This window comes from Spea bombifrons, chromosome 5 (genome assembly GCF_027358695.1).
Source record: "Spea bombifrons isolate aSpeBom1 chromosome 5, aSpeBom1.2.pri, whole genome shotgun sequence".
Lineage (NCBI taxonomy): Eukaryota > Metazoa > Chordata > Amphibia > Anura > Pelobatidae > Spea > Spea bombifrons.
Window position 1 is genome coordinate 93,607,438 of NC_071091.1, and position 144,179 is coordinate 93,751,616.

At 36.7% G+C, this 144,179-nt stretch overlaps 1 protein-coding gene across 2 annotated transcripts; it reads right to left on the bottom strand.

The window, feature by feature from the left end:
- Positions 1-47,092: 47,092 nt before the first annotated feature.
- RUNX1T1 (RUNX1 partner transcriptional co-repressor 1) lies at positions 47,093-119,012 on the bottom strand. Of its 2 annotated transcripts, none has more exons than XM_053467274.1 (11): positions 118,169-119,012; positions 71,202-71,339; positions 69,225-69,466; positions 68,017-68,106; positions 64,117-64,298; positions 61,771-62,021; positions 61,248-61,333; positions 59,918-60,119; positions 58,087-58,155; positions 52,418-52,608; positions 47,093-48,445 (listed from the first exon to the last, which is right to left on the bottom strand). In XM_053467274.1, the coding sequence occupies exons 1-11, from the start codon at positions 118,194-118,196 to the stop codon at positions 48,170-48,172; spliced, it is 1,755 nt and encodes a 584-aa protein (XP_053323249.1). In that variant the 5' UTR covers positions 118,197-119,012; the 3' UTR covers positions 47,093-48,169. The 2 variants fall into 2 exon arrangements, with proteins under 2 accessions (XP_053323249.1, XP_053323250.1); XM_053467275.1 differs by lacking the exon at positions 118,169-119,012 and adding an exon at positions 93,267-93,536.
- Between the last annotated feature and the right edge of the window lie 25,167 nt (positions 119,013-144,179).

Sequence of the window (144,179 nt, forward strand, 5' to 3'; positions counted from 1 at the left end):
AAGAGGTTACAGAAGGCTTAATTTCAGTCCTTAATATGCAAATGTCATCATCTCATTGTCTATATACATATATATAGCTATATAGCACTAAATACGGTAATTGAAGCATTTGTATCACTAGATTACTTACATAACATGACTCATACTTGGTATGACTAGTTTTATATTTGCCAGGAGCTTTCATATTTTTGATGCTTGTAGGGCAAGTGGTGTTTCACTTTATGAATAATAATAAAGCTTTAAGAAAGAAATGGTTGCCGTTATTGCCCAGAAGGGCTGCTTCTATTCCTCTAGATTATGTTTAGCCTCTAGTTCTTCACCGTGTCTACTGATACTGGTATGACAGGCACATTAAGCTGGTAGGAAGTATCAAGGACATATCTGGCAGATGGAATAGTATATCTGTGTGTATATATATATATATATATATATATATATATATATATATAAATTAATTATAAAGAAAATGTCTCCCATCACTGTGCAGGAAGTTAAAAATTGTGGACATATAGATAGGGACCAGTTCATGCAACTGTGTATTCAGCAAAAGACACTGAAGCAGGTCAACATTAAAAGAAGAGCTATCTTACCTCTGCTATGACTCCAAAATTTTTAAGGGGTAAAGGGCTCATTACATGATGTAGCAGTGGTATTACCGTATTTGCTGAGTAGGGTGTCTCTGCTCTATATATAAATGGTCAATGATTAAGTGATTGACTGTCCACGATCTTTATACACAACAACATCAACATACATCGGGCTTTATCGTGTTATATAACAAGAGGATAACAGAGGATCTTACAGCAAAGAGTGGTAACCCTGATGGAGGTGTATTATTCTTTCCCATAAAGAATATATAATTTGAATAAGTGACTCTTATATTGTCCTACTTGTACTTCCATGCTTATAAAGTGCTATCTGCTGAATGACTGAGAGGTAGAGAAGATTATTTAATGTCTATCTACTATGTTTGCTCCGTAGAACATTGAAACAGTCTGACATTTTTAGACTGGTTTTCCCACATGCAATGTCTTCACTGCGCCAAAAAGTTTAGGTGAAAATATGAAAATTAAAAATGAAATTCACAAAAACAAAATTACAATACTGCCATTTAGACATTTGCAGATGGTCATTTTTTTGTGGCTCCAAGACTGAAATGTAGAGATCAAAATGAAAAAATCAAGCAATGTTTATTAATAAGCAGGCAATATTCTACCATATAAAATGATACAATCAGTACAGCTGTGAGAAATATAAAAAATGTATTTGCAGGAGTTGAAATAGCATTGGTGAATTTGAAAGTGGCCAGAAACAGGGAATTTTTGTGAACCGACATTACGCAGAACGCAATGCTTTTTGAAACATTACATATATCATGACATTATGAGCAGTCGTTATCAGGATGTATACCCTGCCCGAAGTGTTTCCTGGGGGTGTGCTACCCTTTTTCGGAGATGAACAAAAATGCCCTATTCTAATTATCATTGTCAAGATGAGTGGATGTCATGACGTCTGGTTTGAGAATATGCAGCATATCTTGGTTCTGGATTACAACCGAAATCTATTTTTAGGAGAACTAATTAGTTTTTCTATGGTGTCTCAGAATATTTGTATGGTTGAAGATAACTAAAAAAAAAAACACCTTTGTTGCTGTCTGGGAAAAAGATGCCAAAACTCTTACTCCATAGGGCAAGCCTGTAATAACATTCCTAAATAACTACATAAGCATCTTAAAATAAATATATTATAAAAAGGGAAAATAGAATAGCATAATTAGATTCAAACATTTTTTTGTACAATCAATTGTTTGTCAGAGCACACATGGAAAATTATGATTGTGGAGCCATGGTTCCTACTGAAGCAGACACACATGACATTTATCAGCATTTCTAGTTTAAATTCTTGGAGGTTTTTTTGTTCCTCTGAAGACATTATTCTGTTGCTTGCGTGTTTGTATAATTGAAGATTATTCCAGGTTCGTGACCGAATAATCAGAATTTTATTAAAGACAGGAGGCGAATATTTTGCATAACCTTCTTTACTGATCCTCACAGTAGCAAAGAAAAAACATACAGAAAACATGATAACCAATCAGAACGGTGCATAAAGTATAAAAGCCCTTCCCCTCATAACATCATTTAGACCTTCTGTACTATAACTAATAAAAATAAAAAAGTACAGGGTTCCCCATTAGGAACAAGCCCTTCCTCTAAATATGCACCATTAACTACAACCTCATGCCTCTTGTGCCTCATACGTTGCCTTATCCATTCAACTATTTTACGTCCAAAGACTGCAATTTATTTGTTTGTTTTCTACAGGGATCAGTATCAAAAGCCTTACTGAAACCTAGATATTATATCAACTGCTCCTCCGTGGTTTATTATTTTAGTTACCCAGTCTAAGAAACAAGTTAAATTAGATTGACAAGACCTCCTTGTAGTAAACATGCAAGCCATTTACTTCCAGATATTTAACAATCCTATCCTTTAGAATGGTTTCCATTAATGTGTCAACTATTATTGGTTAACTCTTCTCTGCTACCTTTTTGTGAAGTGGTAGTAGTATTGAGCTCATTTCGTGAAACCATATTTCATTTGCTACTTATTATTTCAAATGTTTTTCATTTTCTAGAGAGCAGTCTGCAGAGTTGTAGAGGGGCTAAGTCCCAGATTCTAGGCGACAATCTGGTTTGCTGCTTTATGGAGGGCTTTTTGGTACTTTTTTGACACCTTCTGTGGGCAAGTCAATAAAGCCTCAGGGCCTTTTTAGAAGAAAGGAGGGTAGATACTTAAAACAGCCCTCCTCTTTCAATGCTTCTTCGTTTTGCTTGATGTTTTCTGAAACTCATTCAACAAGTGTGGTGGGCAATATACATAATTCCTTCCAAAGGCCAATGCCATTTGCTGCTTCAAAAGGTCATCAGGTCACCTGTATTTTTTATTTTCTGCAGGATATGGATTTCTGCCCATCCCCCTTCTTCAGTTCTCTTGCTATTCAGAAATAAGGCTAATTTGGGGGTGTTTTTTGCACTCGCTTAGCTTCAATAAGGCAACAGGTTCACAATTGCTTCCAAAGCTACAGTAATTTGCTACTTTTGCTGTCTTTCGTTTGCTTTTTTGGCATCGTCTGTGGACCAGTACTCAGAAAGAGAAGTCCAAGTCCCCTGGGGTCTTCCATAGGCCTTTGTTTTATTTAATGATGTAGTCAGGTGTGCAGGTACTGGATTAGGCAGTTTCTGTGCATAGACACTCCCTGGTTCCTTCGAAAAAAAAATATTATTTATTACATATATTTTTATATTACTATGGTTGGAAAAATAAATTAAGTTCACCAAGTTGAAACCTTGAAGTATCCGTAAAGTTAAATTGTAACTGTGTTCCTAAAAAGGCATTCAACCTTTTTAAACGATTTTAACAATTTGCTAAAACCACTTCACTTGGCTGTAAGGAAAACCTTTCCTGTACTTAACTTAAAAAACATTTCTCTCTGATCTTAGAGGATGCACCCATGTTGCCTATAAAGTTCAGTGAATGAAACGACGCCCAGACAGATGTCCGTATTATCCTTTAATATACATGTATATACTAATCATAACCCTGTGTAGAAGTATGGGTCTATTCTCCAAATTTAAAAAAAGCCAAATTTGGAAAGTCTGTATTCATAGTCAAGATCCATTACTGTTGTTTTACTGCCTGTCCCTGAACAATTTTCAGTTTCATGATGTATGTCATGAATTGGTGATCAAAATTGCATAATTCAATGGTATGATGTCATTCACTGTTTTTTGTTTGTTTACATTTTTCAGGACCACATTAATGGAATGAGAATTAAGGTTACCTGATCCTTTCCAACATTTCCTTTCATTTTGTACTGTTTTTATAGTATTTTAGCATACATGGGGCACAATCTTCCCCTAAAGACACACTTTCTTCTCTGATTCATTTTTTCTTGCTTTTTTAGGTTTCAATAAATAACAGGGTTAGGGGTAGGGAAAATCTTTACAATGATCTACTTTTATTTATTCTTATTTGTTTATTTTTACTGTTTACTAAAGCTAAGGTAATCAAAGGGTAGATCGTCCATGTGTCTTTCCAAGGACTATTGTACCAATTATTCCCAATAATTTATTCCTACTACATTTTGGTATTCAGTCAAAATGGGTGCAAGTTCTTGGTTTCCTCCAGTGATCCTTGTAGCAACCAATCTTTTTAGTTAGTTAATGCAGCAACAACTTTCTTTCTTCAAGGTTTACTCCACTGAAATTTGCCCTGGCCCTCCAGCCTCTTAACTTTTATATCTGTGTTTGTGTTTTCTTCATATGGCACAAAAGGTTTGTATGTTCATCGTTCTTTGGGTATTCCACCGAGAGTAAAAAGGATATGGCACTGAAAATAGAGCCCCGATATTGATGTGTTAGCATATTAAGTTAAAATCGTAGGTAAATTGTTAAAACATAGTAAATTGTTAATATAGATGATAGCAGTATATATATTTTGTTAAAATAATTTCCCTAATTTCATGTTCTGAACTTTTCTTATGACCCTGACTAGACTCAAATTACTGAAATACTCATTAAGATAGTTGTATCGTTCAGAAATTAATTACTATGGGTATATATACAGTATTATCGGCACAATGTTTCTTTTTTTTCATAGTACAACCAGTGCAAAACCAGCAGGATCAGAAGAAACATAATCACCTTAACAAATACACTTCTTCAGACTGAGAAGAACACATTAAGCTCTGTTTTGGTTTCAAAGAAAATTACGTTAGTCCTTCAACATCGATCTTGCTTGGTTGTCTCTGCTTGGAATAACTCATCTGCAATCCAGCCCTATCTGCATGCATGCTGCCATAGAAAGTGACGTCCTTGAAAAAATACCACATTTATCTATCTCCTGTACATGAACAACAGGCATAATCATTTTCCAATGGACTATCACAGTGTTTAGGTACTGTGTTCCAAATTCTAATGTCACTGAGTGGGTTATTATACTATAATAATTCTATGGAAGTTACTTGATCCACTATTCTGCACACAAGAGTATGTCAATATTTGTAGTTAGAATAAATCAATGTAAAATGTCTATGCATGCATTGAAGTTGCTTCTGTTGCTCCCTTTGGCTTTTCATAAATGCTCACAACATCAGGCTTCAATGTCTAATAAAGAAACACAACTGAGTTAATAGGAAATTATAGAACGCACAAACAATGTGACAAGGCAGAGATGATCAAAATCATTCATTTTTATATCCTCTGCAGGGACATTAAATGTTGTTTTCGGCATTAACTGTCCTGCGACTGTGACAATAGAATAAAGCCAGAAATAAGCGAAATATGCTGGGCAGTAAGTTACAAATTGCTCAGTTCCATCAATAAGTCAGTGTGAGTATTTTTATTTATTACAGTCTGTAAACTGTTTATTGTCCATTTTACAATGCTAACTGCTTACTATGTGATTTAATAAGAAACCATGCCAACAGGGTTCCTCTCCCTCTATACGCTACAATATATTTTACGGCTATTCAAGTTAAGAATGAAATATTCCAGGGTTTCCAAACATGCCCAAACAGAAGAGAGTGTTTGTTCCGTAGAGAGTTGCTAATGCATTATTTAGCTTCTGACGTGACCTGTGTGAAGGCCCAACAACAAAATGTTGAAGGTGTTCCTCCTAGAAGAAAATATGAACATGTTTAGGATGTTAGGTGTATATCTATAATTCATTTATTTTTAATTTGTTTTTAGAGTTATACTTCCTGAACATTTCTTGTGCTTTACAAAGCACCTCTTATAAAAGAGATTGATTGCCACTGTGCGGTTCCCCAATAACATAATATCTTAGGGTAGAACTGCAATTTCATAGATGATGTGCTAGATAGCTGCTTCTATACACAGCACATTGGATAATATGTTATTGATACATAAGTGAAAAGAGAAAATATACTATGATCTTTCATTTATATAGCAGGATATTCTTTTGTAATGGGGATTATGTATAATATAATATTGATATATCTAAAAAAAAAAACTATAGTTTATAATCTAAAGATGCATGGAAGATACTGTATATTGATCACATGTATGTGAATAAGGTCAGGATAGCATATGGATTGTGGCTCCATATTAATATTAAACTTCCAATCATATGTGAGAAATATTAGGTTATTGAATCCCTACATTAGAGCAGGAAAAAGTGTATTGAAACACCAGCTTAGTGTGGCTGCCGGTAACAATAAATAAGTGTTATTGTGAGCTGATATAGGATCTATTGTTAGATCTGCTTCTCGGTTTGTGGGATCAAATTTCTGATTCCTGCTTACGTGCAGGTAACAGACACGTGTCACATGACTAGTGTCTCCAGCATCTGTCAATTCTCCCTAATAAATGAATGATTACTGAGACATTTGATTTGGTATATCCCTTAGGAAGGGTGAGGCGAGAGAGGCACTCGCCTCGGACGCAACTGCGAGGGGGCGCATAGCCGCCCGATCAGCAGCTGCAGCCTGCAGGACTGGTTGGGAAGATCACAATCCCCCTCTAACCGGCCCAACATTAGGGAGCGCGAGGACTGTCACTTCAGTGCTCCCTAATCACTACGTGCCGGCAAATGATGCCGTCATATATGACGTCATCCCCGCATCAATAGCCGGCACATAGTGATGATGGAGAGCTAAAGCAGAGGTCTAAAGTGACAGACCTCATGCTCCCACTACAGGATGGAAGATGAAGGATGGGCAGGTGTGTGTAAGAGCAGTGTATGTGTATATGTGTGTTTATGGGCAGGTGTGTGTAAAGGCAGTGTGTAAGGGCCCTGGGAAAGAGGCTAACATTAGCCTGTGGACTACTCTTCCAATGATGCTCAGCCAGCATCATGGTGGACACCTGGCTGGCTGAGAATCATGGGAATTGTAGTTCACAGCTAACATCTGCAGCTTTATCTACTGTTAACTGCACTTCCCATGATGCCCAGCCAGTAGTATATCTGGCTGAGCCTCATGGGAATTCAATTCAATGTGTTTGTTATTTTTAATGTGCATGAGAGTGCTGACAAAAATGAAGCGTCTTTTCAAGTGACAATGCAAGCGCAACATTGTAAAGTGCAATGTTTTATATTGGTGAGTTGTCGATTTTTTTTAAAATTTATTATTTAAAAAGTGTTCCTCTTTCACATTTTGAAATGTTGGGAGGTATGCATACTCTGTCAGCATTGGCTCAAAAAATACATCTAATATAGAGCATTTGTGTGTGTGGCTTGCTATAATGCTGAAATATATTTGATTCTATTTGGCTCAGGAAATACACTTTCCATTTTTTAACAATGCAGAATGTTGTTAATACTGTCCTGTCCAGAATGAACCTCCCTATACATGAGACTCATCTCTCACCCATCATCATCAGTCAGAAGACAAGGTATATCTAAATTGCCTAGGTATCATCTTATATATTTTATGTTCATTGAATTGCATAAAAAGATACATTTTCTTTAATTTTCTTTTTTCCCCTTATGTCCTTGAGTTCTATTAGTTTAATGTTATAGTGTGACTTCACTACTATGCTATACAATCCAGAATGCTTAAATAATATTTTGTACGGGTAATTCTATACAGGTGAAAAGTAACAAGAATACTCTTTGAAGTATGCTTATGTGTCCGATTGCATACTGACTACTGTAGTGTTTAATTTTTAACTTCATAAATATCTGAAAAATATCCCAAGTAGATTTAGCATGAGAGGATTCTGAAAACTAAAATAGCTATGATTAATTCAAGACTTGATTGACACAGCATACAATACATCATAAGATGTGTACAAGAATTATTATATATTGGGAACGGTCTGTGTGTAGCAGATCTTAGGATTCTCAATCAGAAGAGCTGTTGTGTTGGTTGTCATGGTAATTAGATATTAAAAAAACAAAAACACTAGAATCACCTTTTATAAAAGTACCCTTGTTTCTTATATGGTCTCTTCTATACCTAATTATTTAAAAATAATAATATTTATTTTTATATAATATAATGTTGAATAATTTAGTTTTCTCTCCACTTATTTTTACCTTGCATCTGTTCTGTGTACTGTCATTACGACAGCATTTATTAAAAATAATGGTATGGTCCACGTTTTCTGTTACTAGAATTGAAATCATTTAAGCTGAACTATTTTAAACTATTAAAATAAATCCAGCAATAACCTTTTCATCAAAAATCACTTTGTCTCTGCCTGGTAACCCACCCATAATATTTTCCAATTCTATCCAGAACATCTGCAGAATATTTCCTAATCATTTTTATGAAATAATCACATAAAACCATCTCATCAGTCCAGCTGTACAAACATTTCTATGATTTTTTGAGACAGGACTTTGGATGGAAAACAAAACTGAGACGTTTAAGGCAGACATAGTTGCTTGTGAATAAAAACTGTAATATTTCCAAAAAAAAAGTATAAAATGCAAAAAAAAAATTGAAGACCACATTGTATGCAGGTTTGCTTTTACTTTATAGATGATGCTGTACAGTACAGTACAGTATTTTCTCAAACCATTGAAAAGGAAAACAGAATAATTTTAAATAACAATTTGTGAACAATACTTTAGCTGAAATAATAAAGGTTTTATGTTTGGCCAGTACATTTGGGAATCAGCCTCTTGCTAATATTGTCTATGATCCTTTTTTATTTATACCTCCTATAAAATAAATAAGACCTAAGTATTGATAACCCCCTTTAAAAAAAAAACAAAAAAACTTTTTTTTTAACATGAACACAAAGGTTGGGGGTTATTTTCTATTATATTTCACATATATAATATTTTATATTGAAAAGTAATAACTTTATTATATTTATGTTAAATCAATGGTCTGTGCATGTCTGAAATATGTTTTACTTTAAGAAGAGAGGCAAATCTGTGTTTACAATGTTTTTTTTTTCTGTTATGTCAGCTGTACTAGTTGTGGCAAGGGGCTTGTGTGATTTGTAGCCCAGATGGACTATGAAGAGCTGGTGCAATCTGTGATGAATTTCTCATAAGCCTCTTTTGCATAGAATCAGCCTGTCTTTTACAGTTTTAACTCTCGTCTCGATAATACACTTAGTAGTGAGAGTGTAAATAGTTCCCCCCCCCTTTTTTTTTTTAGTAAAGTGACATCCACCTCAGAGAGTAATATTAAGTACACATCTGTCATCTTTCCCATGACATACTGTCATACTTTCTTTATTGGTGTTTTAATATCAAAAATCATAGTCAAACCGAACTAAAGAAATTGTTAACATTTCTCATTTTATTTTTTTTCTCTTTTTTTTAATACTCTGATTATTAAAATAGACCCATTTCAAATGTAAAAAATATATTTTAATAAAAAAATTATATTATGGAAATTAGCATAAATTGGCTCTAAAGGGAATACTCGGAAAGCAGGAACCTGGGATTCTCGGCTACTGCAACCCTGACTTTACACCAGAATTTCTCTGGAAGTTAAATTCTATTTTGTCGCATGATTTGATGTGTGAAATTGATTTACAAACTTTGATTTTGGTAGCCTTTTTTTAGAATAATCTATGATGCGATTTTGATTATTGGCTACCACTTCTCCAGGAGCTCCATGGAGTGATTGTCTTCGGCAGATTTCTGAGGCTCTAGGGTTTTAGGGGCAAAAATATTTGTTGTGGCTACAATGCAAGTGATCAAACGTAACTATAGAATAACTGCACATTGTTTTTTAACCCCTTCAGGACCGGCGTTCTTGTACTGCGTCTTTCCTTGAAGACCGCGGTTTTATTTAAATATTGAAATTCCATGCACGTGATCGCTTTGAATTGAGGGGGAGTGGCTGCTACGGATCGTTGGGGACACCCAGCGGTCAGTAGCAGCCGCCCCGCGATCCCAGCATCCATAGCGACGCTGGATCGCGCATCATCGATGATGTACCTGGTACGTCCCGGTCTGTGGGTGAAACCCAACCAGGAAGTACCAGGTACGTCATCGGTACAGAAGGGGTTAATATATATATATTATAACAATATGTGTCACACTTTCTCCTTAAACTAGTAAGGGCTCAAAGCAGCTGCTTAATCTGTTCTGCCCTGATTTATAAATAGTCCCTGTACAGCTTTGTTCTGTCTGCAGCTTTTATGTGCCTTCCCTGATAGAAGCAATCTATATGCCTTCTGAAACCAATTCTGTCCGTGCATTAATAATAAAGCAAAAATATTTAACTTCACTGTTTCTTATCCTTTGAGACAACATAGTCACCTGATCTTGTAATTACAGCTTGGGTTATATTCGTTAGGAAAGGAGGGACACATTACATTTAATATGATTCCTGTTTAATATGGATCCGCTGGTGTGCCGTAAATTGTCTGCTATATGGAATGACCCAGCCTCCACCTTGCCCCTGCAAAAATGAAGGTTTGTTTGTAAAGCCGCTCTAACACATGACACGGATGCTTTGGAAAAACACCTTCACCCACCCAGTTTAAATAAAGACATGATTTGATGCGGGTAAGAGCGTTGACCGCAGCTTTATTAACAATCCCCCCATAATAACAGCACATAACCTGTAACAACCCGCCAGCTGCTAGGCCTTAGCCCACCAGGCAGTTCCAAAACCACATAATTCCAGCAGGTGCCATGAGCTGTCTACCAAAGCTGCCTCCCCAAGCCCACTTGGGAGCAGCTTCCACGTACCACTACTTCTATGCTGGCCAAAACAGGGGGAATCTTCCACTGCTGTAAAATAAGAACCACAGAACAAGAAACAACCAAAACATCCATAATTAAACATAACATTAAAGCAAAAGGGAGGGAAGTGCCTGTCCTTAAGCTGCAGGCGGAAAAAAGAGGTAGGAGTTCCCTTATCTTCACTTTATAAATGCTTGCATGCAACAATGTTGCACCCCACTGTCCAATGAGGGCCATAGTTGACGTGACCTCCCTGTGACCTGGGCCAGTTGTGATATTGCCCCTTTCCTGATACCCCAGCGCCCTGTGGTCTCCAAACTAGAGCTTGTGGGCCACATGCGGCACGCCACAAGTTTTTATCCGTCCTGCAGCAACTTGCTGAGGCGGCACTGGTTTCTGGGGCCTGTCTTGTGGCCGCGGGCGCAGTTGGAGCCATAAAAGAGAACTGTGCTGACTAAAGCCGGGGACAGGGAAGTAAGGTGATTAACACACACAAAAATATGAATTGGGACATGCTGGGGGAGGGTATGAAGGGAAAATAATGCTGGGTAAATAGATGAAGAAGGATGATTTTGGTGCAATACAGGGTGATGATAGTGGATGGAAATGATGGTGGGGAGGAATATAATGATGATGATGGTGGGAGGTATGAATATGGTGGTTATGATGTGGGCGTGGGATGATGGTCAGGAGCATCTCTACACTTACACATACATACATACAGCCACTCCAACACCATACACTTACAAATACATAAACACACACAGTCACTGAGGTCTTCCTGCTACGTTTTAAAAAAACTGTAACTTCAGACTAAGTACAATTAGTATTATTTAAATTAGAATAATGGCCTGTGGCTGTCTATTGTCCATCAGGACTTACTTAACATTTTAAGATAATAATTAGAGAACGGTATTGTCAAAATAAGAACAGTGGCTGGAGCAAGCAAGAATTACCGTTTTGGTAAATCCAGTAAATCCCTGCATGGATGGTTCAAATCAGGAGTAGGCTAGTGAGGGTGGTAGGGGTGCAATGGCCCTGTAGACATGCAGATATACTAGGGTGTCTGGCGGAACAAGCACTTTAGAAACAATGTACTCATTGACTGAAACATATATGTGTTCCATGTCTGCATTTTGCATGATGCTGGATAGTGTGCATTGGCATGAAGTATTCCAGATGTGCGTTGAGCATTCATTACTAGGTCACCTGGCTGAATGTTGGTAGCATTCCTCTGGATCAAGCAATGAAGGAAAGATAAATGGCAAATATTTTGGCAAAAAAGGTGAAAAATATTTAATACTACCAGGTAAGAATGAATTTAGGAAGCAGGGAGAATCAAGAAAGAAGCTGAATTGCAAACCATGATGTAAAAGTTCTGTGAATATCAGAAATATGGTTGGGGAAACTGATGATGGGATCATAAAAACACATTTTTCACCTATATCTACCTAAACATGGTATGAATAATTATAATAATAATGAATAATTAGGTTTACATAAATATTCCAAATGCTACATCTGTTTCTCTAGCTCTAATTGTATTTGACGGCAATTCTTGTTTCTAATTCTTCCATTAACACAAATATTTTTGTTGTTTTTTTTGAGGTTATATAAGGTGACACTGAATTCCATAGCTGATGGCTTATGTTTTTGTATACGTTGGCACTATTAAATTAATATTTTATTTATGCTTCTTGTTTCTGTTTTTTTTTTTTTCTTTCTTTTTGTAGGTATGTATACTTTTACTGCTAAACATTCATCCACATCATTGAACTTTGGGTAGATTGATGGTGTTCATGAAGCAAGTAGTCTCTAAACAGCAAGTGCCATAGTCAATCAATCAACTTCCAGATTAATCTGATAGCACAATCTAATTTAAATGTCTCCTGTTCATTAGCAATTAATCAACACAGCTGGAGTCTTTGCAAAGTTCAACACTTTAAAAATCACTGTTGTTTTCAAAATGTGGTATTATAGTTATGATAACAACCACCACCTATGGCCTTCTTCAGTCCCCCACACAAGACGGCATAACTTTAGAGGTCTTACGTGTCACAGTAGTTATTATAATACCATAATACTGGATTATTACTCCATGATCGCAAAGTAGAACAGTAGCTGGTCTAAAACAGATTTTATGACCTCCTAAACACAGACATGCCTCCACTGCCACACAAATCCATGTGGCTAAACCATATGGGTGCGTTTAAAACTGATCCTTGAATGCACGTGGGAAATACCGTATTGGCTCGGATATAGGCCGCCCCCGTATATAGGCCGCACCCTAAAAGTTTGGTGCTTTTTTAAAGAAAAAGTTTTTTTCTTTAAAAAAGCACCAAAAAAAAAAAACATTCTGCCACTCTGTCTCCCCCCCCCGAGATATGCAGCCACTGTCCTCCCCCCCGAGATATGCAGCCACTGTCCTCCCCCCCCTCGAGATATGCTGCCACTGCCCTCCTCTGCCCCCGATATGCTGCCACTGTCCTCCTACTCCCCCCCCCGAGATATGCTACCACTGTCCTCCTCTGCCCCCCCCCGACTTACCGGAGCAGACTCCCGGGTGTCTTGCGGGGCCGGCGGGGGGCATCTACGCAATACGCGTATACAACCGTATACGTATTGCGTAGATGTCCCCCGCCGGCGCCCCGCAAGACACCCGGAAGTCTGCTCCGGTAAGTCTTGGGGGCAGAGGTAAAACGCATCGTGTGGACGGTCACCGGCTGCGGCGATGCGGGTAAACAACCCGGAGGCTGTTTACCCGCTTAGCTGCAGCCGGTGACCGTCCAGACGATGCGCTTAGACAACCTCCCGTGCCGGCACCCCCCCCGTGGAAAGTGCTGGCAGGGGAGGCTGTCTGAGGACATCCGAGAGTAGGATGCAGGTCCCCTGCACCGTTGCGGGGGATCTGTATCCTGACCCCGCTGCCTGCCCGGCGCCCGGGACTGCATGTCCCGGGCGTCGGGCACTAGACCCCGAATATAGGCCGCACCCCCACTTTAAAGTCTTAAAGTGGGGGAAAAAAAGTGCGGCCTATATTCGAGTCAATACGGTATTTTAAAATCATGACTTGGTAATTGCCAAATTTATCCTCCCATTTTGGGATACTTCTGATACTCTGGCTTGGTACTTGTCTTGCATCTCTAACCACTACTTTTGCTTTGTTGGTTCAATAAGGTGGCCATAAGAATCAGCTTGTTCCTTTACTCACCACTCATTGCAGCTCAAGGGGTTGATCACTCACACTGCTGAAATAGTTAAAACTCCCACCTGCACAGTGACTGGTTTAGAGTTATTTGTGTGCTTTACTATTTGCATTGCACAGATTTTTCCCACAGCATGGAAGTAACTCAGGTCAAATACATGCCGAGTAATCTTTTTATAGCTCCTTATAAGAGCGCAGGTGCTTCAATTAGTGAGCTGCCTATCAAATGACAGTAGGGAGTTCCAAACTACCTTCTGTCCACTTTTCTTCATGAAGAACTCAAACAAACCTAGTGCTACACCTGCCATACCTGGGTTTGGTAAACGCACCATGCTCTCCCCAGGGTTTTATATTATTCTGGAATCTTGAAAACTAAAATGTCCATGTCAGCCTGAAAAAGTAATGTAAAATAAGCCTAACAAACTAGTGTTTGGATAAAGAATGTTATTTTATTGCGAAATTCTGCGTGGCTCTATGAGAACCAATTTACTCTCTGGTTCCGAAGGCCATCTTTAGTGCCACAATGTTAAACTAACATAAGCCCATAAATCTACCCGTTATAAACTTCATAGATTGTATTCACATTATATATTGTATATTAAATCATATTTTCTCCTGAAAACAAAACATTAACGTAGAGAAACATCCCCTTCAGAATTAAAACCTGTGCAGGCTCATGGCACAAAATATAACAATTATGTGGTTTTGCATGTTCGCTATGTATCAAATTTAATGGGTTAAAAAAAAGAAATGTGAAAAGCAGAACAAAATTTGCAATAAACACTTCTCTCAATACAATAGGGAGCTGGTTGAATTTCAAACCCAGCTGTTAGAGCAGTCAACCATAAATCACTCTACTGCAGTATACTTACAATGTCTGACAGAAAACGATTGTGCAATCGCAGAACAAAGCAACAAACAGGAAAAAATAAGACAAAAAGCAAACATATTTCAAAATCTGTCTTGGAATATAAATACGTATGCTTTATTTATGTGTATGATGGTATGTATGTAAATGGGCATGCGTATTTTCACAAATTGGCATATATATACTGCCCCACCCCCACTAGCAAATGTTTGGCAGTTTGTTATAATGTGAAGGATGTAAGTGGTGGGTAAGCAATATTTCTTATAAAAAACATGACTATAATAGGATATATAGTACATATCATATGTCATGTGTGCCTTTCTGGGTGTCAATACCAAGTCTAATACAGATATCACTTTGGGTTTGATGACGTATTATGGTTGTGCAAGCGGTGGTATGGTCCACTTGAACATTCCATTGGTTGCAATGATTTAACCACTTTTCAAATGTTGCTCCGTAAAAACACTTTTTGTGCATAATCCCCATAAACGGATAGACTAGGTCATGGTTACCCATTGGATAGATGAGAAGTGCAGCGTTTATTTAACAAATGAAACCAGTAAAGTCAAGGTGGTCCCTTTATTGGCTAACTGAGTAGAATTAGCATGCAAGCTTTCCACTTAGCTCTCATGTTACAAAATTAAAGATCACTTTGAGTTGTCTTGAAGGCATTATTGATGAAGTTTTTAACTGGAGGTTTATGCATTTATAGGCACCTCAGAAGCTATGGACTGTAGGCTATGAATAGTGGTTGTATGTTGTAGCGTATGTTTCTTGCCTAAGGAATTATATCAGACATTTCTAGATTTTATTTGTTCCATTTTTAATCTATTTACAAATACAAAATCATGAATTCTGATCATCACAGTACGCAATTTCTTTATGTGTTTCCACAGCAACATGCTTAAAGCAAGAAAAAAAATTGAGCAATCATCTGTAGTTAAACGACTGGTGGCAGAGTAGTAAACAATAAGGATTTTACCCCCACGTTTAAAGCAATCTGTCCTGCTCATCTTATCGCTATTCTATGATTAGGATCCAGGCCCTATATACCTTAACATACGTTTTAGCTGTCAACCTATGTTATCTAAAGTTCTTTGAATTTCAGGCACAACTTTGCAAATTAACTATAGATTTAATTGAGAATTCGCTGGAAACTAACAACAAATTTGCTTCTACCGTTTTTTATATATGCCAAAGGAACATTGAACCTTTCCATCAGCGTAACATTGAAGTGTATGAAACTCACAAGGGTTCCTGCGGAATTCAGTTGTTGAATCCATAACAGGTGCAGCTAAATTCATACTAATGAATTACTCAGTTGATAATAGTATCATTAGATGATTTAACATACTGTAGATCTGAAGTGGATCAACAGCTCTATTGGTAATACAAGACCCAGACCAGAGCCACCATCAGGGGATACATTTAGTACTGTAGTACTGGGCTTGAGGCCAGGCCCTCCTGCTTGGCCACAAGGAAACGAGGCCCCCCGGACATAGTGCTAAAGCTCTCAGACATCTGGCATCGGCCTGCCCCTACAGAGCCAACAAAGGTTGGTTGTGTGTGGTAATATGTTAGTGTCTGTTAGTGTGTGTGCATGTTAGTATGTGTGTAGTCACTCACTCTTACACTCTCAATCTTTCACACTCTTACTCACATTGGCCAGGACGCGTCCAGGACTGCCCACTGATGACGGTGGGCGGTCCCCGGATGTCAATGGGAGGTCCCCTGACATCAGACGCTTCCACTGACGTCTTCTGGAAACACCTCTATTTCAAGGGAAAATGGGCAGGGAGTGGGGTATGTCAAGACCCTGCTCCTGCGACCTGGAGGATTCGGGTCTTGACCTGGAGAACTGGAGATGCGGTGCTTCACCCAGCAATATCCGGGTCAAACCCGGAGAGTTCTAGGGTATGCAGATAAGAGCCGTTTGGCCCATTTACTCCTGTTGTAAAGGCTCGAGTCATAATCGGCCCATGGTTTCATCAAACATTTCCCTTACGAAAAATTACTGCAGTTTTTTCTGAAGTAGTACTGCAGTTTTTTGGACATGAAAAAACTGCAATACTGCACTTTTACTGCAGTATTACTGCACATTTACTGCAGTTTTACTGCATGTGTACTTCACTGTACTGCAGTTGTACTGCACATTTACTGCACTTTTTTTTATATTGCAAACCTACAGTTGTACTTCAATGTACTGCAGCTTTATTGCATTTGTACTTCCGTACAAAAATAACTGCAGTAAAACTGCAGTACAGTGAAGTACAAATGCAGTAAAACTGCAGTAAATGTTTCAGTAATACTGCAGTAAAAGTGCAGTATTGCAGTTTTTTCATGTCCAAAAAACTGCAGTATTACTTCAGAAAAACTGCAGTAATTATTTCGTAAGGGTTAGGTAAGCCATACGTGTATCTCATGCATGTTTAAATTCCTTTACGGTATTAACCTCTACCACTTCTGCTAGATGGCTATTTCACTTATCTACCAACATCTCAGTAAAGTAACATTTCCTTACAATACAGCTAAGTCTCTGGCCCTCTAGTTTTAGATTATGATCTCTTTTTCCCTTTTGAAATAGATATTACCTTCTGTACTTTGTTAAATCATTTTATTTAATAAAATGTATTAATGTTAACCTTTGGTACTTAAGTGCAGTTTATTTTAGACATCCTAATTTGGTATCATTACCTTAGTGATGACAATATTAGTGGTACTACCTGTATTTCGTCTTTAGATTTCTCATAGACAATTTTAATGCATCAACCCTGTAACAATTTTTCCTACAAAAAGACATGTCTATTCTTTGATGCAGTTGGTAAATGCCACTAATAAATAAATTGACTGGAAAAATTCACAAGAGCAGACCCCTCTGAGTACTCCGCTGGTAATTTTCCTTGATTTAAATGTTGTCCTTTAGCTAGTATTTAGCAATCTAAAAATGCCTAAAAGCAGCTCAAATTCTTCTTTAAATAAAAATAAACAATAGCTTTTTTTGCACCACCAAATAGTGATAAAAAATAATTTTGAAAATGTTTTGATCTGCTGTACTTCAAAAATAACAAAAGCAGAAAGTCCCTACTAGAAATCACAGATTAAAAACATATTTGGAGCACGTATAAATTAACTATGCTTTTACAATCCACTTGTCTAAATGATAGTTACTGAAACATCTTACTAAAGGGAATATAATTTATAGTAAAAAAAATATATCATATAAACTATAACTGTATTATTACTATTTCAACGTAATGAATCAACGTAAGATAATTTAAATTTTAAAAGCATATTAACCCTTTACGTCTGACAGCTTGGGAAGAAATAATAAAGAGGAAAAGAGTGTGAAAAGGCATGATGGAAGGTGATAAGTGGGTCAGGTGGCAGACTGAGCACAGAAAAGAATGGATTCCAAGTCATACCAATTAGGTCACTTTTAATATACAGCCGATGTTGACAACCAATATACAGTCATGTTGACAACCAGTGGTGTTTTTGACAGATGATAGCTAAAAAAAACTATTATTATTAATATAATTATTAAAATTACTATTTTTAATATTATTCTCTGTGGCCTAAAACTTCAATCTGTAGGAAAATAAGTTGTATATTCCAAATAAAACCAAATAACTAGCACATTTCTTCTTTCTATTGTTTTTTTAATTTAAAATGTGTTGAATTTCAAATCAGGTGCCCCTGAAAATATAATCACATGCAAATGTACACATATTTCTTAAAAGTAACATATTAAGACTTGTTTCTGTTAAAATCCTGAATATGATAGGAAAGAAAAACAATAAACAAAGTAAAATTCTGACTATTATGAAACTCCATTTTAAATTCCTTTCTAGTCGAGTATCATTTCCTTTTTTATGGTGTGATTTGTTACGGTTTGTAATTAAAGGTCAAGTGCTATTTCACATTAATAGCTGTGTTACACTTGGTGAGCTGCCAGATACTTCATTTTCTATTCATGCTAATGCAATTTTACATATCGATATTCTACGGAAAAAGTTTAGGCCGCAATCTTATGTAAATTGTTTGTAGTTTACAACCTGCTAGCCATAGCATTTCCGTAGTAAATGAAAGTAAATCAGGAATTAAGGGGTACTTCTTTGGGAAATTGTTTCACAACAATGTTTTATAGTAAATTAGGATGGAAGAGGAGAGAAGGCCACACGGTTTCCTTTTGGATTGGTTAGCTTACTTTTGAGCATCTTTCACCTTATACACTGCATGCCTTTAGCATAAAAAAGGGACTGGTGATCTCCCTTGTAGCTACACCATCTCCCTGACACTGAGTACTGGAGTATGACATCATATCCTTGAGCTCAGCAGGAAGTATGGTGGCCACGAGAGGGGAGTGAAGGCTGGGACACAAATCCCTCAACCTAAATACATACCGTAGGTATCATAAGAGTATATGAGGAGTTACATTTTATAAAAGATCAAAGGGTTTTCTTCTAATACTTCTACATCCTCAGTCAGCTTAGGCAACTTCATTAGACATTTATTAGTAATCCACATTATCTGTATAAGAGGCCTAACTTAGGGGCAGCACATTAAAGGACTGGATCTGCTGCCCTAGCAGCATTACAGCAACATGGGAAACCCCATGGGACACTGGCCCACCTGATGGCTGGTAAAAGCCTGACTGTATATCACATACAAATCTGAAACAGATTTGCATGCTTGTCCATCCATTAAGTTATTCCATTTCTGTGTTGCTATCATATTTTGATTCCTGTAGACTTAGAAGAAGGGCATGGAGGGGGGGGATACAAGGCCATGCTTTGCCCCATGTGCCAACTCATTGTATCCTTGCAGTTACCATGGCATTGAACAGCTTCTAGGGCAATAGAAATGTTGTTGTAATTATTTGTCCCTAGCAGAAAGATGCACGGTAGAAACGGCACCACATGTAACAGAAATACCGCGCAAAGAGTTAATGCCCTAAAAGCATCCTTTGCTTCTAGTGAGCTGCAGAAGCCACATTATTCCATACTTAATTTATAATGGTAGAATGCTTGAAAGGACTGTGTGGTAGAGTAAAATGCATAAAATAAAATCCTTGTAGCATACAAATCCCTATGTGATTCATAGCCATATGCTTCCTTTATTAATGTCTGGAATTGTAGTTGTATGAAACTTCTGTGTTGCATCAATTTTGAGCAGCATAGATAATTTATTGCATCCAGGATGATAAAATGCCAGCTATATACATCATTCAGCCGGCAAAACTGTGGAGCTTCAGTTCTTTAATGGTGTCATTTTGGCTGAATGCTATTAACAGATTACCCCTGCCTAGGGCAATGGAGCATGTGCAGAAGAAAGATAACCTTGCGTTCGTAATTTAATATTAACTCTTTTTCTCCATTCTACCCGCTTTCTAGTACATTAACAACAAACCAATATGGGCTTGTCCCCTACGGACAATTTTTCCAGCAAAAATGGATTACAAGATAGCGAGTTCTTGAAGTTTTCAAGTCAAGTATTACAAATCGCTCAACACCTGATCTGTGGAAATGGAGAAAAAAAAAAATAAACAGGCTTAAGATTCAATCAAACCTAATTCCTCCAATTTAGCTTCGCCTCCACTTCAAAGGGTGTTCCTATTAATGTTGTGGATAACAAATTTAACAGTCATTTTTAGTACTTCAGATACCTAAAGCTTACAGTTGTGCTTAACATGCGGTAAGATCAAAAACTTATTTTTTTTTGCAAATTCTGTGACATAATTTGATATAAGAGTGTTAAAGGAAAGTCCTTTATAGAATGTTCTTCATATTCCATTCCCGCAAGCTAACTTTATACCCCGCGTGAGCTATCGTTGCACCAGAGTATTAGTCTTCTCAGTTTGCAAGCGGTTCAGGGCAGTGTAAAGGATTCTATCGCTTCCTAGCACTCACATACACAGGCATTATGGTTTTTTATCTCATCTTGTGCAGCAAGTACATGGCCCAATTCATTCCTCCAGGCTTTCTTACTAATAACCAATCCCTTATCAGACCCTCTCCACCTCAGCTTGTGATCAAAGACCCAATTAATGGAATGGAGAAAGGTGAAGCATTGAAATAATGGAGACAGCTGTTTTTCTCTGTTAGAGAAAATCTATTTGTATTGTTATCTCGGCTTTGAGTTCTGCAGCTCCGGTTTAATTCAGTTGCGCTCCATTCCTGCAGCCGATAAAATATATTAAAAAAAAAAAGTCACAATGAACTGAGTAGAGAATGGCTGAAATATCACCCCGTTTCAACTCATCCCGAGTGTTATCAAGTTGAAGCTGGAAATAACTGCAAGATAACGAGGGAAATGTTCAACAAAGACTGTATCAAATAAAGAAATATTCTTTTAAGGATGCTTATTCCTTTGGCAAGTATCCCTTTTCAATGCGAAGGCATTTTCTCTTTATGCATCGTTTGAAAATAAATCAACGGAAGTCAATAGCATTTGCAGCACCAGATCAAGAGTAACCCAATTAAAAGCCATATTAAATGTTTATGTGCCATTCATGCCTTGGTACAAGCAATAAGGATTTTTTATTTTAATAAATGTAAACAGACACCTGCTGAATCTTATTTCTTTATGTGATTACCGGAATGAAATTGATTTCAGGCTCACTTTGAAAATTCTGGTTTGTCAGCTAATACCCTGACAAAATGTTTTACTGCATTTGCAAAGAAATAGCGACAGTCAAAAATTAAATGTGTGAGCAAAAATGTGTACAATCAGGTCATAAAATATTGTTTCTCCATTCTGTTTATACATACCATCACAACCACATGTGTTGTTCTAGGTATTGCATCTATCATATGTTTGTGACACTTTTTTATCATAACCCCAATAAGCTGTGTAGTCTGTCTAGCAGGTAGGGTTGGCACCCGTCCCCATTTGACTCGGAGAATCCTGGAATAAAATGATAAATCCAGACTTACCTCTTCGTCTCCTAGGCAGAAACAGCCACGCCAGATCCCACTGGGGGCAACCCTACTTTGCAGGTGACACTGCTTAACTCAAGAAAAATGAGGACAAATATTTTGTTTCAGATTTGAATTGTAATGGAACGCCTACCCCCATTTTATGATTCAGGGGCATTTAACATAATTTCGTTATGCCAACTTGGTGCGCCATGCAAGATCTAGATGCCCCAAGACTCCTACAGCCTTGTGCATTTTGCACTACGGCGTTAGTCATAGGCAGTAATCGGCATAGACAACCCCTAAGTACGGTGCTACCCCCAACGGTAAACTTTTAGTGTTAGTAAGAAACATAAATACACATATACAGAACAGCTCCCACTCGCTTCCAATACATATAGTAAATTTTTGATTTAAAAAAAAAAAGTCCGGATAAAAAATGTTTATATAGTATTAGTAGAAACAACCACAATTGTAGAGAAATACATGAAACATGATGCTGTGTAAAAGGCACATAATAAAAAGGACATAATAAGTAAAAAAGTAATCTTCATAGAAAAATGATATGATCACCGTTAGCTGGTAGCCTGAGTAATGCAGTAATCAAGATGTGAACCCCTGAAGCTGAATATATTTAAGCATACCTCCATTAAAGTCATCAAATCCCTATTTTAGCCATAAAGCAATTATATGGTATTCATTTGTAAATAGATTCAAGTTGTTTTATAAGATGCTCATCTGAATTTTGACGATTCTGAAAATAAAGCATTTACAGCAAAACATGATTCTGCTCCAGAGTCTCCAAAAAAAAAGAGGACATGGCCAGAATGTGGTCATACCAAACGTTCTTCAATGCAGTTCGCTTTTTTATTGGTCCTTATGTACTCAAGTACGAAAATGTATAATTTAGCTACAGCAATCATGGTATTTCCCCCCCTTTGCCACAAGCAAGTGAATTATGCAGATGCTGTTTAATAATGTGAGCAAAATGACAGACAATTCATTACACAGCTCCGGGAAAGCTGACAGATGTACGCCTATACCACTTACAGGCAATATATGTGTAGACTGAGCATTTAATGAACGCTTCACCTTATAATACCCCTTAACGATAACAACAATCATTGAGTTTGAAATACATTTCGTACAAAGCGGACACTAAAGGAACACACACATTAAAATGTGTATGTGATGGGCTTCATCAATATATATGCAGTTCCAAAATAGATCTGTCCACCATCACACATTGTCATAATGTAGAGTGCCAGGCTGTGCTTTAAAACACCGGCTACTTGAGCTACCGTTGTAGTGAATGTTGTAAAATATATAACTTTTAATATAAAATATATCTGCACGTATATGCACACAAAACATACAGACCTATAAGCGACCCTTGGAAAACCGTCAGGCCACTTTTTCTCAGGCTAGCTACTCACCAAAAAACTTCATTAGCTATAATAAGAATAGAAAGTGTCCAGCAAATGCCATACTAACTACATAACAAATAAAAGAAAAACATAAATAGAATCAGTAAGATCGGTTCAAATCCTTATAGCCCATTTTGTTAGGGGACTGGATTAAATTCAGAAAAAAATTATAATGTTTTTTAAATAACAATATTGGTACAGTAAGTATAGTTTTCTAATATAATAAACACAGTATCATTTAACAATAACCTAGAGAAGATACCTCAATGATATTAAAATAATATTTAGATGTACTAGAAATATTTCTTAATAATATTAATATACTTTATGAATGGCCATTTTTTTCAAATATGTTTCTAAATTTTATGTTTGTGGTTTAATCCACTTATTTAAAACTGCATGGAATACACGGATAATAAAAAAAGAGGGAGGATTGCTATAATTCAGTCCAATCCCTCAATATTTTACAATCAACATCCATACTAGGTCTGTTTGGATAAGCACAAAATTTAAACAAATCTCAAGTTAATAACATGTATTTGGTTTAGCAGACCTTTCATAATTTAACCCCTTAATGACAAAGCCCGTACATGTACGGGCTCAAAATGCATTGTTTTCAATGGGTTTCGGGACCGCCCATTGTCCTTAAGGGGTTAAGTAAATGATGAGAAATTGAGTAGGATTTCCAGATTTAATAGTGTAAGTGGTATATTTGGTCACCTGGGTCTTGGCGGGGTACAGGATGGATCAGTGATAGGCACCCTCTGATGTATGACTTAATAAGACCATTAGTGTGTCAGCTCTCACCTGCTGGTTTTCTCCCTCTACATCTGGAAAAAAATGAGGAAAATATAAGCTTTACACCAAAATGCAGGTGGGAAGTCTTTCTATTAATTAGAACGATTCTACACCTCTGTTTTTTTTTTCCCAAACACTATACTTTCAGCTAATTTTAATTTCAAGATGGAAAATATCAAAACTCCAACTTGTCAAACAACAAGAGCTGATAAAACAGTAGTCTGCTATTCATCTGCTTCAATTTAACAAACCCTCATCAAATACAATTTATTGAATATTTCTAGAATGAGAAATAGATTGTTTTTAAATTATTGAAATTATTTATTTGACTATGACCTTAAAAAAAAGATGAATGTTTCCATATAATAATAATAATAATAATAATAATAATAATAATAAATCGCCAATGCAGTGTATATAAAATAAATAATGATGTGGCTACGTGGGGTAATGATTTGTGATTGTATTTTTGAAGATCTGTGAATCAGTTCTAGATTGATTAATTTAAAAACTATGCCGCACATTACAATACAAAAGCTAAAGTGGTTTGTTTTAGATGAGACGTTTTACTGATCACAAATAGGTATGAATGGTTATATTTCTAACATATATACATAAGAAAAAACAAGGGTTATTTTGATGATCTTAAAAACCTGTGAATATGACCAAAATATGTTAATATTTTATACAACTATTAATAATTATGTAATTATTAACATGCCACATTTATAGATACCTACGTTTTCATCAAACTAGATATTATTTTTAATTATGTGTTTTTATATTGGTTTTGTTTAGGATTTTTTTTCACTGGTGGCTGTACCATGAATATTTCATAATAATGACCTTTTTTTCTAACATATGACAAAAGGGCCAAATGTAAACTTATTTCTGATTGGAAATGTAGGTGCCTTTACTTGATTTACGATATTGTTTTTTTTTACTAAATTGTGGTAGGGGGACCAAATCAGCCATTTTTTTTCAAGAACACATGCTAGGTCCCACCTTAGTCCTTATCTAGAGTTAGGCAAGGGCACTTGTAACAATTTCTTAGTCTCATATAGACAAGCTTGAAATTAATGTTGGTTTTGGTAAATTACTCTTTTTAACTAATACATATTATCAAACATACAGAATTTGAACTTTTCTCCAAGTGCCCATGGTACATACAGCTGCATTCTGCACATACACCAAACACGCAAACATCATATCCCAGCGCTCAGCAGCGAGGATGGCGGATTGTGGAGGTAAATATTTTTTTAAGATTGGACAGTTATTTATATAGCGCCTTAGATCCCGTAGCAATTCTGTAGGACATACTGTTGATAACATTTTTTATAAATATAGTGCATTATTTAGATTGAATAATATATTAAAATAAAGAACATTTTACTTGGATTTTCTCCATAGTTTAGATTCCACTGTCGAGTAAACCCTCAATTTATGCTCTGCAATAGTTTTTTTTTTCATGTTTTGGAGGACAAAAGGCTCCCAATACTGTTTAAATGATTTCTTAAGCCTTTGGTTTTATAGGGAGCAACGTTTTTGGAATGTTTGAGCCTTTTTGTAATACTTTTTTTTTTTTTTTTTTTTTTTGAATTTTTCACTTTTTTAATGCTATATTTAAATCCTTTTAAAATGATTTTCTTTAAGCTTCTCTTTATTAACTTACCAGACAGTACACCTGATGATGTCAGGGTGTCATGTAAGATATATATTTTTTCAATTATTTCATTTTTTATTACTGTTTTTTGAATATATATTTTAATTTTTGATGAGGCTTACGCTTCCTGCATTATATGTGATCATCCTTTGGAAGACCCTGCCGGGACATAGTGTTTCCGGCAATGGAATGGGCTTGCCCAGTTATCAAAACTGTCATCCTAGAGCCAGCAATTCTACTGCATAAACCTCACTACATACTATGTCATGTTGTATTACCATTTTGTAGGGCTCTCATAGTATGTACTTCTGCATGAAAAGGTTAACAAAAAGGAGCCTGGTGAGTGGCTCAACTGTCCCCACATCCAATGTATAGATGGTGGGGGTTTATATAACAATCAGGGTGCCTTGGACCCACCTAATGTGTGCTGGAGATGTGCCCCATTGCCCATGCATCAACAGTCTGTTCAGGTCAAGTGTACATTTAAGTTGGCAGTAGTGAAAAATTAATTTCCTACCAAAGCAGCCCCTCTATTTTATTGTTTGTATTATTATTTTGTTATTATTATGTTTTATTTATTTAGCACCAACAATTTACGCAGTGCTTCATACAAAACATGCATTCAAAGACAGGACTGGACCAGGACTGGATCTGACAAACAAAGACTAACCAATACATTAGGCAAAGCGGGCCCTGCTCACAAGCTTGCACTCTAGAGGATATAAAGCTATTATCTCAAATATCTCAGAATCCGTTTTTAATAAAATATAATGCAGCAGTAAGATAATAGCTCCCACACACAGCATAACAGACAAAAACAGATCATTTCATGGAAAGAACGGAAAAGAAAATGTGATTTATGTATTGTATATATGTATATACAGTATCTCACAAGTGAGTACACCCCTCATATTTTTGTAAATATTTTATTGTATCTTTTCATGTGACAACACTGAAGAAATGACACTCTGCTACAATGTAAAGTAGTGAGTGTACAGCCTGTATAACAGTGTAAAAAACACACAGCCATTAATGTCTAAACCCTAGCAACAAAAGTGAGTACATAAGTCTAAATTGGGCCCAAATTGTCAATATTTTGTGTGGCCACCATTTTTTTCCACCACTGCCTTAACCCTCTTGGGCATGGAGTTCACCAGAGCTTCACAGGTTGCCACTCGAGTCCTCTTCCACTTCTCCAATGACGACATAACGGAGCTGGAGTATGTTACAGACCTTGCGCTCCCCCACCTTCCGTTTGAGGATGCCCCACAGATGCTCAACAGGGTTTAGGTCTGGAGACATGCTTGGCCAGTCCATCACTTTTACCCTCATTGGGTGGCCATATTTTAAAACCAGATTCACATAATTTATGATGGATACAAACAAGACTGAAGGTGTATGCTCTATCAAGTATATGGTATGTGCTTATGTAAAAGGATGCTTTAGGTAATTTTTTTAATGAAATAATACTCATCCTTTTTTCATATACTTTGATTTTAAAACCAACATAGAGACAACAACAGAATGAAAACATATTGTGATTATAGAGCATATCATTTTTTGGCTGTCTTGATTTAGTTAACAACCAAGCAAGCCAATGTGCCAGTGATATATTTACAATCCAAGTCAACATGAATCTTTCATTGTCTACAATATATTGTTCATTGCTTACAGTTATCGCCTAAGTGCACTTCATATGCTCAATACATCCCCAGTAGCTCTAAACTGTCCTTAATGCTTAATTCTTATCCGTCCTACCAGGTGCTCCAAGAAGGTCAGTTTCCCGGTGGAAAGTAGTGAAAACCATATGTTTATTTATGCAGAGTCGAAATAACTGAAGAGTCTACTACATCATTCTGCAATCATCTCAGAAATAAATTATTCAATCAATTAAGGGCCATTATCATGGGAGGATTTGACATGTGTTGCCATGCCAACAAGCTAAGAAAACGGAACCTTGTTGTATAATGTAGTACGTAGCGATTGATATAGCATATTTTAATGGCAGAAACGGTCGCAAATGTCCAATGGTGCGAGAAAAGTCTAAATTCAGTCTGATTCTTACCATATTTACTAGCAAAAGGGTGTTGATAGAAATCTACATGGTTCTCATTAAAACTCGGTCACAGCTCAAACGTGGCGACCTGTCAACAAACGTGAGAATGGGTTTTACGTGCTAATGTTGTAAGATAGCCTAATTGTAATTTTTAATGAGGATCTGCACCTGAAATTGTTATTTTGAACAAAAAGCTTTTTGTGATGTTAATGAAACTTAACTTTGTCAGCCTTAATGGAAGTTTCTTAAACACTGCCGCATTAATATTTAAAATCCAGGTTAGCAAATTGCTTCCGCTGTACTTATCTGAAAGGTAATTGTAAGAGCCCATTATGTTAAAAAAAGAAAAAAAAAAAAAGTACATATTCAGATAGTGACTACTTACTAGCATCAGTTCAATAAATGGATTTCTTTGGAGATGTGGTATTAGAACCTACATCTATCATTGCATGTTTCCTCATAGAGGATATACATTTTGCAAACGGTGGCAGATCTAAACCGCTTGCTATTCCCCTATTTAAATCTATATTTATATATTAAGGCAGTATTGATAGACAGCCTTAGTTAGATGAGAAATGATTTCCGTTACATTATTTCAAAACTCCCTTACTGAACAAATTGTCTTGTCTTATGAATAACTGAACAGGAGTACTCTAAGTCTGGTAGTTCTGTATTTTATGCTTAGCTGCTTGATACTCCATTTTATTGGATATTTACTTTAAAGGCAATTATGGATCTTTCATGCATTGTGTCTATGAGCTGCAATATTTATTTATAACTAACAGCTCCCAGTACGGCGACTCATTCTTCTTGTCTTCTAAAAGCTTGCAGGCACCTCAATAAATCATCAGCAGCGCACCTAGAGGTCTTGGTAAACAGTTGCTTCAGTACTGATTCAATAGACCATGTCAAGCAAGGTGTGTAAAGAGCCACCCAAGCAACATATAACATGTAAACATTATAACATATTCATAATATCAGTGTTTTACTCATGTATATATATAAAAACACATTTCTGTCTAATGTTTCCATTTTATTTTCATTTTAATGCTAAGATTCATAATCCGAGTCAACACTTGACCCGAGGTTCCACCACATTGTCAAGCCTTCCTCACCGCAAACATCTAACTTCCAATAGTCCTTATCACATACATGTAAGTCGCTAGATCTGCCCATACGTTTGTTTTCATGTTTTGTAATATGATGTTTGTTGAAACAACCCAACAGGGAATGCATTCGGCACATAAATAATTATATTTATTTCTTGAACCATTTGCATTACTCAATACCATGCACGGTACACTTGAATGCATCACAATTAGGAATCACTTCAATGTTTATTTTATATAATAATTTATTGTAACACCCAGATACTGAGACAGTTCAACAAAGAACATATTAAAATTGTTATAGGTGGGGCATTTCATTGAGTTCACTTGAAAATAGACAATTTAGTACAAGAAGATGCCTTTAATCAATCTACATTGTAAATGTATGCTCTCATTAGTGAGCTAACAGTTCAGTGCCTTTAACTGAAGGGTTAACATCTGTTCACATTACGCTCTTCACCTTCATAAAGAAAATGGAGGCTTCCACTTGACTAGGTTTTAGCTAATTTGAGGTTGGCATTAATTTTACTAGTGATTTATCAGCTGTCTTCCAGCAACTACATTGATATTACTGTATTGTATCGTCCTTGTTAAGGAATGGTTATGAAGGACTTGTGTGTGGATATTAAGCGGGTCAAAAATTAGTTAACATAACAATATTTCTTTGCATACATTTCAGCACTTGTGTGGTGCAAAAAACAAGCTCAAGATCTAATAAAATGTACCAAATACTGCACATTACTTTAATTAATCAGTTTACCTATACTTATAATAAAACCTGTGACAGTTCCCTTTTCAAATATGTCTTCAGCTGAAAAAAGAGTTTAAACTCTAAATCAAAATATAAAAAATAAATAATCCCAAATTATTGAAGGCACTCGACAATAATAACATGTAAAATTAGTCAGAGGTGTTGCTGTATTTTTACAGTATCTTCCATTTAATCAATACCAATTTGCTACAAATATCTGCAAATCTCACATTCAGATGTGGTAGGATATAAATTACATACAATAAGTGTAACCATGAATTGTAAAACAAGGTCAGTAAATTAGAAAAAAAAAAAGTCAAACAAACAATATGAAGGAAAATGTGTGCTAGTAAGACTCCCTGATAAATTTTAATTTAACCCAAAAATAGGTAAATTGTACCCACTTCATTCCAAGGGGTTGATCTTCCATTTTATATAGAAAACCAAGCTGGAGTGAAGCAAAATGGCGGCTGTCAAAGTGAGAGTAGCCAAAGAAAAGCAGGGTACAATGGAAAATGGTATACAATGAGCTAAATCCATCAAAGGAGAGAAGTAATAACCACGATGATCTACCAACCATCTAAAAGATGTGCTGTTTTTTATTATTTTATCCAAGCCTAAGAAGGCTTCAGAAGCCTAGGTTTATCTGGGGCCTAATAGCCTCTGTTACAAATGGGGTGCACACTCCAAAACTCAGAGGATACTAGAGTTGCAATGGAGCTGCTCATCAGAAACGGCAGCTCTTGGAATTTGATGATGTGACCTCAAAGGCCAAAGTTAAGGAGTATGCCTCCAGACAACAGGAGGAACCCCTCAAGGTGAAGGAGGCAACAACCAGAGTAACCAAGATAATACACAGGATTATAGTCAGGAACGAGTCAAGATTATACACAAGATCGGTAAACATGAATAGAACAGAAAGCAATTGTGGTGAGGTACAAACCGAGGTCACACACAGGATCAATAACCTTAAACTGGAACAAGCAGGTAACCCAGTCATGAACTTAGCCCAGGTCAAATGTCAAAACAGTTCAAAAATCACAAGAGAATCTCAGGAATATTGTGGGAATAAAAAACTGTAGAGGAGGCCCAAAACATTTCAAGCTGCCAGACCCCCTGCTACCATGCTAGCCCCTTGTATGGGATGAAATAAGGAGATGAAAATATGGGGCACGTTTTGGGAAGAAGTATAGGGCTGAGATGATATGTGGAAAGAGTGAAACGATGATTTAAACGCAAGTTGGAGGCATAAGATCATGTCAGGTGGCAGAAGTGAATTAATTAAATGATGTGCAGTAAAAAAACAGTATAAGGCTAGGTGATTTGGATAAGATGTTAACGAAATTGGCATTTAGATAGAACAGATAAGGACGATGAGATAAGAAGGAAGAAAATACTTTTTTAAGCTACCATACTAGTCTCCAGAGCACTTTAAAGATCACTGCAGAATGCAGAACTGAATTCCAAAATCGTATTTTTCCTAAATGTATGTATTAACTGTGTTATCATGCAGCATTCAAAAGGATAAAGGGTACCATTTATATAAAACATTTATCTAAGAAAATTAGTAACTGAGTTAAACACAATAAATCAGCAAAAGTAAGTTAAGAATATGGGCAGCTGAATGTTTAAAAACATGAAACAGGTCAACCATCCTTAATTTTAACAGCTGAATTAGCTTTCTATGGTACCTTTAACATCTGTTAGCATCAAAGCTCCAGTGCTGCTTTACCTGGCTAATAACATTTTGCCCTCAGCAGGTAATGTCCTTTTATAAATTCATGAAGTGCTGTCCACCAAGACAGGCTAAGGAACAGACGATTCAGCAGAGCCACTGCACCTCAACAAGATCTGACTCTAACCATCTGTCACTTATATATATATTTAATGGTAACATCTTACCATGAATTGTGTTGAAAGATAAGCCATGTTATGGCTGTGTACCTCTCACAATACTATTCATCAAAGCTTACCAGTCATTCTATAGTCAATCACGCTCAGCAGTTTCACCTGAGTCAGTGCAGCCCTGGTCCAAGAAGTTACCTGTGTATTCCTCAGAAATGTCCTGGGGCTGTGGGTCTCACATTGGGTTAGTCTTCTAAGCGCTACATGGATGGTAGTGACGTTTGTTTCTAAATTCAACCCCCTGCCAATTCCCAGACAACTGAGGGCTAACCACTATGTTATGTTAGGGTGATCAGATGCCACCACTATATAGGGACTGTCCCATAATTGAGACCTGCTTTCTATTGGTCCTTGAATTGTCCCCTGGAATTCTATTATGTCTAAAAATAAATTTATATTTAAAAAAAAACTTGTTTTGTTTTCTTTGAATTCAAAAGCTCTTGTGAGCTTACAATCTATTAGTCATCTAAGGATAAAGACAGAAGATGAGGGACTACTTGAATGAGAATGATTAAATTGTAGAAAGGGTCATAAGGAGAAGTTAGTGGCATAGAGATCTCGAGGATTGGAAGAACAGATAGTTTCTTACAGAATGCAGGTTGTGGGTATAGGGAAGATTGCATACTTCTCTAAACAGGTGAATTTTTTATGAGATTTTAAATCCAGAATAAGTGGGGGAGAGCCTGGCCAAATGAGGTTCAGCATGGGCAAAGTCCTGCATATATATGTGTGGGAAGACGTAATAACAGTTCCAGGGAAATCCAAGTCATGGGTAGCGCAACACCAGAGGTTAGGAAAGTATTCTGCGACAACAGCAGAGATATAAGGTACAGTGTTGTTGAGAGCTATGTAGGTAGGAGTCAAGGGTTTCATTTTGGATGGTATGGGAAACCAGTAGATGGACTGGCACAGAGGACAAGAGATGAAGAACAAGGGCTTAAGAATGATGGATTTGGAGGAGAAGCTGATAAATGTAAAATGTGAATGAGGATTAGCTAGAAGTGTTGTTTTGTCTTAGTTATAAGGAGATCATTAGTGATTTAATTGTCAGCAGTCCCAGTGAAGTGTTATGTAAAGAAATGGGTTAGAGGAAAGAAAGTGGACAACTGTAGGTTATAATGCTTCAGTAGTTTGGAGGTCAGGGAGAGAAGGGAGACAGGATAATAGTCAGATAGGAATGTCGGATATGACACATTTCTTCAAATTTGGAGAATTGAGAGCATTTTTCTAGGGATGGGAACATGTCAGAGGTAAAAGGGTAATAGATGGGTTAAATTAGGTATAAGGAAAGAGAATGTATGATAAATGGTGGAATAGAGTCAAGTGGTCAGGTAGTGAGGTTAGACACCAAGGGCATCAGAAACTTTGTTAGAGGTGACAGGAATAAAACTGATGGTCCTGCAGGCATGGAAATGTATTGAGGTATTGAGGTACTATGCAAGTAGCTCTTATGGGGCGATGTTATCCCAGATCTTATTTTATTCTTAAAATGGTTGGCAAGGTCTTGGGCAGAGAAATTGAAAGGATAGGGAGGTGCTGCGGCCTGAGGAGGGAGTTAAAACTGGAAAACAGATGTTTAGAGTTGTGAGAGAGTAGATAAATAATAGTTGTTAGCACAGGTATGTTTTTAATTACTATGATAGAAAAAAATTTAGCTGTTGATGCTGATTTTGTATTGAATGATGTAGTAAATAGGTGTGCCAGCATTCCAATAAAATCCTTCCACTTTACTATACACTCTAATATGCCAAATACAACTGATTGTTTCATTTGTTCGTATGTTTCCATGAAATCTACAGCTATTTTGTTTACAAGGATATATGAATATCTTAACTGCAAAATTGTGATTTGTCATGGCTAGAAGCATTTGTTAAATAGGGTAGAAACATGAAAGGCAGCCTTTGTTTGGGTAGGAGGGAGTGATGCCACTTGATGCCACTTCTCTGGTTCTGCTCACTGCCTGTCCTCCTTTCCATCTGTTTGGGGCAAGTCCTAACCCAATGTCCACATCCATCTTTCATATGGAGCAAGACTAAAAGAGCTCTTGTGACCAGCCCTTGAAGGTGTCCATCTGTTATTTAGGCCCATGTTTACTTTCTCTATTGCAAGACCCTCTGCAAGTGGTATGTCCTGACCTAGGCCTTCCTCCTATGATATCCCTCTTTTCAAAAAATTCAGAGCCACTTGTTAAATTCTGTAAATGAAACATAATTGAATGTTCTATTCATTTATACAGATAATTAAGAAAAAATCTAGATGAAGCCCTTCCTCAACATCCACTGCTCTAGCCAAGTACCACTCTTTGGCCATTTGAGATGTCATACAACCTGACATGTTTAATCACAAGACTAAAGTTACTTTTTAGCCCCTTTGCCACATTCAGTAGGACATATTATTCCATGCTCTTAAGCAAGAGCTGGGTCACAGAGGATGTAAGAGTACGTCTTATGGAAAATGTACTGCTACTGAGGCAGTCCCAGATGACCCAGTCCTGTGGTCATGTGATCATTGTGATTACCAATCACAAAATTTGCTTTATCTCCAGGCTCTGCTTCTCTCCCTTCATTTTGTGATGAAGCGAGAGAAAGAACATCATGATACTCTATTCTTCAGTGTTCCGCATTATTTTAACCCCTTGATTGCCCTCCAGTTATTATTATTACTTTGTATTTATTAAGCATCAACAAATTATGCAGTGCTGCACAATTTAAATGGGGCACATCAGGAGATGAGAACCCTGCCCGTAAGCTTGCCATCTAGCCTTATGGTACTTTTATACAAAGTTCCAGTTAGGAATGGTGGGCTTTTGAGACCCCGCCGGAGAGCTTACAATCTAAATGAATAGTATGGATAATTGAAAGAAAAAGAGGGCGTAGTAACTCTTTTGTGGCAGTAATTAAAGCTAAATGGTTTCAGCATTGAAAATAGGATATATAAATAAAATAATCTTGCAAGAGCTTGGCTTGAAATGGTGGTAAGCAGGCTGTTTGTTATGATGCATGAAGGCTTCAAGAAGAAAAAGAGTTCACCCAAAACCCTACAAAACCCTTTCCTGTGTTAGCAAACTTTATCAAAAGCGAAATCACCAGCATTCCACAGCCTGTAGTATAATCTAGCCCCCTGAGCCCCCAAAACCTTTCCCTGGGCCCCATCCACCCCCTTTTTTAATAATATGATATATATATATATATATATATATATATATATATATATATATAAAGGTTTAGTTTTCAGTTAGGTTTAAATTCACTTTATCAATATTCATCATATAAATATATTTTATTTTTTTGTATTTCCTCTTATTTTTTTTATTTTTTTTTAAATATATTGTATATCTTTGCGGTAACATAACTGAAATAAAATAACTTTTAAAACAAGACCTGTGTAAGTAATTGGCCTAAAAATGTTGAATGAAGTAAGTAATACAACTCCAGATGAAGAAACCAGAGCAGAGGAAACAAATATCATTCCAAACTATTCATTTTGTTTCTTTATAAATGTGGTCAGAATTATAAAATGTAACTGGTTTGGAACCGTTCTGCATCCAGGAGTCTTTGATCTACAGTTTTTTATGCTAGCAACATGCAGTGTATGTTAATGTAAAGTATGTGTCTTTATGTACGTTTTATGCAACATAGTTGAAACAAGAATGAACATTATTCTTCATTATGACTATAACATTAAAATGTCCATTTCTATAAAATCCATGTTGCATGTCTATAAATGAATATTTCCCATTTCTAGCAAGGCATACGCAAATGGATTAAATATCTCTAGATTTAAATCTAGGGATGGGCTGGGAATGACTAAATGCCCCAGGACTTTAAGGCCAGCGGCTGGAAATATATGAGGCCAGTGGCTGGATTTGTATAGCTGCATGTTAGCTTTTTATACTCGTGCAGCGTGCAGCCACACATACCCATCCAACAGCTGAACTTTCCAGGACCTGATTTGCCTCCGGCAGGGCCAGTGCAAGGATTTTTGCCACCCTAGGCAAAACATAAGTTTGCACCCCCTGGCTCCACCCCCACAAGCCCCTCCCCCTTTTCACACCCACTTATAGTGGCTGACTCGCTCCCACTCCTCCCCATAGTGACTGCGAGCCGCAGGCGCACTTATTGAATGACCGCGGCCGGCGGCTCGTGGCTGCAGCCTGCACTGCCTGCGCGGCTGCTTGCCTCCCATCAAGTGACCGCGCTTCTAATAAATGACCGTGGCCGGCGGTTCGCGGCTGCTGGCGCCCCCTCCAAGTAAGCACCCTAGGCGGGCGCCTACTTTTCCTCTAGGTGGTGCCGGCCCTGGCCTCCGGAGTGGCAGATCGGGTAAGTATAAGGTGCTATCACCCAGAAGCGCTTCAGGCGTCTGGCTTTTCTGCATAGTCACAAGCAAAAAAAACTACTAGGAGAGTGTAATATCAAAGTCTTTGGTTGGGACCTAAAGTATTTGAATTTGATTAGCTCAGCAGGGGGTGCTTCCCATTGCTGGCTCACCATTCCCTCCTTAACCTCTCTAAGTACATGTGAGAAACTCAGGGGTTGATGGGAAGGAGGTCACTTTCTCAAAGCTGTACTGTTTTTGTAATAACCATAGTGGCAACAGAGCAGTGAACATGGGGGTTATGGAAGAACACAACTTGAATTCAGTTTGACAAATGAATTGTGGTTGAACAGACTCCGAGACAAAAGGAATCCAGCACTGTGCTTACTGTGCTAACTGTGTCACTTGACACCAAAAAAGTGACGGTGCAGTTAAAAATATCAACCAAGCTCCAAAAATAGCACATATTACGATTGAATAAACATGTATTCATCCTAATACAAATCTAATCTTTTTTTATATATATTTTTTATCTTTGATTTTGATATCTTCTGTGCTTTTAGTTTAACATTTATTTTTCTTGCTAAAGGGAAGGCAGCAGAGAAATGGCATCCATTTTGGTCACTAAAGTATATTTTGACATATATTTTTGCTAATGTGTGTTAGAAGTCATAGCGACAGTTCTGTTGAAACCTTTCTATCGAGAGCACAGGAACCCCACTGAACACTGGTATCATTTATTCTACAAGCGAGGCTGTACTCTATGTCAGTCACTGCGATGGACCTTGCAGGAGGTAGCATCAAACAGAGCTTCAGAAACTCAGTAATGACTTTGCAGATTCCCTCCATGTACCCATATTGCCGACACAAATTGTGCCTGTCATTTGCCTCATCAACCCCTCCTGAAAATGAAAAATATAGCCATGTTTCTTGGCAGCCCAGCAGCAAGCCAATTTTAACTGTGTTTTTTACTAAAATGGAGGAAAATAGGGCATTCTCAGAACAATGTATTATACGGTAATAAAGATAACACCTTCTACAAACAAGCCAGTCAAAACATATACTTTTTCATCTTCACTATATGTATTCTCTATTAATGTAACCTTTGAGGATGGTGTGAAAGACAGCAAGATGTTTCTTTCCATCCAGAGCCATGTTTGCAAACATATTTACCACACATGCAGAGTAGATAGTTTATAAGTAGGGTATGAATGTATGGCTTGACAAGTTGACATGGCAGTTGAGGTACAGAGAAGAGTGCACGGTTCTGTGGTTAAAAAAAATATAGTCTATACACAAAACCAATTTGCCTGAAAGTAGAGCATTTTTGTATCGTATTTTCAAATGCTTCATAAAGAAAATATGTTACACAATAGTACTTATTTTATCTCCAAAATCTTAATATGCAGGCTTCCAGCAGAGTTTTCATAGGATCCATTCTCAGACCTCTGTGACTTGCCATGAAAAGAGGAAAACATAAAGTTGACTGATGTCTTCAGTGACATCCCTGTGGTTCATAGAGCTTTCTGCTCTTAAACGAGGGCTGAATTAAGAGATGCCATTTACATCCTTACCTTGGAGTTACCCTGGAGTTATAGCAGCTCCCTCTATGGGATCTGTAGAGGTGCAGATGCATAGTGTGTGGCAGATGCTTATGAAAAGGGGCAAGAAATCTGCAAAAGTGTTGAAGAGGGCAGAGCCAAAAGACGCCTAGAAAAAAGAGTGACCTGAAGGTCCAGCAATCAACTACAACCAAACCTGGAAACTCCAGGGAACATTACTATATATGCCAACCAATGATTTGTAGTATCACATTTTCTATGTTTGCATATATGTATGTATGTATATATATATATATATATATATATATATATATATATATAGCTGGCAAAGTGGACTCCAGAAGCCAAACATATATTTCATACAGCACTTCAGGGTCACTTTTCAAATTTAGAGAAAGTATTTTTGTAGATGTGCTGCCAAGTGGCTTGTAGGCTAGTTGACAACCTTCGACTACCACACTGGCACAAACTCTTAAATGTTAAATGTAAGTGCGAGACTTTGTTAACACTTAAGTGCTAAGGCTCCATCTGGGAAACAGAGAATGCTGTGAGAAAATAAAACCTTGCACTGAGCAGGCAGTCTAATGTGGCTGCCTGCTCCTATGTCAGGTATTGTTAAAAAAAGTTTCTGCACGTGGGCAGCTGATCTATTAGATCCCATGGCCAACAAACAGGAAAAATAAAAAATAATTGAAATTATTTGATTTATTAATATTTAATTATTAATTATTTTATATAATTACTATTCTAATTATTTTACTTTATTTATATTATTATTTTTCATAATTATATACAATTTTTTTACTCTACTTATGTAAATACTCTATGGAATATTTAATTTAGTTTAATGTCACCTACATTTGCTTTGTATGCAATCTACATATGTGTACCAAAACATACTGTATAGATGATAATTTTACTAAGATGATTGTGGTTCAGTTTCCATTACTTTTATTAGTTGGTTTATTATTATTTTTTAATAAACACCTTCTTATATTGACTTTAAAATTAAACTAATTGCAGTAAATTAAAAAAAAAAATACACTTTCAAAGGCTATCCAGACTAGTTAGTTCCCATACCTTAAATATAGTGACATTGGCATGAACACTTGGATTGGGTACATCATTTACACTGATTTATACAAAGAGATTTGAAGTACGTAGAAAAGATTGAGAGGAGGAAGTTGATCTAGATGTCATAATTGTTTTTAAGAGGCTAATATTAAGTAAAAATGTAATCTAAGCCTCAATGTGGTCAGTAATTAGCACATGAATATAGGTGTGTGGACATGGCTTAACCAATTTAGCAAGAACAGCTGCGCTCTCTCTCTCTGCACCTTAACACTTCCTAGAAGAATAAATTGGAACACAGAACGTGCAGACTAGAAAAATCAATTGGAACATAGAAAATGCAGATATATTCTTTTCTTTTTTTCTGAATCCAAACAGCTAATGGCACCAAAGCTGCTCAGGTTATGGGGTCTTGGAAGAACAGAAACCCTTAGTGTGAATGCAAACAGACTTTTCTGTATATTTTTACAGCAAGCCAAAATAAAGAGATCTTTTGACTGTATAATGTTTCATTTTTATATAGGCATAACTAGGATAACAAAAAACAATGAGTACAACTTTGAAACCTACCTTGCTTAATTGTTTGGTCGAACACGCAAAGCAAAACTTGACTTGTAATTGTGAAATGTAAAATTACAACCTGATTATAAATGAAAATTAACTATATTTTATCACCTGCCAATCAGATTTTACTTTTAAAAAAAAACATTTAAAGTTTAATTATTTTAAGTTTCTTTATTAATCATTTAGACTAGTTGATGTATTTATATCAAAAATTAGCAAGATTCAATGGCAGAGATATATCAAACACAATCATTTAACCCCTTAAGGACAATGGGTGGTCCCTAAACCCATTGAAAACAATGCATTTTGAGCCTGTACATGTACAGGCTTTGTCATTAAGGGGTTAAATAGCAATTATTCTATAGACTGTAGGGAAAACAGATAGAAAAGACAGATATTGTCCCAGCACATTAACTGTAATAAAATACATCACAATCTTTTTTCTTATTCATCAAATAAGAACATATTAAATGTCCTTGTTAGGGTGTTCTTTTAGTGTTGATTGTTCCACTTTGTGTGCAGATTGTAGCTGTTTAATGTAAGTTGAACATATATATAATAAAATATGGTATGTTCATACAGTTCATATAGTTAAATCCTTATTTACCATTTTATTTAGATTTCCTGATGCAGTAATTTACATGGTAGCCTCAAGAAAAAAGAAAGTATTAGAATCTGGCAACAGTCAATAAAATGGATAGATTGCAACGGAAAAAAAAATAGACAATGAGTAATGGCCTATACATCTTTATTTGATTTTTTTTTCTTAAAATATATGCAAGAAATCCTATCCGGTTACTTGTTATAGAGATACCTCCAACTTTGAATCCAGACCATTGTATCTCAATACTATGGAAAACAAATACCAACCCTCTTCATTCTATTGTCACAGACTTTTGTTTCAGTCTCCAAACACAATGTCCCCAGAATTTCACCAAAAAGAAACATCTCTGGAACATCAACATAATAGAACCCAATATGTATTATGGTTTTGTATTTATTTCCACCCTTTCTCTTGTCATCACCCGTCAGACCCGAATACTTAATCACTCTAATACCCATCCGGCCAGATGCTCTGAGCCTCCTAATTTGACCTGATTCCGTCTGTTCCCTCAGGCTCCCAGTCTGCCTCATCATCTGTCCAACCAGCGGAATTCACTCCTGCATTAATTCCATAAATAAGAATTTTTATATAGTCCTAATATTCTGAATTAATGAAATATCTACACCATACATGTGTTCCTAACCCACATGCATACTGCTTATAATAATAAATGCATATATTTTACATTATTATACTAGTTTTACCATATACCTTAACACATAACAGTTATCACTACAGAAGCAACGTTTGTCCTCGCCAAAACCCTTCACTTGCACCAGTAATATCTTCCAACTCGGTGGATGCCTCATCAATATGGTCATACTTCTCTCGTCATGTCATCTGTTACAGGTTTCCTATCGACATGAAACAAGGAAAAAACACCACCATCGGGGTTATTGTATAGCTCTTGAGTACAGGGGCTCCTGAATAATAGAATAACTATTTTCATAAACCATCTTATTTGAGCAAATTGTCACAAAGGTGCCAAAATCTTCTTGGACCCAGGGATTGAGAACAGAAAACTGTTCACACGTGAATTTCTATCAGACTGCTTAATGTCTGCTATTAGCCGCTTTTGGGAGCTGCCTGTAAAAATATTGTGTTGCATTTTTCAATATGCTTAGCCTGGCTTTGCTTGTGCCAGCTGTAGCAGTCATTTTTAGAGATTTATAACTATAAAATACAAAAATGCCTGTGCTTGTTATCTGCCCTAGATGACTTCAGACACAAAATGAAGGGTATCTTTGGTCCCAGTGGTCCCTGAAATCCCCCCCCCGACTCTGCATGATCACTCAGTCACATCAAAGCTGCATAATGCTTCTATGATGCAACTGCAGGTGTCTTTGCTGTCTTCCCCAGACTTGTGGGGACCATTTGTCAATCATCGCTATGCTTCTATGGATCCTTTGGATCAGTCTGACCCATCAGTGACAGTGACTTAATCTTATCATCCCTGTCACAAACATCAAGCAGTAACAGTAACTTTAACCTTACCTTAACTGCACATAACTGCACATAATCGCTATCCACTAACAGTACCCCAACGCTAACCATTATTTAAGCTAATCAATAGATATAATCACTAAGCTGTTTTATTAATTATGTTTGTACTAGTTGCTTTTTTCCAAAATAAATAGCCCTACACCCAAAATCAATTAAAAAAGGAACTTTTCAAATATTTTATTAAAGTTTATTAAAGTTTATTAAAGATTTTTCTGACCTCTTGTTCAAACATTTTGCCTCCTTTGAAACAAACTTTCCTCCTGTACTTTTTTAAAACATTTTATGTATTTAAATGTCCCTATCATGTCCCTCCCTCTGTTTTTCTACAAACAATACATATTAAAAACCCTTAGTCTTTCTTGATATTTTGTATCCTGAAAACATTTTTAGGTACTCTAACAAAATAAGCACTGATTTCTCTTTTATTGTAAAATCGATTCAGCCTTAAACTGAAACGATGCCCATTGAATGTATTTAAAATGGTTCGTTTCATGTACAGGTTTTAACAATTTCCTGAGCTTGTTCAAACTTTTTCTCAATGGAGTACTAATGCCTAAATAAATAATAAACTATATTAAACAATTCACTCTTAAATTGTTAGTGACTACAACAGTTTTAATGGAAATAGTTACAGCACTAACAATGTTTTCGGTTACTTTGAAGGATGTCTCTTTAACTGTTGTTATATATTAAAAGAAGTTTCTTAGAAATTTTTAAAACAAAAACCAATTTAAGTTACATGAAACTTTAAACAGAGCATGTATAACACTTTACTGCTCCCATCATAAATGACTCAGATGCTGAATAGCAAACAAGAACTATTAATGATAGATTGATTGCGGCTGATGTTTCTAGTGTACGTTCATGCTGACATTCTCTGCTGTACAGAAATGAAACACCATAAAATCACTGTAACCATGGACACAAATTCCCTAAACTTCTTTGAATTGACGGGGAGAAAATATCTTCAAAGATGCTGGGGATTTTTGTTTTGTTTTAAATTGAGGAAAATTCTATTTATTAATTTTTTTAAATGCCTTTTCAACAAAACATAAGACTTTGCTTGTGAAGCAGTTAATAGAGTATATCGATGCTGAGTAATGCTGAATTATCTCTGAATTATTAATTATGTAATATTATGTACTGGTACAGAGGATGGAGCGGGGTCTAAAAAAAGAAACTGCCATAGAGGATATCATCCTCATGAGTAAAGCCACAAGCACTCTGCGCAAGTGCATGAAAGCATGAAACCATTCAAGCAGCCGCAACATCAAAATAATGTTTGCAGATCAAAATGAAGGCAGATCACAAGTATCATAAAGATATTTTTATGGATGCACTATATATATATATATATATATATATATATATATATAAGCCATATTATGACCACCTGCCTAATATTGTGTCCCACTTTTGCTGCCAAAACAGCTCTGACCTGTCGAGTCATGGACTCCACAAGACCTCTATAGGTGTGCTGTAGTATCCGGTACCCAGACGTCTCGCCATCACAATGTGCCCCTTGTCAAAATCACTCAGATCCTTATGCTTGCCCATTTTTCCTGCTTTTAACACATTAACTTTGAGGACGAAATGTTCACTTGCTGCCTAATATATCCACCCACTGACAGGTGCCATGATAACAAGATTATCAGCGTTATTCACTTCACCTTTCAGTGGTCATAATGTTATGGCTGATCCCTTTCCTTTTGAGTTGTACTTAATCGTTTTATGCATTTCACATGCCTATATATTAATGTTATCTCTGATTTCACCCATAATGGGATTGGGTACCACCACCACCACCACCACACAGTAATACTAGTGTACATTAGGTGGGGGATCATTTGCGGTAGTCCAGTGGCTGGCGACCGGTCTGTTCTACTGCTACAAATGGAAAGAGCATCCACAGCATGATATTCATGAAGTGCGGTACAAATGTCTGACGTACACCAAGAGAAGGACAGAACCACTCTGAATTAAGCATTAATGCAAAGGCTGCATGAGTGTATGGAATGGTCATTAAATGTGTAGAGCTGGTTATTAGTTAAAAGGCAAGATACCTTAGGGAATAGTTCACTAAGTGTACACTAATAAGTCTGCATTAATGCACTTTTAAGTGCGCAATGTTCAGGGTTTGAAGGCTGGGCTGGTGGGTTCAGAACAGAACAGTGCTTAGAAACAGAATCTGATGGCAGATAAGATCTATTCAGCCCATCTAATCTGCCCTTTTTACTGTCCTTGGTCTTGGCTTAGATTCAGGATAGCCTTATGCCTATCCCATGTGTGCTTTACAAAGTTGTGACCCTACTATATCTTGATAAACTCTCCTGGGTTGTCATAGTTTGTGTATGCAGTTTGTATAAGAGCCCAGGAATCAGCAGGGCTCCTCACATCATGGGACTTTAGATACTTGGTCAAAGGTTCTAAATAGTAACTTAGGATTCCACATTACTGAACCACTGCTTTAGTGGAAATGGAATAACTTTAAAATACACACTGTCCTGGGGACAGGATTTGGCAGAAGACTTTAGTGATACAGGAAGAGGAAAGCAATGAAGAGGACTGCCATGTGGAACTTAGCTGTCCAAAGTACTGCTCTCTAGGGTGGCACTAGGTCATGGAGCTAAATGCAGGAGTCGCTCTGGGCTAGGACCTAAGTGTGTGCACCATTCTAGGGGTTTTTACACCTGTCCTACGAAAATCTCATCAGATAGCAAGCCAACACTTTTAGTAAGTTGCTATATTATAGTACATTAACTTTAAAATAGATTGTCACAGTGTTATACCCCCATGTCTCTGTGTCATTATTTTAATATAGTTCAATTACCATTTTACACATCAAAAGGAATGGTACTGAAAGTATACCTATTGTGTCATCAGCCATGAGTCAATGCATCTTGCTAGAAACGCATAGTTTTTGAAATTGTACATCTCCTAAGTATCCCTCTTTAATACCCAAATCCATCTGTCCCTCTTTTGCTTCTTTTGCTCAGGAGCTAAACATTGTTTTGGGGGTATAAGTGAGTATTACAATTTTGCTAACCAAGAATGCTTGGGACTAGATGGAACAAATGATTCTTATCTGCTGTCAAAAATTCTATCCCTCACTTGACTAATTTGGCTCACCAAAGATATTATTCTTCAATTCATCAATAGTAGTTGTGGGTCACAATGTCTCATAGAAGTCTTGGGAATGCCTTTTTCTCCTGAACACCCCCCCCCCCCCACACACACACACAAGAGTGCTCCTCTTTGGTCATTATGAATGTTGTGAAGTTTTTAGAATATTCAATTATGAACTGTGAAAATAAACAAAAAAACAACAAAAACAAAATTGTAGTTTCTATGTTTTATTACACAGTAAAGAATACAACAATACCTGAATCATACTTTAAAGATTCACAGGTTGACATACCATACGATACAATTCAACTAAAGAAAAAGAATAAACAAGAAACCACAGTTCAGACATAGTAGACTTAAAAGCTTAAGATTAAGCTGACAAAAGCATGATGTCTACCCACCCACCCAGTGTTAGTCTACCATTAACTTGTGGTACGTCTGAATTAAGTATTGCACAACAACCTTTTTTTCACAATAACGTTGCAGAACCCAAAGTAAAAAAAAGTACTTCAAATCTGCATTTCAACAGTCTCCAATTTGTTTTACTGTCCCTTGAAGAATTCGGACGACGTGGAGTCACTTTTGCCCGGCCCACCCCCACTTTTAAAGTATTCCAGACTTAGGCATGCTTTGCATAAGTAAACCAGCCTTGTATTTTTTTTTAATCCCCAAGACATGCACCTACACAAAATTAAAACTAAAAAAGACAACAGGCGTCTCTGTCACATAGTCCGATGACAGAGTAAATCGAGGTTTAGGAGAAAGGTCATAGGAACAGTGGCATAGGTTACAAGAAGAAAGGAGGAGAGAAAAAAGACACATAAAGAGGATGCCCTACCCTTATCAAAGACCACCATTTCATTTTATCCAATGAAGTTAACTTTTATTTTTAATGTTTTATATCTACAAATTATACTCTCACATAGCTTGTATAGAGGTGACAAGCAAAAAGGAAAGTAACAAAAGATTTTTTTTTCTTTTTTTTTTCTCTTAAGTTTATGAGGTCTGCATTGTTACCAAGAAGTGATATGGTTTGCAGCTGTATGAGAATTCATTTTGGTATCCTGGTTCTTTTGTGCCCATTTTGGTTTGACTAGACCAGTTGTGTTAGCTACTGGTGCAATACATATGCTGTCAGAGGTAGAGTGAAACTTTTTGCCACTGAGGAGACTGTAGCAAAACAGGAGTGAAGAAAGAAGAGTAAGAGGAAAAGTTCAGAGTTTAGGATAAGGGAGGTTGTATGTCATTTCACTCATGGTGCCCTGAATTAAAAGGAATAAGAACGTAGTTTACAAATTCATATTTTCTACACTAGTGTTCAAAGATAACAGAGCTGTTCACATACACCCCAGCTTTCATTGATTGACAGATGAGCATGAGTTACTGGATTTTTGGGATTAGTCATTCTTTTCCATAAACTATGTAAGCTATTATTTTCGGAAAGACTGTCCAGTGTCACGAGTAGACTAGAGAAAAAGAGAGGTCAAATGAGTATGGGAGCACCATGTCAATGAAAGGAGTCATCCAAGGCCTTTGCTAAGTGCTTTAATATTCTGAATACACCTTTGTGAGTACGTATGTAATATATATAATGTAGACGGATTTGATGTAATACTTTGGAGCTACACACTGTGCACTGTAGCCACTAGAGGGAGGAAGTCCTCTATGCCATCTACTGACCACCACCAAGGAGGAGCTGGCGGCACATACGACAATTGGAGTCCTCGTACATGGCATACAAGGGTTTGAGTGTTGTTCTGGTTAGTCCTAGGGCAGCACTTCATTATATATGAATGGCTGCTTGACCACTGTGTTGATGGAAGCGTCCTTTATTTCAAAGTACTTCCCTAGATTTTCAGGTTTGCATGGTATAATAGCATATATATTTCTTGGCACATCTGCTGGACCGGACAATTTTTAATTAAAGCATGTATATTAAGATAACATAGCATACATCGATATAGTTATACCTGAAAGCATTACAGGTGCCGAGAACTTTGCTTACTCCAAACACGGCTTTTTACCTCTTTTTTTTTAAAGCATCTGGCCTGGTATGGGCTATTTTAACAAAACAAGAGGTTCTGGTCTGGACACTGGACAATAAAAGAGGAAATGAATTCACATTACATATCTTACCAAACATGTTTGACCTGCTGATCTTATGGAAAATAGTATTGGTGCTTTTAAAATTCAGATTTTGGTCCATCAGATCAGTCTTTGGCTGACTTCACTTTATGTAGAATAGTGTACGCCCTGACATTCAGCAGTGTTAAAGCCGTCATTCTACATCACAGCATTTGGAATTCTAATTATTGTTTTGCAAAATCGGAAATACGTCATTTATGTCTTTACAGCAATAAGCATGCACTGCCCTTTTGAGATTTAAGTCAGATAACTTGTTAATAAATAAATTAAAAAAAAGTCCATATCAGTGAAAAGAAATGAAAGTAAAAAAAAATCCACTATGACGCTATGCTAAATATACGTTTAGTGAAATGGATCTAGAATATTTAAGATGAAAATGCATGCCTAGGGAGTCATTGTGACAGTGCAAAATACATTTATGTACACCCCTCCTACAAAAACACAGATATGTTAGCATTCCGTGAAGCATGCTAGTTTTTAGGCGGGAAAAATCATATAACAGAGTGAATTAGCAGCTCCGGTAGATAGCCTTACATTTTCCTTTCCAGACAAAATAATAATAAAAAAAAAAAAAATAAGAGGGCCATTTTGTTTTTGTTTTTTTTACTAAGAGGGAAATATCACTAACATTTACAGATATAAAAGCAGCATAGAAAGTTACAGGTTTCTCACCAGCTAAGAATAAAGAGATTAAATGTGGGCAATGATAACTCAATGCATTTTCACATTTGTCCAACACGTTTACAGGAAAAACACCATTGGGAAAACTCACAGGACATTAGTGTTTGTAACACCAAGCGAACTACTATTTTTTGTGACTTTTTATCAAACGAGATGGGATGGAAAACCAGTTAGAGTGGATCGGAGCTGTAGTCACTTTGTATACGCTCTTCTGCTATGTTTGTTTCTTTTTTTTTTCTTTCTAATATTTTGTTGTTTTCAGTATAAAAAAATAATAATGATAATGGATGAGTTGGAATAGACCCGATTGTCTTCCTCTGTTGAACCTTGTAAAAATGAAGGATTGGTGATAAGATTTTTTTTTTTTAGGACAGATTTCTGATGACAAGAGTGCCAGGTTTCTAATAACGTCCATTCTTTCTTTATGTAAAGAGGCCGTTTTTTTTGCATTATGGCATTTTAATTATTATTTTTTTTCCTTTTGCTGCTGTAGTTATATATCCCGCTGCAAATCATCTTTCCTTTGTTTTTAATTCCTTTGTCCTGGATATTATTTTATTTAATTCAGAAACAGAACAAAATCGAACATCTGTGTTTCCTTCCAATCTGCTGCACATGTGTATTTTTTGTCATTTTTTTTCTCCTAGCGGGTCTTCAAAGTTCAGTCAGTTACCCACGGACGCCATTCATCTCCTTATTAAAATGTCTACTGCTGTATCCAATGTTCATGCCCTTGAGGTGTTTTCACTCAATATTTCCATCATTGCATGTGATTCCATTTTTTTTTATATTAGCATTTTTGCTTTCAACAGCAATTAGCAATCTCTTGGTTTGCTGTTTGGTAAAGCATTTGTTAATGAGGTCATTTAGTTTAAAATCCCAGCTACTGAAAAATACCAGGGAGGAGGTCAAATCTAGCATTTGCTTTGTTTTTTTTTTGTTTGTTTTTTGTGTGTGTTATATTCTTTGCTCTCTTCTTTTTTGTTTTTACTTTTCTAAAGAAAAGATATCTTTGTTTTCCGTAAGAAGTCATTGTGACCCGTTACTGGCCTATTGTGTTCTGCTACTACCTCAAGATAAAAGAAGTCCACTGTAGTTGTAGCACTGATTTAGGATAGTTCGTTTTAAATCTTTGAACATCTGAGAATGAGGAAATAGTTTCATTTTTGTCTTTAAAGTTTGGAACAATTCCGTTTTTTGTCTTTTTATGTTTTTTTAACGGGCAGCTGTCTCTATGGTGGATGGAGTACCAGGGGTAGTAGACCGCGGAGTGGCTGCTGGTGGTGTATCAATTGGGCTTCCAGCGCCACTGCTGGGTGTGACAGAGGAACTAACTGCTGGTGTCTCCCCCTGCTGTTGAGCTTGAAGAGTCTGTCCACAGATGTGATGGTGTTTCTCCCAGTCTTTGTGTTGGCAAAAGGATCCACAGTACCGTGCGGTGTTACAGCCACTGCAGGTTTCGCTTGCTTTCCGACCACAATTCCAGCAGCTCTGACAAAAAAAAATAATGGAAAGAGTTAATAACTTATTCTATGTTCATTGCCTCAAAGACTAGCATTAAACGAACTGTAAATTACAAGCACAGGTGGAAAAAGTACGAAATGTGTTCTGAACACATGGCGAAACATTTGTGCAAATCCACTGAATTTGCCTTATTATAGTGAAATTGTGAAATGCTATGTAAACAATCTGCTCTGGTTTTCTACAACAGATGACAGAAGATGCTACCAGCATGAACAAGTTCTGATTTAAGAAAAAAAATATACATATATTTCTACCACATTTTGTAGCCATTTTTCCTTTTAGTTTTAATTCTACAGATACAAATACCATAGCAAAAGTTAAACATTTTTTCAGTTTGCTTAATCTTAGATACATTTTTTAATGAATCAAAAAATAAAATGGATAAGTTAAGCAATTAATTAGGTTTAAAGCTTTTAAGGAATACAGATGGGTTTGCCTGGTGTTGGTTTTACTGATACGTAATTGCTTCTAAGCACCGAAATGTCTATAAACATTGAAACTCCGCCATTTTGTAGAAGAACCATAAAGTTCTGCCCTTAAACATGCTGTATAACAGATTATTTTTTTCGAATGTATCAATGAATGCTGTGTTACATGATTTCGGAGGACGAAGGCATTTAATTGATGTTTGCAGGGTGGATTTGTGTAACACAGCAGACCTTTTCAACTAAAATTCCGTATCCTTTCATGGCACATGCTAATAGAATATTGGCGAATGTAGCGTTCAAGTAAATAATGTTAAAACATTATTTAAAAAAATAAAAACATTTGTGGGGAACCTTATACCTACACCCACAACGGTGAAAATAAGATTATCTCCAATGTGCCAGCCTTACCTAGCAGAGGCCATGTCTCTTGTATGTGCGTACATAGGTACATAGGTACACAGTAAATAAGGTTGAAAAAAGACCTAAGGCCATCAAGTTCAACCCTTTTACCTAACCTTCCTACTCTTGATCCGAAAGAAGGCAAAACCCCCTAATTAAGCTATTTGGGGGGGGGGATTCTTCTTGACTTCTTGATAGGGGAGCATAATCTTTTGAACCAGCAAAGATCTCAGTCAGCTCTCCTGTGTGCTACATGGCACCCAGGGCCTGTTAATCTTATACCAACACGCTATGTCATTTGGGTGCTGTGTGTCTTACTGTGCTCATTTCCTTTACATGCATGACCAACATGTGTGAGATCTTCTCACCAAGGAGGTAGGCTTATTGAACTTAAGAAAATAAGACGTTGTTGGGGGTGTTATCCATACAGATGCGCTAACACACATACCAATATATATTAGACTTGCGCATTCGTTTTTGGACCAATGCGTTTTCATGCAGAATTTTACAGTTTCATCCATTCGTCCGAATAATGAACGAATGCAACATTGAACAAAAGAAATGAAAAACAAAAATATTTGTTCATTCATCCATCGCCACAGAGAATCTTGCCATTTTAATTCAACCTCTTCATTTATTTCTTGTATCCATAGCAACCGGATGAATTCATGAGATTTACGAAATTCGTAGAATACGAAGACGAATACATTTCGTTGAATACAAAAAAAATGTTTCCCCCAAAAACGAACACAAAAACTAACGGCACCCAAGTATAATATATACAGTATATATATCTATATATATATATATACCCAAGAAGTGGCATCTGCATGTTTATATGTGAGTATACATATTCTAAAGAATGGCTAACAGTCAGTAGACTGTATATATATATATATACTATATAACTATATTTGTATAACATATATTTTGTTATTAAGAACGTTGTATGATAAAATATCCTTTTCTACGATGATCAAGTTTTTCTGAAAGTCTAGAACTGCCAGACTCAGCCTTATGGAAGGTACTGGAAACTATGCCTTGTGGAAATATGGTTTCCTTCCAATACTCACTGGCTCCATTAGATGAAAATCAGATGTGGGCTCCATTCAAAAGCAAGGAATATAGAGAGTAAACCAGATAATTACAAAAGCATGTGCTGGACCTTTTTTTATTTCTAAAATTGTTCCCATCTTTTGAAAACACTTCAAAATATAAAAAAAAAAAAGTTTCCAAACAGAGAAACAGATGTTTTTTGGTAGTTAAACGTCCAGGTTGTAGACTTCTTGTCTGGCATCACCTGGCTTTAATTCAGTCCTTCTGCTTTCGGGTTCATTTTGTCTAAACTTAGCTCAGTGCTGGAGATGTCAAAACCTATTACTACAAAGAGCAAATTAATTCAGGATATGTTTACTTCTGCCACGAAGCAGTATTTTAAAGGGCAAAAAATGCAACAATGGCTTTTTTTTAAGTGATGATGTGATAACATTGCCGCCAAAGGCTTGATGTGTTTCTTACATAGAAATTACCGTTGATCTGCCATCTGATATGATATTGAAGCGCGGCAAAGATGGAATAGAATTTATAGTGATAACATATGGGAATATTTGACTTGGTTAGCAAAACGCAACAACCATCTAGAGCTGCCACCTCGATAATTATTGTGCTCTGATGCCCCTTAAAAGGAAAGTGTTTGTAACTCGTAAAGAGTGTTCCACTAATGTAATAGCACAAAGATCTGATAGAACGTGCAGGAATCTACACATCAATATTTGACTTCTTCAGCGTCAAGATGCCAAGGCAATTATGTGACGGTCTAGTTTGATTCCTGCAATGAAACACTCTGCTTTCATTTTACTCTCTTCCTGAGAAACTTTCAGATGTCGGAAATCAATTTCTTTTGTCTTTTAGAACTCATCTGCTATGCATTAAAAAGAAACTCTGGGCATCCACTGATCCCACAAGGGTCTTTCATCCTCAAAGAAGTCTGCAACAAATTAAAAGCTAGCCTTCCCTATTAAGTCATGGATACACATTGGATTCGGAGCCATGTGCCAGTTTTTCATCTCCGCATAGCTTTCTAATTGGTTCATTTTGACCTACATCCTCATTATGATGAAGCTGCTCTCTAAGCGCTACTTCTCAAACAGACAATGGTCACAAGTATCCAACATCTGGGTTCTTAGGTTGTCATTTTCTTTATTATGTCAATAGATTGTTTTAGCTTAATTAGCAATTAACAATATTTCACACGTGATGGACCTGGTATGTTTGTGTTCTGTGGGGGAAGATTATTTATTAATTTGAGGTTAACAGTTAATAGATGCTACACTATAAAAACAGTGTTTCCTTATCACATTGTTCTGTTTTCTAGAGTAAAAGTATATATCAGGGGCTCGTGTTTCTTATAACTACCCTGCATCCTTTAGCATATTGTGGCATTGTACCTGGTGGCAGTGTTAATGTGGATTAGGCTCAATGAAGGTTGACAGCCCATGTCACCATCTAAGACAATATATATATATATATATATATATATATATATATATATATATATATGGGTAGTAGAAGTATTATTAAACACTCATCTATAGACACCAAACAAGCCAGGCTTGTTTTTCCCTCAGAAATCCCATGGTGCTGCCACAACCACACGGGATTCTGGGTAGGCGCATGCAAATAAGGTTAACAATTATCGCCTTTGCCTCTATATCCACTTTATACAAGGATCCCTTGAAAGTAATTTCCCTCTGTACAGGACAGCCTTTAGACAAAACTCGGGGAGAGGTGCGGTAGCCAGATCACCGCTCATGGACAGCTGTTTCTTCCTTAATGAGACTCGTCAGCATGAGGTTGGGATACTGGCCTAATACTTTAGGCTTGGGGTAGCCAAGAAATACCATTACATAAGTTATGGTGGGTAAAGGTGATGGAATATATATATATGCAATGAAATAATATGAAGCACGCTCACTTTTAAATTGTATTACAGTTTAATGACCAGGTCCTAATCAAGGACTTTTGCACTGCTAAAATATACGTACTAAACATCATCGCCAATATTATAATATTATAAAGATATCCCTTATTTTCCAAGCATATGGTGTCTTACCTCGCTTGAATCTTCCTGCTGATTAATAACAGAAAGTGCATCTTCTGCAGCTTGGCGTTTTGCTTCCGCGACGGTTCTTTCCATTTTTGCACGTTCTGTAGTGATCATTTCATGGGCTTTCCTTTCTGCTTCGGAAACTGCTTTCTGTAACTCTGCCATTGCCTGCCGCTTAACCTCATTTACTGCTTCCTCTGTGAAACAATCAGGATTTAGCCATGAGTAAAAAAAACCAAAGGATTACACAATATAGTAACATAGTTCATAAGGTTGAAAAAAGACCAAAGTCCATCAAGTTCAACCTATATACATATTGTGTCCCTACCGTGTTGATCCAGAGGAAGGCAAAAAACCCTTATGAAGCAGATGCCAATTGCCCCATACCAGGGGGAAAATTCCTTCCCGACTCCAAATATGGCAATCAGAATAAATCCCTGGATCAACGTTCTGTCCCTATTAATCTACTATCCATGACTTGTGATATTATTGCTTTCAAGAAACACGTCCAGGCTCCTTTTAAACTTTTATTGAGTTTACCATTACCACTTCCTCTGGCAGAGAGTTCCATAGTCTCACCGCTCTTACTGTAAAGAACCCCCGTCTGTGCTGGTGTAGAAACCTTCTTTCCTCCAGCCGTAGAGGATGTCCCCTTGTTATAGATACAGTCCTGGGTATAAATAGGTCCTGGGAGTGATCTCTGTACTGCCCCCTTATATATTTATACATAGTTATTAAGTCCCCCCTAAACCGTCTTTTCTCCAAACTAAATAACCCTAATTCTGATAATCTTTCTGGGTACTGTTGTCCTCCCATTCCCCTTATTACTCTGGTTGCCCGTCTTTGAACCCTCTCCAGCTCCACTATATCTTTCTTGTACACTGGTGCCCAGTACTGTACACAGTATTCCATGTGTGGTCTGACTAGTGACTTGTACAGTGGTAGAATTATTTCCTTGTCATGGGCATCCATGCCCCTTTTGATGCACCCCATGATTTTATTTGCCTTAGCAGCAGCTGCCCGACACTGGTCGCTACAGGTAAATTTACTGTTAACCAAGACTCCTAAGTCCTTTTCCATGTCAGTCGTCCCCAGTGTTTTCCCATTTAATACATATTCCCAGCCTGGATTTTTCTTCAATAAACAATAAACACAATAAACATGTAGATAATAAAAGGATGTATTTCAACTTGTTGAGCATCATTGTTGAGTACTACGTATTACTACAAATTTGTCTCAGGTGCATGGTCAAACTTCGAGACAAAAAAAAAGCCAAACGGAATCTTATTATATTAAATATAATATTAATATGAATATTTTTAAATAATATTCTATTTACATTAATATATACAGTATTGTGCAAACGTTTTAGACAGGTGTGAAAGAATGCCTTCAAAACTAGACATCTTTGTTGTTTATTTTTATCATTTAACAAAATGCAAAGTGAATGAATAGAAGAAAAATCTATATCCAATCAATTTTGGTGTGACCACCCATTGCCTTAGTGCAGCAGATCAAAGACACAACGTGCTTACTTCCCTTCACAATTAGAAGCATGTCCAACAGTGCCATCAACTCAGTATTAGAGGAAAACAGTGGGACCCTGGTATAACCATCTACTGTCCGGATCAGAAGTAGTCTTCATGGAAAACTTGCAGCCAAAAAGCCAAACCTCCAATGTGGAAAGACATACCTCCAACGAAGCCGACTGACTCAACTATTCACAAAAACACTGGAACTGTGGTATAGAAAAAGGCAGTGGGTGCTCTGGACTGATGAGCCAGAATGTGAAATATTAGGTTTTGGTAGAATGCAGTTTGTTCACTGAAGGGCTGGGAGGCAGTGCAAGAATGAGTGTTTGCAGGCAACAGTGAAGCTTGGTCGAGGTTCCTTGCAAGTTTGGGGCTGCATTTCTGCAAATGGAGTTGGGGATTTGGTCAGAATTAATGCTCTCCTTAATACTGAGAAGTACAGGCAGATACTTATTCATCATGCAATACCAGCAGGGAGCATCTGATTGGCCCCAAATTTATTCTGCAAACACAAAGCCAGCACCATTAAGAACTATCTTAAATGTAAAGAAGAACAAGGAGTCCTGGAAGTGATGGTGTGGCCCCCACAGATACCTAATCTCAACATCATCAAGTCTATCTGGGATTGCATTGAGAGAAGTGACTGAGGCACCTAAATCCACAGAAGAACTGTAGTTCTCTAAGATGATCCTGTGCGCAAGAATACTTAGAAGAATTGATGCTGCTTTGAAGGCAAATGGTGGTCACACCAAATATTGATTTGGCTTAGATTTTTCTTTTGTTCACTCAATTTGCATTTTGTTAAATTATAAAAATAAATTATCTATATATATATAGATATAGATATATGGATATGTATCTCTCTCTCTCTCTCTCTCTCTCTCTCTCTCTCTCTCTCTCTCTCTATATATATATATATATATATATAAAAGAATAAAAATTACCAGAAATCTGAAAAAGTCCTTCATTTGCTATATATGTCAGTAAATCTCAGCAATAGCACAGCAACTGCTTTTTGAGCAACATTGTATATTTTTGTCATTTTGACCTGATTTGTTCTCTGCAGAATCCGCAACAGCTCTAGAATTACAGAATACAAATCTCCCGGGCAGCCAGTTACTGTGGCATTAGTTCTAAAATCTCTAAGGAGGAGAGAACATCATATGGCAAATGTCTATATCATTTACTGATGTAAAGAGCATCCCTTCTATAATAAATAATATTTAGCAGTATACCTGGTAATAATAATGCCTTTGTGAACTGAACTGGTTTAGTATATATTTATTGCAAAGGGCAATTCTTCCAGTTATACCTGAAGGTGCCGTTCAAATTACACATTGAGATTTCTAGCATTTTAAGTGAGCCAACTTTAGCAGATTTGTCATTTTATTATTTAATTTTAAGGTTTTCTATAAAAACAACACAGATTTTTTCAGCTTTACAGTAAAAACCTATTAGTGGCTGGTTTTGTGTCATATGGAATTTAAGCAAGAAATATGAACTGGGCAAAATTTTACAAGAATTATTTTTGGGAACGATAATAGCAATGATGTCCCTGGTTCTGCATTAAATTTTTTTTTTTTCAGTTGGAGAAATTTAAAGTAATTTGGATAGAAATCTACACAAAAATGTATAAAAGGATGAAAAGTAAAGTGCTGTACATATATATTATGATGTTTAAATACCTACAGGATAACCAAAATGGTGAAAATGTAAATAAAATGATGTAATTTAATTATCACCAAAGGATATCTTCCAATTGAACCAGTTTAACCAATTTTCATCTTTATTCAAACTAAAATGACAATGAATAATTGAAACTGTAATAAGAGGCAATTATTAACTTGGCAAACGTTGTACCAATTAACAGTCTATTAAAACTAATTATGACATGTTTCATTCAAGTGTTTTCACCTAATTGTTTCACCCATTTAAAAAGCACCTTAATTAAATGTTCTGTTTAATTAAGAACATAGAATTCTAATAGAATCATATTACCAGATATTAAAAATTAAGCGCAAATGAACATACTAGAGGAAGCATTCGGTAATAGGACTATTTGCAAACCACAAAAAAAATTACATTTCCCACAGACCAACAGAAAAAAAAAGAAAATGTCAGAATTGTTGTATTTCATATTTTTTAAACCTTATATCTTGACATTATGTCTTTTTATAGCACACATACTTTTTATTAATGATATTTGTAATTGTGAAATAAAGTATACATTTTTCTCTCATGTTTTTTTTTCTGTATTTTCTAAAAATTTTATTTTTTTAGATACAAAAACAAAAAAAAAAGAACAACTTTCAACGCTACGACCAGGTCCTAATTTGCTTTGAATATTCAAGGTGAATTAAAATTCTATCTAAGTGCCAATACAGGACAATAATTTTTGCTTACGATCAAAGCTCCAGCTTGACTAATTGTATATGCTAATTAGGCAATTTATATTTAAATTATGCATTCCTATTCTATTCCCTACAGGCACATGCAGACCTGCAAAAAGAATTGATGGGACATCCGCAAGGTGCTTGAATATTTATTACCAAATGCAAACAATCCATGTTTGCTCAAAAAAGGAAATCTACATAGGAAGATATTATAGCTGGGAAGTTAAAGAATTTGGATTTAGTGATTATTTTCGCAAAGCTGCCAGATTTCAGGCGGCATAGGATTTTAAGATTTAATTCTCTAAATGGAGTGTACAGTTTCAATCTCTTTGGCAAGTTAGGCTAATATTAGTATTATCATTATTTGCCCAGCACTAACATAAAGGCTACAGGAACTCTAGTTATATAATCAGTGGGTTTTAATCCTGGTTTCAATACATTCTAGAAATCATTATGATTACTTTTGTTCAGAGCCCTTTGTTGAAAATGCACCAGTAACTCTCTATGCACTTGCAGGAATACAAACATCGAGCGTACTATGTTCTCTGCGGTATGTCTACATTAGGGTATGGGGGGGGGGTATAGGTTTTGGAGTAAAACATGGTGGTCGGATCCTAATCCAAGGAAGTGTGTCTGTTAAACCATGCTTAAAAATGTATTAAAATGTATGGTCTTCACCTCCATCAGTTCCAGCCACTCAGCTGTAGAATGCCCAATGTAATACATGAAAGAAATGTAATCTAATGTAATATATGAGAAGATAACAGTGGATGCGGCAGATCATAGATCCACATTAGGAAAAAAATGAACTGCTCTCAACTGCGAAGTATATTTATAGGCTATATTTATAGACGTGCACACTAAGTTGTGAGTCAGTAGAACATGGGCACTCCACGTATTTTATTACATACGCTATATAAAACAATTTCAGGACCTCATCATTTCTGATCACGTCAATGAATGGTCTCCAACTTATCATAACTCTACTTGACTTCATCAACTTGACCACAAAGGCAAATCACGGTTACTCCAAAGAGTAATATATAATTTCAAAACGAGAACAGGGAATTAAAAGATGCTCTAACACTTCGGCAAATTTGTATACATTGTAGTATTTTGAGAAAAAAACTACAGGCTTAATCCCAGGGACAGCGGCAACGTTACACGATTATATCATTTCTTGGAGGGTTTGAGCATTCAACAGTGTGGATGACGATTCTAATGCTGCATTTAGTTCTGAAGGCGTTTTGTCCAGTACAGTGGTGGGAACATCACATTCCTTGGTACATACACTCTATAGAAATGTATAGATCCATTGGATGCATTGGCCTTGATATGATAATAAAAAATGCCCAGTTTATTTTAATGTCTACCATGAATAGAAAAGGAATTCAAGGAATTTTGGCCAGTTCTCCCTGCACATTTAATAGTAAACTTTATTCATCAATTAGCATATGCTTACTGAGTCATTAGACAGCCACTTTAACAATGCCACATACTATATTACCGCTGCTTTGTTTAGTGCAGCATAATAACACAGGAAACATGAAAGATCAATATTCTCCTCCGGGGTTGCAGATTTTCTACAAAAGCATTCCAAACAACCGTATTATCATTTTGAGCTGTTATTGAAGATTATTGCAATTTTCCTCTGTTACTAATCAGTTCTTTTTTGATTCTTCACATCAGTGCATTAGCGACTGCACACATCTGCCAGAACACTAGGTCTGTGTTTTTAAACAAGCCTTACCAGCTTTCTTCCAGATTTCCTCTGGCACGTATCCAGAAGCAGGCCTGTGAAGGAATTCCCGATGCGATTCTGCGTAGAGTAGGAAGAGAAAAGAAGCATTGTGAGTACCGCTCATTTGCTGGTACTTCAGCCTGTGAGTAATACCCACTCTTTTATCACGCTACGAGTATTGTCTATGGTACGCAAACATCTCAGCATCGCAGCTGTTTTTTTGGACAGATCACACATTTTTCAACGCTAATTCATGTTTATATAGCTACAAGAGGACAGCACAGGATAGTAGAGGGGAGAGGAACATTTAGTAATCCAGGTGTTTGTGGAACACAACACTCATGACTTGCGTTTTAGTTGAAAACCCTTGGAAGAAATGTTTTTGTAATGTTTGGAAAGAATTAATTTTTCCTTATAGACAATTACACAGGCAAGTGTACAACCAATGGCACAAGGCATAACACAAAATGTTGGGGACCTCCTGTAAGTTGTTTTAAGGGGTCCCTCTCCTGATCTCTGGTATCTTTCCTATTGTGACGCTAAACCCCTTAAGGACAATGGGCGGTCCCTAAACCCATTGAAAACAATGCACTTTGTCATTAAGGGGTTAATGTCTATGTCTCTGAATATGTCATTCTGCGTGTGAAACCAAAAATACATTTTGTGAAGTTATATGACGTTCATCCCTGATAAAATAAATAATTTATCTGCAGCACATGTCATTAGGATCTAATGGTGAGCCCCTCTGCACCCCCAATGCTACACCTTTAGTCAAATGATGTCATAACAGTGCGGATTGCAGCTATGTTTGTTCTTCAATATACTTTGAATTAAAGATGTCCGTATTAAGAGGTTTGCCTCATAAAATGTTATTCAGTGAGAATGAAATAAAATGTTGTAGCCATAGAAATATTTCAAAAACTCTTCCAAGAACAGATTAGCGGAGCTGTTGAGCAGCTGTGAAAAATATATGACAAAACTATGCGGTATTACAAACGAGGTACTAAAAATATTTTGTTATGATTTCCATCAGATCCAAATTATATCTGATTATTCGCCGCATTATCCTTTGCGGGGAGCTTGCTTGCCAAAACCCTGTACCTTATTTGTGTTGCGTTAAGCTGTCATTTAGAAAAGGGATCATAGAAATAACTGGAGCAATCCAAGGCAAAATATTTAGTCAGATTTATGGGGCTCAATACCAGGACATTTTAGAACAAAGTCATACTTTTACATGGTAGCATAGGAAATGTAACAGAACCGGATGGGCAAATAACAAAGGGGAAGCTTTTTCTTCCAACATTTTTTCAGCTTTAATAAAGAATCTATATGCTGGACCATAATTCAAATTATTTATGGATATGCACTGGTAGGCATAAGGATGCTTACTAGGCTAGTAAGACGTGTCTTAGTGTCTAAGTGCGACCATCATGGGATTTGTGAACTATTAACACAGAGTTGTGCTTTGCCCGACTGCGAAATATTGGCTTTTAATTGAATATGATTGAAAATGTCACCATTTTACTGTGGAATTAGATGTAAAATATGATGTTCGAAGATAGCTATAGTAATTGTTTTACATATATATATATATACTTAATGTGCCGTTAGCACACACCTCACATCAATTTCCCCTTTTAACCCCTTAATGACATTGTTTTCAATGGGTTTAGGGACCGCCCATTGTCTTTAAGGGGTTAACGTCATACAAAATACAAGAAAGAGAAGTCCTGGACTCCGTGGATTTGCAGAAACATTAAGCTTTTTACACACAGTAAACAACAGAATGATCATACAATAAGAAAGAGGCGTTTTGGGCCCAATGTTTCTGCCAATGTACCTAAGGAGACAGGATCTGGATTCACAGGACTCTGCTGTCGGGAATGACTGCTGCTGCTGCTGCTACCTTTTTTTAAATCCTCCGCATCGCTGTACCGCCTGATCCAGTAATTAAGCTCCTCGCGGTCGGCCTCCTGACATCTTCGCAGCACAGTGAGAGAACGTCTTGTTTTTTCCACCATATCCATTATGCAGTTCAACAGCTGTTTGAAACAGATCAGACAATTTGTTTGCAAGTCAGACAGAACTAGCATAGAAGATTGCATTCAGTAGGCTGGGCTTTAAAACTGACGACGGTCTTCCCGATTTCCAATATTAAGACTGTAGTTTACAGTGTCCCTTTTTTTTATTCTCTCACCATAAAAATATAATGAGTCGAAAAGACACGCAATATGTCTGGGCGCATGCAACATTCATTAAGCCTGGCTTTCAAACACTCGGAAAGTACTTTCATCTGCCATCTGTGATGATATTGGAGTTATTCTTTTTAAATATATTATGACTTAGTAATCTCACATCTCTGAAATTTGCATAGGACCGCCGCAAACCGCGGCGGAAATGTCTGCCATTATTCAGGTTTTGACAACAGCACAAGAAGACAATATACACCCCATAAAGATGATATACTGTAAATTAGTTAAGCAAGTGAACCATAGTCTGGAAGAAAGATCAATTCAAAAAGCCACTTGTAAGTATTAAAGGGACACCCCGGCCATCATATGCACTTTAACACAAATGATAACTGGGTGGTTCCTTTATTTTTCCCTTTGGTTCCCCCGTTGCACATACATGGGGGATTCTGCAGAATCTTCCAATATGCATTCACCCATTTCCAGTGCTATTGGGCTTGAGATCAGCTGAACGCATCATCCGCCTCCTAATACACCAGCCAGCTCGAGCTCGGACTCAGCCAAGGATGTGGGGAGGTGTAATGAGACCTCCTGTGCACGGGGGCCACTGATGATTGGCTGTGTTAGGCAACCAATCAGTGGTTTAAAACTTTGGACAACAGAGGAGCCATTCTGGGGTTGCACCTTCTCTAACAGGAACGTAATTTTATTTTCATATTTTGAAGAATGCATATTAAAGTACTCACAAAAAGTACCAAATAGGATCTTTCAAAATTCTCAAAAGGAGCTGATATTTAGGAAATCTAATCAGTATCATCTCTCTTTTACCACCTTCCATTTTGTTTTTAATATTATGTTTGGGTTTATCCAGGTATTTGGTTATCATATTATTAATATTTGCCCTACTGTAATAACCACCCAAGTCTAGAATAACTGTTTAAACGATTTCATCAATATACTTTATATAAAATTATATCTTACATGATCAAGGTGCTTCCATTCTTCTGCCCATTCTCTGTCAGTCAGTCTATGGTCAATCATTTCTTCCTGACGAGTTCCATGCAACCCTAGGCAAATAAAAATATTCTCATTTAAAAACATATTTTTATGTATGGTGATTGGGGGTTATTTTCATTTCATCAAGAGTCCAATTTCTGATAAAATAAATCATTGTTGATATTAAAGTGAATTTAGTTTTTCATAGCAGATCGATAAATGCAGTAAGTGTTGGGCTCATATGTCACTGATACAACTTAAACTGATTTCAAGAGATATGAGGAGTGTAGATAGAATTCCTTTTCCTTCAGTTCAGAGTATAAGTACCACTTTTGGCACGGAAAGTGACTGGTTGTTACTTCAGCAGCTTTTCACTTACACTCAAATCAATAATTGTGATCATTATTTAATATTACATTATAAAGACCAATTTTGAAAATTAGAATTTGAACATAACCAACACCTTCTAAATGTACAGATGAAATGTAAGAGATGGTGCTTGTCTTACCCATAGGTCTGTTTCTGTCCCTGAGGTCTCTGTGGTTGGGGTGTCTGTACGAGTCCCTGTAGTGGTGGGCAATGGCCATATCATCCAAACGATAATGTTGAGGAGGTGGTGGGGTTGGGTGAGGCAGACCATTGGGTTGATAGGATAAGCCGTTATTTGGACTGTACCGCTGGCCAGGGCTTATAGTGCACGGCCGCTTGCTTGGATGCTCTGAGTGCAAAGGCTCTCTGTCAAAGCCGTTTTCTTTGGTTCTGAAAATAAAAGTGTTCTTTATAGTATGGATATAATAAGTACAAATATTTTCCAGAGTCTTGCAGGTGCAGTCCCACATACTTTGTTGAACACATTGCTTGTACAGGTATTTATTGCTGTAGAACGATCATACATGTTACTAGTGAATGCCCAGATGGACGTGGCTGTAGAAGCATAAAAAGTTCATTAAGATGTTCTGTTTTGCCGTGATTGTTCTGAATATTTACAAGACTTAATGTTTTTTTATTCTTTGAAGCATCCTAATGCATACAGGGTTGTCACAAGTAAGATTAAAGAAGGTAGTGTTGATCCAGGTGAGTCTGACTGCATTGGAGTCAAGAAATGTCTTTCCCTTTGAGATGACATTATTGTCTCAGTGGGTCTTTTGCCTTCTTCTGGATCAACTTGGTGGAATGGTTGAACTTGATGGACTATTTGTCTTTTTTCAACCTAATTATCTATGTAACCATATCCAATCATTTCACAATATACTAGAAGAGCATCAGGCAGGTGTTTTAACTACACCCTTACATATTTAAGCACTAGAGGAAAGAATAAATATAGTAATAAATACTTTACGCTAGAACAAATTGTTAGTCTAACTGGGATTTCAGTCAAATATTAAGATAAATATAGTAGAATCTCTGCTACCATGACATGTCATGAACAAATTACTCAGATGTGTTTTCGACTCACGTGTCAGTTTTTTTCCACTCTTTCAGTGACTGATGGCTCCCTGTGTTATTATTGAAACAGATTGATCTTTTTAATGAGCCAGTTTAATAGACTCCAAAATCTCACCGTGGCTGATCATCCGTGCCAGACCATATGCACCAAGAAAACATTCCGTAAAACATAAAGATTTTGCTGTCAGACTGTTCATACCCTATTAAGCCTAATCCAGATTCCAGCATTAATACAAATGTTCTAGAAAATATATAGAATTGTATATAGAAACGATCATAGCTTTTTCCTTTATGGTAGTTTTGTTTTTCTCAATAATGTACGTGATTACTCAGACACTTTATATGACATATGCTACTGTCCCGTGTGATCCTATTAAACCCGTTGCATGATGTTCCAAATCCCAAATGCTTCAATTAATATCCATTGACTGAATAAACAGGCAAGACATTAGTGATGAATGGACCAGATCTGTATGCTAACCCAAGGAGATACATTTTAAACTGGAATATTTGTAAAAAATCAGGAATCTCCTGATTACTGTCGCCACCCTCAAATGGGTTTTATAGTAGATCTCCACTCATATTTACTCTTACGTGGAAGAGTAATCTACATAATTCAAAATCGCTATGCTATTCTCTAATTCTTTTTCCTCTTCCTTATTCTGTGGTGACAACGTTTGCATCTGATCAGTTTACAAAAAATAGCTGCTGGCTATCACCTAATTTCATGCTTGAAGAGAGTCTCTGAAGACAACCCAATCAAAAAGGAAAAGCGCAGAGACACAATTATGGGGTGATCCTCTTACCGTTAAAGAATGTAAATAACATATTTGTATGACTAATGTATAGGTATTTCTATGAGGACAAATACTGTCGGGATAAGAAGACCCATAACCTTCCTAAAATCAAAACCCGCAATGTATTAATCTGTAACAACTCGGCAGAATCAAGGAATTTCCGGTCCGTGGGTATATTTATAGCAGGGAGGTTGCATGTTGGGATTAAAAATAGAAAGTCTACAAACATATGTTGAAAGGCACCATTCGAAAACCACATATACATTTCATATGCTAATTATTTTGTGCTACTTGGCCAGACCATGTAATTTAAGGGCCTTTTATTGAGCTAACCATATTTCTTTATTTTATATATAACCATATTTCTTTTGTTTCTTTTAAAGTGTGTTTCCCAGAAAATTCTTAGTAAATCTCTGTGAGGCCACATGATGAGCATATGTTGCAGCATGATGAACCCATTGCCCCTTCGCCACACTGTGTGTAGGAGCTCCCTTGGGTCTTGATCAATGTCACAAGTCGCTATTGGAAGAGTTAGCAGGGTGCATATGAGATCATGGGTTTTTTTCCATCTGGTTGAGTGAATAAATCCAAAACTTGTTTTTTTTCCTTACCTATCTGGAGTTCTCCTCTTCCCGTTTTCGTTCACATCGAGAAGCAACTCTGAGGAGTCAACAGGTGAGGTGGTGCTGGCATCCAGAAGCAGCTGTTCATGCTGAGCGAGGTACTGGGCTGGGTTCTGTTTGGCCAGCCTTGCGCAGTGCAGAAGCTCCCGCTGTAACAGGGGCAGATTGGCCTATAAAATATACAACAAACACTGAAGGAACAGCTTGCTCTAAAATGTGAACTCTGGAAAACATGCAGATCTTAACAAAGCCCCTCAACAGCTTGACAGCCTCTGTCATCATTTACTTTGCTCGCTTGCATCTGCACAAAGTTTACCTCTTGTTGTTTTACTTTGCCTGTCCATGGAAGAAGGATCAGTATTCTATCAATAATAAAGTCTACGTTTTATATACGTGATCATCTGCTCTGATTGGTTGATGTACCACCAGCGCCAGGGTTCTGAGATAATATTGCATCATAGCATAGTTATGTTCCTATATAAATTAGGTTATGCAAATTACTGAATCAAGCTTGGCTCATAACAGCAAATAAACACAATATTGTGTTTAGGAACATAATAATTCCTACTAGATTTCCATTAGAGTTTAGATTTTAACCTTTGCCCACAATATATGGACAGGTGCATTATATCGCCATGAACGATTACATTCTTGTTTATTTCGGCGTATAAAAAGGAACACAATTATCATTGTATATTAATAAAATACATTTTTGTTTTGCAGTCTGAAAGGGATGAATTCTTGAATGATAATTAGGAAAATTAACTCACATGCTGGCCATGTTGTGTACAGATGTCTTTTGGCAAGGAGTTACTGGCGCCCCGCCAAGACCAACCTCAATACATTCACTACGCAGCAGTAGAATTTTCTACATTAACAATCCATATCTGCCGTTTGCAGAACCCTAGTTATAAAAAAGTTCCTGCGGTGGAAACGACGAAACGCACACCCTAAATCTCTGATTTCCGCAATCCCGAATCAAATTTCAGAGAAAAACTTTATTTATTACTTTATTAATGTTTTTTTTCTTTTCTGTTCAACAATATCATTTTAAAAACTGGAAAAAATGCCAATGTAGATCTTTTTCCCTATTTGACAGCTAATTTACAATGTTGCGAAATATGATGGCGCAATATAAATCAATAAAAATAATAATAATAATAATAATAATAATAATATTGGAAGCAGGGAAACTGGCTTTTAACGCATTTACAAACCCTTTGAGCAAAGTGTGAAAAGTGCAAAAATTGCTCCACCGTAAAGCGCTCGATGGGTTAAATGCAATGATGTCACACGGAGGAGCTTTTACTTGTTTTTCTTCTTTTTTTTTTTTTTTTTTTTTAACTCAGCAATTCCATAAACATCTTCTTTCAATTTAAATTAAAAAAAAAAAAAATATGGTAATACAAAGCAATTTTGTTTGCACTAATTCTGGTGCCAGATTAGGTAATTAGAATGGTGTCTAATATCTTTCCAGTAAATGTTTCTCCATAAACACAAAATGGAATAGCGGGTCTGCGGGTTACATTAGCTTAATGAAAACAAGATTTTAATGCATATTGTTACAGCTGCGTTTGAATGCACTTATTAAGGCCCCGTGTTCCCACAACCATATGGTTTTTGTCATTAATGTCTCCTTTGAGGAAAACCACTAAAATTAGAAAAAAAAGTTGCATCTTTGATTCCAGTGATCCAAAGTAAATGATATAGCAACCATATGTCACGCAGTCCTGATAAAAGAATGTGGAGAAGGCCTCGTATGCATTTTTTTTTGGTTTTAAATATTGTGGCAGCCAGCTTGACCCCGCGTTTAAGCATTTTCGCAAAACAAAGAAGCCGGTAATATTTGCAGGGAAATTCATCAAAGGAGGCGTCCATGTTATGAAGCAAACATAGTAGTAATTTTATTAACATTCTCCGCTTGTTATTTTACATTCAATACTAAGGAGAACGTGACAGACGCCGACGGCTTTAATGTCTGGCAACGCAATTAGTTTTCACGTCGATTGATTGGGGCACGTGATTTTAAGGGCAGTAAAGTTAACCTGTTTGGAGTTTTGGGTAAGCTAAATACACAAGGTGGGCGCTAGCGAGGAAAAAATTGATATGATCATCTATCTTTTCGATAGCTAAGACCACTATTCTTGGTTTGGGTTGGAGGAAAGGGCCTGTAATAATGACAAGCGGCAGTGTGTGTGCGTGTGTTGATATGCATTTCTGTGTATGACACGCAGACAAGGTCACAGCTGCACCGTCAGACTCACGCCACATTGAAAGTTCTTAGGTCAAACCAATCCTTTAATTAGAGGACAGACGGACTGTCAAAACAGAAGCACCCTCGGAACTCAATGAGATGTTCTAGAGCAAATTACACGTGCCCCCAACCCCCGTCACTAATTTAGTGATTCTTTGGTCTCAGACCTGTGCATTACATTTATTAAAAAAATATTTGACCGGCACGCTAACCAGACATTTGGATAGCAAGGCGTTGATGGACAATTCTGGTACAAAGTGATAAAGGTGAAGCAATTACTATAGCAACCAAAGAACTGTGAGTACGCTTTATGTACGAAGCCTATATTTTTGTATGGATCCATAATAATCATAGATCGCACAGATAGGGTATCCAGGTTTATCATCACATACGCAACATCTTTAGTCACATATCCTTTTCTTAATGAACTTGGTTAAGACGATTAGAAAACGCAATGTCAGTAGCTTCTGGCTTCTGTAGAATTACTACATCCCAAGAATAAAAAAATAACAACAATATCCCATGACATAATAATATTCTGCTGGAACGTCTCAGAAAAACTGTAGCAAACAGGAGGACAGTTCATGGGTGCTAAATGCGTCTTCTTGTAATTAATCAAGAAGTAATAGGCCTGAAATTTGTGACTAGTATGGTCTCCTTGTAGATTACAATGAGAAAAATTAACATAATAATAATAATAATAATTAATATTCACAACATTTTACTTTTCTGGACATGACATTCATGAAAGTTGGATACCCAAGAACTGCGCTAAACTTTTTATATCTAGTCCTTGATCATGCCGTATATCGATGATAGTATGTGTAATTAGTATGCTTCACATACGAACCATCGTTGTATGCTTTAAATCGGTGCTGCCTCATATCTTTTTTTGGTATAAAATGAGCTTTCTTAGTAGGTAAACAAGAGAAGCAAACTCTGTGGCCTCAATTAGCCTGAGAAAGACCAGGCCGCTAAATTTATATAACCCACAGAGCAAGCTACAGTTCTACTCTCGGTCTCCGTCAATAACCGTAAAAAAAAATAAAGGATTCTCCCTTGTTTGTTAATTCATTTGTTTAAAAAAAATGTGCTCATTAATTTAAAATAAATGCTTTGAAAAATTATTTTTACAAAATCAATTTGGCTATATTTCTACCTTTAATCGTGATATCTAAAATACCGTTTGAACGTAATGAGCTGTGAGACAACACAATTGAATATGGTTTGTGTTTACAAGTAAATTGTAAAAATACGGATCGATCAGGACCCGTCTAAGGCATTCTGTTCAAACATAAGTGGTCAGAGTTATCTTCTCGAATACTGAATCACTCTACGGATGAGCACTTTTATTTTATGTCGCTCTGCTTTTCCACCTAAGACGGTAATAGGAAGACGGAGGCAGCCTGAATTATTAGCTTATTTCATACACCATAACCATAAATAACTTGAAAATAATGCTCCGGGGCAAAAAGTCACCCAGAAACGTATGTCCATCAGAGGAACAGAAAGTCCTTACATCTCAGATTTATTTTCCATTCTCTCTTTTAAAAAGCGAAACTGTAAAACACACATTTGTGACCTAGCAACAATATGGTTGGAAATAATTTCCAGATCGGTGAACTGTGCAGTACCTTCAAAAATGGGATGACAAAGGGTCGCAGTGGGAAGTTTGTAGCTTCTTGCAGTTTGGAATGAAATTCTTCAATTGTCAATGTAGAATTCTGTAGGATATAAACACGTAGTTTAGCTGGTACACGGAACAGATTGCCACCACATTGAAAAAGGGTCATCGGTACAAACGCAAGAAATGTTTAAAAGTTATTATACATTAAGTGATTTTCTTTAAATCTTAAATACATGACAGCATGATCATTTTTATGGATGTTTGGAATACCAAAAGGATTAATAATAGAGGCAATTTACTTTTGTCTCATCCGGTACTTAATAAGTTCATAATTGCCTAATTAATTCAGAGTAGAAGTTGGTATTTGTGATGCCGTGTCCCACTCACAACTCTGGGACAAAATTGCTTAATTTTGCGAACAGGGCCCACTTCACCTAATGTATCAGTTTGTCTTTGAATTTTGGGTTTGACTTTGCTGGGAGGTTGTTCCACTTATCTACTTTCAACAATTATTTTATACTAGGAGGAGATCTTCTACTTAAACTAAAAAAGACTAGGATGCCAAACTCACTCCTCATGGGCCGGCGTTTTCTCTTTACTTAGAATCTAATCAGAGTGGTGAAGCTTATCCTTAAATCCATTGTGCTTGAGTCAGTGAAAGACAGGATTACGGAGAAACGCAAGTCCCAAAACGCATTCAAAGAACGTAATTAATGCCTATTATGTTTTGTCGTTATACTGTCTATATCAAAAATGGTTTCTTCTGTATGGTCACAGCTTAACATTAATTAATTAAACATGTTTTTCAATACCAGTCTTCTGGGAAACCTTACAATGCCAGGATTTAAAGACAGCTACACATTGACCCCTTGAATGCGACAGGTGTGAGCAAAACATTGCCTGCAAATGCGTTGGTCACCCCTCTTGCAGTCAAACTGTTGAAGACAGATCTGTCCTTTTGGTCAATCAGATGGTCACTGATATTAACTCACCTTTTCTTATGCAGAGATTTCCTTTAAATCCTGGCTTGTTAGGAGTCTCTTGACCACTGGTTTGTGAACCACCGACTTTAGATACTTTAAGATTAACCACAGTATAGTTAAGAAAAAGTAAAATAACCAAAATCAGTTTTCTGGAGGTAAGATTGTACGAACACATAAAAACCTGCTTGAAATTCATGGGGAAAAAAAACAGAGTCTTGGCACATCAACTCACCACGAGTCCAAGCACGAGCGTGCGCACTCTTTCTCCAATTTCTGGTGAGATGTCGTTACCAAACTGCTGTAAAGTGGTGAGGAACCTTTTCAGCTTACTGAGCTGTCTTGCGCCACAGGCAGGAGGCAACTGCTGATTTGCCAGAGACGATGAGGAAGAAGAGGAAGGTCCGTTGCTAAAGCCATTGGGAGGTGATGGGGCTCCATTCAGTGCTGTTGGTGAATGGCTTGTGCCATTTGTCACTATTAAAAACACAAAGACATTACTTAATATGTGTATATTTTATATATATATATATATATATATATATATATATATATATAATAATCTCCAATCTTTATGAGGGTCAGTGTGGGTGTTACCCAACATTCATAATAATTATGTTAAGATCCAACAGACACATTTGAAAGCAGTTTTCTTCTTAGATATTTATTAACCGCTATACCTTCAACTTAGAGGCTGTTCCACTTATCTACTACCCTCTCAGTAAAAAAAAATTCCTTACATTACATTTAAGCCCTTGACCCTTAATAAGCTCAAAAGTTAATGTAGAATATCTTCATAAATAATTAATTTAAAAAAATAACGTTTACCGGCTTTATGCCTATCCCATTTATGTTTAAATCCCTTCACTGTATTAACCTCTACCACCTCTGCTAGAAGGCAGTTTCAGATCTCTACCACTTTCTCAGTGAAATAAAGCTTGTGGACTTAAAATCTTTAAATTAGACTAGCCCAAGGAGCCTTGTGCCAGTCCTCCTCTAAGCCCTAACTCAGTTTTGTAGGTCAATGAGGATTAACCTTTCTTCTGCCAGAGTTAACCAAAAAATGGCAAGATAATTAAGAACTTTCAACAAATTCAACTAATTTTCATTTGACTTCAATCCATTTTTTTAGAATATTATTTACATTTGATTTTTTTTTTTAGAATTTCGCTGGTCATTCCCTGTCATGCCTACAGAGATGATTTTCCTTTCAAGTCGCCGCGCTTCTGTATGTATGAAGAAAGAACGGCTAATTCAATCGGACTGGAACAGCGGGATAAACTTTTGAGTTTCCCACCGCTGTACTCTTGTAGAAAAAACACGTCCTCGCTCAACATAAGCCATTTGCACCGTTTATCTTGAACATAGCAATCCCATTTCATAAAGCCTGCGGGCAATATCAGAATATTTATTCCAGCAGCTATAATTTACCGGGTGATGTCATTAACAGGGTTGTTATTCTAAGAAAGCAGACCGTTCATGTAAATGGAGCAGCACTGTTATTCTAACCTGGGTCAGCTGAACAATAAAACAAAATAACCCATTGGACATGTTATGTTGCCTTTTTTGTATATATACATTTCTGGAAAAACATAAAACCCTCTGTTTTGAGTCACCAGGCAGGAAATGTCTGGAAAAGTTAAAGTTTCTCCTCTCTGCCTTGGGAACTTCACCACCTACTTAGGCCAACACTTGACACGTAACATTAAGCATTATTAAAGAAATCCAGACACTTAGCGTAATTTTCTGCCAATGAGGATAACATCAGAATGCATGACTACGTGACAAAAATAATAGGTTCAAGTTGAATTTTAACCATTCGTGAGCTTACGGGTTGTAACTTTCTTCGCATAGAAACGAAAGAGATTTCTCTACTAAATAACCTATAAAAAACGCATTAAAAGAACATCATTAATGCCTATTACGTTTTTTCATTATACTGTCTATATCAAAAATGTGACAAAAATAATAGGTTCAAGTTGAATTTTAACCATTCGTGAGCTTAAGGGTTATAACTTATTTAGCATAGAAATGAAAGATATTTTTCTACTAAATAACCTATACAAAACGCCAATACTTGGTGATATCTGCACTTAGAATGTTATCCTATTTATATATTTGCACCGTTATGGAAAGAGGCTCCGACAGATGTCCCACAGCAGCAGAAGCATTAAAAATAAATACTAATATGAGGCGTAAAATAATGAATTACATGTTGTTGGGGTGAACGAGCTGGTTCGTGGAGCTCCTTGCGTGGTCGGTGGAGGTGGCATCGTAGGAGGCGTTAGCCTGGACTGCGTTTTTATATCCACAGGTGAGTCTGGCATTGTGGAACGCTTCTCAGTGCGATCTGAGAAAACAAAAAAAGAATCATCAATCAATCAATCAATCAATCATGAATTCATCGTTGCTACATTCTCTTATAAAGAATGAATCCAGGTCCACAGAATTTAAGGTTAATGAATGAGAAGTCTTCTTTTTTTCTATTTGTTTTTATTTTCATTATAACAATCCATTTAAGAGCGTATCCCCTTGGATAGTTTGACCTCGTTTTAAACAGGAACATATTATCTTGTCTTTTTTATTTTGTATTTTCCGAGAGCACAGATGCAAGTTACATAGTCTGATCGGAAGCAATAACGGCATCTCAATTCAAAGCCTTAATATGGGTATGGAAGGACGGATGAAAATAAATGAAAAGGCAGGGCGGTAATGAATCCCCATGTGACAATTCAGGCAGAACAAAACCTGATGCTCTGTTTTACAGGTGAGGTATTGGCAAGAGTCGACATCCTCCCTCAGTTCTCTTCTCCCGAACACCTGCTGCCCTCTCTTCAGTTTTTGTTCTGATACCAAGAGATAGTCGTTGAAATTGCGGCCATGCCTCCCACCCTATTTTCTCTTGTTTTATTCCCAACTAACAATAGATAAATACCATATGTCACATAGTAGAAAAAAAAAGCCCTCTCGTTGTTTACACAGCAGTAGATTGTTTATACTGGTTCATTAGGGGAGAAAAAACGCACAAATGGTCCGGTTTATAGTACAGTTTAAAGAGAAAAGAATACAGGTGTATTCCAATTACAGTAAATATCGCAAGCTGGTGTAATTCGCAACCTACAATTCCCCTGTCTCTAAATTAGTGACAATGTAAAACCCAGACCTGTTATTAGCACCAATGGATGGTTTTTATTTCCCCGCTTAAAATAAGAGAGGCTTGCAGAGGATAAAAGGCATCGATTTTGCCCTCCTAGTGTTTTTGAGCACTGAAATCCCCCATTGGTATCAGTATATTTTATTTTTTTTATTTTATTTTAGCAAACGTATATATTTTAATAAGTAAGAGGAATGGGGTCATTTGGCTGATGCTGTTTAGAGTGAATGAAGTAGTATATGAATGAAATAATCTGGATAACAAATATTATTAAGAATATTATTATTAAATAAATATTATCTGGAACAGTTATATAGATAACATCATGCTCGTTAGGGAATTGATTTCATATTTGTTTGTACTTTTGTTATTGTGAGGTTTAGGCCAGCACTCTCTCCAGATGCCAAATTAATGCAGAATTTGAAATTCTACCAAGTTATTACTATTACTAGCAAAACAAGGGAACTTTCACCTAATATGATCAATAAGGATTTGTAACCATATATTCTTCCAGCCCCCTACAAAATGTTGGATTTTGAGCAATGTGAAACAAAAATTGTGCAGCCCTTTTTGGTTTCTTGTTTTTCTCATTCCCGGTGGGTCTTGCCATTTTAAATGAATAAATATTGGCATCATCATCTGGAATCATTAGCTAAAGGAGCTGACGAGTGGATTGGGATTAGGCCTGACACCTGTGTACTATTCTCCTCCGTGATCTATTTCACCAGCAGAAGCCTTTACTCTTGTCTGTAGAAAGACAGTAGCCTATGATCACGATAGAGGGACAAAGAAGCCAACATGGACAGATGTAAAATTAATAAAAGGAGATGCTGTTTAGAGACGGGCTAACAATGCCACCCCTGCCAAATGAACTAGAACTCCCATCATTCACTAACAACCCAAAGCTGGCAGGGTTGGCTGGGAGCTATAGTCTATAGAAGCCTTGTAGTGTGGTGATACTGGCATATGTATTATCCCTGGGAATTCCAGATAATTAACATTTGCCCTTTGCGTATCAGGAAGATCTACTGTATTTATTTACTAAACCACCAATTAGCCATTTTTAGCTAAGATATCAAATGAAAAGTCAAGATGCTATTTTGTTTCAATGACGCATACATTTAGCCCATGCAGCCAACATACCGTCGTTCACTCCAATCAATCTCTGACTTATTAACACGAAAATAAAATAAGAGTTTAAGATCAGGTCCGAGTGAGAATGCAACAATCAAATCAGGCCTTTTAAGTAAGGAAAAGAATGCGCAGCTTGCCAGAGGAATAAAGATAGAACAGCGCTTGCCAGAGCTAGTTTACAGATAACAGTAAGGATTGCTGGCCCATCTGGTTTTCATTCCTGTAACACTCACATTGAACTATCGGAGAAGACTGTCCAGATCCCCAAATCTGAAACATGTGAGCGCAGGAAAAGGAGGGGAGAGAATTTCTGCTAAGGGATTGCTGTACAGAAATAAGGCACAATATGTATCCTCTAATTCAAGCATTTACAACACAACATTATTCTGTCATTTGGACCGTACCCAGCTGATCTGTTTTCTCTTAAGAATTATCTGGATAAATAAAAAGAAAAGGAAACATAAAAAAAGGAAACAGTTGTATAGTCTGTATTTGTCTATGAATTTATTAATTACAAGGGAATACATGGGTACATAGAAGACGGCATCTTAGTTATTATCAATTACCATCTCGTCACCAAAAAACAAAGCTTGGAAAAGTTCCACCAATGGACTGTTTTAATCTAAAGGATTATACTCTGGAAGTTCTCATATTTTGCAGACTAATGTTGACATGCTCTTTTTATGGCAATGTTCAATAGCACATTAGAATATGTTTTTGGTTTTTGCAAAAGGTCCTTTGTAGTACGTTCTAGGTTGGGAAAATAAAAGAAAATGGTAATAATTATAATTCAATTCCACTAAAGAACTTGGCTGTCAGTCAGGATATGAGTTAGATAGCAGGCTCCGTTCTGACCAACCACGACTTAGGCCCAAAGGTCATTGAAATAAAGCCAAAATGATACCATCTGCTACTCGTTCAACAATCAGTTCATGATGGGGATATACGGTGAAATAATAGGTCAATCTCGTTCCATACCCGCTCACATCCCTCTGGTGAAACATAAGATTTTAAAGTAAATCCAGGAAACAGGTTTCAAGCATGCAAAGACATGAAGCATTTGTTTTGGATTATGAGGAAAAAAATTGCTGTATTGGGTCCAGTTTAAGCAAAAAATTGTGTTTTTCCTTTCTGACCAAAAAACAAATGTCTGTGTAGGATGCAGAGTCAGGTAACAAGGGCCCAGAGGGATATTCTGCCCGTGCAAGGGTAATAAATCGGTTCCTATTTTACTACCTAGAAGATTAAAAAGGGCAAGCAATACTTCTACACACACTGGGGTTATGTATGAATAGGGAAAGTTGGAAAAGTAGTTTCATTGCCATAACAATCGTTGGTCATAAGACTACTTTTCAAACTTTGTGCAAGAATCACTTTGAAAACATAAACCCGATGCATTTGCAAGTTGTTTGACACATCTGTATACTACGTGCTGTAGTATCTTCCAAACATCTTACACGTTATACATGTGTCGGGTGCTGCTAAACGGGATCTTTATTATGTCATACATTTTAGAGGGAAATGCTGCCGTACTGTTATGAAGATTAAGATGACATTCGGTATCATATATGTCTATAAGCAAAACATTTCAAAATGGACACAAGCTATAGAAAAGACATATAATAAATAAACAACTCATTTGAGGGGATGCCCATAGCATTTAATAAAAAATAACAACACAACATAAGTAAGCATTTCAACGCAATCATGGATACTTCTAAACAGTCTGCACTCTCTAATAATAGAGCGATACCAGTTATCCCCGACAGAGTTTCTCATCTTATCTCAACAGATATGGCGATTGCAAGGAATCTCCTACACCAACAGTGATAAATATGTCCCTTAATATCACTAGTCTATTGTTTTTCTTTTTTTATAACTTTATGAGGACAGTATTAATATAATTACGCATAATCATTGTCAGTATACATCAAGCACCTAAGGTTTTTTGTCTTTAGAGGCCGATAGGAGCACTTGTCATTATAATTGGATTATATACAAGAGTGATCAGCAGTTTGCTTAAGATGGCAAGAGCAGGATATGCGTCCCTCTACGGACATAACCACATAACCAACCACACATGGTTTGGCTTAGAAGAAGAATGGTGGATACTTCTTTCTTTGGTTGGTACTTCATTTAAGAGACTGTTACCGCACTACACATTCACATATAAGACACCACATTATTGTTCAGGATATATGCATATGAAATGGTAAAGCCCAGAGACCTTCATCAATGAACCATTTCAATGGACTCATTTGTTCTAACACAGAAGATTAGAAGTAGAGTTGGTCATTGCTTCTTTTTCAAACTTGCTATGAACTGTTTACACGCACTTCAAGAACAGAAATCATTAACCAGCTTCAGGACCAGAAGGGTCCTTTGATCAGTCTCTCAGTTGACGTGAGTGCTGGGTCACACTACATAAGCACATGTTGGGGCTCTCTCTGTGCACTCCATGTGCACTTTAGCAATAGCTTGCCTAAGATCAAACTTTTCATTTATAAATAAGACCAAAAAAGTATCCTGGAGTCAAAAGTGGTCTGGCAAACCATGAAAAGTAGTATGGAATTGAACCTTGACTGTTAATGAAACAAAACATACTTAAATTACATATCCCAGGCAGCCTACCTTACCCTGACATTTTGGCTGTATGCAGCAACTTCATTGGACCAGCTTCTTTGATCTACTTCTTGCTATATTATAAATATCATAGAATAGCTTTCATATCAACAATATCATGGCTGTTTACCATATGGAGAAAATACAGAATATATATTTGTGAGTTCTGTGCCAAAATTCTTAATGCAGTGTGTTTTCAATTTTCTTCTGTCCCGAAAGCCTTTGAAGAACATGGGACAATGCAGGAACACCATTGACCTGGGTACAGAAACTATGAACTTCCCCTGATTTTAGACAAACAGAAACATTGTAAGCTTGTTATCTGGGCATGGCAATGATTTGTATATTATTGATACCTAAAGCAGTTAACTTGCAAAGCTCTATTCTTGTTAAGTATCTACAATAGCTAGTACAAGTCTCGCCATGGCAAAAGACCTCAGTGACAAGGAACTACAGACAAATCATCCCCAACACCCTTTTAATGACGATATAAATATCCTGTGTGATATATTTTGTAAGATAATTACCCCATCTCTCATTTCCTCCTTTTAATGTCTGGGAATTATTTATGGCTTTGCATCGGAGGCAGGGGGAAGCTGCATTTGTCTTTTGTTTCATTAAGAAACCAAATGAAATGGAAGTCAATGTGTGTATGAGACGTACTCACATGCATGAGCGTGAGTGGAAATAAGTAAGACAGTGGCAAAAAAAACAGGCACATACTAAAAATCCTGTACATGATAAAATAAGCAGAAGAGCCAATCTAACCTGACTTAATCTGACTTCATCAAAGTGCTTATATCAATTGAATAACAATATTTATTTAGAAGTGCAAATACAAATTGTACATTTTGGAAACTTTTTAGTATTTAGCTTAGAAAGGAACAATAAAAATTATGGCAGGTAGGGTTTTAGACTACATAGGTCCGTGCTCTGTGGTTGCTTCTTGAAAACCAGCAGTGTCTATTACAGGGTCCTACTATTGTAGGAGTAGAATAATATGAGTGAATTATGGGGCAAATGTATGCAACATTGAAAAATTGGAGAGATTTTTCTCCAAAATAGGTTCCTATCAGTCTATCAGAAAATCAGCTTCCACAGAATAGTATGGGAGTTGTAAAGGAGTGAATTCTCTCCAACATCCCACTGCTTAGTAAATCTTTGTGTAATTTACCAGTCTGTGTGAAGTTAAAAAACGTAGGCATGAACGGTTTTCCTGAAAGCTCTTACCCTCACTAAGCTTTTTTACTACCAGAAGGGTGTGCAACACGGCACACTGAATTTCACTGCAGCCGTTGCTGGCATTCAAGGGATTTCGGGGACCGATAGTTTAGAGTTAATAGGTTCCAGGCCCTTCCATTGCTATTGTGTTTTATATAATGGAAGGAATGTGCTCTGTTGTGCGCGGCTATGGATGCAGTACTGTGGCATTACCAGTCACACGTTCTGAGGGACAGACCCATATCAGACGCAATTAGACCACACAAAACCAAAGTGAATGATAAATGTTAAGTGAATGCCAGATGCATTTCCCACTTTACAATTCTCTCTGTTCACTTGACTGTAATAAATGTGACTTGTCTCATTAGATGTGCAGATGTCAACAGGGCAGTCGGACATCATGAAGCATTTCAAGAATCCTGTAAGTGCTAGCAATACTAGTTTGAATTACCCACACAGACTCCTACGTTCCTCTCCACAAACATAAGCCTATTATAATGTTTAGAAACATAAAGAAGAAGTGGAAACAGGTCATGTCTGGGCTGAAAGAGATCCTCAGTCTTAATGTTTGGTAGCGAGCAAGTGCTAGGGCAGGATCAGCTCAAGAGTTTTTAGTGCCAACAAGATGAGCCTCTAAAGTTCCTGTGTCATTCTATGAGCTATAACAGAAGCCTGCAGCGTTTAACTCATTTAACCAAACATGATGTTTCAGAAGAACAATAGAAAGTATTACAACCATTCTACAGGAAAAAGCAAAAGGTGGTGCCGTGGCGGTCAAAACATATTTCCTACCCATCTACTGTAGGAGATCTGATATATATATATATATATATATATATATATATATATATATATATATATATATATATATGTGTATATATATACAAACTAGTTTTAATCAGGGCTAAAGACTGATCTCATATATATCTACATAAAGTAAAGTAAGATATGTACTTCCTTTAGCGTGTGATACAAAAACTCTGTCTGAAGCATTACTTGTTAAATTATTGATGGAGTAAAACTAATTTCTATGCTTTTCAGTAAAACACGGCAGGACCTTGGACTACCAGCTGAACGTACATGAACAACAATAGTATAGATGGCCGTGAGTATTTATTCAGCTTAATTTGCTATGTTACTATGTATAGCTTGTCACAGCGGCTAAAACCAACCAGTTACCATTAGTGCTATGGAGTTAAATAGCCTTTCAGCTTTTTTTTGGTGCTGGACGACAGAGTGTAGGGCCTCATAGAGTTAAATAGTTATGCTTACCAAATGTGCACGTTTTGGTATTCAAAGGGTTTTAATAAGCTTATCCCCGACGATCTTATGGGATATCTTGAGTATAGTTCCTTGACTGTTATGTCCTTTATGGATATGCGCCAAGTTAAGAAATCAATTATTTAAAGACCTATATCTTAATATGATAGCCACGCATTAGGCTATAAACACTGCTCTCTGAATGAGTCCGATGTATATAAACTTTCACCCAGGACTGGTTTGTGGGCAAATTAACCAGATATTTGAGAATGTGCTTGTTCTTGAATTAACACATAAGTGTCTTCGTGGAATTTGTTATCCATTTTGTGTGGATATAGCTTAATATGAATACTTTAAAGGGTGACTATCACTCTCACAGCTTTACATTAATTGAACCTACCTATAGCTTGTACTGACAATCAGCGTAATTGCTTTGAATAAATTCAGTATGGAAATTCCGTTCTGAGATTATCTCCCATCTCCTCGCCCACCCTTACAAAGGTCTGATCAACAATCAGCAACTTAACATGGAAGACGTAACTCAATGAGCGGGAGTTTTTATTGTAGACAAGACCACTAAAACCGTTTGCCGAAGACACACAGACATCAGACGGCGACTGCTGGAAAAACCGACACGCACGCAATGCAAGCAAACGTCACATTGAAGCTGAGGGTTCCACTTATCGTTGGACAGCAAGTCCTATCATCCTTGGCAGTTAGCAGGAACATGGTGCCAATAATGGGATAACAAAAATATGGCTAAAATAATGGTATATTTATATATATGTGTATGTATGTATATATATATATATAGATATTTATAGGAGTATAAATCTTGGTTAATATTTATTATGCTTTCAAGAACATTTTAAAATGTCTTTGTTAAATATTTTCACTGTCCCCTATTGTAATAATGATCTGCTGGTGCTATATATAAATATATATATATATATATATATATATATATATATATATATATATATATATAGTGTAATAAACAGCAAAACTAGGGTCTTGCACAGGTCTCTGGTAATGAAATGGTTAAAAGTGGCTTGACATATTTAAAAGCCCTTCCAGGACATAAACTGCAGACGACATGATGTTGTTATCATTCATTGTGATACATCTCCACTGCTTCCTGGAGGATGACATTTAGGAGTTTTAGCACCCAGGACACATTAGAATTTAAATTCACAATAAGCAGTGAGATGAATCTAAACAGAAAATGGGACGCATGCTAAACAAGGTATAGACAGTTGCTCCTACTTCATCGGGATGAAAATAGCCTTTTTTATGTTTACAGAAATGCGATGTTCAGTGGGGTGAGCCCTGCCGCTGTACATTCATGCTTCTCGTGGAGGATACTAATAAAACATCATCCAGATGTTTCCCATCAATTACAAAAAGTACGTGTGTCTGGTGATTACTGTGTTATGATGGTGACATGCAACAAGCCCCATCCTCACGCCGTAACTCTTACGAGACGTACACCACGTTGGAAGACAGGCAGCCCTGTTCACCCCTCTGGCACTTGAAGTGTTAAATCTCAAGATCCCAGATTAAAGCCTTTTAAACCAGCGTGGTCCCCGGCGAGAGCGGACGGATTAATAGGTAGAATATCTAACATAACTCTGTGTTCACTTTACCATTTTGATCTGAAATAGAAAATCACCCCCAATTATCTCTGCACATGTTGGTATCACAGTCCATTTCTTAACAGCAAATTGACTGCTATTAACCCCTTAAGGACAATGGGCGGTCCCTAAACTCTTTGAAAACAATGCATTTTGAGCCCGTACATGTACAGGCTTTGTCATTAAGGGGTTAATTTTATATATATATATATATATATATATATATATACCCGCCTATTTTATGTATATTTATTCACAAAGGCGGAGTACATTATCTAAATATACAATAATGGGCTGCCCACATTTTTGGCACTGAAATACCCTGGCACCAACCTTGCTTCCCAGGAATACATAGTGATATTAAGCAAATCTAAGCAAGGCGTGTTTAATTGTTTTAAATAATTCAGGCATTGATTTAAAAGCCAAGAAAACACTAAAACAAAAATCAAATACAAATGACATCTGCTGAGAAGCGAAAATAATAAAAAAAAAAACCAAAAACCGAAGCTTCCAAATTCTTTAGGAAACACAAAGCTGTAGGTGTTTATCTTATGAACAAGATGCTGAGTTCAGTCATTGCGCTGCAGGAAGAATGATCATTGAAATTCAAAGGCAGCATTCAGAGGGAAGATGCCTCAATTGGTATGCAAGAGAAGCGTTCCTGCCCTGAATACATTATGAACTGGCAGCCCTGCTAATACACCGTGCTATCATAAGCACCAGATGGAACAGTAGGCAGTACATGTCCAATCAAACCTTAGGAAGATGTATTAATGCCTGCGCTCTGTGTTTTTTAACTGCAATCCTTTGCCTCTGTCCCCAGACTTGCACATTCTGTAGCATTCCATCACCTGCATCCCGTGCACTGCTCCTGTCTCCGGGGTAAACTGCTCTCTGCCAGGTGGTGCCAGGCACAGTGCCATGCAATGTCAGCGCACACACAATGGACACTAGACACACACACAGACATCAGACGGCGACTGCTGGAAAAACCGACACGCACGCAATGCAAGCAAATGTCACACTTATCGTTGGACAGCAAGTCCTATCATCCTTGGCAGTTAGCAGGAACTCGGTGCCAATAATGGGATAACAAAAATATGGCTAAAATAATGGTATATTTATATATATATGTGTATGTATGAATATATATATATATAGATATTTATAGGAGTATCTTTCTTAAATATATATATATATATATATATTACAAGTATCTCTCATATATATATATATATATATATATATATATATAGGTACATGAGTATTTCATATATATATATATATATATATATATATACACACAGTATCAGTAAATAAATCCCCATCTCACAACATGAATGGCTTTTCCTTCAGCTTCATGATAACCAATAGAATTTATGATGTTTATTTTTTCTTAAAATCCTGTCTAAATTTCAGTTCAGTCTGTAATGGTTCACAATATTATCCCTGCGACTCCCTAGTATCTTCAATCAGCAATTATTCGAATCTGTACATCGGATTCAGAAAACGGTGTGTTAAGAAATAATATTATTGATTTTAGACAGACTCCAGTGATACAATGTAATTCCGCAGAGAGAACGTAAACAATTCACCACCTGCTTGCTGGTGTCACCGAAATAGCTACTATTTTGAAAAAATAAATTGGCAATTTTACGCTAATGAGCCAGCTGCAGGGCACAAGAATGCTGGGTGTCTTATTGAGAGTACAAAAAGGTTTTATAAATCCTTCCAGCAGAGAAGAGGTTATTAAATCACTAAAAATTATATATACAGAGGCCAAGCCATTAAAAGAAGTGCAATACCTTTAATGACAAACCCAATACTTAACACTATATATTTTTGATATTTTATGATTTGCTCGTTATTCGCACCTTATTATTCTCTTATTTATTGTAGCAGTTTATATTTATTGGCCAACAGCAAAATTAGAGAGGGGAAAATTGTACTGGAGATTGGTCATAATTTTTGTAAGCGTGGCTGCTTCAGGGGTTTCATTTTTTAAAAAATTTATGGTTCATTTGGGTGATTCATTTATAATAAATGTAAACTTTCAATAAATAGTAAAACAGAAATACATAACAAAGTATTGCATTTAGACAATGGAAGCAGTAGGCATGCGCTATTTCCAATCAGCTCTTTGTATTTGAATTTAAATAAGGGGCTAGTGAAGCTATTTAAGAATTTTGGGTCATTATAACGAAACAATTGTATGGCAGGAAAACCTGATAAACAAATAAATTAAGCAATATTAATAATAATCATAAATAGCACATTTTATTCAGTTATATAAAAAAAAAATATACATGATTGGCCTGTTTCCCCAGTTTTCTATTCAAACTGTTCAAGAAGAATAACTACTTGAAATCTGGGCTATATCATACCCTAGGCAAACTATATTTGTGGTGCCCCTTCAGCATGTTCTCGCTTGCTAATTTAGGAAGGAGCCTTAAGGCCTTCTGCCTATCTTGCCTAAATGACAGAGCTGGCCATGCATCATACCTAACCAGGAGTGGAGGGGCATCTTTCTGCCCATGGAGCAAGCCCAGCCAAATGGCCTGGCAACATAATGGCCCAAAGACAAATTTGCAAACACAAACAAAGCACAATACAGCACTTTCACAAATAATCACCAAAGGAAACTGAGCTCAATGTACATCAAAACATCATAGAAATGATCTGGTCATGGTATAAATGCTGTCTGAACATGCTCTGCGCCCTCTGTGGCCGCCTTTGGAATTGCAAGGTGCAAAGACACCAAAAATGTTTCTGATGAAAGAATTGGAGAGGCACAGGGACAAGTGCCTTCTACCAAGCCCCTTTGTGAGCCCTCTTGTGTATATAGCACACCTCCTTATAATTAAAAGTTACTTATTATACATATTTCATGCAGGCACCTGCGCATGACTAAGGATAACCTGAAACATCTGAGCATGCAAGCACCATATAGTGCCAATAATGAAGACAACTTTGCTCCTAAATATATGTGATAAACATTCAGTTGTGTTTTCATTTTACCTGCTATTTGAAAGTAATATCTGAACTTTTGAATAGTTGTTATTTAAGCAGGTATCGGTACAGATTTCTAGAACCATGTAATAACAAGGATAATATGAACCCCATATCAGAGGCTTAAAGAAATGCAATAACCAAATGTGATTCAAACCATAATTGTAATTCCCCTTTATTTTAGCAAACCCCATATGTAAGGTGACCAGGTGGCTCATTTAACAAGGCACCCTTATGAAAATGCATCATGGAGGGCAGAAAGGTTTCAATGCAATACAATTTTTAATAGGGTCCTTATTTAAAGGGACGATCTGCCACCAAAGTACATAGCTAAACCTAAAATACATTCTTTATTGTTTACTTAATTGTTTAGCATGTTTAAATTTTTTATAAATATAAAAATAGTTTTAATAATCTAAACACGCATGAGCCAAATATCAAGGGTACAATAAGGAATTTGAAGTCTTTACTTGATTTATGAGCTCACTATTCATAGAAATACATAATAAGGCTATAACCAGCTTGCTTTCCTAGTAGACTTAACAAGACACAAACCAGGAAATCACTAATATTATAAAGTTCCATATTTATTTAACACCTCACATTGTAAATATTATAGACCACATGCCCTATAAAAGCAATCTTACTGTTTTAGGTTACAAGTGTAATTTTCATTCCATGTCCAGCTCACGATAATGAAAATGAATGAAATTTGCACTCAGTTTAGCAAGATGACATCACGCAAATATCTCTTTGTGCATTTTACATAAATTCCATTGCTCTATATAAATTCGTTTGGCGTTACGGAAGTCTATGCACAACCGCAAAGGCTTTTGGGAGGACAGGCGTGCATGGAATCGTCCATTGACATAGCTCAGACAAAGAAAAAAACTGTCTTGGCAAAGTAAGATTAAATGGCACATTAACAAATGAGCTGCCATTGTGTTATTGTAAGATGATGACCGTTGTGGGCATTGTATACCAGATTAAATAAAGGGAATTTTTCATGATTATTTTCCTTTAAAACAAGAGCTCCAACAGCTTGTATCGGATTATAATGTTGCCCCATATGGTGGCTCAGATCTGATCTGTTCATCTCTAGTAAGAACAAAAGCACTGCGGGTCAGAGGAAAGAATCAGGGCTATAATGTATAATTTTAGTATTCTATCAAAACTATTCAATATGACTATTGTAATGTAAATTGATCTTGCTTCTACTACAAGGTTAGTTGCATTCTAAATGTTTTTGTTTTCGTGGCTACAATATTTGGGTATGTATATGACATACATGTTTTAATATGAAGTCTATGTTTTACCTAATATTTTAATATAAATATGACTTCTTTTTGAATCATGAAAATCATATTGGTGACTTGCAGTAGATTATTTATACAAAGACGACAGACTGAACCATACTTAATAGCCACAACTCCTCCAAAATGGCATAGCACAACCCTATGAACAAATGAATATACAAATCACATGAGTTTAATGCAATAATTCTAAGAGTTGGTATGATAGAACCATAGCTTCCTCCAGATTTGTAATTCTGTGTATGGATCCAATTTGGTAAAATATTTTTCACTGTCCTTGTGATCCACCCTGCCATCCAATGGAAGGTAAGGACTATCTGAATGTCAACTTTTATTGGTGAATATTTTTTTTTATCTAAGTAGCTTATATAAAATGTCAAATATCACAAATATACAAATATCTTTTGGAAACAACTACTGCAAACCTAAAATAATTTTGTCCTTCTGCAAAAATAATATATATATATATATATATATATATATATATATATATATTTTTTTTTTTTTTTCAAAGAGATTGTCTTTGTATTTGATCTATTATATTGCTGCTTTTAGATTTGTTTTTTTTCCCTACAGTTTAATCGTTGTTAAAGCAAAGAATTCATTAAGCAATACAGCTCAACAAATCAGCCACTTTTAGTATTGGATAATTTACACAAACATTTATATTTTATATCAATATTTTATAAACATTTTGAAAATATGTAAGAAATGTAGAAAAAAAAACAAGCTTTATGTATAACAATGCTAACAACGACTGATGTTGAAATTTGTTTAAATATTACATTCATGTCAAAAATGACCAAATACTGAATAAAAAAAATCAGAACAATCAACCACACTTCATAGAAAAAAACATGCAACAATTGCATTTAAATAAATGACAGGACTTTAAAACCAATTAAAAACCCTATTCCGCAATGCATTTGCAGCCAAAATGTCGAAGGGCTGATTGAAATACATAGTGTTAATTCCTATGTACAGTAGGAATTCTGGATTTGTAATAAATGCACTGGTGTCTCAAGAGTTTTTCGCAAGAGATGAATGCGTTATGATTCTTTAAACATCTGGTTGGCAAGTAATCATCTCAGCTTAATCCATGGATGCCAAAAGGCTTTGGAAACACAGTTGGATGTAGTTGGCAGGCTGCAGGAGGAGTCAATAGAGATCCAGATCACTAATGCCTTTTTTTTTTTCAATAAATATCCTCCAAGTGGATTAGTGGTAATAAACATGAGAAAGATGATTTGAACATAATTACGGTCCACTTTATACGTGGTGTTAGACATTGGATACAAATACACTCAGATAATGCTACCAGATAAACAGAGCTATGTTTCTCCCTAAGCAGCGTGGGCACGTGGCTAATGGACTATAGAGTTAAGAACTCAATGTTTCTGAAAATTGCTTCGCTTTTGCGGATTGGCTTAACAAAAATTCCTATTGTTCTGTCAATCATTATGCAGATTTTGTTTTTGGTTAGTCACGCCATTTCAATTGATTGAATTCAATAAGGTCTATATCTAAAAAGTTGACATGAGTAAAGAATGCTTACTTTTTATGTAGTTAAAGTGTGCCATGTTTAGCTCTTTTTCCAAATTTTTCAGCGATTAGGTATGAGGAGCAGCATTTACAAGAATAAATGCTTTAACATTGGACCTTGAACATATTAGGGATTTCAGTGTCCTCAACACAGATGTGGCAGAATATCCACATACCATTTACAAATTCATTATAACTGAACACAGAACCAATGATAACACAAACCTTGGAACGCTACTGATAACACAACAGCAAGCTTCCACCACAAACCCATAATCACGACTGGCCCTGTGATGGACATGGATATGCACCATGGGCTTCAACAAGCCTTGTCATTGACACTGTCTACCCCTTGTTCAGTAGCCCACTCTTGCCGTAGATCAGGGATCCAAAGCTGTGGTTGCTAAAGACCCCAAAAGGAAAAGGCTACTGAATGGTATCGGGGGGGGGGGGCTCTACATTACAAAAAAAAACAGACAACAGCGATATTGATTGCTATTGACAAAATGAATACACAATTTCATATAAATTACAACATAATCTGTAATTCAGTACAATGCAGTAATTTCCTGAATTTTTAAAGTCAATAAAAATCCTGATTGGCTTTGAAGTCAATCCATTACATGTTTCAGCTAAACCATTAAAAAGGGTTGAGACCAACGTAGAAGGAACTATAATTGTGTGCCTGCTCCCGGAGTGAGAGGGGGGGACCATAAAATATAATTAACTTTGCTTAGAGTCCAGAAGTGATTCAAGTGAAATAAACTTTATTGGAATGACTGAGCTTATTATCAAACACATTGTATTTCTTATCCTTGCGAATCAAATGAAGGCTGAAATAGGGTGAACTCATCCGAGGATATAGGATCCGGAAGAAAATGACTTCCAATGAAATAGCGCTAGAGTACAGACGTACATACTTTATCTGTATCATTAGTAGGTCATTGGTGAGATACAGAAATCCAATTATTTTTGTTATCACATATTGTTTTAACGTATGAGCAGTCTTTGGATATATATATACAGAGAAACTAAGGTTAAAAATGAAAAAAGAAGCAGAAGCTGTAGGGACATCCTACTGGTTGCTATGGTGATTGCACTACTTTTAACAAATACTTCCGAAACTGCTGTTCGCACATATCCCCCAATCTGCACTGATGGACCCTTGACAGATAATTTCATAGTAGGCACTCCTCTCTAACATCATCCATATAACAAATAAAACCCTGTTTCACAAAAAGAAGAGCTTTCTGGCACCCCAGACAAATGTGGAATTATCAACCTAGAAGAGAGTTCACTCACCTTTATAATTCTGGAATCTCATGTAAATGCCAGAAATAAATATTTTAGAGTATAATCTAGTTTCCTTTTTGTTAAGATATTTGTTTTGTTGCAACCTATATTAAGTATATTATTCCCAATTAAGTGTTTCTTTGGAAACTGGTTCTGTTGATCTTTAGGCCGGGTAAACACCTGACAATATAACAGAAGTAACTGGGCAGTCTAGATGAGCTGAATGGTTCTTATCATTCGTAAAATTCTGTGTTTGTATGTTTATGTTTCGATTTTCACATGTTGCCATCACAATCTGTAGGATAAAAGAGTCAGAGGCATTACCCAAACTGCTGTGGTGGCCATGCAAGCTGTGTTGGGGGGCCTCCTCGTTGTTACTGTGTCTGCTGTCTCAAGAGTGTTGAAAATGTGCAACCGGAGCGGATAAAACTGAGGTTCAATAAGCCACACACAGGTATAAATAATTAGAAAATGTGTTACCAGCAAAAGGCATTAGTGCCAGCATCAAAGGATTTGCTGGTGCCTCAAGAAGCCATTGGGTTACTGGCACATGGATGCCCCCCTGCACTTCAAGGGCCGCAGGGACCTTTGTTTTATCGATGAAAAGAGTCAATAGCAGGTTAATGTAATCAGCAATTCTGGTGTCATGTGGTAAATGGGGAGCTATCAGCAAAAACAGTCCATTGGTTGCTATAGCGATTGCCACATTTGACACCAGAATTGGTCATTATGCGTAACCCTTTATGAGCCAGATGTGTGAGACTCCTACATTAGCATGTCTCTATTCCAAAAGAAGGGAGATAGCCAAACATTCAATTACCACAAAGTCTACCATTTGCGGTGATTTGTTTTCTGTACTTTTCAGGCAAAATATCGCTTGCAAGGAGTTATGCTGAAAACAAAAACAGCTTTAAACACAGTGGCATTAACTGCCAAATCATTTTCTAGCAGACGATAAAGTTTACAATAAGCAATGTACTATTTTAATTCACTACAAGCCCCTTGATATATTGCCTGACTAAATGGAAAATCCAGATATGCTATTAAAAATCAGGGTCTGGCTGAGGGATGGTGGCTCATTCCTACTGGGACCATCTTAAAACCTATGCGCAAGTGTACTGAAAATTTCACATGATCCAGCCATGTGTTAAAAATTACAGTCAGTTAAGTTCTCTGCTAAGAAAAATATGTGGGTAATTTATGAAATGTGCTCCGTGATAGAGATGTCTTAAGTAAAACCAGATTCTACAAACAAATCCATTTTTGAAACATGAACTTTAAAATAGGAAATGTTCCAAACACATCTGGAGACCAGGAGCATAGGAAGGGTGGTCTGACCTAACACCAGGACATCATCTAAAGAAGGTTATTATTGCTGGCCCATGTTGACTGATAACCGACTGTCCTTTTATGGAAACAGACTTCAATGAAGCCACAGGCAATATCGGGCTCTAAGGGCCGACATCTGTTTCTAGATACTTCTAAACCCAAGTTGATAGACCTGTACTGTTTTCGTATGAGTCTTGGAGAATAAACATTACTCAAAGACGTATGAAATATATTCCGCTATAGTCAATTAAATCAGCAGCCTTTCCTAATTTGTTTCTCCATCTCCTAATAACTCACACGTGACATAACATGTAGCATATTTTTTTTTATGGAAATCCATTGGATATTAATGGATATTAACCAAAAGCATTTAACCTCTAGTTCTTGGTAGCAATTCCAATCCAAAAAAAAAATCAGTTATGTTCCTTGGAGTTGGTACTTTGTGTGTAAAATAAATAAATAAATAAATAAATAAATAGAAAAAGAAAAAAAAGAAAACTACAATCTATGATTTTGTTAATTGTCAACAATGATTATAATTATTTGTGGAGGAATTATTTCAACTGGATTTGTCAGCAAGTCCCCTGAACATAACAAGTGATCTTGGGATGGGTTCAGATAAACTTGGTAGAACATTATTATTTTTGAGTTCCAAGCCAACAAATTTAGCTGTAAACCCGAGACCTCACTAAAGTGTTGGCTAATCTTTATGAGAGCTGTTTTGTTCCTCTAAGTCATCAAATTGTCAAGCTTGAATTCTGCCATAATTTAGGTATCTTTGTAACCTGCACCCTTTTTATCGTCTTTATCTTATTATTAGTTGTTAATAAAGAACGTTAGCTTTCTCCAGCATGTACTACACCATATAGTGTACTCTGTATAGATACATCAAAGGCCTAGATGATACTGATTATCTTATAAAACTCTAATTAATATGGAGATCATCAGAGCCACTTTTGTCCATGTGGTTTCAGTAACCAACTAGAAAGGTATTTAAATGAGACATTTATAATATATTTGACATGCTGGTTTGCAACGCCCCTTAAATGAGATTTATTTTAAAAAATGGTTATCCTAGATATTAGCGCTAATGTGGCAATATTAATATGCTTGAACAGATGGATATCTCAGATATTAGTATATGTTTGAAAAGAAGGACGTCTCTCGCGTTTCTTAGGGATATTTTTACCACATGTTAATGGCTTCTAGGAAGCATGTTATGGCTAATGAATTTCTGTTGGCTCTTTGATGCTACTCAGCCTAACTAATAGGGTTCAAGAAGTCTCTCCAAAACAGAGGCCTGTCTTCAGCATCCAGTTTATCACTTAAAAGGTCTAGTTTTATTACCCTGCATTTATATAGAATTTAGAGCTCTGATAAGGGATTAACATTTTATTTCCACATCAAGAATCGCTGACTTGCGACTAGATGACAACAACCTTTATCTATTGTTTAAAGAATACGGAGACGTCCACATAAAAATATCTATAATCAAATAAACAGTTATTGGAATTCCCTGCCACAAATAACACAAGCATCGTATCTTGGAAATTTTGTTTTCTAGGTGCTTATGTTTCGCCTTTTATTCCAGACCTGATTTATGTTCTGTTTCTATAATCTCTTCACGCCGCTAAACACTGAACAAGAATATTTCTCGCTAGATGTAAAATTTTATTCTGCCGCCATCATTTCACCTCTACTACTGTGAATGAAAATGTTAACTATTTGTGATGCTTCTCACAACATTGGACTGTGGTTCCAAGCTCTTGAAAATTGGCCATTTTGTTTCAACGCATCGCAAAATAGGGAAATTGCACAAAAACACAAATCTAGAAGAGAAATGAAATTCCTTTGCATGAATTCATTGGCAAAAAAAAAATGTTGTAGTCATTTCGGAACACATGTCCCAATGTGTTCTACTTGATCTCGAGTGAGTTTGTAAGTAACCTACCCCCTTTCCATTGCCACTAACAGGATGGAGACAGGGTTTCTTCCCAGACTTTCAGAAATCAATGTCCTTTTGTGTGATCCATTGGCCACAGACAGGAATGGCCTTGTCATGCATGTTCGCTTTTAATCATTGCTAACAGAAACTTTATATTTTAACAATTCGAGTTTAACTATTCAAGTGTCAGCAGCAGTGCTTAAAAATCATCTTGTGTTTCCAGACTTTTCTATGGATTTAGCTGGATTTGCATACAATTAACTCATCGTATGCAGAAGGACTCAGTTTTAGATATATTTTTTTGTTATTTATTTTGTTCGACTCTCTGTTTGACACAAGATAGTATAATTAGCAAAATATGAGCAGATGCGAATCTTCTGGCACTGATAGTGTTAACACGTGATACACTCTATTTTAGACTACATAAGCTACACTCTAATTACTTCATTGTCCCCAAATGGCAAATAATCCCCCAAACATTGTTTACATACCACTTAATATATAGATTTCAATATACAGTTCCATATGATAGAACCTAGTATCATGCTGGTCATTTTTATTAGGTTATATCATTTTGTTTTTATCGTACATGAATTAAATGTGATTTAGTTAATAAACTAGGTATTTAATTTAAGTAAATATTGGTTTTGTGAGTAAATATGTGTGGGTATTTTTGCTATGCAAAAATTTTGTATAAGCAAAATTCATAATTTCATTAATAATTAATAATTTCATAAAAATACACGTATGAAATGTTTGAAATATGTCGTGAGCAGATTGAGAGTTCATCCTATCGGAGAGTGGGAAAAAAAAGAAGTACAGATGGGTGTCAAAAATAACCAAGTGTCAAAATTGCTCAAGTATCCCTATTTTGGCACATGCTCATAGTCACAGCTGTGAATGCATTCTCGGTTTCCAAGTGCAAGCTTTCCTGGCACTCAAAGCAAACATTTGAAAACACTAGTGCCTGCTACTACTTTTAGAGAACGACCATAATAATTTCAGCTTGTTTAACTAGGAACGCCGTATAAATACTGATGACAAATTCAATTAGAATAACGAGTATCCGCAAATCTAGCAATATTTAAAAATGTATAAAAGAAATTAAAAACAGACGATTTGCAATGAGTACTTTTACACAACCCCCCCCACCACCACCAAGATTTCATTCAAGCTGACGCTTACGTACATGGTTAAATATTAACAACTGTATCCTCACTATTTATTTCAAGATGCAAATGTAACAACAGAGCGGTTTGAATAATTAATATTCTCAAGTTTATATGAGCATTGATGTTTAATTATTAATGGTGTGTATGTGTGCAAGCGTGTGTGTGTGTGTGTTGGCATATGCGAATATTAAAGCTATTTCTGCATTTTCCAGAAGTTAATAGGTTAGCCTTCTAGGCCTCAAAACACAATGATGTTTTTACTCATAAAACATTTAAAAAAAAAAAAAAAATCCTTACTTCCCCAATTTACAATTGTAGGCCTAATTAACACTAAGAATAAACATATCAGCCCAACACAGTGACCACCGATCAACCCAAAGAAAGGGCACAAGGAAAACAACTGGCAATAATTTTGCAAATGTGGCTGCAACAAGCTGGTAACCAGATAATGTTTCAAAACACCATCTGTGGTTTGCATACAGGCTCTTTGACCAAAAAAAAAAATGAATCGGTGCCCTACTAAAATAAAACAGAGAATCCACTATGTCAGCCAAGTGTGTGCGAAGTCCCCCACCACCCTTTCTGCACTCTCAATACACTCTCAGTCCAAGGAGGCCTCGCTAAAAGTGTAAGGGGTCCACACGACCGACTCTTTTTTCCCTATGACATATAACCCCGGCGCACACAGACCCCTGCCTTTTTCTTCCATTGGATTTCTCCAGATGTGTTTTCCCTGGCACTTGATCTTAAATTGGGGACTGGACCCACATCCAAGATTAATATTTTCTTCTGCATATTTGACATGAAGGAAAAAAAAAAAAAAAAAAGGAAAAAGAAAAAATCATTCCCAGCCGCAGTTTAAAGTGTAAGTAGTTCTGCAGATATTGTAGTGTTTCCTTTTGGTCAAAATTAAAAGTAAAATTCCAGCTGGGGTGAGGAAGGCTATATTTAAAGAAAATGGATAGCAGTTTGGTTGAAAGAACTATAATCAGCTATAATACGAATGATTTCAATAGAATAGGCTGAATCCAAATACCATGCAAAATATATGTGTGCTTAAACAAATACAGGTTATATATATATATATATATATATATATATATGCAGACACACACACACACACATATATATATATACTGTATTTCTAAAGATATATATACACATATATACGTAAACACTGTATATTGTACAGTGCTACGGAATTTGATGGCGCTATATAAAACAATAAATAATAAATAATAATAATATAAATATACTGTATATATATATTATATATATATATATTATATATATAATATATATATATATATATATGTTTGTGAGTCTTATATGTGTGTGTGTGTGTATATATATATATATATATATATATATATAATGTGTGTTTGTAGGAAAGTACATATTGTAAAAGAGAGCAGAACAATATAAATAAACATTGCATAGATATTGAGCTAGATAGATGATGAATGAGAGAAATATATTTTCTTGTCTCAAACGCAGTCTCCTAGTATAAATATATATTTTTCTATATTATCTGCATCCAGTCTGACACCCTAGTCTGTTTTAAACTATGTAGAGCCACATTAGATCTGGAGAGGTGACCAGATGGCAAGTAACAGCATCCTCCAAAGGAACAGGGCATGGGTTCTTACCAGGCATCCTGATCAGGCATAGATCACAAGGCAGAGCTCCCTGGTCTGCTCCCGGTGTCAGGGCTTAGTGTGGGCTGCTGGCCATGGGCTCTGGAGCTGCAGGCAGGATGCTAGACGCAGACAGATGGAGAGCTGACACTCCGTATTGCACTTGGAGCAGAAATGTGAATGATGACAGGAGCACATGTGGCCTTGAACCTAGCCCTGTGTCTTCAGGCAGAACAATGACAGGGATGTGTGTGCCACTGATCACAAGCCCAGGTTCCTGCTGCTGACTCGTCTCACTCCATCCAACGCTTTCACAAGAACTGCTCCCAATTCAGTGAATCAGCTCCTACCCTGAGACTCGGTGAACCTATCTCTCCAGCCCGACTTTGTCTGGTATTATTACAAATAACCATTAACACAAAAAAATATCTAGCTGTTAAATTTTAGTCCACGTATATAAACGTCACACACCACAGATCTCACTTAAAAAGTATCCTGATGCTGGCACTTCATCTGCTCCCTGGCTCAGCGTGATGGGAGTTGCAATCTCCAGCAGTTAATTATGCCAGAGTTTGTCTCTCCATAGCATTGCCTTTGTCAACCGCCCCCCCCCCTAAAACCATGCTAAAAGCAAAAAGAGCTTATTTTCCCCACATCTCCCTGTGGCTGCTGCGTTTAGATGCTCCAAACATTTGCAGTGTACAATTTGCCTTTGCATTTTGATCCATAGGAGATGAAAACAAAATATTCCTTTTTTCAAAGCTTAACAATCACCCCCCTCCCTTCCTGCCTCTGAATGTTGTACCCCCTCCTTTAAATGTTTACCCTTCCAGTGAATAACATATGCCTGGCTGGATTCAATGCACTCTTCCCTAATAAGCTTTAATGGACACCGTGATACATGAAGCTGCATGCCTTTGTTACATTGCTTTATCTAAGGCTGGCTATTTTCTTCCCAGCAGTCCCTCTTTAGTCCTTTGTATAAGATCCTTACCTCATAGGAGAAACATATGCCTGACAAGCATGTCTTATGGGGTAAGCTCAGGTTTACACAAAACGTCAAACTCCAGGAAAATAGCTGCTGCTTAAAAGTCTCTCCTTGAACATAACCCTTGGAGAACCTTCCTGGTGTCTCTGTAGAGCAGCTTCAGAACACATGAAGATCACACACTGTCTGCCTTCAAAGTGCCTTCCCCAGTATATGTTTCAGGCAGGGAGAGATGAAGCAATTATTATATTCCAGATATCCAGGAGGTCCCTTTGCAAACCTTTCAGCATTGCACAGTGTTTTTAACTATTTCAAGCCCTTGCTACTTCTTCATGGAGACCTCTCTCTCTCTCTCTTTCTCTTGCTTGCAGCCTAGCAAGTTAACTGAGCATTAAGCTGATGTCAATTCGAGCCCTGCCTTGCTATATAATGAGATCTATGTGTTTAAACAGTGACAAATGTCCCCTCCTCCCACTATGTCTTATAGAAGAGGCATCTTTGCCTATCACACAGCTCCATGTAAACAGCTCCTTCCAACACTCAAATATCAAATCACAAAGTGATCTGGAAACAATGTATCAACTTGCAACAAATGTTACCCCTATACTTCACCCTGTGCAGGATATAATGGCTGTGATGCAACAAAGTCAAGCTAGAAGACAAAATAAAGCAAGTTTTCTCTCTGAAATCTTTTTTTATGAACACAATGAAATGTAATTAACAATGATGTTGATAATAATAATAATAATAATAATAATAATAATAATACACTTCCCCTGTGCCAAGACTTTAAAATCACCTCTTTTTTGCTCATTATGCATCTTTTTACTTACGTAAAAAGGCATTTAAAGTTGTTATCTCACTGGAGTAATTGCCACTTTAAATTGATCTACACCAACAAGAAACAGGATCTCTGGGGATTGTCACCTTGAGCCTGGATCTGGAAAGGGTTAGACAAGGTACAGGACTAAGGGAGACCACTTCAGTTTGTAATTATCCAGGGACCAATATTTTCTTTCTCTTTCCTTTCTTTCTTTCTTTCTTTCTTTCTTTCTTTCTTTCTTTCTTTTTTTCGTTCTTTCTTTCTTTCTAACTGCTTTAAATGTCTCCCTTTGAAACTTGAAAAGGTTCCTGGTCCAGAAGCCCTCCTTTCATAGTTGTAATATATATATATATATATATATATATATATATATATATATATATATATATATATATATATATATATAATTTATGTATTTCTTTTTACACAGCAGCTATAACACTCTGCATCATTTAAAAATGTATTAGAAAGGCCAAAGCGTGTCTGCTTTAGGATGCATAGATAATGACCAGGATGGATGAGAATTGAAATCCAAGATGAAACCCAAGCCCAGATGTATATAAGAGAGTAAAGAGAATACAGAATGTAGCGGGATTAATACAGTGCTGTGTGTAAATGGGAAGAGGAAAGGTATCAAGAGGCTTTTTGATATACATCTTAAAAGCATCATAATGAACCCTTTAAGTTCTTTGCAGACACAAGCCAAGTGCTAAAGAGACCATACTATCATCCAACAGCATTACATAGTGGACTCGAGGTAGAAATGTGTACAAATAAAACTTACCAGAAGGGTCTGGGAGACTATGAAAATGCATCTGAAGGGTCTGGAGGCTGCAGTGATAGTAAGGAGGCTTATGGTCTGACTAACTGGCCCTTCAGCTTATAAACCCCACTGTGGTGGATAGATTGGGAATTCATAACTTCTCACAGTGGGTATTAAGTGAGTCCATTCACAAAGAAACTGACACCTGATTGATCCTAATTGCAAGCAATACACCCGACCAAATACCTTTTCTACCCCATCTGTTCTGGTCTGCCACAACCTATTCAATACAAGAGAAATAATAGTTTAGGATATTCTAACTCAACAAATAAAAGCACTCATTTAAGCAAGGTTGCATTAACACAGTGAAAACCACTGGCAAAATGGGTTCAAATGGCACATTTTAGCTTTAACAAAGCTGAAAAAGACTTTTATTTCTGCCTTTCTATGTGCAAGACTTGATAAACTGAATGGGGAGGTTCTCAACGATCAGCCAACTAGCCTTGATGAATGACCAGCAGAGCCTCTTCCGAGGGTGGGCTTAGGGGGGCACCAGCTTGGAAGGGCGGATCTGGTAATGTCCACAATTCCCTAAGTGTCACTCTCAAACCACTGGCAACAATTGATGCTGGCACATTGGAAAATTATCTTTTCTGGTTGGAGCTAGCAAATCAAGTAGAGGCAAATTGCAGGTCTTTCAAATTTAAATGTCCTACATTTCTGTTCACTCTCAAATTTTCCACCTAGCTGGAAGCTATTGGTGTTTTCTTAGAGTATCCCACTGCTAGGACAAACCCACCTAATGTGGGAGATGTATGGGTGGGAAGGCTGGATTTTTGGAGGCTGTCCTGCATTCCAGCAATGCAATGATATAATGCATCAATTACTGTGTAAGGACACTCAACCTGCAGCTACATTAAGTAGATCTGGTTGGGATCTAACATCATAAAGAGAAAGTAACATTTATTTGCCCCTGGGCAAAAGACCCCAATAATTAGTAGATAACACATGAATTATTAATATACATTATTTTGTAGATTATTATATTAAAAAATATTATATATGAAACCTACAGGTTTGGGCAAGTCATATCAACTCAGTATAGTAATACAGTGATAAATTATAATAATACAAAAGGATGTTATAACTTGATACAATACAATAATTAATACTTCCATATAAGTGGCTCCATTAATAGAACTCTTCTACAAATACATGATTTGTTATATATATGTACATGCTCTAGGGTGAGTGTGTGCTCATAAAGAGAATTATAAGTCTTGTATTATTTAAACAAGAAAAGCAGTGTAGTTTGCATCATCTTAGCTGGTACCCTGATTTAGTTTTCAAGGGGGAGGGTGCAGCATTTAAGAGCACTATATTCATTGAACAGGAGTTCCAACATTTTATTGGAAAGCCTTTGTTTTAATGTCAATGACTCTTTCCATTTGACTGGTGGTGAGTTAGTTTTGTTAAAATGCAAGGGTGATCCCATATGCTCCAGTGAATCTTCCACTCCTCTCATCAACAGAGACAAAAAAAACTGCATCTCTGCTGTGTGCTGGCTGCCATCTGGACAGTCCCTACCCAGTGCCTGCTCCACACCACACTGCAAGCAGTATCTCGGAGCTCTAGAGCTCTGTAGAGCTATTCATGACATACCAATTTCACATTTTCTGCTTGTATGCTTGCGACAATAAATGCTAATGAGTACCATGAATGGCATTTTTAAGACAATACAAAAGGTCTCCAAATCCCCTGCACAGAGAGGATATGTTTTCCAAACATTACCTTCTGTTAGGGACCCATTACAGAGTTAACATCTAAACCAACCCAGCAAGAACGGTAGGGATGCTGGATCCTGACTACAGTACCATTTGCTATGGATATAAAATGTCAGTGACAGTCTTTCATGTGCTCAAAGGGATTTAGTGAATAATTATCTTTTGTTGGAATAGAAGTATGTAGCAGTAAATTGGAAGAGATACTGTTTTCCCTGAAGAATTTACTCTAGAAAATACCTACTGATCAGTAGTCAAATCAGTCTGATTGCCAGGGAATCATTTGGAGCACTACATAGAAATGTGGCAACCAGATAGTTACTGCTGGTCATTTAATGTGTCCTTGTTCCCATTATAAAATTTGCATTTTTCTATGTTGAAGCTACTTTAATGAGCTCTCATTCTAGAACTGTAGAAATACTGAGAACTGATCAATAAATGAGGGCATTTCCACCATATAGCTTGAGGACTTGTCTCATGTCTATGCAATGGATGTGTGGGCCAGGAAAGGTTTCATAGCCCTCTTCTGCCAAGATGATGGGTTAATATTAGCTGTGTGTGCTGAAACATTGATAGTCCTTTTGTATGTCCTGGGGAGAATATGTTTATTATGCAACATGTTGGTATCTATTCAGTACTGGAAATTATATCATAGTCAATAGCTGTGATCCCATCACTGAGACCACCTGAGCAGAGGGATCACTGTAAATATGCCAATCACTCAATCTAAAGGTGCCATACTCTGCCCAGTAGTTTTAAATCAGAGACACAGACAAGAAGAAAGGACTGGTAGCATCCCCATTTGGGGTCTACCCAGTAGGTCTAGCTGAGGATGCTACCAGCCCATGTACCATAGTTCATGACATGACTTTGACACTAAATGGAGAGTTGACATGAGAGTTTGGTTTCATCTCCTTGACGTCACTATTTATTATGAAAGGCCAACACTAGTAAATTTCTTTAGTAAGAGGGACAGACCTGGCCCTGGATAATGCATAATTCAATGGAGACTTTGAGGAAATCTGGCTGGCTTAGCTATACATGTAACATGCAGCAGAAGCTCACTGGAGATGGACCTTCATAATGTATAGTGAAGTAAAAGAGATGAAACAGAGATCACCTCTTCCTTTTAGCCCCCACAGTGGATTATTAGAGATGGAATGTGTGGAATGCAGATCATTCTGTGGATACATTTACTCCAGGATCCACCAGGTGGAGCAAATAAACAGCTCTTTGAATCTCTTCTCATTCTTAATAAATCACTAAAACACATGGGGTCTTCAAAAAACTATGCTAAATAAACTAGGTATTTTAAAGCGATTTATATTCATTAAATGGAGTACATTTCTGCGGTCAAAAATATACATACTAGGTTGGCATAACATAAAATACTGATAGAGCCCCTAAAAACAGGATCGCTAATATTTCTAAAAATTCCCAAAGATTTGAGATTTATATTGGAATCGGTTCTGCAAAACCAATTAAAGAGTACAGATGCTATTTATACACCTCCCAGCTGAAGTTTCTTGTTTACCACTGCTACGTTTTAACACTTTGGGTGCCAGCAGAATGTGCCCTATAGCAGTGAAGTTTAACATATTAAGGCATCAGTCACCTCTTATTATAAAATAGAACTTAAGCCATGATCAGACAGACACAGAATGAGTGACCCCAATAAAAGGTTGTAAAAAACCTTTTTGAGACAGCTTGGTATGATGTGAGCTATGACTTCTATACAGATGGAAATCAGCAGGTCACACATCCCTATACCTTTATGACCAAATATTAAAAGTAAAATAAGCACATCCACAGTCAATCATTCCTATTTAGCTATGGAATTGGGGTAGGAGTTAATAGCAAGCTGAGCTTTGTGGGATGTGTTGTATCCAATGGAAGAATGTTTTCTGCACATACTTAAGCAGAGCTCAGTCACTGTTCCCATTCAAATAATTATACAACAATATCGGTTACAATGTCTACAGTCATAGCACGACCTCTTAAAAAAGCAAAGGTTCACTTAAGGTATCCATCATTCACAAAGAAGCTACATACCATGAGGTTCTGCAGCAGCTGGGGTAGTAGTTACACTAATAGCCTCCTAGTTACATACTAAAAAGTACCCAGCCCTGTCTATAAATAGCAGAGAAGAGTGAGGGCTACTGGTGTCTTGAAGCCCTCACCAGTGAGATCCAATTACTCAACCAGTACAAAAGTTGCACTTAACCTCTTCCATGCCAGGCTGTTGAGCCACCAAGACGTCACGGCCGTGACTTGGTTAAAGAGAGGCTGATTGCCAAGCGTGTATCTGTCAGCAGTAAGAGGGGAGAGCAGTTCCTGACCCAGCCCTGCTGCACACAATGGCTCCAGTGAATGGAAGGAACCCAGGCAGAGCACAGATAGCCCGCTGTCAGGGACCGGCAGGATGTGTGATCTGCAAGCCGAGATACGGCGCCGGTTCACACACCCTCCCTGCGCCGGGATGTTTTGCTCTGCGGGTAATTAGAACAAGGAAGCCGGGGCTCGCATGTTCGACTCTGACCCCGGAGCCCCGGCTCCGATATTCTGCCTATCAGCTTCCGCAAGAGCTGCCTACAGGAGCCGCGCAGCCCCAGCACTATCCGGGCCAGCCCCTGGAAACAAGTGCTCACCGATAACTGCCAGCCCCACTTCCACGGCGATCAGGACCATTCCACGCTGACACGCGGGTACTTAACCCCTTCCCCTGTAACTGAAGGGAGTTGCTCACATCCCGCTGCGTACATTCTTTAAAGGGTTCATTTTTGGTAGGAGTTCAAAATCAATTTAAAAAAATGAAATCACGTAATTGTTCAGCTGTTTATAGATTGTCAGCTCCCAAGACCTCTTCATGTACCGGCATGTCCTAATATGCGCTCATGTTAATGGAAATCGTCTTTGTTAAAAATGTCCCCTTAGTAACAGCGCTACGGAATCTGCTGGTGATAGATATATATGGCCACGGCTCAGAATGGGTTAAGTACATTCCCTCAGGGTCCACACATAAAAGTCAGCAGTATGCAGATTGAGTGCACATTTTCAATGAGTGGGGGGTGGTTTCCAGTGTGGCCGGATGGTTTTGTGAAATGGATTTAGTGTAGGGCAACCATATGGCTGCAGATTATCATAGACAGCCTTGTTTATGAGCTGTAATTCCCCAAGGAGCTCAGTGCTGTTTCAGCACTACACAATAGCAGATATGCCCATCTTCTGGAGATGTCAAACGGTGACACTTTACAGACACGATCCAGAGCTGTGAGGCAGGGGGCTTCTGGATTCCATTAAACGTTACATTTTGTTATTGTTTACTTAGAACATTCAATGTAACAGAATCATATATATATATTTACAGATTTAAGTGGGATTTTGTATTTTAATAAGGGTGCTTCCTAAAACAGTACAACTCTGCTCTAGGCTATGGGCTTCCAGTGTGTGAAATCATATAGTCTTGAGCCCCATACACCCCATATTTTTGTGTTTTGAATTTACTATAAAATAATTCATTTTTATTTTATTTTTTTAAGGATGGCACATGGCACACGTATCCTAGAAACAGGTGCATATATATATATATATATATATACACACACACACACACACAACTGGGTTAACCCTTTCAATGTCTGCTGCAATTTACAGCTTTGATTACAGCTTTGATTTTCTTAATGCTGTGGAAGACTGTCTTTTTCTGGAAAAAAATTAAAAAAATAATAATACTTGTGTTAACCACATGTTTGCATGTGCCTGTCTACAGCAGTCCTGTCTTACCCGGTTTGCCTTTGTTCATAGTAACACATTCAAGCGATTTGTGAATGGTAAATTGGCTAATAGTTTTGCGAATGTATTCATTTTCAATTTAATTTCATCCTAATCATTCACAGTAATACAAAAAAAAATCCATTCCCTTTACATCTCAAAGATCATTGAATATAATATGCGCAAGAATAGGCAGCAACCAACAGAGAGAGAAAAAAAAACACAAAAGCAATCCTGCTTGTCTGTGTTCAACACAAAGAACATTAAATGAAAACAACTGGCATCCAGCCAAATTCCTATAGAGGCAAAGAGATTCAAATAAATTGATTTCACGCATCACACTGACCTGGGAGCAGCCAGCACTGTTACAATATTCTCAGAGCTCTGTGTGGGGCAGAACCCATTAATGACTGAGGAGTCCATTACCCCATACAGGGGGACATAGACACTGTGTGTGTGTGTGTGTGTGTGTGTGTGTGTGTGTGTGTGTGCATGGAGAACTTTGTATGGGGGTGGGGGTTTCTAGTTATCCTGTTTCTGGCAAAGCTCACACTTCTAGATCTAATATTATAAACAATGATGGCTACAGTAGCTATGAGTAAAAGCAAGTGATCACATCTAATGGCCTACAGTAAGAGACATTACACTCATTCTGACACATGGTGATGGGTGTTGTTGTTCATCACACCATTCTGGGTCAGAGGTTGCCATTAGTAGTTACAGAGGGGTAGGGCATGGTGAGGTTTTTTATGTTGAAATGAGTTATGCCTCTGTCAATTCTAGTCTTGTTTTACCCCTTGAATATATGTATTGTATTAAGTTCTGCATAAATTGTTGGAGCTATATAAATAAAAACTAGTATACATCTATATCTATTTAGATGTATTGTGATAAACTTGGCGATGATGTTCTAACAAACTTTATCCAGTTTGCTTATGTTGGCGTGTGATCTCCTTTATAACTTATACATCCAGAGGATGCCATAAGATGGAAAACAGATCTCCTTTGGAGATTATTATCCACCAGTCTGAATCTGTTCCTAATAGCTCTGTAGCATTACAATATGATACAAACGTATTTTTCCAAATGTAAAATTATAAAAATAAATGATGACATCTGTTGGATAATCCTTTGTTGAAGTTCACAAAGCACCTACTGCCAATAACAGTGGGTTTTGTGATCATTAGAACAAAGAACTAATAAATACAGTAGTAACCACATACATTTATTGTGGGTATTCTCCAGTTTCCATAAGAATTTGTGTTACAATATCTATATATATTGCATATCTTTTACTATATGAGTGATGTGATTGGGGAGGGGAAGAGGTATATCTCTTGATCCACATGGTAGTCCTATATAGACAACAATTCAATATAATAAACTTATGGAATTTCCAGACCTATTCTACATTACATTGTAGGATGCGTATGCGTTGGTTCAATAAATTGTATCTTCCTTTTGAACTTTATTAGAATTATGATGTCAAATATTAGTATAGCCCATATCAGGTACTACCAGATATGGTAGAATATAAACTCCCCATGGTGTCATCTCTAATCTGGGACCACAACATCTGGAGAGCTGGCTGTTGGTTATCTAGCTAAAAACATTAATTCTCAAATATCCTATTTACTATTTTCTTATTTTAGCAGGTGGTATTAGAGGTGCCCTTTGGGTTTAACTCCTGAACGCAGCAACCAAAATGGTGTTTGGAAATCCATTCTTCACCTAGCCACATCATACACATCTTACTGGAAAGCTTAGTTATTTTAATGTCCCACAGACTAAAATTGTGTTTGCACATAAAATTGTGTTCAAAGACAGCTGTGTCACCCAATGCAAATATGGTGAAACAACATAGACCAAATTCCCAAGCAAAGGGGTTTATTATAGAGAGTGTGCTATGGGTATAAGTACATCAAATATTGAGAAAGACCTTGATCAAATTTTTATGAAGGACCAGAAATATAGATCCACAGACTGAAAACCAGTTCATTTTATACTTAGACATACTAAGATCCGCTTTGTTTGCCCATGTATTGTATAAACAACAAACAATTCCCAAATAGTAAAACCCCTGGACACAATATGGATCCAATATGGATTTGGAACAGGGGTCTTCTCTGTTGCTCTGCCTCTTCCCCTTATTAAAAAGTGACCAGGGTAGGTATCAATGGGCCTAGATTTTTCAAAATAATCACTTTCCCTCCTGAGACTATTAGTGGAAAGCATCAGTCTCTCTCTCATAGTGATTATGCACTGTGTCTGTTATCCAAATGTCTAGATTACACAGTGTATTCCAGCGCTGAGAACAGAACTGCCCTAATGATGTATGACAGGTTAAAACAGCAAAAGAAAAGAGGTGTTCATGTTCATTCCTTAAGGACTTCCAAAAGGACAGGTTTTCATGGAAATACATAATTAAGCAATTTGTCTTTGTGACAATTTAGACAAGGCTAGTTTAAGTTCTGCAAATATCATTCTCTTTTTTAACATACAATTTCTCATTATGGCAACCAGCAGTTCCTCTGAAGGTTAACTGTACCGTTCTCGGCTCCGGTACCCACGGACGATTACAGAGTAAAAAAAAATAACTTATTATTCCATTAAAAAAAAGCCATTAACAACTACTGTTGTAATTGGCTGAATCATTAGATTGGATGACCAAAAAAGACAAAACAATCAAATATTACAAGTAATAACAAAATAATTTATATAAAAAAAGTGGCAAATGTATCAAGTTGAATCAGTGTGAATACACGCAGTTCTATGAACCTCTATAAGATAGGTTTTCCCATTGAGTGAATTCTCCAGTTCATCAAGGATCTGAGAACCAAATAATCCAATTTTACATCTCAATAACAGCGGCGATGGTGAAGCTTTATCAGATTTACAGAGGGCCCAGGCCACGGTCTATCCAGGAACATTTTTATCCAAACAAGGCTTTTGGAAGGTATCTATCTGGCATTTATTCAAATGTCCATCACAAATCCTACTATAACCTTCCCTTGGCATAGTCTATGGCGCTATATAAAACAATAATAATAATAATAATAATAATAATAATAATAATTTGTATTATTATACTTAAATATCTCATACTTAAATATCCATTAATAAATGTTATCATTATGATTGCATAGACAATGTCTTCAGAATATTCTGCTTGTATAATATATAAAAGTCACTAATGTGACTTGTATAATATATAAAAGTCACTAAATTACTAATGTAATGTTAAAACTAACTTTAAAAGATTACTATAAAAGAAAATACACAACAATGTTACACAACATTAAAACTAATGTAATGTTAAAACTAACTTTAAAAGATTACTATAAAGGAAAATACATAAAAAAGGATCTAAAAAAAACAAAACAATCTTAATATGTTATATCGTCATGGAAATTGCTGAAAACATACATTTCTAAACAATTATTACTTTTTCTCAATGGTATGAAGTAATGAAAACCACATGAATAATCTGAAATCCATGCAGTAGTTCAAACTACAACCAATCTGTAATAAAGAAAGTGAACCCTGCCTTATAAAGGATTCTTGTTACAGAAATATAATGTGAAGACCAGATGCAGACAGAAAACCTTAATTGCAGATGGGAATGCAATTGCCGGCACACAAAATTCTTTTTTTTTTTTTAATTCTTTTTTAAAAAATCAATTTTAACCATATGCGAAACGCATTTCTTTTTCTAAGGAATGCAATAAGTAGAGAAATATTTCTGTGCAAATCCAGTTAACCTCATGCTTGTGGTACTTTTATCTACCCCACTCCACCCTGGAAGTGTTGGCTCTGCTTCATCCACAGGAAAAAAAAAATTTGGTCTTGGCAAATCATTTTCTATCTTCTCATTTTTATTAATGTAATAGGATGCAAACGGTGTGGGTGAATCAGCCACATAAGAAATCAATTGGCATTATCCATTGCAGGAATTTTGTCATGGCTTGAACATACTTCCCACGGCACCGTGCCACCATTTGGTAATAATTTATCCAGATATGTTGTGTCTTCCATCAAATTAGCGCTTTAATCCAGCACTGGTGGTTTTTTTTTTCATGTGTTCTCTTTTCAAGAACTGTAGACTGGAAAACCAGTTGCTGCCACAAAAAAACAAGGGCATTTAATATTGAGTTGATGCTAAAGGTGACTCTCTGAGGAAGACCTGTTTAGGGTTGAAGCATCGTAGTCAATAAATTGTATACGATATATTTAATATGGAGACATGGTAGCGTTATATGTTTTCAATGTCTAGGAACAAAATGTAGAAAATCAATTAATAATTTGTAACAGTGGCATCAAAGTTGTTAATATACATTGTTTACACTGTGCTCTCTGCTAGGCGCATTTGCAATGCAGATGGATGGTGATCTTTTATGTATCCAAGGCCCACTTTAGGATATGAGCCATATGGTAGTGATTATGGACACAGGGCTGTACTCAGATGCTCTCATAAATGTATAGAGTTCACATATACAGGGCAAAGATAGAACAGATTAAACAGCTGCACTGCTGGATAAGGTGTCCAGGTGAAGTCAACCAGTAGCAGGTGAGTTTCTTCCAAGTATGGTTCTAATCATATGTTTTTTATATATCAACATTAAAAAATTAAGCATAAAATATACACAATTGTGATAATAATTCAGACATACTGGTGTGATTGATCATGCAGTTAGCTATTCATGCCCAGCAATCTCTGCTTATAGTAGCTCATTTTGCACCCATGTTTTGCACCCATGTTTATGCCTCTTTTTTCATGAAAACCACAAAAAAACTCAGTCTTTTTTAGACAGTAAATAAGAAGCAGACACTGCACCTAATTCTTCTATTTCCCATAAAATACTTTTCAACTGGACAGAAAGTTAACTGTGTTGGGAAATCCATTGTAGTCATTTCACAATTTCATGTAAATTCATAGAAAAATGCTTATCTTATTTGAAAGGAATTATTCACTGGCCTTCTTCCGACTATGTTTAAGCAGACGTGTGATTTTTTTTTTTTACTATTTGTGGGTACACAGACACTACTTTGTATTGCAGGCATGTGATTAGATTGCACTTTCTTTTCTCTGCTACCAACAATGCAACGATTATTAAAAATAACCCTGAACAGATGACAAGGCAAAGCATAAAACATGACATTTGCCCTTAATGCTTAGTAACTAAAATCAAGATATACACAGTAGGCAGAATTTATGATAAATACATGTGTTGATATATGCATTTCATTTATGCTACTGTGTGCTAAAGACAGAATGTGGCATCATTAAGCACAAAGAAATCGCTCAATGGTAAGGCCATTCGGGGAGGTACAGCAAGAAAATACCATGAAAAGCTTTTGTCTTGTGTTCATTTTTTATATCTAATTTCATCCGCAATAGACAGTCTCTAGAGGACAAGGGAAGAGAGAACCAATTATATCCAGAGGCTGGTTTCTCCAAAATGAAGGCATCTGTTCCATGCCAATGACTTCCACATGGAAGAAAAACAGAACTTTGAAGGCATCTGTGTTCATGACTGAAACTCACAGATCTTAGGAAATCACTGCAATTACCCAGCTGCAGATGACTTGGTCAATATTCTCTCAGCTGATCCCACCAATGCACTCACATAGATTTGTCTGTTTTCTGTAACTTTAAAGCTACTGAACTTTGGAAGATTAAATGACTTCTAAATAGACGTTCCTTCTGCAATCCATCACACGCTGCCTGGCCCCTCACATTTATTAAGCATTTATAACATCTTAAAACATACCAATACAACATAGTGGGAGACAAAGAGAATATTCAGGTCCTTTCTGTTGCCCTCCAAAGATTAAGGTTTCTTCTTTCCAATACTTGAGAGACTATTACTGCCAGAGATATGCACAGATGCCAATAAGCCTGCTTCTAACTTCCCATCCTCCTAAATCATTGGCTGGGAAATAGAAAAGTGCATTTAAAGAATTTTAATAATATGGATATACTTATTGGCAGAATATTCACATGATTTTAAGTATCCCAAGATGTTGATAGTTTTAAGAAAAAAACAACATTTCTTTGGTTTCTGGAATTCCATCAAAACAAACACTTAACTCCTGTTTTCTAATCTGAATAATTAATAATAATAAATATCACAACACAGAAGTAAAAAAGGCAATGAATTGTCCTATTCTCTAGTTTATATAATACACATAAATCAATTTGCTATAAAAATGAAAGAAAATGCCAATACCACACAATTAAAGTTGCATGTCATTTGGTAAGTTTATTCAGTGTTTATGCAATATTCAGTTAAATGATTTATTTTTATTTGTGAGTTTTATAGATTGATACTGTGGGCCGGTGTCTATACTAATTAGGATTAAATGTCCCTACCATAAGTTATAATATATATATATATATATATAGCATCAATCTACATGAAACATACATTCCAGGAATTCTAGGAGATGTTTGTTGTTGGTTATCATGAATGACAATGACACATAGCCAGGGGGTCCTTCAGTGAACTGAATCACAAAGGCACATTTAGTGATAAAGACCTGCACTTATGTAAATTATCTTTACACCCCAGCAGGGCAAATTTAGACAATTGTTCTAGCGTGTGCAGCAAGGACTATCCAACTCCAAAGAGTCAGGGATGGTCAAACCAACCTTCAGGTTACAATCATCAGCCTTGGGATTGTTTACAAAACACCATGGTCCTTTGTAACATCTACTCCACCTGAAATAGTTATAGACCTTTTAAATCCAAATCTAATGAATGCTTTCTAATGATGATAATCTATAAATGCCACCCCAACTCACAATTTCCTGCTCAGAAATGTAGAAATCTCATCTGTTGCTTCAGAAGGATAACCTGAGGGGCTTTGACTGCTCTGGTGCATCAGTCACACCTTATAACACCAATGTTTGATAGTATAATGCTATCAAGGGTCTTGTTACTGAACTAGGTCTGAAACAATTAACCAGAAGTGGAAACCACATGCTCCAAAAACAATACAAATGAGAATGCATGCAACAGAAACACAAAGATCAAATTTGGTTAAAACTGATCGATTAGTGAATGATTCAGCCTCCCAAGATGATCCTAATTTATTAATAAACCTATAGTCCCATTGAATAAGGGCATTTTGGGAACATAATAAGATGGTTACTCCAACCTCTAGATAGAAATTGGTATCCCCCATGCTATGTGATCAAGTTATCTAGAGTTCAAATATGATCTACTAATAAGTGTAGTTTAAAAAATATATATTCAATTAAAATTTTAAATTAAATGTGTTAATACATAGAATTATAGTGGGGAAGGTGGGAATTTTATCATAGAACTACGTCCATAGCTCTTATACTTTATTTTAATGCTACCATGCAATATCACCCAAAACATTAGTGCTATGAACCAAAAATTCACATTAGGGATTTTTCAGAACAGAAAATCTGTCAGTCTTTTTAAACCACTGGCATTAACAAAAGATTACAGAGCATCCAAAATTATAGGGTGTTATTTTAGTGGTAGTTCAATATTCATATCGGAGCAGATGTAGTCGCTTAACAAAAAAACAGCTCTTCAAATGCTGTGCAAATTGAAAATGGGAAAAGGGATTGCATTTTTCCCCCTCTTATCACTCTTCTGTTCTGAATTGACACCTTTGGCCTTCTGAAACTGGCTTTCACATCTCATGGAAATCTAACATTTTACAAGGAAATTGCTATTAGGACCACTTTGCCTTTTTTTTACATTTTACTAAAACTATTATACATTTCATGGAGTGAGTATTTTATTTGTTTTAAATATATATATATATCTGGGGATAATATTATTTATAGTACATTAAATATCAATTTTTCCTTGATACCATTTTATAGTCTGTACTGTTCTTTTCAAGCAAAGTGCATCAATAACATCAATAAGTAACCAAGGAAATAACAGCATAAAGATCAGGTTTCATAGGAAATTGTCAATGCTTGGAGTTGATTTCAGAGGGAAAATTGTATGTTAGTGCCCTATATTGTATATATAATGTCCTTTATCTGCATTTACAGGGATATGGAAGAACCATTCCCTATATGTGTGTGTGTAAATTGTTAACATGAGGATGCTGGCAGGTGCACTGGGTATTTAAGGGAGTAATTGTAACCATTGTGGTAAAATGAATCACATTGTCTCTGGTGCTAAGCTTTAAGTCAGTTAAAGAGTCTATAAACTGCACAGCCCATGGGATCCACATTATTTCCCACTGTATATTTTCTGGCAGTAATTAAACTTACTGTTATATATTGTGCTATGTTTAAATCTATTGAAACTTCACCCTGACCACAGTGTCACTGTATACAATGTATATATATATATATATATATATATATATATATATATATATATATATATATATATAGGATAATGTTATATGCAACCAATGATATGCATCAATAAAAATTAAATACAAATAATTTTATCTTCAGGAGCCAGTTCTGTCAAACTGTCAATATGTTCAGGATATGGAAGGAAAATATTGAATTTAATTATCTTAACCCAGTGATCTTTTGCTGTCTGTAAACTTCCAAACACTTGATTTACCACCCCTGACTCTAATTGCAAATATATACAATCTTCATTTCTGCAGTTATCAGGCAACTTTATTGGATTATCTGGAAGTATTACATGAGGCACCAGTATCTGGCACAATGGCTGTGTAATACTCGAGTGCTTTTTGGAGTGCCCTGATCTAGAGATGTTAAAGAGAGACCCAAAGGCATATTGCTGGGCAAGGACATCCAAAGCAGTCATCATGGATCGTAAACCTGTCACACTTTTCGGATTCCACTAATTATCGTGTAATTAACCAATTAACGTGTGTGTTTCTCACCATGAGAATCCAGTATGTCCTTGGCCCCGAGGGGTGGATTTGGACAGCACCCATTCAGCAAATATTCAAGTCATACGACATACGTGCATGCTTTCAAAATATAATAAACTCACTCAATGGTATGTTTCCCTTCTGACATTTTAACAAGGGTTAAAGTGGGGGTTCAAGCAGGGCCCCTGTACAAGCTTGGTCGGTGACGTCATGTTCAGTTTATATAAACGTGAATACATAGTAAGAGATACATGTTGCATAGATATACTGTATATTGCCCTATATTACATGATATACACGCTCGGAGATCCCATATTGCATTGATATATTTATGACATGAGATTCAATTTTGCATGGACATATATGATCTGAGATTCCATACTGCATGGATATATATGGTTTGAGATCCCATATTGCATGGATATAAATAGTATGAGATCCCATATTACATGGATATATATGATCTGAAATGTGATATTGCATGGATCCGTATGATCTGAGATTTCATATTACATGGATATATATGGTCTAAGATCCCATGTTATGTTATACCTGTAGTTTATCTATCATCTCACATGCCTAGGGTGAAAACATATGCACAACCTAAAGATCATCTAAGATCCCTACAATGGATCTGAATACATTACTGCAGGTTATAAACGTGTGTATACATGATCTGAGATCTATACAGTGAATCTCAATGGTAATGTATGTCCTGAATGAACATTACACCCTGCATCATTCTAGATTTCTGGCTGAGTGTATTTGTAAGTGGAATCCACAATACAAGGGTAAAAGGGGTGTCAAAAAAGCGGTGTGAAAAAAGTTGAAAACAAATTCACTCAAAAAAATACCCTCCCCCATTCTCCTTGCTCCTGGCGAGTCACTTCCTACTTGGCTAAAGAGATAATACAATCCTTCTGGATATTTTCTTTTCTCTCCAGATCGGGCGATAAATGATCGCATGTCCCATGTCTCTTAGTTTTCGGATGCGTTTAACAATCCCCGCATTCCTGCTAAAGCAGGCGGTAATCCCACCGCTGGAGAAACAGAGGTGACAGCAGATAAAGACAAGGTGTACTCGGGGGAATGGACAGATACAGCCCAATCCACACCGATCACACACCGACCACACACCGACCACACACCGATCACACACCGACCACACACCGATCACACACCGACCACACACCAGAAACACACCGATCACACACCGATCACACACCGACCACACACCAGAAACACACCGATCACACACCGATCACACACCGACCACAAACCGATCACACACCGACCACACACCGATCACACACCGATCACAAACCGATCACACACCGATCACACACCGACCACACACCGATCACACACCGATCACACACCGACCACACACCGATCACACACCGACCACACACCGACCACACACCGATCACACACCGACCACAAACCGATCACACAACGATCACGCAAAGATCACACACCAGAAACACACCGATCACACACAGATCACACATCGATCACTCACGTCCCAACATACAGACTACAGATACTGAAAACTCGCCTTTTGTCCCAAACGCACAAACTTCTAAGGCAGGGAAGAAGTTTAAAGGGACCACAGCTATCACAGCGTTAAAGTGCATTTGGTGGCGGTAGTGTCCCTTTAACATGCATGGGACAGGCACATGGCTCCTAAATCTAAGCCAGCAGCAAGGACCAGGTCAGGCTTGAGCCTTTACAGCAGGAATGATGGGCAGACTGGATGGACTGACATTCTCCAAAATAGAAAAGGGGAGCTGATAGAAATTGGGGTTATTACAATAAAGTGCTATGTGGGGTTCCGCTTTTCAAATGGGTTTGGGAATTAGTAATACTTGGACTTAAAAACAAGACCAAAATGGTAGAAGGCTAAATTCTGGAAATGAGAGGATAAAAATTCTCTGCCCATAAGCGCAACAGATGGAACACTATCAGGAATTGATGGAATAGTTGAATAGTTCGTTTAGTAAGAATATTGCATTGATTAGGAAAAAAACATCTATGTGTGGGAAGATGATGTGGTATAAAGCAGAGCTAGAGATCAGCTAGACTAGAAGGGAGACGAGAAGGAAAATAAGTGGCTGAGGGCAGATGAGGTCCAGAGTTTTTTCCCTGTATTCATTAAATACCCTTGTGAGCTTATCTGGAGCCAAAGGCTTGTCATCAGGACAGCACAATGTGTGAGGCTGAAGGGGACAGGCAATGTGCAGAGGGCTGATTACAGTATCAGCAATGCCCAGATGGGAAGGCAATGGATAGACTGGGAGCAGGAAGGTATGTCTGTGGGAGAATGGGGGGGGGGGGGAGCCAAGAGAGTCCAAAACTTAGATTTACCACTGGATGACCAATTACTACGATAGGGTTAGGAAAACGAATAGTTAATGTCTCATCTTCCCATGATGAGTTCTAAATAAATTCTTTACATGTTACATAGTACATCTGATCCAGAACACACGAGGCTGTAAAATTAGGGTCATTTCAGAATTAGAAAAAAAACCCCTAAATTTAAATTATACTGCTTGCTACATTTAACACTTTGATGACGAAAGAACTATCAGATGTATTGACCTACATCTGTAAATGTTTTATTTCTTCTCTTGGATCTGCATTTTTTTTCTAATTTAAAGAGCTTTGATGGGAAAACTAACATTTACCCTTTCAGTGCCAGTGCGTATTTTGTTAAAACTGACATAAATATGAAAAGACATCCCACACATATCAATGTTATCAGCCACCTGCAGCGCAGGCTCTCTGTCAGAAAACAGATGCTTAACGAATATGTAGCACCTCGGTGTTTAATTAGTATTATTAATTATTCACGCTAATTATTGACAATGATTTTGCTATGCATTATATATGCAGGGGGGGGGGGTAATGTATTAGATTCACTGCGCATAACCTGATCTAGGAAATGATTATACTCTGCGGAAACCCGATGGGGGTTAATTCTAATCCCATTTTAAAATGAATTCTTTTCTTTCTTTCTTTCTTTCTTTCTTTCTTTCTTTCTTTCTTTCATTTTTTCTTTCTTTCTTTCTTTCTTTCTTTCTTTCTTTCTTTCTTTCTTCTGTTATTATTATTGATTGCGGAAATCCGATGGGGGTTAATTCTAAGCGTGTTTTAAAATTAATTATTTTCTTTCTTTCTTTCTTTCTTTCTTTCTTCTTTCTATCTTTCTTTCTTTCAGTCATCTGCTATTATTATTGATTGTGTATATATATATATATATATATATATATATATATATATACACATTTTAATGGTTTTTTGTACATGGTGTATTATAAACCTAAATTGTTTGCAGAGGAAATACACATCTATGGGTTTAAATCGCATGTAAAAGAATAAAGAGCAGTATGTAAGCGGTATATGGGGTGTATTTGCATGCTGTAGTTCACATTTCAGATTTAAAATTCCAAAAGCACAGAAGAAAACGAAAATTAGAGAAGAGGTAACACTCCCTCCCCTCCACTAAACAGTCCATTTAAAACAATCAGCAATCCCTGCACCATGAGAGAAAAGGATGAGACGGACTCTGTCTGGTCCGAGGGGACTCATAGAGATGGGGGGCTGCCAACCCCTGTATAAAGGGGTCTCACTAATCCCGCGCTAATCCAATAAAGCGCAGATATCTCCCCATCGCTGAGACGCGGGGCCGGGAATAGAGCGCTTTAAAACGAACCTGCTCGCATAACTACTAAATTAATAGCAGCGCCTAACCTAATACTGGAACATGAAACATGGAGGAATTCGGAAATGTAGCCTCACACACTTTCCTTAAAGCACTTACAGGATCTAACGCCTTATTATATATATATATATATATATATATATATATATATATATATATATATATATATATATATATATACTAACTTCACTTATATTCACTATATATGCATTGTATCTGTATACATGTATACATTCTTTTATTCATACACATTGTTATGTAATTATATAATTATGCGATCGATTTTTTATTACAAAGTACACACACACACACACACATATATATATATATATATATATATATATATATACACACAATATATACAAACACACACACACACACACACATATATATATATATATATATATATATATATATATACACACAATATATACAAACACATACACACGCACATTTATAGGATGTGTAATTCTATTTGTAAACACACATATAGAGATGACAGATAGGAAGTGTGCCAAGAGAATTTCGTGATCTAAACGTGATCAATAATTCTGAGAATTAGGAATCTATTAAACAAAAGGATTCCAATTAAACACTTCCTCAAATTGCTCAAATCATCCCAGTTTAACCCGTTCCCTGCTTTGTCGCTTGTTGATTTTTCTCTTAAATCCTGAAGATCTGGTTGCAGAATCCTTTTGTTTTTCCGCCCCGTGGGCTGGTGTACTGTAGCGTGTTATAATGTGAGAATTCCAACATGTGACCATTACACGGGACACCCCATATCTCAGCTTCCCGAATCCATTTGTAATTCTTATCTTAATTATGCTCATAATTACTGTAAACAGATGTCGGGGAGACGCATGCGACCTTTCACAGCGCACGGATTCTCAATCTCCTGCTCTTTGTTTTAGTCATTCTCGACCCAAAGCATTATTCATTTCTACATAATATTTAAATTGTAGATTATTCTTCGGTTGCTTTTGAACTGAATATTGCCAATTCACTAATAGACAAATCGATCCATAAATAATATAAAAGACAGAATCACGAATATTAATTTGTACGAATTAGTTAATATGGCCAATTTAAAACGTGAATCTAGAATTAATGTCGGGTCCGCAGATAGAGAGATAGATAGAGAAATAAATATGTAGGTAAATAGATAGATAAATAGGTAGACAGATAGATACATAAATAAATAGGTAGATAGATAGATAGATAGATAGATAGATAGATAGATAGATAGATAGATAGATAGATAGATAGATAGATAGATAGATAGATAGATTTCAGGAAGGAAGACTGGAAAGGAAGACAGGTGTCTCCTCCCCAGCCCCAGATGGACTATGTGTTTAAACATCACTAATACCCTCCATTGTACGAATAATGTCATGCTAGCCTTTCAGACTGTACTACTGTTTCATTTAATTACATGGCCTGTTCTTTAAAATGTTTAAATACTATGGCAATAAAAATTACTAATCCCAAATAATTCTAAAATAAAAATAGTTCTAATATATATATATATATATATATATATATATATATATATATATATATATATATTAGAACTATTTTTTATATATATATATATTAGAGCAATTATTAAATATATTTTATATATATATATATATATTATATATATAGAGAGAGAGAGATCATTTAAGGCTCACATCCGCAGATACATAGTTTTCTGTACAATGTATGCTAGATACACTAGTATGTTGAAGTGTTGCAGGGTTTCAAAGAGAATGTACTCTATGAAATGGCCTTTTAGCTTCTTACGTGGATTTCAGAAGAAATCACCTGATACTAAAGTTGCAATAAGAAGGAAGCGAGGCGTTAAAGTGGAGCGTGAGAACTGTCCAGAAAGTCCCCAGATCACCTCCATACCCTGGCTGATAAGCCATCTCTAACCAAGCACATATGACAAGTTCCCACACAACAAAGAGCAGGCTTTTTAATTAAAACTGTTAGGGCAAACAATCTATTAATGTCTTTTTTTAATTACCCAAACATTCAGCAGTCATGGGGATCTTGCAAGTGGACAGTGAAGATAAAGTCCACAAAAGAAAGCTGTTCTGGTTTTATATAATAATACCAAGGGCCATTTTGGGGTAAGGGATGGACTTTCATGTCATCTACAGGCCTGTCAACTGAACAATATTAAAACAGAGCCATCTGTCTAAAAAAAACCCACTGACCATAGATACAGCAGATGGAGCCGTTGCTTTTCTGGAACCATTGCTGTTTCTAGATATGGTCCCTTTTTTGCATTTCTCTCACCCCTTGACTCTCCATCAACAGCCTAGAGTCTGTGGAGCATAAGGTTATGTCCTGTACCAAAAATATCTTATCACATCTAGAACAATATTTGGAGCGTGTTATTGTAATAGGTCTATAAAACATAAACATTAAGCTTTTGGCAGCAACCTAGGCGGCCTATTAAATATATAAGCCTTATTGAGCAATCAGATATTCTTATATGTTCAATTGCTATTTGGCCATGACTCTGAAATAATTGCTACCTAGGGTACCCTGCCTCTGCACTGGGCACTCATCTCATTGATTTACTCAGTTTGGTATTTCTAAATACTTTGATAGCTCTTAAGGAACTGGTGTTGGAACAACTGTATTGATCACATTATTACATTAGGTTAAATCAAACCATTCATCACAGTGTTCCATGTACAATGAGCTCTTGACACAGCTCCATGATTAGTAAATGTAAGTACTGCCATTATAGAAGAACTATTGAAGGTGAGTCCAGAGAAACATATATTTTTACTTATACCATAGCCAAGGATGAGAAGTTGGTCATAGAATTTTGGAAGAAATGTTGTATTTGTTGACCTTTTATAGATTTCCTAGAAATGTTTTTTAAAAAATATGCATATCCCCTAAAGGGTACAATATTTTGCTCTGTGTTAGAAGGAGGAAGCTGCTTGGCCAAACTGTATTTCCTTAGGAAATTTGCTTTCACAGCAAGGAAACCATGCCTGACAATCTCTGTCCCCACCAGGAAACAGAAAGCACACTATCAACCAACAAAACCAGTCTCCTGCTTATCTCTGACAAACCTCAGATCTGTTATAAAACAAGGCCAGATGCCCAGTCATTTCCATGATAGGATTAAAGGCTCCAAAAATCGAAATAAACCTTTTCCTAGTCTACTAGGCAGCCTAAAAAGCTCCATACCAGAAACAGCCTGTATAGGTAATACATAAATAACAGAGATGTCATCTGTATATGTCTGTATAGAATGCCACAGTCAAAATAAACACAATTGTCAGCCAAGAAATAATAATAATAATAATAATTATGATGATATATATATATATATACTAAGCAATGAAAATAAAAGAACAGCATAAAACAACTTCTGGGTTGATTAGATGAATTTTAACATTTTGCATACATCTTCTTATACTTTGCCTTAACCTGTTAAAAACCAGAGCAGATGGTTCAACCCTTTAACTCTTGTGTTGCCTCTGGGTGGGCCTTTAATTAGTTAAACAATAAACTGCTAAATGGTTAAATAACATCTGTCTTCAAATGCAATACCTGGTGGTTTCCTTTATGTAAAATAAAGAAAACAACATCTAGAAGGGACATCAAATGCTAAATATTCAAAGGGGTCTTGGGATGTCTTGTTTGAGATACTGTATAAGAAGTCTCAGATGGACAAATGTTTATTTTTTAAATAAATTGTCACCCCCGGCACAAAACAGAAGACAGCAGCCCCAACAACATGAAAACTTCTACACAAACTGCTCTTAATATGCCATGCATATTTCATTTTGCTCTCAAAGTCCTATACCTAAAAGCTTGCAGTCTAAATTAGAAGCAGATAAACTATCTGAAACTTTGTTTTTGCTTATTGATTGACACAATACAAAAGCATGTGGAATGTTGGAGGACTTCCTCTCAGATTAACTCAGTATTTCCAAATCATGTAACTGAGTTTCTTGTGTTGAACACAAGTTAAATAAAGACGTCTTTGTTCCATCTGATTAAGAAGATTTGAACAGTCTAGAAAACCCTTCATGCTTACCAAGAGTCTAGTCTTACTATATAGGGCTTTTAAAACTACAACATCCCATGGAGACCCATATCTGAAGCTTGGAGAGAAAGCATGATAAGAAGAGGTCTCCTGTCTTTAGGCTGATGGCACAATAAGAGCCCATGAAAGGTGACAAGGTACTTACACTGAAAAGGGCTTGAAATTCCCACCATTCGCCACAGGCTTGTATCTGCAAATAAAAGTTCCTGTCCCCTGATGAGCTCAAGTGGAGATTGGAAGGGGAAAAAAATAAGGAGGGTGGAGAAAAAAAAAGTGCTGTGGAAAAGAAGGAATTCAGCAAGTCCAGATGATCCACGTCCAGAATAAGTCAAAACTAAGTGAGCAACTCCAGCTGCCCTCAGCTTCAAGGAAACTCCTCCAGTTCCTAGTGGGGAGGCAGGGAGTGGGGGGGGGACCCAAAAAAAGGAAAGGGACAAAAATAATAATAATAATAACCCTGCAGAGTCTCCAAGCTGAAGTCTAATTGCAGCAGTGACAAGATCCTGGTGTTGCAGGCAAGATTGATCTGGGATGTCAAGAATTGCTGCTGTCACTGGTGGTCTGCAGAAAGGCGAGACATTTATTAGAAGCGGTGTGTGGGTCTGTCTTAGAGGAGGAACGAGACTGATCTGTGCTGATTTCCACCATAAGGCTGCGATCTCTTCTGCCTCCCCTCCTCCTTCTCCTTCTCCTCCTCCTCCTCCCCTTCACTCTGTTTATTTCTCTTTCTCTCCTGCAGTCTCTCTACTCTGTCAGTTTGTCTCCCTCTAAAGTCAAACAGCTCACTGCCGGCAGACGGCCAGGCTCAGCTACCCAGGTGCAGGATAGGAGGGAGGGCTGTCCTTAAGCGGTGGGAGGTGGTAGAGGTAGCAGACATCTGTGTCGTGAAGAGGTCAGGGGGGGTCAAGTAGTGCTAACAATGGGGAGAGCTCATTGCCTTTTGGGCGCTTTGCCTGCTCCTTTCTGCTCAATCGTGTCCTCCTTCTTCTTCTTCTCTCTTGTCTCTGTCTTCTCTCTTCTCCTCTCTCTCCTCTCTTTCTCTCTCAGACCTGGTGGGCATGTAACAAGCTCCCTAACGAGGAGGTGATCTTAGCTTTGCCTGCCCTGCAGTAACCCAAGACAAACACTTTCCCCAGCCATCTGGAGACACAGCTCCTCCTGGCTTCCCTGCCTGGGTCTCATCACTGTGCAGACAGACAATCCAAGCCTCTCTCTCACATCTATCGCTTAATCCCCTTCTGTTAGCTCATTTTTTTCAGTCTGTTTGTTTTTGCATTAGGTAATGGGCACAGAGAAAACAAGGAGGTACATATCATGTCTTCTGGGCTTTCCTGGATCTTCTGAAAGTTGCTGAGAATCGCTTAACCTGATTAATTCCAAAGGGAAAGCAGAATTCTTTTCTAGAGTAATATTTAAGGACTGTCTCTAATACTCAGGTGTGTCTCTTACTTTAACGGTACTCCTTGGCAAGCTCAAATAAACACATAATATAGAAATAATAATAATATTTATTTGTTTATTTTTGGTAAGATGGGGGGGCATATTCTATTTTTTTATTTACTGAATTAATGTGATAGACTAAATTAAAAATAATAAATAATCGGAATTAATATATTTTCTATTCGGGAACACACTTGGCAATAATAGACTACTTATTTTATTTGTAAAAAATATGAGAAATGAGGTTATGCATATATTTTTATAGTCATAGGTGGTCCTCAAACAAACAACTTTTAGGAAAATTTTAATAATTTGTGCTGTGTCGATGATCGGTGCAGTCGGTATACCGTTTTTTTTAGGATTGCCATTTATATGCGCTTTCTGATCAAATTAATTCTTTGCAGCATGAATACACAACCCCGGGGCAGGGGTAGTCAGTCAATGCTTTTTTTTTTTTAAAACCAATATGTAGTGATATCTACACAAAATTAGCTTCATCTCATTGTGTTTAGTGGATATACTAGGGCGGTATATTTAAACAGTGTGGCATCTTTGGATTTTGTTATTAACCTAATATATATTTCTTGATTTTTGTCCCTGCAATAAAAAATCCGCCAGAATACTGTTGATAACTAAATGTGTTTTTTTAATAAAGGGCTAACACTTTAGCAATGAATCCTCTTTATATTAAAATGCATGCAAGGTGTACCTTTTTTTTTTACTACAAAGGCCAGGTTGTAGAAACACATTCATTCATTTCAACAATGATATCGTATAGGGATAACAATTTGGCTTAAATAAAAAAAAAAATGTCTTGATATCAAATAAAAGGATGCTATACCAGAATTAATGAAGATATTAAATATAACAACAAATGTAGGTCAATTATAATTAAAATGACTTGCGATATTTTGGCTTTAATAATTGTAAATGCTTCTGTTCCTCTAATTTGGCTTAAGCAATCAGTAACTGTATTTAAGTCCCTTCTGTCACACTTGCCATAAAATAAGCCCCCCCTCCGCTCAAATATAAGCTCATAAAAGAACTATTTCTCTCCAAAAGAATAAAATGTTCTCGTACGATGTCTATCAGCGTTTATCTCTCATACATTTGTTGACCTTCCATGCACTTTAATGCACTATGCTTGAACCTAACAAAATGTACTCAATAAAATTGTGATTCTTTTTAAGCTTTCCTATAATATTTTAATATTTCCTATACCTGCTCCCCAAAAGCCAGTATAGAGTATATAGAGAAAGGTATGGTAATATATGATATACAGAAGACTTATCATTTCAAATTTGCTTTCTATAGGGCCATCCTGGCCAAGTTTGTTGAGTTTGCCCTCAAGACTCATAGATTAACCTGTGATATGATTTTATGCAATGTTTACACTGTGCCTGGATCCTTTCTGAACTCCTATTATGGGGCATCTTCAATAATATGTTGTGATCTGCTGTCATAATGGTCCCCTGGTTAGGTATCACTTGGCTTGATGGTGCCACCAGTGCAGTGTCCTCACCTCTAGTTGCCTGTTGGACCTCATTGGTGTAGTGTAAAAATTATATTCATTTGTAAAGCATAATAATAAGGCAACAACTGACAAAATAGAAATTGCTGGTAGATACTCTTTTAGTGAAGCCTGATTCGTTTTTAAAACCTATAGATTAATTAATAGCTCAAATGAAAATGATGGATATCTCACGATGTCCATGTTAGTTTGAGCTGATTTCTCCATGGGCTTGCAGGGCCATCTCCATGTCAAATTAATAATTGCTAATATTGTCATGGTTCTTTGGCAATTTCATTACAAAATAGGGCAGCGAAGATGTTAATTTTTTTGTTTCTGTGGTGATGTCTTTCCACATAAATTTAGAAAGCATTCTGCAGCTGAACATACTGGCTCAAGCGTATGTATTGATTCGAACAGTGCAGATGTTCACAGGATTTAACTCCTCTCAGTGCTGGAAAGTACTGGTTGTAAATCATATTCTCTGTTTCCAGGAGAAAGAAAAATCTCTATTCGCAAAACCTGTATATAACTATATTATGCCATTATATTTCTTTATAATCGCTACATGGGAATCTTATGAAATACATAATATAGTTTAGCATTAGACCCTCAGCTTCCAACAACTACTGTCAGATGGTGGCTTAGATTGATGAATGTTGTTTCCCTACAGTAGCTGATAATTAGATAATTAGACATTGGTGACTACGAGAAGTGTTTTTTTTTTGCATGGGATAACAGTAATTTTTAATCTCAATAATTACTTACATTGTTTCTGAGTATGTAGAGAGATGATAGGATTTCACCTATATCTGCCCTATTGGGCAAGGATGAGGATTATAAGAATTGTAGTACAAAAAATTGAATTGTGCTCTTGTGTAGTCTGTTTTTGAATCATGAGTGACTATCTTCTTTACATTTTATATATATATAACTACATGGATAGGGTTGGGAGTGTTTGTGATATTATTACATTGGGTCACAGTAAAAAAGATTTTAAGTAATGGAAACTAACCAATCCTTTAAATAAAAACACAGAAACGATAACTTCACGGATGTTGTTTTAGTGTAAAATGATTACAGGCAAAAATTGTCAAGAGTGAAAAAAATATGAATAAGGTACAATTTAATGTAAATGTAATAAAAGCGGCCAGGATTGAAAAATGGAACTGGCAAGATTCCCACTCACCCCACTCAGCGTGTATGCAGGGGCTTTACACAGGCCCCTGCAGCCCCCGCAGTGCTGAGAGACATCCAGGTCACAGGAGCCCCTAAGGCTTTTTGGTGCAGAAGTGAGCCCATTGAAACTTGCACTAATCTGCTGTTAATGTAATATTACATTGCAGAGCATACACAAGATGTTTCTTAATATACTAACAAACACTTAACAACATGGTGTTTATTTGCTACATAATATAAATGAACACAAGTGAGCACTAATTTCACATATAATTAAGTAGAAAGTAGAAGACATACTCGGGGTGTACTTTGCAGAGGGGCTCCATGTGTATGTGTTATGTCACTGCATGTATATGTTTCTGCAGGGCCACTTCATTTTCAGTGATATGCCAAGTTAGCCTGTATAGTAGCCTAGCTGATTGCAATGAGGTGGCTTTTCTAGTAAGGTGGGGTGGAAAGGACCACCTCAATCCTGCCTCTGGTCCCACACCTCCCTCACATATTATTGTGAAGGTTGCCCACCAAACCCACCAAACATTCTGATTTCATAGAAGAGAGCAACACCAGAAATAGAGGAGAGCAGGAGGAAGATAGTTTGAGCGAGCATGTGCGTATGTGTGTATAAGTGTGTGTATGAGTGTATGGTGTTGAATGTGAGTGTACATGTGGAGCCAGGGGTGAGTTTAGGGTTAGTGGGGCGGGGGTGGATGTTGAAGAAATACCACACCCAAGTGCAACTAACTCTAGGTTCACTCATGCCTGTTTGGCCCTCTGGTAACCGAGAATTAATCTATATTTCCTAAAGCCTTCATTTTTTTTATTGTTGGTAATCTACAGAAATTTACAAGGAAACATTTTTTTCTGAGCTACATAACAGCAAATAGATTAAGATACTCCGGGGATCGCAGTCAAACCCTCACTTGACATACACATTCCAAAGAGGCTTATCTGCTAATAAACAATTTTTTTGTTTTTGTTGTTTTTGTGATACAAAAGATTCAAGTGCATTAATATTTTCAAATGCTCCCTTTGCAGGCTGATTTCATTTACTGTCTCCTCCAAGCCCTTAAACCTTATTTCTACACCAATAACATTTTGCCACCTCTATACGTTTTAATATTTTTGTTCCACTTTCTGCTACTATACAGAAAAGCTCCCATCAGTATCCATATTTTTCTTCTTAGGTCATAGCCTGCATATCTGATTACTTCTCTTTGAAGTTAGCTAGAACCAAAACCAGCTTCCAAAAGTGGAGAAACAACATTAAGGGAAATAATTTCCTAAACAAACGTAGTGTATATATATATAAAGATAGATAGATAAATAGATAAATGGAAAGATGGATGGATAGATGGATGGATAGATGGATAGATAGATAGATAGATAGATAGATAGATAGATAGATAGATAGATAGATAGATAGATAGATAGATAGATAGATAGATAGATATGGGAGGGAAGGTCTCACTGTTGGGGTGATATCATCTGATATTTATCTCCCTGCTTCCTAACATGCTTCCTAACTAATGTATGGTTAAAAATTACTTTTTGAAATAGAACTGTTTTAAAAGGATGAATGCTGGATTATGAACAGAATTAAGGGTAGGGCTGGTAAGGGTGAATTTGAGGTTTTTGGGCCACCACCTGAAGTATCTTTATTTGCAATACTTGTAATTCCACACATAGCTGTTACGGTTAACAAGCACAACAAGGACTTCAGGCCAAATGTACCCTCTGTTTCATGGCTGGCTCCTTTATGAACTCTCTGTGGACTTTCTGTTCTTCTTGAGGATTGTGTGTTGGATAGGTTTATATAGTCCAGTGACTATATTGTCTCCCAAACGGATTGGGCCACTTAGTGGGACTTTCCTCCAGGGCAAAATGTTGCCACCTCCTCTCCTCGACTGAGTGTACCATGGTAATGACTTCATTTCCCAACAAGAGGTATGCATCCAGAGCTCAATGTGTCTAGGGGTGGTGAAAAACGTAAAGTACTTTTTAAAAAGCCATAAAGACCCAGATTAATATAAAAGCATCACAACAAATGTCCTAAGCGCTTCAGTCAGTTTAACCACATGGTGATAAAGCACTTCTTGCAACATACTGCATCATACCCTTGCATGACACTCTTTAACACAATGCACATTTACTGTGACATAATGACTAATGTAAACCATTATGGCAGAGATACAGGATAGACAGAGAGGGGCAGTTATGCAGAGGCAGCTCAAGTGCAGGTGGAGATACATGGCAACGCTCTTCATTCAGAGAAACCTTCATATAAATACATACAGGCATACAGGAAAAAGGTCTCTCTAACCTCTCTACTTCATCTCCCTCTCTCTCTCTCTCTCTCTCTCTCGCTCTCTCTTTCATAGACAGTCGTGTGTGTTGATAGTCTAATGTTCCTTGTAGGCACCGCTAGTACTGGCTTTACAGCAAAGGAAACATCACATAACTGTATATTCCTTTATGTTGGTAAAATATCTCATTTACTAGAAAACTGTTCTGGGAAACACATGTTTCATTGTTAAAATGAACAATGTCACAGTACCAGCTCCCTTTGACCTTGAGCAAGTCACTTTATCACATAGCAGCCCAGGCTGCAGGAATTACATTTTCAGGGATTTGACTTTTTGTACCCTACCAGAACTGTGTTGTGACTTATTGTTTGTATTATTATTGTTTACCCTTCCAATAATTAACTAGCTTTCCATACAATTAGTACCGGATAGAGAAAAATTACAGTTGTGCAGCACAAAGTAAGCATTAGCAAGTGATACCTGATGAATGGGACAATGGTAGAATGTGCTTAAAAGAATAAAACATTACTAGCAGAATATTTATATGTATGCCAGCATCCATGTTCTCTTTCTCATTTGCCCGATGCAGTAAAGCTGTTTTAATTAACGCCTGTGAGTCTCCTGTGGCATTGTGGGATCTTTTTAAATCACCACTTTTACAACTTTTCAGATAAGATTTTTCTAACGAATTCTACTCAAATTGTTTACATACAAGCAATATGTGGAAAGAATGCACAACACAGCAATATTATTATTAAATAATAATGATAATGATAATAATAATAATAATAATATACACATTTATTTGATTTGTGATTACTGGCCAAGTATTGTACTAAAGTCTAAAACATAGACATGGCACAGTGCAAGCTCGAGTCTGATTTCTGTATCGTCTTGGTTTGGTGGCAGGTAGATGAGTGAGTATCCAGTACCAGCTCATCCTTTCCCCACTGGTAGTGCCTTCTAGTGGAATCCCTTTGGAAATAAAATGAATGAGCCAAGAGAGTAATTGTTTTGGTTTAGGGTCTGGCTTGAGTGTGATTCCCTTTGTGCCACACTCCAGCCAGCTTGCCAAGTCTGGTAACAATTGACCCTGAAATAATGTACAGCATCCAATTACATTGCAGAAAATAATTCACTTGCAGGCATACTTAGCAACTCAGGTTTCGACCCAGAGTCTCCAGGCGAACAGCTGCTTCCCTGAGTCTCAGGGTCACTTCTCTCTTTTTCCGGGCCCCCAGGCCCACTCCCTACTCACTTTCTCAACTACCTAAGACTGCCTGGGATTAGCCCTTCCCTGCACACAACTAGCTTCGCTTACATGGTCAGATAACCCCTTCCCCATGAAAGAAGGAAAGTTCCCAGGTATGCTGGCAGGGTTCTAAAAAGGAGAATCAGTGGGTATAAATTGTTCACCAGCCTCATGAGGAATTTAGGAGAGTTTTAAGTTATTTTAATAAAAATAATTGATTAAATAAATAATAATTTCTAATAATATAAGAAAATATGTTTAATACATATAAAAATGTAAGGGTACAATTAGATACAATATAAGAAAGGAAAATGAGGACAATTTATTACTACTCCTGGGAGGTTTTTACTTTCCTCATTTAACATTATACGGTATATGAAAGATATAGTGTAAAAATAGTGTATACCTATTTTCTATGAAATATAGCATTAAAATATTATCTTTTTTACCATTAATATTTACTCCAGTAATATTTGACAAATAAAATGACAGATCTGCGTATGCTTCTTTAAAATGCTATTCTAGTGCACTGTTATTTTTTTTATTTATGCAGTGCTAAAGGCAGCTTTAATATTACCTAATAACCACATAAACAAGTCAATATAAAATGACAGTTTGAATTTTATAATTCAACAAAATAACAACAATTTATTTATTTGCTAGAACCACAGTAAATGTGTTATTAAAATCATCACAACAATAATAGAAAAATAAGCATTTATTAATTTAGCACTTCCTTGTAAACAAATGCAGAGCACTTCATTACTTCAGAGTTACAATTATTAAAAAATAAAAACTGTAATTAAAAAGAATAATTTGTAAAAGGTTGCTCACAAATAATGGTACATTAAACACAAGACTGGATAAATCATAGTAATGGATTTTTGGTAAACTGCAAATATTTGAATAAATCTTAGTGATGCACAGGTGAGTTGCGCTATGTCCTCCTTTAATTATTTACAGAAATTGTTCTTGTCACAGCATTTACCAACTACATCCATTTATTAAAACGACTTATAGCCAGAATCTGATTGTCCTACCCCATGTGCAGTTGAGTAGTTTGTAGAGGCACCCCAAAAATAAGTACTCAATAACTTTAATGATCATCTTTGGATAGACTCTGTTTTTTGGGGGTGGACTTCTTCCATATATATATATATATATATATATATATATATATATATATATATATACACATATATTATAATTAACAATATCATTCTTCAACCGAAGAACTGTGGAGGCTTCCTGCAGCGAGTCTATATTTCCTCATAGACACAGTTCATGACCTGGAAGGCAAGCGAGATCTCTAATATCTATGTTCTTTAATCATTTATGAGACATCCCCTACAAAGGGTCAATTTACTTCTACATTTCTTTTCCTTTTTATGTTTGCTTGTTTCAGAACCAGGTGAATATACAGCTATGTTATGTTATGTCACCCTTGAATATTTTGTACATCATGTAAAATATCTTCAGAAAAAAAATGAAAATGTACCTACTGAAGTGAAGGTTGGAGGGAATGTTTGTAATGTTTGTAATGTGGTTGATGTCTTAAGGAACGTTACAGCAATATTATGTGGAGCATGTAACTGTATTAGGCTTGATGTACTGTGCATATGAGGATACAAGACACATACGCTCAAAACAAAGTGAAAATTATTTTTTAGTCAATACACCAGTAAATGTATAAACGAAAGTGCATATAATGACAGTAAGAAAGATGGGCTAATAGGGATAAAAGAGAAAGAGGGAAAGAAGAGGACAAATGAAAGAATAAACAGAGCAAAACAGTGGATGCAAGAAGGACCAGGAACATGGGGGACAGGGAGCAACAGCAATAAGTGAACGTTCTAGAAAGAATTAAGAAAGACAACTTTATACATAGAGAGAGAGATTTCTTCATTTCAGAATTTAGTATGCTTATATTTAAAATTACTGAAAACAGATTCTCAACTAATGAATAATTACAGCATCAGACATAGGACTACAATAACATCTTAGTGCCAAAGCTACAGCCAGGCGACATGAGCTGGCGGTGCAGTGCGAAGCAGCAGCAGACTCACTGCAGCAGCCAGTAAAATGACTGGGGAACTGGAATAAAAAGCACATTTGGACATCCATGGGCGTCTTTCCCTGGAGGGTTCTGGACAATGTCCCATTTTACCTTGTGGAAAAGTTGGTAGCCTTAAAAAGAAAATGACTCACATTTTTCGGCTTCCCACTGTACTAATGTATAGAGACATTAATGATTGTGTACTGTATTTTTGGAATAAATCTTGGGTACTTTAAAGAAGTATAGAGAAGTAAAAGAAAAGTATTTAGAATAAAATATTGGCATACATTTGAAAGCAGTTTCTCTTCTTTAAGTGTTAAGTGTTGTATATACACCAGACAATGCAAGGGTTATTATTGAGGTGTGGGGTAAACCGTATCACAGTTTTGTATAGAATGCGTGCCTAGAGCTTTGTAGGACCTCCATGGGAGATGGGAAAATTAGAAAAACGTCCTGGTCGATCTGCCTATTTCTGTTCATGCCCACCAACTCATCACCAATTTATACCCCACTCATTTTCACACATAAAAATCTTCACTCTCAATACATTTCTCCAGATAACTTATTCACAATGAATAGCCTTATTCTAGCAATTTACGAGCTGCATTTTATGCACAAAATCAGTCTAAAACAGAAGCACAACTTGTGCAATACAATTTCATTTTTCGGCAAGAATGTTTTATGAACCAGATTTTTTTCTTTATTTTAAAGACGAAAAATTACAAGCACAAAAAAATGCTTCAAATTCATGCACAACAAATGCTTCAAATGTGCAACATTAAAAATATGTTCTGTAACAACGTTAATTACATGTTTAATTAAGTACAATTACACGCAATTATTTTTAATTAACATTTTTTATTAAATTGGCACCATGACAGTGAATCCTATGTCTGTATTGTGAATAACATGCCAAGATATATATTATCATAATTAGATGTAATTAATACCTTCTATTTTCTCATTAAAATAGTCAAAGAAGCGATACAGTTTGTCTGTCATACAATATGTTTATGATATGAGAAGTATGTTTGGAATGACATTTACTTGGTTCTCTCCGCTATGTGATAGTAGTACAATCATTACATTAAAGATTCACTGATAGCAGGGCCCAACTGGGGATTCAAATCCACCATGGCACTTTAAGGCCAGCAGCTGGAAAGTGGTGAACATGCGGCCTTCTGCTGGATATGTATGACCGCACGTAAAGCAGCGCGTGTCTGAAGCACTGAATATGTTGGGACGTGAGCAGCGTCGTTGGGCCGCAGCCTGTTGGGAATAATCTGGTTTGGCAGATGGCTTCCTAAATCTTAAATCGTTAAAATCTATCTTAACTCTGATTTCCAGGAAACTCAGAGGTACCATCAGAAAATTGGATGTTGTTGCACTGGTCCCCGAAATTATAGTGTAAAGGAGGTTATGATATGATTCAGAGGATGAGTACCAATAAAACTGTGGGGCCACATAAGCCTCCAAGACCTCAGAGCTCTCTTCTTCAGATTTAATCCAACATAAAGGTTATGCGCATCCACATCTTAGTCTGTGAATGTATCACAAACAACTTTTTTATACTTTAAGAGATAGTACACATATTCTTTTTTTTTTTTTTTTCCAAAAGATTTACCTCAAATTAGGACTGTAGAGTATGTATGGTTTTATATCTGTGATACAAAATAAAAATGTATAACAATGTTACAGAAACATTTTATTATTACAGTGTAAACGGACACAAAGAAAAATAACATTCACTTCTTGTGTTAAGAGATCTCAAGCTGTCTACGGTCTTCTGCTACTAAACCAGATGGTGTTTCTATCAACCTATTTTAACATTCATTTCTGTATGTATATATATATATATATATATATATATATATATATATATATATATATATATATATATATATATATATATATTGACGTAAAAACGCCACTTAGCCAATAAAGGTATCATCTTTCCCAAATTTGCTTTTTCTATTTCTATGGCTGACAAGGTAGAACTCTATACCTATATTGTATTAGAAAATCACATCATTTTCTTAAAAGCATTATGCCCTTTTGTGTAAGTGTGCTATAAAATTGAATATTTGAAAATGTCCATTTTATATGAATAATGTTTGTTATGAAACGAATATGAAATTATAACATTATGAAAATATTGGGATTCCCTGTCGCCAACTCAAACACTGCCCCCATGCCAGATATATCCAATTTCTGGGTTGTCTTCTCTGCTAAAAGCAACTAAACCAGCTGATAATCGTGCAAGGAATATTTGTCAGCTGTTATATTGGTTACTTAGCAACCAACAAAATGCTTGTCCCGTCTTAAATTTGCTGGTGAAGAAAACCTCCATGCAGCACCAAAGGACAATCTCTGCCGGGTGAAAATATCCAACACCTTTCACCATTAGTGCATCAATATTTTTTAAGGTTTTTTTTTTTTAATTACCCTTCCAAGCACAGATCAAATATCTGTGTTAGGAAGATATATGTTTAATGTAATATTGCAGTCAACATGGTGGTGCTCATTATAAGCCCTCAAGCAGGCACATTTCTCCAGCACTTGTAAAATTAAATTTATGTAACCCCCCTCCAAAAAAAAATGAAGCAAAGAAAGAGATGACGTGCATTCAGGGCCATATTCATACCGGGAACTTCCTTGGCTTTTCCTTCCAGACCATAGAGAAGTGTAGGGGATGGAGTTACATAGTTACATAGTTACATAGTTATATAGGCTGAAAAAAGACATGCGTCCATCAAGTTCAGCCTTTCCTATATCTGTTAATTTGTTGCTGTTTGATCCAAAAGAAGGCAAAAAACCCCGGCTTCGCTCTTTCCAATTTTGCACTAACCAGGGAAAAAATTCCTTCTTGACCCCAAAATGGCAGTCAGATTTCTCCTTGGATCAATAAGCTGTTTCCCCATAATTAAAGATTATATCCCCGAACATTATGTTTTTCCAGGGATCCATCCAGTTGCAGTTTAAACGTGTGTACAGACTCCGATAAAACTACCTCTGCAGGCAGAGAATTCCACATCCTTATTGTCCTTACTGTAAAAAACCCTTTCCTCTGCTTTAGTCTAAATCTCCTTTCTTCCAGTCTAAATGCATGACCACGTGTCCTATGCATAGTCCTGTTTATGAACAGATTTCCACACAATGGTTTGTATTGGCCCCGAATATATTTATATAACATTATCATATCCCCTCTGAGGCGACGTTTTTCTAAACTAAACAGATTTAAATTAGTTAACCTTTCTTCATAACTATAGTGCTCCATTTCTTTTATTAATTTTGTAGCCCGCCTCTGCACCCTTTCTAGTGCTATGATATCCTTCTTTAGAAAAGGTGCCCAAAATTGCACAGCATACTCAAGGTGCGGCCTTACCATTGATTTATACAGAGGCAAAATTATATCTTTATTCCGCGACTTGATGCCCCTTTTTATACACAACAATACCTTACTGGCCTTAGCAACCACAGACTGACACTGCACATTGTTGCCTAGTTTGTTGTCTATAACAATTCCCAAATCCTTCTCATTTGTCATTACCCCTAATTCACTACCGTTTAGGGTGTAGGTTGCTTGTGCATTCCCTACTCCGAAGTGCATAACTTTACATTTATCTACATTGAATTTCATCTGCCATTTGAGTGCCCAGTCCCCCAGTCTATCTAGATCCCTCTGCAGCACAGTAATATCCTGCTCGCCCTGTATAACTTTACCTAGTTTTGTGTCATCTGCAAACACAGAAAGTGTAAGTTTGGAAAGCAAGTTGAGCTAAAACTCAAAAACAGTCACATAAAAGGTCTTAGTAAAGCTCTGCCCCTAGACATACCTCTAACGAGAAAAAAAAAAATATATATATATATTTATATATATATATAAATAGGGAAAATGGGCAAGCGTAAGGTTCTGGGTCAAAGTGTGTTGACTAGATGACTGGGTCAGAGCATCTACAAAACTACATCAAATGTGATCCAAGGAAGGAAAAGCGGTGAACTGGCGACAAGGTCATTTTAAATTTAAAAAAAATGTATTTTCAAGTGTATTCTAAACATTCATTTCACTTTGTTACTACACCACCATCGATTGTAGTAGGTTTCAAATCTTTATGCTTCTACTAAAGATTCAACTGAGTGAAATGGAAGGTTTTGGGGTCTGTACTTATCTTTAAATGATTGAGATATCAATATATTTATTTAATCAATTATCTTTAATTGATCACTTAATATAACACCAATGCGGACAAATAAAACTAGGACATATTACTTATGTTATAGATGTTTTTGTTGTTCTTGTTATTATTATTCTAATATTATGGTGTCCTATAATGATCCAGCCACTACGAGAGAAATTAACACATATTCTTGAAATAATGACGTGAAAAGCTTAATAAAAAAACACATAACTGTAGGATTATTATTTTAGAATCAGAATTTAGAATGAAGATATGCAGGTCTTCTCCAAATACAAATGGAGTCAAATACTTGAATTTGAAAACTTTGAGTGAATTTGAGAACCCTCTGAAAACCTCTTTTTAAAAAATATTTTTTTCTGTTCCTGGAACAGCTCACATATTAATTTCTCTGCCACAATATATGACACAAATATATTTAAAAATTTAGACTTTAAAAAAAAGCAACAACTAGAAGTTGACACGTTTGCCTTCAATTAACATTAATGTCAAAGAGCAGGAAATATTTTACTGTTGGAGTTCCTGGAAGGAATAAGTGTTGTACTAACCGTCATGGATGGGAAACTGTTGCTGTCAGATACACACTCACACACAGTTTCTTAACATCCCCACCTGCTGGGCTGCCACCTGCAATATAGAATTGTATCCTATTATGTGACAGTAATAAAATAAGTATTCACAAAAGTGTTTACCAAAACAAGTGTGGAAAACCAGGCTGCAGGCACAAAGATCTCTGCCAGTGAGCCAAGGTCTCTTATGCTAATCTCTCAAGGCCAATAATGACACCTCTAGTGTATTTGCATTCTAAATGGCTTAGCATGATACACCAGCCATCTGGAAAACAAATGTTACATCCCTGATCTCTGGAATAAAGCATCCCATGTCTAGTCTCTACTATAAATGTGGTATCAGATGTTTTTCTTCTTCAAGAAGTAATCCTATAAAGATAACTAGAAATGTTTATTTCCCAATCATAAATGAATCAAGACACCATTGTGTTCTTAGACAATAAAAAGCAAGTATTTAAAGGTATGCTATCCTCTTACCTAAATGAATGATGTCTGACTTGGAAACACTGCTTAGTCTAGACTAGTGGAATCCTCAACTTCCATTAAGCTTTAAGCCCATACTCCCCACAAAACTCACTTCATACATTCATGCATATAGCCAGTACTTTACATATATCAAAATTAATTATAATATGCACATTTTCCAATGAATATTTTTGCTGCGCATACCACCACGTGAGGGCAGCACCATGTTCTCACATCCTCCAGTGAGTATGAGGACTGCCTCTACCCACAAGAGCACAAGTCCCAAAATCCAAACCATAAGCCACGGCTGCCACAGTCTCTAAGAGCCCAGCTGTCCATGCTGACTGTACTGTGTGCATCAATACATGCCGTGATCTAGCATTGGGCTGTAGTAGTGTTTCTCTCAAGTAATGCACCATGTAGAAATGATAGGCAAGGCACATAAAAAATAACAGTTATTGCCAAAACATCCAAAATGTACTTCAAATGTACTTAAAATTCATTGGTACATGAGCATACCTGGGAACTTCTGAGCTCCGGCTACTCAGAGCCTTCCCTTGCGGGACGCGGCCAGGACTGCCCACTGACATTGGCGAGTGGTCCCGCTGACGTCGACAGGCGGTCCCGCTGACATCGTGGGAAACATCCCCATTTAAAGGGGAAATGGGCAGGGAGCGGGGCATGTCAAGACCCGGCTTCTGCGACCCGGAGGATTCGGGTATTGACCCGGAGAAGCAATGCTTCAACCAGAGATCTCCGAGATGTTATGTGGTTATACAGGTTGGAGAAACAATATCCAGGTCACTGAACTTCAACTAGTACAAGAAATTACTTAGGATGACCCTGATGAGGGTAACCTGCACATTCTTTTTCATCCATAGCCACTCATGCTAGGGAAGCTTACAAAATTACCTTATGATACCAAAGTCAATATCGTCAAAGCCAATATCGTCAAATCGTTAAAGCACACAGTCATGTACACTTCCAAGGATGGCAAAGCATTGCAGATATACCAACCTTGCTGAAATCCTCCTTTATGTGCAGCTGTGTAGACACAATGTAAATGGCTCTGTTGGGAACTCCATCCCACCTGTTTTACTTATTTATCGGAGGAGGCTAAAGCAGGACAAGAGGGACAGCTCCATCCCTTACAACTCGAATTCACCCAGGTTTTTCCTGGATGTCATGAAGTTTTGAAGCAACACCAATTAGAGGGAGTTAAACCACAATTGTGGTCCTTTAAACTGATCAATAAACTAATTAGAGCCAATGACTACTCACTGGTCACTTTATTAGGTACACCTTGCTAGTACCACACCCCCTTTTGCCTTCAGAACCGCCTTCATTACAAGGTACTGGAAACACTCCTCAGAAATTCTGGTCCATATGGACATGATGGCATCACGCAGTTGCTGCAGATTTGTTGGCTGCACATCCATGATGTGAATCTCCCGTTCCACCACATCCCAAAGGTGCTCTATTGCATTGAGATCTGGTCACTGTGGAGGCCATTGGAGTACAGTGAACTCATTGTCATGTTCAAGAAACCAGTTTGAGATGATGTGAACTTTGTGACATGATGCATTATCCTGCTGGAAGTAGCCATCAGAAGGTGGGTACACTGTGGTCATAAAGAGATGGACAGGGTCAGCAACAATACTCCGGTAGGGTGGTGCATTTAAACAATGCTCAGTTGGTACTAAGGGCCCAAAGTGTGCCAAGAAAATGTCCCCCACACCATTACACCACCAGCCTGAACCGTTGATACAAGGCAGGATGGATTCATGCTTTCATGTTGTTTTTTGCCGAAGTCTGACCCTGCCCTCTGAATGTCGCAGCTGGAATCAAGACTCATCAGACCAGGCAACGTTCTAGTCTTCCATTGTCCAATTTCCATGAGCCTGTACCAATTGTAGCCCCAGTTTCCTGTTCTTAGCTGACAGGAGTGGTACCCGGTGTGGTCTTCTGCTGCTATAGCCCATCATCTTGAAGGTTCAATGTGTTGTGCATTGAGAGATGGTATCCTGCATACCTTGGTTGTAACAAGTGGTTATTTGAGTTACTGTTGCCCATTCTTCCCTGACCTCTGACATCAACAAGGTATTTTCGTCCACACAAATGCCACTCACTAGATATTTTCTCTTTTTCGGACCATTCTCTGTAAACCCTAGAGATGGTTGTGCGTAAAAATCCCAGGAGATCAGCAGTTTCTGAAATACAAAAACAAAAACTGTCTGCACTTCTCACCCTAAAAAAGTTGGTAACAAATATATAACCATATTATAAATGAGAGGTTTTGGTTATATGAATTGGCCAAAGCATAAATAAGCTCACCCGCCACGTCAAGGCACACTCTCAATAGGGTGAGAACCTACTCTCACCTCCTACATAGTGGACACACAAAGCAGTTTATACTGCTACCAAAACAAGATTAATGTGTTGGGGGAGGTGCAATTAAACCTCCTCCCTATTAACCCCTGGACAGCAAGCTGCAACCAGACTGATGAGGGGCCAACAACCTCAAATATGTGCAAACAGGGAAAAGAAAGAATGTCGGTGCGCTGAGCTAGTCTCAGACTCAAATGTATAATATGAGGCCTACCAAACAGTGTGAGCATGCTGCAAATACAGTGCATTGGCTGTACAATGTATACAAAAAAGCCTGAGCCTGGGACTAGCTTAATGCACCAACATTTTTTCTTTTCCCAGTTTCTGAAATACTCAGATTGACCTGTCTGGCACCAACCACCATGCCACGTTCAAAGTCACTTAAATGCCCTTTCTTCCCCATTCTGATGCTCGGTTTGGACTTCAGCAAGTTGTCTTGACCATGTCTACGTGCCTTAATGCATTGAGTTGCTGTCATGTGATTTGCTGATTTTCTATTTGTGTTAACAAGCAATTGAACAGGTGTACCTAATAAAATGTCCAGTGAGTGTATATATTCCAGGGCTCCCTTATGCCACAACAGAGACTGTTTGGGCTAATGTGGCATTGAGCAGGCTGACCAGTAAACAGAAGAGCATGCTTTCTGTTATTGACTGTACACACAAACTATGCCTATATACACCTGGATATACTGTGGATATCTGTGTTCTGTGCTGCGTCAAAGTATTCCTTGAATATGGTATGTATATTCTTTTTTTAAATAAATGGTGAACACTACCAGAGATTCTACTGAAGAGGGACACTATATTACGTGTTGGTGTCTCTGCAAGATAAAGTCCATTAATAGCATAAATAAAGACACTGGTGAGCTCAACTATTCTGTTAACCTAGACGCTGTGTTATTCTCAGATGTTGAAATACACCAGTGGTATCATGATGCTGCCAAAGACCAATTATTTAATTTTATTTACTCGGTGATCACATCTGAATTTATTAATCTGTGCTAGGTATATTCTAATACTTTACCTACTGTGCTGCAATCATTAACATAACAATTTTGTGTAAGTACAGAAAACGATCGCCTCTTGTGCTTAAATAAAAATAAATCACTATTATTAGTAAGCCATTTTTTTTCTTACAAGCATCACAAGATTCAAACACTGGGGTTGGCAACCAAAATATACATAATGAGCTTTTACTGAAGTAATTAAAATTTGTTTATAATTAATACAGATGAATTGGTTTCCTCAAAATAATAGGAGATTAACAGAGTCCACATTTTGGCAAGGAAAGTATATTCTTTTCCAAGTGCTGCGGGACATTATCCAATGCATGCCTCTGCAAGTCGGCGGATTTTTTTTCACTTGCCATATGGCAGTACTGTGGATTACAAAAAACACTTTTTTTTTTTTTCTAAAAACACTGCCAGATGACATAATCATTCTTCAAAACGTTGTCAAAAGGCATTACCTGGGCGGGCAGTGAGTTGCGTTCCAAAAACTTAGCGAGCACAGGGCCTATTAATTATACGCGAAATAAATGTGCATACACTGCGTAAAGTTGGCAGCCGTTCCTCGCTGTAAAACAGCTGAGCTCTCAAACTGTGCAAGAGCCAAGAATTTCATCGTACATATCTGCAACATTTAGAAAGTTACTTTGTTATAAGGCTATTAACTGAATTATTATTTAACCAATGATCTGATTGGTCATACTTTTTTTTTAAAAAAGTAATTACATTATGTATTGTTTTAGGGTTCTTGGGGAACATTATACTTCAAATGCTTTTCATAGCAAGGATGTTTTTTAATATTTTAAATCTATACAAAAGCCAAAAAAACATACATTTTTCTATTGTGTTCATTATTTTTAAATGTATACTTTTGTCTCTATATATATATTTTTATATTTGTGACATAAATGGACAAGCCATCGACCCCAAGTGGACCCAATCTTAATGTGTGACATATTAAAACAAACAGGACCAAAAAGAAGTAGAGAGCCTTAGTCAATAAAGCTCACAGTTTAGTAGGGAAAAAAGACTTGCTTCATAATATACAAAACTAGGCATTTGCCTAGAGTGCCTCCAGATTTGAGTGAAAAGCTGTTGTGGTGTAATTCTAGGTACATCATGTTGCCTGGGTCCAAGGAAGAAATGTTTTCCTCCACACACCGAAACCATGCCCAAACCCATTATGTTACATTCTCATGTTCTCTTACACGCTCACTCGCTCTGTCACACTCTCTCTCACTCTCTCATTCATTCACAGAGAGATCAATTCACAAAGAAAGAGAGGTGCAAGAATGCTTCTCTTTCTCTAAGAATCTATCCTAAAAGGACATGCCATGGACATGCCTTGGGGCATAATGTTTGGCAAAATATTATTATAATAACGAGCTACAGATAAAACTACAGGAAAACTGTTGCCAAGACAACAAAAAAAGCCATTTTGTCTTGATTCTCCTCTAATATGCCTACTCAGCCTTAATTCCAAGAATTGTGTCTCTAATTCATCTCACCAACTGGTGTCTATGTTTGGTTCAGTTTTCTTGACAAGGTCATCTTACTTTTTACTTTTTGTTTGCCATCTGCTGTTTTCAATTTAATATTTATTTGTTATTCTTATTATGTAAGCCCCACTGTAGGATATAAAAAATATATGTTGTAGAGTACTTTTATATGCATTCTTCTTTGATATGGGTGTCAGGGACATTAAACTTTTTATAGACTGGAGCTATTATCCTTTGCTCTCATGCATTTGGTATGTTTGTTTCACAATGACATACAAGCAATACTGTCATTGATGGTTGTCCATTGTCCATCTGTAGAATACTCTGCATTCATTATTCTTTTGACGTCTGTGTATACAACACAGTTAGCCATCTACTGGCTGCTGCAAGTCACCTTGTGTGACTCGTTGTTTTTCTCCATATTTTATTTACAACTGATGAACAGAGCTTTCCTTTTGTTTTCCACTATATTTTGAGCACCCCTGTCACAAGCAGAGGGCTGGTCTAAGGAGAAGTCACTGGGAATATGCTGAATGGGGACTATAAAATTCCAATGTTTGCCAGAGAGGAGCACAGAAAATATACAATCAGGGTGTAAATATGTCCTATAGTTTTGTGGCTCTAGACACCCTGGTGGTATTATGTAAAGTTTCTATTGGCACACATAAAAATGTTTTAGACAAAGGCCCAAAAAAGTGGGCTTTTGCCCCCTTGCCAGAGCTCCCCTGGCAACCTTCACCTAAGACCCTTGACTATAAACTGTTATTACCTTAAGGTCTATTCAATCCTGTTCCCCCTGAGCGTCCGACATCTTCACTGGATTAAAAGGTGGCTGTTCCCCTAAGGCATGGAGCACTAGGACATCATATTCAGATGATCTGTGTCATAAAGGTGAACTTTCTAAAACAGCCTTCTTTATATAGCCTCCACAGTGTAAATGGGCCGGTTGGGGAGAACTGCCTTGTATCTGGCCCATTGAGCAGTGGGACACAGGCAGGCTTGATCACACCCTGGACCTGCTGTACCTCTAGTTGGCCTAGGCCAGGATACATCATTGGGTGAGGCTAGCCCCACGTAGGGGCAAAACAAGCCCCAGTAAAATTTTGAAGGGATAGTAAGCAGCATAGCTGATTTGTAATGAAACAACCACAGAAGGTAACCACCTAACTAAATATACATTGCACCACTTATATCATACTTTTTATTTGTTTTTGTTAATTAATTAGGCATATGGGTTTAAAATGGAAAGACCACAATACTATCTCCTGGAGAAAAGAAAGCTAATTTATCTGTAAAGCTTGGTTGACTACTTGGGCTTCTTAAAATAAAATGTACTGGGATTTAAAACAAAGGAAACTGGGTATTTTAATTTTAAAGCTGCTAATGTCTAAATTTGTGGAAAGTGCTGCAATATGGAGAACAACAAACCAAGAACACACTACTTCTAATTTAGCAATGGGTGGGCCTGGTTTTATCAGTTTGTAGTACTGTGTCTCCATTCAACACTTTTCTTTTGTCATTCAGCAGCATAATCACCTTCTTTTGTCAGATAATCGCACATAATTAACTTTCCAACAGCTTTTGTCCTTTTAGATTGTTAATTACCTGTCTGAGGATCTCATATCTCTACGGTTTCAAGAAGAAAAAAAAAGGAAGATAATCTACGCAATTTGAATTCATTCAGGACTGTAACTGATTATGATTGTCAGTTGTTTTAAATGCATTACACATTTTTACACCTTCAGTTCACATTTCATGTGACCACAGCATGTTGGCACGCAATCTTTACAACACATCTTGCATTGTTTTATATACACGTATTTCAATGATTGTTGTTAAAGGCATAGTCAAGATTTTTTTTAATACTTTGTTATAATGGTAGAGCTAATTGTGAATAAGGATAAAGTACAATTTGGGTCTAAATTAGTAAACAAAGGAGAGATTCAGAGGAAAATTGCATTGGCTTTCATTGTACCACATTGCTACTTTGCAACAAAAATGCTCTTCACGTCTACTGCCCTGCTAACCTACATTGCTTTCCCATAGAAATGAAGAAATAAACGCTTGTGAAGGTTCTCTTGATACTCCAGTCTTTAGAGCATCGAAGTCATGTGCTTGTTTAAATAAAACACCAATGGTCAGCTTCGGGTTTTTATTGACTTTAAAGGTAGGAATTTAGAGTACGTTCCCTAAGCCAAGCAAAATAATTCAACAAAAAAAATGGATACTGTCTCAGAGAAGTTTTTGATGCGTTTTGGGCCAGCATATTCATAGAGTAAGGCATTGAGTTACATTAAAGGGGAACTCCCACCATACGTTTATATTTTTTACTTATTATCATATGGCTGTAAGGAATATATATATGTAATATTTGTTATAAATAGTAATTTTATCATGTATTTCTATGTTTCATGTGAGTACACACCCACCTATGATCCTCTTAGAGCTACGTTAGCTCTTTTTACTTGGAAGCCTCTTGGGGACTGGTATATGGCACTAATTGTGTCTTACGATCCTTCTTCACTTCAAGTTGACGGAAAATCCCTCCTGGTGTGCAGGTATCAATAAAAGTGAAGTGGGCTGTAGGTTTTGAGAGTCTGTTTCTCTCAGCAAGCATTCTCTGGACACAGAATGGAAATTAAAAATATAAAAAATTAACATTTATTGCATAAAAGCAAAGAATAAAAGTTTTACTAAATTAGAAATTATAAATCGACTTGTATATTCCGATTCCGATTCATATGAATTGGAAATTTACAGACTTTCAGCAAATTTGGTGATTCGTAGGAAGACCCAAAAATGAGGCCAGATCATCCCAATGGGAGGATCAGGGAGTGCTGACATATTGCCCTTAGTTCAATTGAAGGCAAAATAAAGGTGCTTGCAGTGACATCCTCTCCCCCTAATTGGAGGATCAGGGAGAGGAAGTCACGGCAAGTGCCACCATTTTGGAGGAAGTTTCTGCTGGGTTGTGTCCGCAGAGATGTGGTCAAAGATAAAAGGTAGGGAATTGAAGATAAAAGAGAGAAAACAGCAGTGAAGATAGAAGACAGAAGAAGAAGATGCGGAAGCATAAGTGGTCAGCAGAAGCGGAAGTGGCTGGCAGAGAAGACAGGGAAACATTTAGAGAGCATGAGAGAGAGAGTAAACAAGACTATTAGATTGTGAGTGAATGTGAGCACCGGGCAATGCATTGAATTCCCAAATTAAAAATTCCCTCTAATTTTTGGCTGAACCAGATGGGCAGGGAACAAAATTAATTGCCCGAGAATGAATGGGCCTATATGAATGCAATAATTTGCCCGAATTGTTGTTTTTCCCATTTGGCATATGTCTATAAATTAACATTAGAAAGTTATATTTTCAGCATATCTTTTACAGATAGATAATAATGAAAAATACCTTATTTTAGTAAGAAAATTAGGTCTGGCAATCAAGAAAATGATTATTCTTATGGTGATTGGCTAAACAGAATATATATTGGAATAAAGGGCCTCTGACAAGGAAAAAGCAACCAAATGTTTTGAGATGATAAATCTTTCTAAGAAAATCACAATCAGTTTGTGGTGTTAATATAAAATGTTTTAGGCTAATTCTTTAATATAACTTAAGGACATTTAAAATAATTTGGGATAACAATATACAAGAGCCAAGACAACACATCATCCAATTCTAACATGGTGGGTTTGAGTACAAAACCAAAAAAAATAAATCCAACACTTCCAATCGTAAAGAGGTCGATCAGTGGAGCGATGTCAAGTAGCTTTTTCTAGTATATGTGATGAAAGAGAACTCCAGTTTGTGTGTTTAATATTTATTATTCATTTCCATCAGATATCTCATTGCAGGTTTAGATTTATCACAAAATAAACTAGGTACATTTAAAAAAAAAAAAAAAACAACTTTAAAGAAGAATAAATATTGTTTGTGGTCTACATGAATGTGCAAACTATCCTTACAACATTCTACGTATATGTTATTTTAAGACATGGACCACCACTGCTGACAAGAGAACAGTTAGTTACATCTGCTCAGTTGCCTAATTTCCCTGATTTATTACCTAGTAAGAGTTATTTGATATTTATCATTTGAAATATGTGAGATGCTTCTAGGAGCACAATTTTTACAAAACAGATGGAAGATGGATTTTCCACTCAACAGTGCTAATCAGCTATTTATAATTTGACATTCCTAGGGTAATCCAAGATTCCTAACTAGTATGAGCCTTGTATCTGTTTAATGTTTCTGGAAATGTATAAACCTCAACAGGGAAAATGTACTACTATGGGGCTCAATAATTGGAATTTGTATAGGGGATGAGAGGTTCCACGTTTATTACATTTCATTCCCCTTGCTTTCTTTTTATTTCCCTTTCTTTAATGTCATTGTTTCTATGGTATTTTTATCTAATTTTATCATCTTTTAATTATGGTCAGATATGTCATCTCCTGGAGTATGTTATGTGGTGACATGAAATATATCACATGGTACCGGTCTTTTGAAAGATATTAGACAATTTATAACACTCTCAGTTTAGGAAAATAATATTTGAAATAACTTCTACACACTCAATTATCCCAGGATAGAATGCATGTGGAGGTGATGTGATTGATGATCTATCAGATGTAATGTAGCCTTTCTGCTGGTGGCGAACCATCCAGGGACCTTCTCCATATTTGTGGGTATTATTGGATTCATGCACATCATGGCACATCTACTGCAACAAACTATAGCAGCACAGTTAAACAGTTGGGAATTGACAACCATATCTAAGATATTGTCATGAACCAATTAAAATTGGACTCTCTTGAGCTTCTGATAATCCATAAAGCAGCTCTGGTAGACAGGTCATAAATATATGATAATTTTTCACACTTGAAAATGTAATGATGCTCCAACATGAATCAATAAATGTTAGTAAAGTCAATTTTGCTTCCATCCTGTGCTTGGGTGTCATTTTTAAATCCAATTTTCTCAATTTGTATAAACAGCACAACAAAAGCAGCATAATAATCAGATCCTAAGATTACATAGTCAAGATGAATTGATTTTTTAGACATAAAATGTTATATTTATCATAGTAGTTGGAAAAAAAAGTAACTGTTGCTGAGTGGTACTTTTTTCTTAAAAAAAATTATCCAGTTAAGGAATGGACTTCATTGATATTGCCATAAAGAATCGTCTCAGTGTGGTTTTTGTACAGAAAATCACCTGAAATATCACATGACAGATAAAGTTTACTGGAACAAAATAAGATAAAACCATTTTTTGGTCAAAGAGGACCTACAGTGTATAACTGAGTACAGCACTGTATTTTATGCTCAAGAAGAAAAATATTTTTCCATGAACCTTATATTTTTAGTAATTTATGCATAATACATAATTGAATATGAGTTAACATAAATGGTGAATTGTTATTCCTTTTACTGAGGCATTTGAGATAACATCCACAAAATGTTCTCGTTGATGACACACTTTTCATTCTTTTCTCCATGGCACACTCAAACACATCCGAGTGCCACAGCAACAAGGTTTTAGGAGCCAACAAAGAAATTAAAACAAAAAGTGTAGATTTAATAAAAAAGGTAGAATTTAGGAAAAGGAAAACCTGTTGCCTTTCAAGACTTTAACTTGATAGATGTATGTTATGGTTAAACCTCATTAACTATGCAATTATATAAGTATAGATAAAGAATCAACCCAAGATTCAAGTGAGTTTTTCCATAATACATAGGTTATTGCATGAGATGGACTTCCTTCTCAGTTAATCTATCTGGTAATGCTCACTATTGAATCAGTATTGCATCTACTGACTTAGACTTTGCTATTTGGTAAATGACAGCATATTATATTAAGCAAGTCCTAATTGTTGTTTATAAGGCTCTTTATTGGTACTGTATACACATGCTCAGTAGCAACCCACTGATATTAATTGGCGCTTAACATCCCTTGAAATTAGTGAAAGTAGCAGCATCCAATCACATATATGCTACCAAACCATCAATGTTCACATAACATACATATGATGGGCTGGGCCCTCATTGATTGAAATGAGACCTCAGCGCCTGGTGACTAGACCAGGAGTGCCGCTAAGCCGATTAACATGCAGCAAACTGCAAAATGCAGTGGAGTCCATGCAAAATGTACCCCAATATGCATTTGGCAAGGATAGTGTGCACTCTATTTAACTTTAAGAAATGGTAAAACTGAATGAGGAACTCACAAATGAACCAAATGAAGACCACTCATCCATTCTGCATTTGACATGCGCCCATGTCAAGAAAACGGCA

Excerpts from the sequence above, each read along its gene's own strand:
- RUNX1T1 (XM_053467274.1), bottom strand. The coding sequence starts at position 118,196 with ATGGTGGGAATTTCAAGCCCTTTTCAGT. Across the intron at positions 69,467-71,201 it reads CTCGTTCACCCCAACAACAT|TGACAAATGGCACAAGCCAT; the intron begins GTAATTCATTAT and ends TGTTTTTAATAG. Across the intron at positions 48,446-52,417 it reads AGCAGGAAGATTCAAGCGAG|AGCTGCTGGAATTGTGGTCG; the intron begins GTAAGACACCAT and ends TTTTTTTGTCAG.